Source organism: Coffea arabica, chromosome 11c, assembly GCF_036785885.1.
Source record: "Coffea arabica cultivar ET-39 chromosome 11c, Coffea Arabica ET-39 HiFi, whole genome shotgun sequence".
Classification (NCBI taxonomy): domain Eukaryota; kingdom Viridiplantae; phylum Streptophyta; class Magnoliopsida; order Gentianales; family Rubiaceae; genus Coffea; species Coffea arabica.
The window spans coordinates 6029007-6173185 of record NC_092330.1 but is presented as its reverse complement, the minus strand read 5'-3'; the positions used below and the strand labels follow the sequence as shown (position 1 = coordinate 6173185).

Below are 144179 nucleotides of genomic sequence, written 5' to 3'. Positions count from 1 at the left end.
ACAAATAGATAAAAGTTAAATGGCAAATTATAAAGACTCAAGTAGTATTGGACAAGCTCTAACCAAGAAGCAATTTCGAAAATGGTTCTTCTAATTGATCATCGATGCAAGAATAATTCCACTTACAAATTGATAAACAAGTTATAACTGTCAAACAAGCGATGACAGTCAATTTCTCCTTAAATTATCGATAGCCAAGGTACGGCCGTTAGCTATTATCCTAATTACAAAATAACCCTAGGTATGACCAAAGAGTTCAATTTTCCAATTGCCTTACGAATTAGAGAAACCCTGTTCTAACCAAACAACATGCTGTGAGGGTTGTTTCAAATTGGCCCATATATTTCCCTGATACAAATCCAATCATACCAGTTACCACTAGTTTAAAATAATTAAATAATTACGGATTTAATTATTCTAATTGGTTTTAGATTATCGAATTAATCTAAAATCTGGGCCCATGATAATTGAATAATACAACAACAATAAGAATATAAAGCACAAACTATACGAACACCAAAAAATAATAGGAAAAAGTAAAATCAGTTCGATCTCACAATTAAAGTTGAACCAAGTCCTCCGTTGTTCCTTGACTAGAAATAAAGACTTAGTTCATCTCCATTGAAACAATCTCACGTGAAATTGCAAAATCAACTCTTGGACGCATTCCTCTAATTGAGATGATGAAAATCGATGGAAATAAGAAAAGAACAAGACAAAAGCAAGTCTGTCTCTTATGGCTCTCTTGATTGCCTTTCTGAAAAGCTATTCAAAAGAATAAAAGGAAGAGTCCTAATAAGATCCTAGTCTGCCGCACTGCAATTGCTAGATAAGGAAACAATTCCAAATGAGTTTCTTGTTTCTTACTACTACTCAAACTCTCCTACTAATTGCTATCCAAATTGATTTGGCGAATCCCATATTAACCGAAAACATATAGCTGGCAATTCCATCGGTTGGTAGATTTTGTGACCCCACTTTGCAACGCTAGATGTCCCGCATGAAATAACCAATGTAGTGAGGAATTTGCACCTTTTTATCACATTTTGTTCTAACTCATTAGCACAAATTTCTAAAAGTGAATAGAATCTACCAATTAATGCATAATTGGTGAGATAATAAGAGGGAATTAATTATAAAATAAATGATAAAATTGTGACCTATCAATTTCCTCCATACCTAGAACATGCTTGTCCTCAAGCATGAGAACAACAAACCAACACCAACTCCCAACAATGGTTATCACTCCATCAGCCTATTGCCAAGATATCATGAAAACACATATCAAGTATCAACGGCCAAGATCCAAGGAACATCCCCTCGGTTAGTTTCTAAACCACGGGCTCCTCCAATTTATGGCTAACTAATCTAAGAAAAATGAATACTCGATCAACATTTATTAGCAAATGGTCTAACTATTAATCAAAATTTCAACATTAAACCCATAGGTTGATAGGTTGACTTTAATCACACAATTTCCACGTCATGTTTTACACTTTTCCTCTCTCTTTTTTCATTTTTTTAAATAATAATAACAATAATAGGCTTAGTCTTTAGCTATTAGAAGCATTTGACATGAGATCCAACATTTGTCAGATGAAGGAGTCGGGTTACTCAACTCCCATAGCCATAAGACCACGTATTCATACATATCACTATTTTTAGATGCGAGAATCGACACTTTTAGTGACGACCCTCGGTTACTCAGTAATAATAATTAGTGGAGTACAACTGATTTTATTCACAATCAGACAACAAAATAACTCAAGAGATCACATAAAATAATATCAACTAGCCTCATTTCCTCAAATATGAAGAACTAAGGTTAATAATTGGACCAATTCACATGAAAAATGCTAAGCAGTTATTCCCTATGTCTAGAAAAGTTAACCAAAAATTTATAAGAGTCACAAAATCAATGATATTCACCAAAAAGACATTCTTGGACTTGACCGAATTAACTTGATACACTTTTATTGCAAAAACTTGACAATAGAAGAATTAGAGTCAACCAACCATCGTCAATCCTTGGTATTCATAGAAATGCTAATCACTAATAAAAATAAAAAAAATAAAAGGAAAACAGAACAAATAACAAGAAATGAAGGGCAAAACATCTAAAAAGAAAAGAACAATATTAGCTGTACCACAACTTCTCCCCTCCACACCTAAATCTTACATTGTTCTTAATGGAAATCAAAAAGTAAAGAAAGCAAATAGGACAACAAAACTTCCCTGAATACATTGTAGAAGGTCTCGGGCGACTATGGAATAGGTAGGAATAGTGGTATGAAACCAAAATGATGGCAATATTAGTTACCTGCTCGTCTATATGGTAAACTTGTGCCCGAAGGTGTTGCCACTCAGCATCAGAGGCTGGCGGTGGAGACACAAAAGAAGAAGGTCCAGCCGCATCATCGGCCAATCCAGGAGCAAAAGAGGAAACTACTCGTGTAGAGGAGTGACCGCCCGGTGCTCGAATGGGTCCCGAGAGTGTAAATCGAAATATACTATCAACATGTTCTATAACTCTTATTTTTTCCAAACAATCCACATCCAAAAATTTCATGTCAAAAGTCAAATGTAGATCATGGTTTTGAACAGTATGAACCTTTAACCGAACCGCGAAATGTGTGATATATGACCCAAGTGTCAATGGTTTGTTTTTCTTGGCTAAGACTGTCTTAAACTGAGATGCCAGCCAACAACCCAAATTCATCTTAATATTCTACTTCATACACCAGATAAAGAAGAACCCAAGTCTAGACAGTATACTGGAGTTATCTTTACAACCCGAGCAACTATAGGCTAAGAAGCTCTGAACATAGCGAGAGCTTGGGTCCTTAAGATAAGAACTCCTTGATTTGGAAGGATCGTAACGGTCCCCGTTAATAGACATTTCCTTCCACATATTGGGATAATGAGAGAAAAATGGTTCGACAAAGTCGCAAGCGCTCTCAGCATATTCTCTAGACTCCGCATATGTTTGATCAATAAACCCAAATGTCAAATTAAATTAAGTAATGGAGAAATTAAATTTTTGACCCATCAGACGGAAGTGAATCATATTTGGGGTAGTTACAGTATACCCCGTAGGCAAGTCGAACTCAAAGGTGACATAAAACTCTCTAACCAACTCAATAAAAGCAGGACAAAAAATTTCAGCGTAAGGTCTCAACCCAATAACTGTAAACATCCGCTCAACCTCTTCGACCCAAGACACCCATAGTAATTTTATCAAGGCATTTACAAGGGATAATGCACCGCTCACAGCACATAGAATATCGCTGCTTATCGGCGGCTTTAGTGAAGTTTAAATGATCCCCAAAATGCGAGGGTATAGAAACATGGACACTTGTACCCCTACCTAGACGTGTCCGTACACCCGAGAAAGACGGTTGTTTGGTAGGCTCATTCACAGGGATAGCGAATTGGGATATAGTAGATTGAGTTTTAGGAGTTCTAGATTTAGAATGGACTTTTGCTTAACTATTGTTTCCACTAATCAACCCAGTCAATGAAAGAAACAAAACTTTCAACACCTACCAGAAAATCAGTGAACTAAAATTCCAATGAATATATCAATCAAATAAACCAGGGGAAGCAACTATGTCCAGTGAAGCCAGTAATCATCTCAACAAGTACTGTTGTCTCCCAATTTGACAATTAAATGCGTAATCTATCCAACCAAAATCTCAACAAATGCCCAAATAACTCAGCACTTCAATCAATAGTCATATTACTCCCAACAATTTCAATTCAATTCAATCAATCAATAATGCAGTAAAATAATCCTCAATAGAGTCTAGAAATTGACTCTAGAAATAGGTAATCGAAATTTAGGAAATCAGTCAAGAAGTTGGCAGGAGCAAATACCTGTACTGCATCCACACCAATATTGGGAGGTGTCAAGTTGTTAAGACAGAGACTGTTGTGGGTGTTGACTGACGGCGGTGTGGCGGAGAACATTGCGCGGGCGAGCAGCGACGTGCAACAGCGAAGAGAGAGAGATTGAAAATGGTAGCAGCCTGGCGGTTACAGAAGGTGCCGAAGAAGATGATGCTGTTTGACGGCTTGAAGATCGAGTGATGTGGAGAGACGAAGCTTGAAGTGCAAGCCGGCTGCGTCCTGTCCTAGCGGTGAATAGCATGCGCGGTGACAATCAGAGAGATGGCGGGCAGCGACAAGAACAACAGAATGCAATGAGCCAAGCGCATTTTTGGCCGGGCAGCGGCTGCGGTTGGAGAGAAAGATTGCGGAAGCAGCATGTGGAGGCAGCGACCATGACAACGACATGCTGGGTATGGCTATGGTTGGAGAGCTGTGGCAGCATGCAATGAGTGAGACAGCGACTGAGAGAGATGGAGAGAGAGAGATATTCGGCAGCGGCAGCGAGCGTGGAGCGGTGTGAGTTGGCGTGATGGCGCTGTCATTGCATGCATGAGACAAAGCGGCGTACGGAGGTTGAGGCGGCGGTTGGGTATTCGGCTAAGAGGAAGAAAAGAAAAATGAGGGAGGAAGAAAGAAAGAAAAGGAAAGGAAAGGAGAAAAAGAAAAAGAAAGAAAGAAAGAAAAAATTTTCGATTTTTTTTTGAAATTTCAAATTTTAAATTTTAAAATTAAACGAACATAATTTCAAAAAAAATTTTATATTTTTATATTTTATTTCATTTTTTTAAAGCTACATTTCCCTAGGATACGACGTGGGCACATCATGATGATATGAACCCTTCTAATGAAGATTCGTTAAATTGAAAGTTACTACGTGCCTTGTTGGCGCGGACACGTCATGAGGGAAGGAACCCTTCTTATGAAAATTTTGAGAATTGCATATTATCACGTGCCTTTTGACTTGGGCACGTCATGTCGGTCAGTCCACTCCAAGATCGAAGAAAAAGCACTCCAGGCGAGTTGACGCGGGTACGTCATAAGGGTGGGAACCCTTCTGATGAAGAACTTGGGAATTGCTTATTATCATGTGCCCTGTTTACGTGGGCACGTCATGTCTGGAGGACATCTACTAATCATCAAAAATAGAAAATTAAACCAAATAATTATGAAAAATCCAAAAGAAACATATTGAAACAAATAATAGAATTTAACAACAACTAAAACAAATTGTGTTTTCTCCCAATAAACGCCATTCTTTAACGTCTTTGGTTAGACATTGTTAATTGCCCTTAATACTCGTGAGACGGATCTTCCAGGTGTAGCATCTCTATCTCTTCCACTAACAACCCTTCATAATAGGGTTTAAGATGGTGTCCATTGACAACAAATTTCTTCTCGGTCTTAATGCTTTGTATTTCTACTGCACCATAGTGAAAAATATTAGTAACTATAAAGGGACCAGTCCAACGAGAACGTAATTTACCTGAAAATAACTTAAGTCTCGATTGGTAGAGAACAACTTTCTGGTAAACGCTAAAGGTCTTTCTGCAAATTTGTTGATCATGAAAAGTTCATTCTTCTCCTTATAGATGTTCGCGTTCTCATAAGTTTCATTTCGGATTTCTTCTAACTCCTGTAATTCCAAATTCCGATGAACCCCCACCTCTGCTAAATTCATGTTGCACTATTTTACTGCCAAAAAACGCCTTGTGTTCAAACTCCACTGGCAGGTGACATGGCTTCCCAAACACCAATCTATAGGGGGACATTGTTATAGCTGTCTTATACGCTGTCTTATAGGTTCAAAGTACGTCTTCCAATCTATGACTCCAACCCTTCCTATCGGGTTGCACCATATTTTCCAAGACAAACTTTATTTCTCTATTTAAAACTTCTATTTAGCTAAGGGTGATATGACGTAGAGACCTTGTAAAGGACACCATACTTTCGAAATGGTGCCACTATCGTTTTGTTACAGAAGTGTGTCCCCTTGTCACTAACAATGGCCCTTGACATTCCAAAACGCACAAAAATATTATACTTGACAAAATTTGAGACCACTCTCGAATTGTTAGTACGGGTGGCTTTAACCTCCACCCATTTGGAAACATAATCAATGGTCAATATTATATAAAGAAAGTCAAACGACATAGGGAAAGGACCCAAAAAGGTGATCCCTCAAACCTCAAAAAATTGAACAAAAAACATAAGAGTTTGAGACATCTAATCTCTACAGGAAATGTTACTTAGTTTTTGACATCTTTCACAAGACTTACAGAATGTGTAGACGTTTTTAAACAGTGAAGGCCAATAGAACCCGCTGTCTAGCACCCTACGAGTCGTGCTTTTTAGTTCAAAGAGACATCTATAAGCAAAAGAGTAACAAAAAGTTAGAATCGAATGAAATTCATTTCCACTTATACACCTCATTATTTGATCCACACAATACTTCCATAGGTACAAGTCATCCCATATGATATATTTGGCATCACTCCTAAGCTTGTCTATCTTCGCTTAAGGCCAACCTGCAGGTATTTTGCTAGTTACTAGGTAATTGACCAAATCAGCATACCAAGGCAATTTAGAATTTAGGAAAAATAATTGTTCATCGAAGAAAGTATCCCTCAATGGCACATTCTCCTCTTCAATCGGTATGCAGCTTAGATGGTCAGCAACCAAATTCTCCGATCCTCTTTTATCCCTGATCTCCAGGTCAAATTCTTGTAGGAGCAATATCCATCTTATTAGCCTTGGTTTCGCATTTTTTTCATCATCAGGTATCTCAGAGCTGTATGATTAGAATATACAACGACTTTAGCTCCTAATAAATAGGACCCAAATTTCTCTAAAGCAAAGACAACTGCTAAAAGCTCCTTTTCTATGGTGGAGTAATTTAATTGAACTCCATTCAAAACCCTTGATGCATAGTAGATGGCATGAGCTGCTTTTCCTACTCTCTGTCCCAACATTGCTACCACTGCATGGTTACTGGCGTCACACATGATCTCAAATGGAAGATTCTAATCCGGAGGTTGAATAATTGAGGATGAAATCAAGAGTACCTTCAATTTATCGAATGCCTCCTTGCAATCTTCATTGAACTCAAATGTCATGTCCTGTTGCAACAGTCTGAATAGAGGTGCTCCAATTTTTGAGAAGTCTTTAATAAACCTTAGAAACCTGCATGTCCAAGAAAAGAGTGTACTTCCCACATACTTAGGGGGTAAGGTAAAGCAGAAACAATATCTATCTTAGCTTTATCAACTTCTATACCCCTGGATGACACTATATGTCCTAAAACTATTCCTTGCTCAACTATAAAATGATATGTTTTTTCAATTGAGCACTAGATTAGTTTCTATACATCTTAAAATTAGTTTCAAATTATCAAGATAATTATTGAAACTATCACCATACACACTAAAGTCATCCATAAACACCTCTATAATTTTCTCTACATATTCAGAGAAGGTACTTACCATACATCTCTGGAATGTAGTAGGGACGTTACACAACCTGAATGGCATTCGTCTGTATGTGAAGGTTTCATACAGGCACGTGAAGGTGGTTTTCTCCTCGTCCTCTAGTGCAACTGCGATCTAGAGTAACCTAAGAAACCATCCATAAAATAATAGTAAACTCTACATGCTAAACGTTCAATCATTTGATCACTAAAAGGGAGAGGAAAGTGATCATTTTTCGTGATGGCGTTAAACTTGCGATAGTCTATGTACTACCGCCACCCGGTAGGTTTTCGCACTAGAACCAACTCTTCCTGTTGATTAGCTTCTACTATCATCGCCGCTTTTTTCGGAACTACCTGTACTGGATTTACCCATGGGCTATGTGATATGGCATAAATAATCCCTACATCCAACAATTTAAGTATTTCTTTCTCCACTACCTCCATCATAAGCGGGTTCAACCTTTTTTGAACTTGTCGGATGGTTTAGCTTCTTCTTCGAGCCTAATTCTGTGCATACATACAGACAGGCTGATCCCCTTAATATCTGCAATAGTCCATCCTATCGCCTGTTTATGATCTTTAAAAACTCGAATCAACTTATCCTCTTGGGTTGGTGACAACTTGGCAGAGATGATCACTGAGAGGGTCTCATTGTCACCAAGGTATGCATACTTCAAATGGTCTGGTAAAGATTTCAATTCTACAACCGGTGCCTGTACAACAGAGGGTAATAATTTTTTGTGAGATTCGGGCAGGAAAATAGGTACAAATCCATACCTTGTTGTTGTGGTCACTAAGGATTATAATGCCTCGACCATATTTTACAATTCATCGCCTAATTCTCTGCCATGAGTTGTTGATAACTCAAGGTGTTTGGTTAAAACCACTTCCAACTCATCCCTACTATTAATCTCAAAAACTTCTTGTACCACAAGATCAATGACACTCATAGCAAACGAATTAGAACTAGAAGTAGAAGGATACTTCATGACCTCAAATTTGTTGAAATGAATAATTTCTCCATCGAATTTCATAGATAGATTGCCCTTATTAACATCAATTTTTGTTTGAATTGTACTTAAAAAGCGTCTAACTAATTGCAAAGGTGATGGGTCCGAGAAGTGGTCATCATCTATTTCTAAGACATAAAAATCAGGTGAAAAAATAATTCATTAATCTTAACTAAAACATCTTCAATTAGTCCATCAGGGTATGTATTTGTTCGGTCAGCCAATTGAATTATAATGCCCGTTTTTTTCAACGGTCCTAGATTTAGAAAAGTATATATAGATTTCAGCATGACATTAATTAATACTCCTAAATTTAACATGGCATTTCTAATAAAAATACTTCCTATCCTACAAGGGATAGTGAACATACCTAGGTCCCCGCATTTGGGTGGGAGTTTCCTTTGAAGAACTGCTGACACTTTCTCCCTCACTATAACTCTTTCATCTCCCTTCAGCGTCTTTCTATTTACGCACAAGTCTTTCAAAAATTTTACATATCTTGGCACTTGTATAATGGCGTTCAACAAGGGGATGTTTATCTCTACCTTACAGAATACCTCTAAAATCTCTTTCTCCTTGTCTTGCTTCTTCGACTTCTCCACCTGCTAGGAAAAGGTGGTAGATTGGATGGAACTTTAATCATTGAATCGGGAATTACCTCGGGATTTGCGCTTCTCGCTCCTTCCTTCTCAAGCTCCTTCTCAATCCGATCTTTATTTTTATCCTTCAGGACTACGAGTTCAGGTCCCTCCACTTCTCTTCCACTCCTCAAAGTCATGGCACTCACATTCTTTGAGTTTACTTCAGATTGAGATGACAACTTTTCCTGACCTTGAGATTCCAAACAGTTAATCGATATTGCCATTCAACTTGTTTGATTCCGTATCTCCTGTTTGTTAGAGTCCGTCTTTCACTGATGCTGAGCAGTGCTTGTAGCTAATTGTTTCATCAGCTCTTCTAAAGAAGGACCTGAATTGAAAGAGGAAGATTGCGGTTGGGATTGGTACTATTGCTAGTATTTTTGCTATCTATTTGGCATGAAATTTTGTTGCCTATTTCCTCATAACTAAGGTTCTGATGATCCCTCCAACCTGGGTTATATGTGTTAGAGTATGGATCATATTGCCTTTTTGGCGCGGGCGCGTGACCAGCTAGGTTTACCTGCTCAACATCTTCCTCATGAAGTGTTGGGCATATGTCCATGGGATGTCCTCCATTGGTACAAATCTCACATGCCCTGGCCTGTGGTGTGTATTCTACAATGAATTGCCTAACGAAAGATGTCAACTTAGACAACTGCTGCTGGATAGATAAGGCCTCCATCTTATTCACCTTATGTCGGGATATCTTTTCGTGTGCTAAATTGTTGTGAGTACTCTGCCATCCCCTCAATTAGTTCCCACACTTCTCTTGGGATTTTATTGACTAATGCCCCTCCACTTGTAGCATCAATAATGCTCTTATCTTGAAAAAATAAACCCTCATAGAAGTATTGAATTAACAACTACTCACTTATCTAGTATTGAGGGCATTTGATGCATAATTTCTTGAATCGCTCCCAATAGTCGTAAAGAGACTCTCCAGGGTGTTATTTAATGCCGTATATATCCTTTCTAGCAGCTCTAGATGCAGGAAAATATTTTTCAAAAATTTATTCTGCAACTGCTCCCAAGTTGTGATATTACCCGATGGTAGATAGTGCAACCAGTCTTTTGTTGCATCCTTGAGGGAAAAGAGAAATGCTCACATTTTTATTTTCTTCTCAGTAATCCCCGGAGGCTTCATACTTGTGCACACTACGTCAAACTCTTACAAGTGCTTGTAGGGTTCCTCACTTGAAAGGCCATGAAAAGAGGGTAAAAGATAAATTTGACCCAATTTCAATTCAAAATGTGTATATTATCTAAATTTGGGAAGTTAATGCATAGTAGTTGCTGATTTAGATCAGGGGCAGCCAATTCCCATAATATTCGTGCATTAGCCATGGCTGAGTCTTCTTGATTGGAGTCACTTGAGGTGCTACCAAAAGACTTTGTTGGTTCGATTTCTGGATTGAGCTTTTGAGCAACTAATTGCTCCTCTCTTTGTTGTCTGGTCTCTTTCCTTGTTCTACGCGCAGTCTTCTCTACTTCGGGATCGAAAATTAATTTGCCTATACGAGAAGAGCGAGACATAAATCAGAAAAATGCCAGAAAATTAAAAACAAAGTGAACTAAAAAAGAAACTTAATTAACTAACGCCAGTCACCGACAATGGAGCCAACAATTGATAAGTTGTCGGATCTGTGCAATAATAAATTTCTGCTCAAATTAAATACAAATTTTATATCTATTAGTAAGTATGGTCGAATTCTCAGGGACTGTGTGAAATTAATTTTTTCTGGAGTTCAGAATATGGGGGATTTTATAAAAACTGACAATAAACTATGCTACTTGAATATAAAAAATAGATAACAATTAAATGGCAAATTATAAAGACTTAAGTAGTATTGGACAAGCTCTAGCCAAGAAGTAACTTCAGAAATGGTTCTCCTAATTGACCATCGATGCAAAAATAATTCCACTTACAAACTGATAAACAAGTTATAACTTCCAAATAAGCGATAACAGTCAATTTCTTCTTAAATTATCGATAGTTAAGGTACAACTGTTAGCTATTACCCTAATTGCGAAATAACCTTAGGTACGACCATAGAGTTCAATTTCCCAATTGCCTTACGAATTAGAAAAATCTTATTTTAACCAAACAACAGGCTACGATGGTTGTTTCAAATTAACCCATATATTTTCCTGATACAAATCCAATCATGCCAGTTACCATTAATTTAGAATAATTAAATAATTACGAATTTAATTATTCTGATTGGTTTTAGATTTTCGAATTAATCTAAAATCCGTGCCCAAGATAATTGAATAATACAACAACTATAAGAACGTAAAGCAGGAAATATATGAATACCAGAAAATAATAGGAAAAAGTGAAATCAGTTCGATCTCACAATTTAAGTTGAACCAAGTCCTCCGTTGTTCCTCAACTAGAAATAAAGACTTATTTCATCTCCGTTGAAACAATCTCACGTGAAATTGCAAAATCAATTCTTGGATGTATTCCTCTAATTGAGATGATGAAAATCGATGGAAATAAGAAAAGAACAAGACAAAAGCAAGTCTGTCTCTTATGGCTCTCTTGATTGCCTTTCTGAAAAGCTACTCGAAAGAATAAAAGGAAGAATCCTAATAAGATCCTAGTATGCTGCACTTCAATTACTAGATAAGGAAACAATTTCAAATGAGTTTCTTGTTTTCTACTACTAGCTACTCAAACTCTCCTACTAATTGCTATCCAAATTGATTTGGTGATTCCCATATTAACCGAAAACATATAGTTGTCAATTCCATTGGTTGGCAGATTTTGTGACCTCACTTTGCAATGCTGGATGTCCTGCATCAAATAGCAAATGTAGTGAGGAATTTGTACCTTTTTACTACATTTTGTTCTAACTCCCTGTGATCAGCACAAATTTCCAAAAGTGAATAGAATCTGCCAATTAACGCACATGTGGTGAGATAATAAGAGGGAATTAATTATAAAATAAATGACAAAATTGCGACCTATCATAGGACATGCTTAGGAACTTAAAACATAAATGAGAAACACACTTGGCTTGAATGACTTAGTAAGTGTTAAAGGCTTTTACTTTAAGGTACTTTCTCAGGTTCAATTTCCTTTTGTAGAGATGACTAATTACATAGAGTATGATTTGGATGTGAAATTTTGAAAAAACATTTAGGTGTTTAGTGTTTCATTCCTATTGTTTTACTTCCTTTTGCGATCTCACATATGCTATGCGAGATTTTATGGTGTAACATAAGAATTGTGACTTTTTATTTTCTACTAAATTCCAAATGTTTGTTACAAGTTGAGATATTAAGATTTGCACCACAGTAGAAAAGGATTGTGGAAATTGTTTTATCAAGATGAATTTTATTTAGAGGCTTTTTTTCTGAACAAAAAAAATGTTAATTTGTTCAGTGCAGATCCAACGTTGTCTTCCTTTGTTCCTAATAAATTTGCTTTTGCTAGTGTTGTTTATTCTAAGTCTTTGTTAGATGAAGGAAGAAAAATAAAAGAGGTTACTTTTCTTCATTAAGCCTTGATGGTATGTTTTAACGCCCTTTGTTTTTGTGTGAATAGATTTCTCTCCCTGCAGCTAATGTAACTTTTTGCTCTCTTTACCCTGTTATTAGTCATCAAAATTTGTGACAACATCCTATTTCCTTTACATCCATATTTATTTTCTTTTACTTTCTTGCTTTACTTATTTCATTTTTACTGTTTCGAGTTTTTCTTTTGGGAATCATACACTGCCAAGACCTTAAGTTCAATTTCTTCTTTGCAGAATTCAACTCAACCATATTATTCATTGTACATTTGATGTTCAACTTGTAGCTTTAGGTTACTTTTCTTCATTAAGCCTTGACGGTAGTCCAATCTGAATTATTAACAGGCATATGATATTCATGACTTTGTACTATATTATCTTGCTTTGAACTAGATCCTATTTTTAATTGTCTAAGAAATGCAGCCATGTTTTATATTTATTTAAAGTTTTACTTAATTAGGAACAACTGAGCACTATGCCGGGAACATCCTATCCTTTGGACTTACCAACGGTCTGACAAGGCATCAAAGTCTTACCAATGATTTCAGTAAAATTTTAAATTAAATAGACAACTGCAGTTACTGTAACTTTCTACTCTCTTTACCTTGTTATTAGTCTTTAGATAAGTGAAGATGAAAATTTGTGACGGCATCCTATTCCTTTAAGTCCAAATTTATTTTCCTTGCTTGCTTTACTTATTCCGTTATTACTATTTTGAGTTTTTCTTTTAGGAATCATACATTGCCAGGACCTAAAGTTCAATTTCTTCTTTGCAGAATTCAACTTGGCCATATTATTCATTGTACATTTATTGTTCAACTTGTAGTTTTGCTCATTCCCGTTATCTAGAGATGTTAACCTTGTTTTTGTTTTTGAAGTTTTTGGTTATTTGTCAATCTTATTGATGGGATGCAAGATTTGCTTTTCTTTTGTTTATCACTCAATATTGGCAAGGAAAATAGACTAATTAGTTTTCTTAGGCAATTTGTAGTTTGCCTTTTGTTGAAATTTATTTTGGTTGGTAATAACCTGGTCAGTTACCAATGCCACTGGTAATGGAACTATTTTTTATGCTAATCTTCGTGATGATGATGATTCTTAAAGAACCTCAATCATGCAAATTTCACAACTTTTTGGTTTTTTACTAGGGGATGTAGTTTGATATTGCCAACTTCAATGACATTTCTTCATGAAGTTTTCATGTTAGACTGGATATATATTTTGTCAATGTAGTGAATTTTACTTTTTTATTCCATTTGATAAAACAATAGTTTGAACTCTGAAGATACCATTTTGTCACAAAATAAAACGAGTATAATTGATGTCCTTTTGCTCATGTCTTTACATAAATCTTGCTTGTCCTTTTACTTTTGCTAGAGTATGGTTCTTTCATTAAATTTTTGTTGATTTTGTTCCAAGGGGATTGGCTTGAATTATCATATTTAGTGAAAGTTAGTTTGATTTGGTTGGATTGAAATAATAAAAAAAATGGAACTAGCATGCTATTACACTTGTGGACCCTACTACTATTATTGTGCTTAGATTATGTACAATCTGAGTCTCTATTGCTTAATCTCAATTAAGTTTTTGTTGTTTAATTAATCTCAATTAGCTTTTTTTTTTTTGGGTGTTCTTCCCTCTTTTTTTAGTCTATGAGATTTTATGTTTATTTTCTGTGATGCTAAGAGTTGCGGTGCAAAAATTAAATGGCAATGTTGTGTTAAGAAGATTTTAAGTATGAGATAATGGCTTGTTTATCTTATCATAGACAAAAAAGCATATATAATTGTCCAATCCTTATTGTTTTGAGTCCTATATCTCTTGCTATTCTAAAGCCATTCCTATATTTTACAATTATCCAGATTTCTAGCCCGACATATTTTATTGTTGTTCATAAATTCCCGTTGAATTTGTTCATGAGCAACACATTTTTGGTGTATATAAAAAATGTAAGGCAGCATTACACGGTGGTATATTATTTTCAAACTAATGACAATGCCATTGCTGTCCAATTAGTCAGCAAAACAAAAAGTGACTCTTTGTCACTTAGCTACTAGGTAGAAATTGTGGCTTCTTTTAATTGCTTAATATAATTACAAAAAATAATCGCAAAAATTTTGGTGCAACTTTATGTAACTTTTTATATTTAATATCCCAGTAATTGGATATTTGTGGACAAGTCTGAAAATTACATCGCGCGACTACTTCAATGCTAGAATTTTTAGATGTAGATCTTTTCCTTGAAGTTAGGTAGTTTTGGAAATTTCTCTAAGGAAGACTTGTACCGGCTCAAAGAGACACGACAATTGAGTGATTGACTTGGCCTCGATCCTAGTATGACAGTATCCCGTTTTAATCTACGGAATATCGTGCAAAAAAAAGTTTCAATTCAACTGATAAAACTTAATTCAAACGTTCCTTACACTAACCACTAATTAATGTACTGACCACCCTCCAATAATAGGTCCTTGATCAGTAATGACAAAGCATGGAATTTTGACCCGTCCTCACTTTTTCACTCGCGTCAATGTAAATGACTTTTCGTTACTTTCTTGATTAGGGCTGTCAACGGCGGGTTTGAACCTGAATCGGTTCGAACTCGATAGTTTTTTCCTAATACGAATTGAGAAATAATTTCATTATCTAGATTCAAACCAATTTACTCTCACGAAAAAAAACGAGTTGGACACAAAATATAAGGTTTCAATCAGTATCTTACTTTGATCCGAATAATGCATTAATAATTATAAAATATAAATATTTTTAAATACAATAATAATTCTTTTACCAAATTAACAAATCCTAATCTTGTTGGGGCCTTATTTCTAAATATAATAATAGTTCTAATACACCATTTTTGTTGGGCTTTATTTTTTCAGGTAGATTTAGACTTGACTCGAGACCCGTCGGATCCTAAGCACAAAATCCATCGAATATATGGGTGGGTATGACATTGTCACATTATATTGGATCCGGATTCCAAATTTTTAATTCCGATTCAAATCCAACCAATTGACAACCCTATTCTTGATTCCTCTTTTCACAAATGAAATTACCCAACAGATTCGGGACAGAGGGACCATCCCCGAACAATTGTTTCATGGTCTCATCAAGAGGTCCTCCTGCATCCACGTCGACACGCACAGAGGAGGAACCAAAATGGCACTTTGATTAGTGGGTCCTCAAAATCAACTCTTTTAGAGAAGTTGGCAACCATACTAATATTAATTGTGAGGTGGGAGTTCAAAGGTTTAAACTTTACCTCTCATCAATGCCTCTCTACATGATTATTGTTTTCAAACAAAAAAGGAAAATAGTGCATTTTGGATATGAGTTTATTTGAAATAATTATTATAGTACTTTTTATGATGTAATATACATAAAATAAAAAAATAATTAAAAAAATAAAAAAATATGTTAAAAAATCTATTTATAATACAAACACGTAACTTTGGTCCACGTAAACCGCGATACGTGTCTAAATTTAAAGCTGGCCTTCAAAACAGACTTTGGTGCACGTAAACCTCGATACGTCTCTGAATGTAAAGCTGACCTTCAAATCAAACCTTGACAAAAAGAATAGGATGACTAGCTTACCTTTCAGAGGTCTTCCTAAGTGACTTTGTTCCCTGGCATGGTGTATTTCATACTTATATCTCTAGGATCAAGCACGCCTGAATACAAAAATTTACGACTTTTATTCTTGATATGCCTGATTCTGATCAAAATGATCTCCAGAAGTATATTATTCTCGTGTTTCCTGCTAATTTGTTTGATTAGCTTCAACACGGGACTGATTAATTGTGCCAAACCCGATTATTGGTGCGTAAATACTACATATAATCCTAACACTACTGCCGGCAGTACGTATGCTGAGAACCTGAATTTCCTCCTTTCCACTCTATCCTCAAATGCTTCTTTGGCAAGCAGGAATGGCTTCTACAACTTCACTGCTGGGCATGACCCCTCCAACATGGTCTATGGCCTGTTTCTTTGTCGAGGCGACGTGAATCCCGATGTTTGTGGACAATGTGTAGCCAATGGACGTGGGGAGATTCTAAAGACATGCTCGAATCAAAAGACTGCTTTTATGTCTTATGACGACTGCTTACTGCGTTATTCGAATGAGTCCATGTTCTCCAGTGCCGATCAGGGTGTCATGTTCGCAGCGCAGAATACACAGAATGCCACTAATCCAGACAAGTTCAACCAGGTCTTGAGTGATATGCTGACTGAGATAGCAAGTCAGGCTGCAAATGATCGGTCAGGGAAGAAATTTTCTATCAAAGAAGAGGATTATTCCACATTTCAAAGAAGATTATACGCCCTTGGACAGTGTACTCCAGATCTTACCCGCCTTGACTGCGAGAATTGCCTTAGCAATGCCATTTCTCAACTACCCAGATACTGTCCGAATAGTCTGGGCTGTAGAATTACGTATTTTAGCTGTAATATTAGGTATGACGTCAACAAGTTTTACAATTCTACAAGCCCAGCACCCGAGCCTGCACCAAATCTTGGTCCTCCTCCATCTCCTCCTTCCAATTCTACTGGTAGTGAAGGTAAGTTCCAGCTCTTACTAAATTGATACGAATTTTATCTGAACTCTTAATTGCAATTTTATTTTAGGATTAGTTAGTAATTCAAGTCTTCACTTGTAGCTATTGAGCCCACCTGCTAGTCAACAACTATACTCATCATGTTCTCATGTGGGTTGTATAGATTTCATTTCTCGCTTAATGAGGCGGTGGAAGTGAAAATCTTGACCCTTTTCTTTGGCAGACTTGTCCCTTTGTTAAAAAAAAAAAAAAAAAAAAAAGATGAAAGAAATTGAAGAGTAAAACCATTTTGATATAACTATGAAAACTTATTTTGACAGAATCCAGTATTGGAATTTAAATTGTCTTATTTGTTAAAGAATCTAAAGGAATGAATGAGTCTGAACATATCACTTTTAGATCCTTACCTACTTTACTCTAAAAGCAGATTTTTTAGCTAAAGAACTTTTATTGATTTATTCAGAGGGGGGCGGAATCTCAACACAAACAATTGTTGCAATTGTTGTCCCAATATCTCTTGCCATTGCGCTATTGGTCGTGGGCTTCTGCATAGCAAGGCGACCCAGGAAGCCATATTATGCCATTAGCGAAACAAGCGGTAAATTATAAGGACTAAGAAGTGCAGTTGCAGTAAACACATTTATCATTCTTAAAGGGTCGATTCATTTAATTTTCACTAAGCTTGTACCATTTTTGCTGTAGGTGCAAGTGAAATCTCAATCACAGAATCGTTACAATATAACCTCAGTGATATTCAAGCTGCCACGAACAACTTTGCTGTTGGAAACAGAATTGGAGAAGGTGGATTTGGACCTGTATACAGGGTACATTAAGTTTAAGCCATTTTCAAGTATGCTGAAAATTTATGAATATGATCGTTGTAAATCAAAATTTTGCTTATACTTTGTTAATTTGCAATCAGGGTACACTTCATAATGGACAAGAGATAGCAGTGAAAAGGCTATCAAGAAGCTCAGCTCAAGGTACAGAAGAATTTAAAAACGAAATTGCCCTGGTTGCTAGGCTTCAACACAGAAACTTGGTCCGACTACTTGGTTTCTGCTTGGAAGGAGAAGAAAGAATACTCATCTATGAATTTGTGACCAACAAAAGCCTTGACTACTTTCTCTTTGGTTAGGTTCCAGTCAAACACCCTTGATTTATTTTGGAATTGACTGTCCAGTCTTTTTTGGAAATTAACTTTTGTAATTAAAGAAACTGACAAGACTTGCCATGTTTGATGATTGTGTAGACCCAGAAAAGCAACCATTGTTGGACTGGTCAAGACGATACAAGATCATAGGAGGAATAGCAAGAGGACTTCTTTATCTTCATGAAGATTCTCGACTTAGGATTATACATCGTGATCTTAAAGCCAGTAACGTATTACTAGACAGAAATATGAATCCAAAGATTGCTGATTTTGGCATGGCAAGGCTCTTTGGAGTTGATCAATCTGAAGGAAACACAAGTAAAATCGCAGGGACATAGTAAGTTCTGCACCCTCATCTTGTTATCTACATGGTTATATGATTGTAATAATACAACGATCCCACTATCTTTAAAACTCAATATTTAATTACGTTCTCTACATTTTGTCATCATCAGTTTTAAATTTTCAAATTGCTGAATCCTGAAGTGTATTACAAATGGTTCTAATTTGTAGTGGTTACATGGCTCCTGAATACGCATTGCACGGCTTGTTCTCTGTAAAATCGGATGTGTTCAGTTTTGGTGTTGTAGTTTTAGAAATTCTAAGTGGCAAGAAGAACAGTCAGTTCAACCAAGCTCATGGAGGAGATGACCTTCCAAGCTATGTGAGTGCAAAATAAACATCTCATTTTCTTGGAATTCTCATTGGAGAGCTCTTGTATACATTTGAATGAGACAATTTATTCCACTATCATCACTTGCAATACATGTTGTAGGCTTGGAGACAATGGAGGGATGGAACACCATTAGCATTGGTAGATCCAGCAATCGGAGATACATATTCAAGAAATGAAGTTATTCAAAGCATCCATGTTGGCTTGCTATGCGTTCAAGATGAAATTGAACAAAGGCCAACCATGGCTTCAATAGTTCTCATGCTCAATAGTAACTCTATAACGTTGCCAGCACCTAATCCGCCTGCATATTTTGGTCGTAGTAGAACACAAAGCTCACCTAACGATTTACCAGTATCTGATACATCAACCAGCAACAAGTCACCACCAAACCCGTCTATCAACGATGTTTCAATCACTGAGTTACATCCCAGATAAACAACAGCAGAATTATAGACATCTCTAATCACGTCAAGTAGTTGCATAGGGAAAATTTGTCAAGATTTTGTACTGTAATATAAGCAGGTCTTTAGCTGAACAAGTCCATCTGTCTGGTGTTGATTGATGGTGTCTAGCCTTGACCATTGTAGTCTGGTTCATAAACCGTGTGGAACGTGGACCGTGTAGATATGTATCAAGATCACCTCCAGCAGTCCAATTACATTCTGCATCAACCTACTTTCTTAAAAGTGAAGAGAGTCACACATAAAATGGTGGTGTTGGGTCCATGAGCTGTTGGGGATTTTTTTGTTTTGATTTGGCATTTCTGTCTTTTTCAAGTGTGTTGGTCTCCTCTTATCTCTAAGCCCTGAACTTTACGCGTGCTTGTTTGCTGCCAGGCAATGGTGGGCTTAGTCCCAATTTTGCTCCCCAAAATTTTCTGCCATATACTCATTTCGACTTGGCATTTTGTCAATTTGTCATTTTCTGCCATTATTGTAAAGTATTATTTAAAATATTATTTGAAATAATTAATATAATATTTTTTATGATTTGACATATGCAAAATAAAAAGGTAGCTGAAAATATAAAAAAATAGATTGCAAAAAATATTGATGATGTAAGTGAAAATGTTATTTGAAAAAATTTGATATCCAAACAGACCTAGTGGCATTTTGTCATGTTTGTTTTATATACTTTTTATTTTGTTTTTGTGTTTATAGAGTTTTAAAACATTTTCCTTTTTCTTTTTTCGTAATCATTGATAGTTGGCGTATTCATCAACTGAGCTGAATTTGAACTTTAGTTCACAGCCTAGTAAATGAAAAGGGTTGTTATTAGTTTTGATAGTTGATTTCCACAGATGAGTTTATGCACTTTACCATCAATTTATGCGAACCCTATTTAAGTTTCAGCCACAAATCTCACAGTTTGTTATCTAGCTATTCTTACTTTTCTAATAACTTGCGTAAATTCATAAATACTCAAAACAGGATACCAGTGACATGATTTGAAGATAAAATTGCAAGAAAAAAAATCTTGTTTTTGTGCTGCTCTAGCATAAAAATTAAAAGTAATCTATACAACTCCTAAAATTCACCAACAATTCTTTAGAATGGAAAAAATGATTCTACTTGTACCTTGAAGACACTTAGCAATCAATTTTTGAGCTTAAAAGTTAAATGTAAACATTTTGCCTTAAATTTGTTTAATTGCCACAAAAAGTACCAAATGATCTAAAAGCTTAATATTTTAGATACCTAGGCGCCGTTACCCGCGTTTGGTTGAATTTCTTCACTTTGACATTCAGAGCACTGGATAGAAATCACATTGCATTAGCATCCGCAGGGACCATCGCAATGCTTTGTTTTAATTAAACAGTCGGATTCCCCTCGTCCGTACCAGTTCTGAGTCGATTGTTCTACGTCCAGGGAAGGCTCCCGAGGGAGCCGTTCCCAGTCCGCCCCCCGGCCGGCACGAGCGACCTGCTCTCGCCGCGGGAGCAGCTCGAGCAGTCCATCGACAACCGACGAGTTCAGGACTAGGACCCCCGTGCCCCGCCCTCAGAGCCAATCCTTTTCCCGAGGTTACAAATCCATTTTGCCGACTTCCCTTACCCACATTATTCCATCGACCAAAGACTGTTCACTTTGGAGATCTGATGCGATTATGAATACGACCGGGCGTGGACGGCACTCAGTTCTCCGAATTTTCAAGGGCCGCCGGGGGCGCACCGGACACCACGCGACGTGGGGTGTCTTTTAATAACATACGTATATGCTTTCTCAGAATTGTAGAGTAAATACAAAAACAAGAAAACAAGAATGCATCAACTGCGCTGCTGCTGCAATTTTGGCCCTTGCACTTTGGTCACCCCGCCTGAAAGGCTTTTTGTTCTGCTGTTGCGATTGCACCGGCATCAAATGTGCAGCATTAGCATTGAGAGCCATCCAGCTATTAACTAATTTCAAGAACTACTAGTAATACCAGGTGGACATCCTCGTCTGTGTTTTATTCATCTATACTGTTTTCCATCGCAATTGATTCAATCTTTTACTTGCTATAACTGAGAGGAAGTAGTAAAAGTATTTCTCTATTCACCTGCTTCTTTCTTTTAGCTAAGGCAAATCTGTCTTACTGTCTTCCTCCAAATACAGAGGTCCTTCCATCCATAAAATGTGCACTCAAGATTCAAGAAAAGACAAAGAAGAGCAGATGTAGCACTAATGGTCCTTCCGTTCATGGAATGTGAACTTAAGCAAAGAAAATAGAGCAGATGTAGCATTAGAACACAAAGTTATGCTGAATTTAAGTTATGGATCTCAGCCAACTTGCTTCTTGAAAACTTGCAGTCAGTGGGGCACCAGCTACGGATGTTACTACTACTGAAACTCTTGCAGGCACCACTGACTGGTTTTCACTTCCAGAAATTTGTAAGCCTAACTTGCAGCCTCTTTAAAACCAATTACTTAAAAGCACGCTGGTGCTGACAAAGTGCTAAAAACCTTCATATGCTTCAAGTTAGTTCATCCCTAAACAATCTTCAAACAGCGCATATCAACTGAAAGGTTTATTCACGTGTTCAGAATATGGATGGAATAACAGAAACAGGATGAACACAAGTACTGTACAGTATTAACAGAAACAGGATGAACACAAGTATTGTACAGTAGATACAAGAATTGTGACGTAGATTTACCTATATTTGTTACAGCATTGTTTAGTTCAAACTATCTTGAAAGAGGACACTATGTCATTGTTTCTCTCCTAATCTGGAAGATGATGATCTGCTCCTTCCACAAGTCTGCATCAAGATGCTTTTCAAAATAAGTTATGTTCCCACTTGTACTCATAGCCAATGCGGAAGTACTTCTCGTACCATAACGTCCCTGTGCATAGAAAAATAAACTAATGATTCTTTGAGTGCATTGAGATACATATGATCTCACAGATGCTTATTACGTAGAAAGATGTATTTCAAGGGTCATTCACGTGAACACAAGCAGGCATGGACAAAATGAGAGAGAGAGAGAGAGAGAGAGAGGGAGGGAGGGAGAGACTACTGTAGGCATATCAGCATCAACAAATATGGAACTCGAATGGTATTCCCACTCTGGGGGATAAATCTGAGGTAATTTGCTTTCATCATCTTTAGTTGTGTCATTCATTAATTTTTCAGACATCTCTTTTAAGGGGATCTCTCCTTCTCCATATTTATCCATCAGATCCTTGAAGCTTTTCTCCAATCTTTGAGCCTGCAGTGATATAATGTTATAGTCAAATAAACATGCAAAATAGAATGTTCTTTGATTGACAAACTACAGAAATGACAATGCATATGAAAATTGCAAACAACTTCAACCAAAAGACTAAAAGTAGAACACAAAACGCACCGAGGAAATCTCCTTATTCCATTGCCTTCTTGCCTGAAATTTCTAAAACCATTCAAAAGCTTTGTCTTTTCCCCGTCAATCTCTTTATTCCAAATCTCTTTCGAAATAAAACATATATATAGTGATAGCAAAAAATTTGGTTCACAGAATACTTTGCAAGTGTTACATCTACTTTCCTTGGACAGGAACACAAGTCAATACTTCATTCCCAAACCAAGCTTATTTTACGTATTAGAGAATGCCCTTAAAGATATTACTGCTTCTGTGTTTTATCTTTTTTTGTGACCTCGCTGAAGAAATCAGGGAATGATCCAACTTGAAATTGAAAAAAAAAAAAATACCCTTGTACTATTGGCTTGAGGTGGAGAAGAATTTGCTCCAGAAAAGTTGTAAATTTGGTAAAGATGTATCTCCTTAACTTTGGGTAGGAGAAAATGAAGCAAGAATAACAAGCATCTATCTGAGATCATACAAACTACCTTAGGCCACGGGCTGTCAAGCTTTGCATTAGACAAGACGTGAATACCAGGTGAAACTTGTGTAGCAATAATGCCGCTGCCTTTTGGTCGGTTGGTTATGTACAGCATAGACATTGAACAAAGATCAGCAACAATCAAGTTAAACCCATTATAGAGAGTTGCTTCCTCAACTAGTTCATCAGCAAATTCTTCAGGACTTTTCTTGCTCTACAATGAGAAAGAGAGAACATAAAGCAACCAGCAGCTGTGGCCGAGAAAGTAAGAACTCTTCTTAAATCAACAAAAATACAACAAAATTTCATCGGAAGGGAATGAATAAATGAGAATCAATGTTATTATGTAGAAAGAAAAGTGCTTTCTGTAAACAAACTACAATCCGAAGAAATACAGGCAAAAAAGCAAACAGGTGGAAGTACAAAGAGAGGAGTTGCACAGGGAGATAAAAGGAAGACAATTGTTAGGAGTACCTGAAGGAATCGAAGGGGAAGATAACCCCGGCTCTTTGGCTGTTGATGCGGAGAGGAAGGGTGGACGAGTTCCCGTACATTGGTGAGAAAGGCTAGCCGTCCATCCTTGGAACAACAGAGCCAAGTGCCACCAGCAACGGCATCTCTTCCACCAAGGATGTGGGGATCATCCTGCCACCAGCCCAGAGGGATGGTGGGGCGATTGTGATATTCGTCCCGATTGAGAAGCAGGAGGAATGGATAGAATGGGTGCACTTTCCAAATGAATACGGCGATACACATGGATCGATGGAAGTGACGCTTGACAAGAGAGATCAGCACCTATTCCGCTAGCTGCCCAGCAGCTGCTGTTGCCACCTGCCCGATTTCCATTCGTTAGTTTGTTTCAATTTGAATTTATGCATTTCCTCCATCCAATTGTTAATGTTGTGTTTTCATTTTATTGATGCATTGATATAAGTGTCACCGTTCCAAATTTAACAAATACTTTTCAATCTTACCATTAGAAAAACCAACCTTTAAGACCCCAATATATATTTATCAATGAAATATTTTAAATTTAATTAATACATATGTAAATTCATATTTGTTACACACTTATATGTTACATTTATATTACACAGGTTGGTTGGTGTAAATCTTACTACTTATTCTAAATATGATGATTGAGAATTTGAGAGAATCCATCATTGATTTGTTATGCCGGAATAGCATAACTCAGTTAGAAAACACTAGTTTTATGTCCTTGCCTACAAACAACTAGAAATTAATTTATATTTTAGAATAAAATAGAGATTTAGACACTTGAATTTATATCCCGTGTTTGTGTATATAGCGATTTAGGCATTTAAATTTAACTAATAGATAATCATTAGATAACGTCAATCAAATTTATTAAAAATGAAAATAATTCAATAAGCTTAGAAAATAGCACATCTCGAAGTATTAAAAACCCTCTATAATATCTCAACTGCTGAATAAGTATATAGATAAATAGTACTTCCATTACATACCAACAAACAAATCTCTATCCGTATCTAGTTTGAACATATTATTCTTTAATTTCATGATCCCCATCCCCATCACCATCACCATCTCCATCTGCTGCCTCTTGCCTTTAGGTTTGTAGTACATAACAATTGGAATACCACATACTCAAAAAACACATTCTTCTCCTAATAAGTATATGTGCATATACTTGATTCTGAAGCTCCTTTGCCATAATAAACTGGAGAATAGAACAAAGAAGCTACACCTAGACTCTAAAAATTGCTCTTCATTCCCCACCACAACACAACACAAAATTTCAGTGCAGTAACCACTTCCATACTTGGTTATTCAAGGACACTACTACATCTTTGGGTAAGAATGGGTTGTGTTTCATGCCTATTCAGGCTAAGTTTAAGGAAATTAAGAAGACCCAGGGTGATCAATGTCTTCAAGACTTCAACCATCCGCTAAGTGGAAAATAGAGACCAAGAGACCACAAGATCATCCCACCAAGGACAATATCAAGAAGATCGAGAGTGACCAAGACCAACCTACCAAGGACATTACGAAGAAACCAGCCCAACCTACCAAGAACATTAAGCATAGGCACCAAGGACATTAACAGGATCAAAGTCACAAAAGGTCTCCCCCCCCCCCCAACCCAAAAATAAACTGGACTTTCATTGATTAATAACAACAAACTTATAAGGCGTGAAACACTGTATATTGGTAGTTGCTGGTGACATGATTTGAAGATAAAATTGCAGAAGAGAACTATCTAGTTCTTGTGCTGCTCTAGTATAAAAATTAAAAGTAACTTGTACAACTCCAGTTTATTAATCAATGAAAAAAAAAATATTTGAGAATAGACACAACAATTATTTTTGTTCCTTGAACAGACCTAGCAATCACTATTTGAGCTTAAATATAAAGCATTTTGCCTGGAGGAAGTGATGGGTTAGGTGATTCCAGGGAGGAGTGTAAGTGACTAACACCAAAAAACAAAAAACAAAAAAAAAGGTAAAGCATTTTGCTTTAAAGTAGTTAAAATGTCATAAAAAGTACTGAATATCTAAAAGCGTAAAATATGGGATGCCTAATATGACAATTAATCAACATCCTTCGATGATTTTCAAGCAAGGTGCTTGAATTTATGTTTAAAACTTTATTTCAGCTTTTTAAAGGTTAAATCATTTTGAATCAAAATTATTATTTTTCTCATTGTAAAATATATCATACCATCATTGTGACTTTTAAAAAGTAGTTAGAATGTTTCATCATTTTTAATACTATTTTCAAACCAATTGTCTCAAAAACAATTAAAGTGCCTCTAAATTGAGTTAGTACCTAAAATACCACGTTTACAAGTTTCTATGAGGTAATACACTAAATTGGTTAGCCATTAAAACTAATGAACTGGATTCGTTATGACTTTAAAGTTAAAGAACCAAACTGGTCGCTTCCACTTGTTTTTTAACAATTCAAGTGACTGCTAATTTTCCTTTTGATGAAAATTGGTCAAAAATTTTACATTCATCACTTTCGATAAAAATAAAGGACTAAATTGGTAGATAGTAATGGTTAAGGAATTACATTGGTTACTACCCAAAAGATAAAGGTCCAAAGCAATCATTTTTCCAAACTTTAAAAAAGTTTCTTAACCACCACTCACGCATGTTGTACCCCACTTTCTAAAGAAAATTAAAAATAAAATGAAAAACTTTTTTTTAAAAAATGAATTTCTTTTGGATTTTTTAAAAGCAAAATAGAAAAGAAAAATGAAAGAGGACGACCTACAATGGAATTGACAAATGTGACGGATTTGAGCTCACTAAAATCTAGAAAAAAGGTTTTTTTTTTTTTTTTTAAAATTTGGAATCACCATCAACATTAAGTTTAGGTGGACTGAGTCACCTATAAAGTAATTTTTGACTTTTGAAATAAGAATCAAAACCCTTTAGTTAGACAATTCCAGATCTTTCAAATTAAAAAAAAAAAAAAAAGAGTTAAAAAGCTACATTTCTAAGGGTAGTAGTTCAATGTTCTCAAACACCTCTCTACACCTTGTAAAACCGATTACCAGTTTAATCTCAATCGTCTGATTTTAAGGTCAAATGAGTTAATTTCAGCTAAACACGTAACATGTACTTAATTAACCTAAAATATCTAAACTAATAAAAATATGCATAACAGGTAAAAATAAAATATAACAAGCTGATTAATTCCAAAGCTTCCGTTGGGAAAATGGTCATGAAATAACACTCTCTCACACGATCACATTCCACAATAATAATAAATATAATAAAAATTAAAGAAAATAAAGAAAAATTAAAAATAAAAGTACAAGAATTACATACACCTAAGCCCATACGAGTTGCATCACTTCTAAAAAAGAGAAATGAGAATTAATTACAACTTAACTTGAAAATTGAAATCCTAATTAAGCTAAACGCTAACTAGCTAATGGCTAAGGACCTGATTGAAAATACCTAAAATCAAGTTCCAGCGTCATTACAAAGTCCTAAAATTTTGGTGATAAAATTACGAAGCAAGGGAAAACTGGGACTAAAGCTGAGAAATGAGAAAATTGTCATCTTCTCCAACGAACCAAGAACAAGATGGCTGCCGCAGCTGGGCTACGTATTTCTTCAAAGGAAACTCACCAGAACCCGTCACTTCCGGCCAGCGTTGGACTGGCCGGAGTTGCCTCTCTCCCCCATCCCACACAATACACGCACAGAAGAATGAAGAAACAAAAAAAAATTCAACTACAAAAATCTCTCAATCCCTCTCTCCTAGCCGGCGAGCTCACAGTTCCAGCCAGCTTTGGACTGGCCGGAGATCGTCCCACATGCGCACAGATTCATCTATTCTTTTTCTTTGGCTCAAATTTTCGTTTTGGAATTTTTACAAACACAAAAGGGGCCTAACAAAAATCAAGCTTTTCCCCTATGATTGAAAAGTAATCAGGCCAGAAATTTTCAGGGTCGCATTAAATCCATACTCATTCAGACGAGTGAGACGACAATCATATTCCAACCAAAACCAATAGTTAAGAAAAGAAATTGAATCAAATGGAACACAAATAGCACACAATTTTCATGGGAACAACAGATAAGCAGAGAACAAGGTTTGAGAGACCTTTACAGTTTTTCGTTGGAGCTTTCAGAGGTGGCGGCGGATGGCTCCGGAAAAGGTGAAGGAAATTTCTTGATCCCCCGTTTCTCGATCTTTTTTGTTATTCCTGTTTTAGATAATGATTTCTAAAAAGGCAAAGCAAATGAAGGAAAGATTTTCGGGAAAAGTTTGATAGTTGAAAATGGCTTCAGAAAACAAACTCCTACTCTCTGGTCCTCTCCTCTTTGTGCGATGGCAAAACATGAGGAACCTCGGGAGGTGTAATATACATAGTTATACTAGCTCGTGTGGGCCAGCCAAGTGGCAACTTGAGGTATGTGTCGAGAGGTGTTATGAAGTAATCGTAAACTGTTTGCGCTAGGCGGCAAAGGATAAGGAAGAAAAAAACGGGGGCTGGATGTTTGATCGTCAAATTAATTGCGTCTGAACGGTACAGCGTCTTTGGAACATTTTGTCATTTTAAACGAATTATTTGTATATCATAATAGAGGTGTGATATATTATTGTCACTGCTTATGTAAATCTCATATATAATAATAATATCTGTATTATAAAATTTTATAAATAATTCACGTAAAATTATATTTCATTCAAAAAATATTATAGAATGATTGTCGGTGCCTTTGGTCCGAAAAAACTACTACCCGCCTCCTGAAAATACATGCACTAAAGAATAAACTACTCCCATTTGAAAGAGTTGAGAGACTCTACGTGCTCTAGGGATAAAGGAAAGAAAAAACTACTTTATCATGAGAATTGAGAGAGGGTTAAGCTCCTCTCTATTGTAACAAGGAGAATTTCTCTTCATTACATTATAATAAAACTAATTTAAATATTAGTTTTATAAATTAACACCGTTCATAATATATTTAATTATTTGTGTAAAGTTGTACATTAAATTTCATATAAATAGTCATAATAGTAATCTATGTGCGCTAGGCGGCAAAGGATAAGCAAGGAATAAACTACTTAATTGCCTCGTGAAGTGAAAGAGGTGTTAAGCTGTAATAGTACTAGTAATGTATGTGCACTACGGAAAAAAACTATTCCCATTTGAAAGAATTGAGAGACTCCGTGTGCTCCAAGGATAAGGAAGGAAAAACCTACTTCCACTTAAGAATTGAGAGAGGGGTTAAGCTTCTCTCAATTGTCCTAGAGAGAATTTCTCTTCATTACACTATAATAAAATTAATTTAAATATTTTTTGTTTCAAAAATCAACACAGTTCATAATATATTGAATCACTTGTGTAAGTTATACATAAAATTTCATATAAAATTGACTAAATTTTGCCGTTTGGTTACTCACTATATATTTTGTTACAATTTTGACTCATTTTTAACCATTCAGATGTTTGATATAAATTGAGTATCAAGATATTCTCAAAAGAATATCATTTTTTAGGATGTTAATCTAGAGAGTAAAAGGAAAATAATGACACAATCGAATGATTTTATACAGTTATAAAAGTTTAAATATATTTAAATGGAGTGACCAATGGAGAGAAATTCAATCGAGAGCATCCTAACCCCCTTGGTGCTACACAAGACTAGTAGTAGTAGTCTGTGTGCATTGGGTGGCAAAGGATAAGAAAGTGGAGTGGGTTCTTTTGTGTAAGGGTGCAAGATGAAGTGAATTTTTTTGTCATTAATTGGAAATGTTTGGAGTTTGATGGATTTTAAATGGGTGATTAAGGGTAGTGGTTACCAATGTTGTTAGACCTAGGCTGGACCAATTAGTTTTACCGGTCCAACCATGAACCAATCTTCTTCTCGAGTTAGTTAGTTTATAGTACAAAATCGTTTTGGTTAAATATCAGCCAAAATTGCCAAAAATCGGTTAAATCAATAACCTGATTCAATTGGTTGACCCGATTCTCAAATTTTTCTTTCTTGTTTTTCCCAAATATAATTTGAGTTACCTAAATTGTAACACTTTCATTTATCAATAGGGATAAGAAAATAGCACCCACTTAATGTACCAAAATCACTCACGTTTTTGAATTATTTCTAAATCAAGATGTTTTTATCCTTATCATCTTAGTAATTTAGCATCAACGATTCCAACTTTATTAAGTTGTTTTAATTTAGTTTTTCATGTAGTTTTTGAGAATAGACATATTTTAGCCATGAATTTGCCTTTTTATATATAATTATTAGCTGTATATTTAATTGCAAGTCTAATGTTTTTGGAACGTTTGGTATGATTGGTCGAATATAACTAAGAACTTAATTTCAATATTTTTGAAACTTATAAAAATATAAAATAATTATGACATCATGCTGATGTCAACGGATTTTTGAGAATGGTCTAACTGATCCGACCAATTGATCATTGATCCAGCAGTTTAGCCGAGTCACTATTCAATCCGAGTTTAACAACATTGGTGGTTATGGTGGAGTATGAGTGTGTTATAGTGTGTGGGACATGGGAGTAACTCCTAGGATTTTCTTTCTTTTTGTTTTTCAAACGTTAGAAAACCAAATTTGGTATCCAAGATATAAAATAAAAGTAGAATTTGTAAAAATTACTCGTTTGTCCATTCCCCTTCTAAGAAAATTAAAATAGTAGAAAATCGGTGTCTACAATACACATTTATCAGAAGAGATGCTAGCAGAAAATTTTTTTAGATACATTTGAAAAACTAGTTTTAACCTCCCGTTTCTTGAATGGGGATATAAGTGATAAGTCTGTTAGGGACCTAATTCATAAACATGTAGATGAACATAAATTACGAACCATTGGGTTCCAATTGAATTATTATACATAAACATATACATGTTCCATATGGTACATGATCAAAAATAAAATAACATAACTAAGATCATATTTGAAAATTCAAAGAAGAACTTTAAATAGCATTTTAACAAAATTTAGTGCTTCTTAACTGTTGTCTAGATGTACTAAATTGTGACTAACAAAGCTATAAATTGCTGAAATTGTTGCCAATGATTAACATTGAGATGTCTACAAAACCACAAGAAGCATTTGTAGGACAGTCATTGTATATTTTTACAAAATGAAACCACAACGTTACCAAATAGTGCTGGAAAATCCTGGAAAGGATAATATGCCATGGCGGTCGAGTGTCGTGTGTAGCAATTGTCTGTGCGTGCGTAAATGGCAAGTTGGTCGGGTGAACTTTGCCATTGACGTGAGCATATTTGTATGTTTGTATGGAATTCCCGTGCAAAAAGAGAGGCGGCCAGGTTGGTCAAATAGGGCAAGGGATGGAAAATTTTAGGCAAAATTATCAATTTGGTCCGTAACATTTTTTGGAAAAACTTTTTCAGTATCTCACATAGTCACTTTTTCAGAAAAAACTTTTGCAGTCCCTTAGATATAAAAATTTTGCCTGTTTGTTCCCAGAGCTCATTTTTTTTGATCAATTTTCCAGCCAAAAAACACACACTTACCTCATGTACCCATAATTGTCAAGGAAAAATGGAAATAAAATTCTTTCCCTTCACAAAAAAAAAAGAACGCATGACCATCCTTCCCCCATTTTCAGCCACTAAAACGCTATTTCTAGTTCTAGGTAACCAAACCTCAATTCCCAACAATAAACTTCAGCAAGTGCACTTTCACCATAACCGATGAAGAAAAGGCATAGGGATCAGATTGAAAAAGGGTAAAATGCTATTTCTAATTCTAAGTAACCAAACCTTAATTCCCAATAATAAGCTTCAGCAAGCGCACCTTAACAACAAGTGATGAAGAAAAGGCACAGGAATCAGATTAAAAAAAGGTAAAAACGATTGAGAAGCTCATATGAATCACCACACATGATAAAATATTGTCTAAATAGTGTAATATCGTGATTTGTTGCATATATATGTAATATTATATGGCTATATGTATTATTTGTGAACTTGCTGAACATTTTGTTGTGGCAAATTGGGGTTTGGTGGCTAAGAATTAGAAATAGAGGGCCTGTTTGGAACCTGAGTTTTTTGAGAGTTTGTCTAAAATTTTACTGTAGTGCACTGTAGAAGTTTTTGAAAAAATTGTAGAAGTTTTTGTAAGGTGAAAAACTTTTTGTAGAAGTTTTTTTAAGGTGAAAAACTTTTTTTCCTTTTTTTTTCTCTCTTTCTTTTTCTTTTTCTTTCTTTCCTTTTTCTTTTCTTTTTTCTCTTCTTCTTCTTCTTCCTTCTCCCTCCCCCTTCCCTTCCCCGTTACCTCTGCCTTCCCAGTCCCAGCAGCCATGGCCCTTCCATTTTTTTTCTTTTCTTTCTTTTTCTCTCTCTTTTTCTTTTTCTTTCTTTCTTTCCTTTTTCTTTTCTCTCCTCTCCTCTTCTTCTTCTTCTTCCTTCCTTCCCCCTCCCTCTTCCCTCGCGGTACCAGACGACCAGCAGCCCCTCTCCCCAATTTTTTTTTTCATTTTTTCTTCCCCTCTTCTCCTTCTCTGCTCCCCTATCCCCCTCTACTCCCCTTCACCATCCCCCTCTCCCTCCCGAAGCAGAGAACCAGCAGCCATGGCAGAATACAATTTTTTTTTTTTGCTTTTTCTCTCCCCCTCTCCTCCATCTCCCTCTCCCCCTCTCCTCCCCTCCCCTTCCCCCCTCCCCTTTTGCCCAATTCGATCGTTCGACCAGATCGCATAGCGTGCGACCAGAGAGGAAGCGGAAGCCTTCTGCCCAATTCGGTCTTTCGTGGTAGCATGCGACCAGAGAGGAAGCGGGAGGGTGGCCAGGGAGGGGAGGGGAGGGAAAGAGAGGGGGAGGGGGAGAGGGAGAGGGAGAGGGAGAAGGAAAAAAAAGGGGTAGGCCGGCGCCGGAAACAGCGGTGGAGGTGGTGGTGGCCGGCGGCGGGAGGTGTGGTGGATAGGGGTGGGGGAAAAAGAAGAAGAAAATGGAAAGTTTTTTGTGTATTAGATATTTTAAGTGTGTAGGTTAAAAAATTTGATAAGTTTTTTTGGGTTCCTGTAGCTAAAGTTGTTAAAAAACTAGCAGCTAAAAAACTTGGCCAAAAAACTTGGTTCCAAACAGGCCCAGAGTTTGGTGGATGAAAATTGAGAGAAAGGGAAAGTCATCTGCTTTTTTCTGAAGGGAAACAAATTTTGTTCCTTTTTTTTTGGTAACCCGGAACATGCCCCGACTCGAACCCTTAGAATCCAAGCCGACACATCAAAACGGAGGAGTGTGCCATAGCCCCACGCAGAAATTTTGTTCCTTTTTGCCTTTGAAATTATGCGAGTTAGGCATGTGTTTTTTGGCTAGAAAATTGAGCAAAAATGAGCTTTGAGACCAAACACGTAAAATTTTTTACATCTAAGAGATTATTTTAGCTAATTTTAAATGTGAGGAACTAAAAAGTGTCTTCTAAAAATATGATGGATCAATTTGGCAATTTTTGGAATACCAAGGCATGCGCAGAAGCTGGTTCAAAACCAATGAGAGAACTCTATATGCACATATAGAGGTCCCACTTGACTCCATATGCACATGCAAGCTATGTTTTCAGAACCGGACTGGGTATCGATTTGGTCAATCTCAGGGGTCAGGGGTCAATGGATTCAACCGGATTCGATAGGGGTTAAATCGGATGACGTCATAAATAAAAATTATTTAAAAATTAAAATATTATATGTAAAATACCTAATAACATGTTAATATTAATAAATGTATATTCATATATATATTTGATATTTTAAATATATTTAACAAGAAAATACAAAGAAATTAGAACAATCAAGTAACAATTTATATTATTTAATGAGCATTAACAAGTTTAGAATTAAAATTATGGAGTTAATTGAAAAATAATACCAAACTTTAAGAAAGTATTGATAAAGTATGAAATATTTGAGGTATATTAATAATTTTTAACAATCTAGGGGTCAAAACATAATATTGAAAAAGTTTGAATTTTTTTTTTTAAAAAAACTGTTTGAACCAGAAAATCCGGTTTTTCCCGGTCAAACCCGATTTTTGACCGGATTTGATCGGATTTTTCTTAACCGATTTTTAAGCATGATTCGGACCGGACACTTGGCCGGTTTTCGATTCGATCGGTCGAATCAGCCGGTCCGATCCGAGTTTTAAAACACAGCATGCAAGTAGACCTCACTTGGTATATCTATATCTATACTATATATAAAAGTGTTTTGAATAATTTATTGATGGGTATTTCTTACTTTTTTAATTTGCCTTATATGCTCTTAAGACAATTTGTCTATATTAGTAATGTTTATAATTTGACTACAATTTGAACTTTATTTAGTAATCTTCTATTCTAATACTGACACTAATACAACCAGTAAAATTATTTTTTCCGGAAACGATAGATGAATACAAACACTAATCATCGGATTGAGTTGTTGCTTGTTTATGTAGTATGCAGTATTGATCACATGTGCGCACACATCTGCTAGTACAAAGAATGTCTCATACAAATTAATAAACAACTGCAGAAAAGGTACCTCTCGAAAAAATGACTGTCCTTGTGCTTTCTATTTCTTAATGGTTGGAATAGGTTAAGAATTTTTGTTTCCAAGGGATCATACATGACTTGGATGGAATTTTGTAAAATTGAAGAAATCTCATTATGATGAAGTATTGACAGGTTGAAAAACTCTAGGTCCTCTCAAACATTGACAATTACTTGTGTTCCTGCTAGAATATCACACCTAGAGGTGGCAAATCAACCAACTTAATTAAATTTACCCATACCCGCCCATGAATAGATGGGTATGGGTATCTTAAATTTTTGTATATGGGTATAAATGGGTTACCCAATAATACCCATTTATTAAATGGGTATTATTGGGTAACCCATCAAACCCAATTAACCCATTTAAAATTCTCTTCCCCCCAAGTCTCTTATTTTCTCCCACCCATTTTTTTTCAAAATTTTCATTTTATCATGTTGTTAACTACTTTTGTTTCATTATTATTATTATTATTATTATTATTATTATTATTATTATTATTATTATTATTGTTTGTTGGTATTATCTTATTATTTTATTTTCTCTTAGTTTGTTAACGTGCTTATTTTTCAGCATTACTGATTTATGATAAATTTTAGCCTATTTTCTTATCTTTCTAAAATAAAATTTTAAATTTATATATGAAAAAAATGTTAAGGGTTCAAAATTTTTGGATTAAGTTTTTATATTAATTTTTATAGTACTTAGTTCAAATTTTTATATTCTTATTATTCAATTATTAAATAATAGGTAATTTTGTGACATAGAGTATAAATGAAAAAAATTGGTAATTAAGTTTATTGAACATTATAAATAAATATTTAAAGCTAATGATGGATACAAAGAGTGGTATAAATTGATAACTTAGTTTGCAAAAATGAATTTAAATGAGTTTACAAAAAGTTAAAATAAATGGGTTATAAATGGGTAATTGGGTTACCCAATTCATTTTTCGACTTACCCATTTATACCCATATAATTAAATGGATATAAATGAGTTGACTCACTTATACCCATTACTCATTTTACCCAACCCAAACCCGCCCAAGTCACTCATTTTGACACCTCTAGGTGCCATTAACAATATGAATAACAATCAATACTTAGAAAACTTGTAAGTAAGATTAATAAACCAATAAAAGTTTTGATCTTTACCTCTAGTAATTTTGATGGATTCTAAGTTGTGGTACATTAGTCACCCTTTTGTAGAAATCCCTCACCAAATGAAGTATCACGAGTGATTGAGCCTCTAGTTCGCTGATTTTTTTTCAAAGCTATTTTGATTTTTCTCATATAATATTGTTATAGGTTCTACTTGGCATTTGAAGCATATATACCTACAACTATTTGGTGCCAAGTAGCAGAAAAAAATTATATTTTAAAACAATTTCTTTTCTCATATTTTCAATATTTGCTAGCACAAGTTTTTAAGGGCAATTTGATCATTTGAAGGCTCCTGATGGTGACATTTGATCAAGTCTACGTGAAAGGGGAGGTCAATGTAATTTCTAATATTGGAAGGTATTTATGTGAAATTGTCAAAAACCTCAAAGGAGGTTACTGAAATTATCCCTAATTTTATTTTGTATATGTGTGTCTAAATAGAGAAATCCTATTGGTTAATTTTAGTGTATATGCCATTTAACAAGCCATTGGGTCTCGTCGGGGGTCAGCTTGCACAAGGATTTTCGCATTTCTCTATGCTGAATTTCCAAGTCTGTTTGGATTGACGGATTTGGGTGGATTGGATTTCAAATCCTTCAGTCAAATTCCCCAACTTGTTTGGATAACAAAGGAAAGATTTGGATTTGAAATCCATCCAGAATTTTTCTTGTTAAAATGGATAGAATTCAAATTTATCCAAAATACAGGTTATTTAAAATCCCCTCTTTAACATTTCTTCTTCCCCTCTCTTCTTTCTCTCTCAGAATTTCATTTCAACTTTCAAGACTCAATGGAGAAAAATTTGGCTACCGGCTTCCATTAATCATACCGTTAATCATCTTGTCATCGAATATGGTCACCATCTCTATTCAATATTGTTTGAGTCCTTGAGTACCATTTTGAGTAAGGAAAGGATTATTATTCGATGATAAGATGATAGGAACCACCATGGAAGGATTTGTATTTGCGTTGGTAAAATACATAGAGAGAAAGAAAGACTTTTAGGCTTGGGGCTTAGGTTCAATCGTTCAAAATAGGGTGGCAACGGGCAAGGTTGGGGCAGAGGAGGCTGCTTACTAATTTCCCTCGCCCCGGCCCCATACTGCTTACCTCGTGGGTGCCTCGCGGAGCTAATAAAAAAGTTGTGATATAATTTTTTTTATGATTAAATTTTAATAAATAATCAAGTATTAACATATCAATTTATTACCAAATTATTATCCAGTGTAGTTTCATAATTGAAATCTATAAAAATAATCAAACAAGAGTTATTTGAATACAATCTAACAACATGAAACAAATATAATTAAAGTAGACAAGTTTTCTCTTTTGACATGAATATAATTATTAAGTCATTATTGTGTTTTTTTTTAGGAACAAAGTGTTATTGTGTTAAGCGTAATTAGGAATTGAGTATAAATGTATTAGGTAATTTAGTATAACTAATTAATAATTTCTATTAGTAAACTTATATAATTATTTGTATAATTGATAATATCAATTATATTATATATACTAATACCCATTATATAATATATATAACTAATAATAGTATTATTATAAGTTTGTAATTAATTAAATTAATATTATATATATAATTATATACATACATAATTTATTTATTTTTTAACGGGTGGCGGGGCGGGAGATGAGGCGGGGGTTTTGCCTCGCCCTGTTTCTATACTGGGGGAAACATTTTGCAATAGATCTTCTATCCCATACCCTGTACCACTTTCTATCCTACTTTTTATTATATTGCTATTTCTCCTACATAAATAACATGTTTTAATTCTTTTTTGCTTCCTTAAGATCTAATAACTATTAATTAAGTAAAAAATAAATATAACAGCTTCAAAAAAGCAATATATAATAGAAAATTAAAAAATACAGCAGAAAATTCATAAAAAATCTCATTTTTTATGCATTTTGATTTTTTGAGTTTGTTAAATTTTGTGTATTACTAAATTAATAGTTATTGGATCTTAAGAAAGCAAAAAAGAATTAAAACATGATGTTTATGAATGAAAAATAGCAATATAATAAAAAATGGGACAGAGAGTGGCACAGAATGTGGGACAGAAGATCCGTTGCGGAAACCTTTCCTCCCTCCACACCTGCCCTGCCCTACCAACCCCACCACCTGCCTCAACCCCTGTCCTATTAGCCCCTTTCGGGACAGGTGCCCGCAGACCCAGTTACCATACCTAATTCAAAATTCCAACTAGGGAAGAAGGGAGAAGAAACCGAAAATTTGATTTCAACCCTTAAAACTTTCATTTTTTATTTTTTATCCCATTACTTTTGTTAACTATAAACTATCCCCATTTTATGATAAATGGCATCCAAACAATGTATTTTGAATTACAATAAATTTTAAATCTATTCATTTCAAATCTTTTCAAATTAAATCCTTACTTGAATCCAAACCCACCGATCCAAACGGACCCAAAAAATTTCAGTCCGAAATACTACACCAGGCAGGCAGGCACCAGGCACCAGCCACTTTTGAGGTTTATCAAAATTATTTTATAGTCCCTAATATCTAGTTCAGCAGATGTCAGTCCTCTGTTTGGATTGCATGAGATTGCGTCAGAGCATTCTGTACTAGCATTCACCTTAAGAAACCCCAACTCAACAAAGAGGGAAAAATCCACACCTGACTAGGCAGAAAATTTTCTTAAGGGTTAAAAAAATCTTTTAATGACTTAATTCTTAGCCAAATTAATAATTGATTAATACAACATATACTTTACATATTGAAATTTTGTTTAGTTTTATTCAATGTGAGTTTATTCTATATAATTTTGAGTTATAATTCATAACAGCATTCAATATATGTATTAATCTCACTGATGTGGGTTACCTGTAATCAGATAAAAAAAAATAAATAAATAATATAGTGTTAAATGATCTCTTTGGAGCCTATTTTGAGCTTTAGCTGATTTGATTTTTTCTTTTAGAAAAAAATTGCAAAACTTGATACTACTATTACATATATTGTTTTGGTTTGAAATTACTTTTGGATGTATCTTAATTTCAACTTCGTAGACCCTTAGGTTTTCTTTTCCTGTATCAAATTTGAAGTCTAAAACACCCAAAAAATTTAATTTAGTACATAATTGTTCTTAAACGGATCCAATGTTTAATATTCTTATTTGGTACTCTCCAAAATAAGCACAAAAGCTAACCTCTTTTTTTTTTTGTAAGTGGGACTCTAGACTTTACAAGTTGAAAGAGGTAGAGTGCGAGAATCGAATTAGAGACCTTCCAATCACCTGACTAATGTTTCTACCAATTGAGTTTAGTCTTGAAGAGATATCTAACAATACATGAAATATGTAATTCTGTCTTCTTTTTATGATTGTTACTTCATAAGGCACAATGTTGTACAAGTTGGCAAGGTCGAACAAGTTTCGTTTTTTTATTCATTTTATGTAGTAGTTAAGGTTGAAATTTCAAAAATTAAAGATCTTGAATTTTAATCATCCTGTTTTCTCCTCGTATCTTAAATCTCACCCCTCTGCCACTAGAAAAAAACTGAAAGAAAAAGTCAAACAAGCTTTCAATCACAACTAAAAAGGGAAAGATTCATTTCATGACACAATAAACAGCTTGGTTTTAGAACTCAGCCTGGTCGAACCGTTAATTAGGCCACTTTCTGGGCTGATCTAGACCTCAAACCCTGAAAGCTTTAAGAATCGATTTGTTTCATGAAAACTCGACAAATCAGACAATAGACCGTCAAACTAGAAAATATTGGATCGGAATTTTTTTTCGAGAACTGTTTGGGTTCAATTTTGGATGGAAAATTTAATGAATTGCCTCGATTCTTACTTTGTCTGCCCATATACAAATCTATTTAGGGGGCGTTTGGTAAGAGGGTATCGGATTCGGGGAATGGAATGAACCCCATAAATGGTGTTTGGTTCACTGGAATGGGAATTGAAATCTTGGAATGATTTCTAAAAATTTGGTGTTTCTCCATTCCCAAGTATTTTGGTGGGTTTTGTCCGATTCCCAAGTTTGATTCCAAGAAACAAATCCAATTACATATTATAATTATACAATGATATAATTAATATTTATATATATTATATTTATTATATATTATAATATATACATATATATAATATATTATAATTATAATATTAGTACATTATATAAATATATATTATAATTATTTAGTTAAATATAATTATATTTATATAATATATATTATAAATTTATTAATATTATATAATAATATATTTATAATATATATGTATATCTATAAATGTATATTATATGTGCATATAATTAAAATAAATACATGTATATAATATTAATAAATTATATAATTATAATTATATTTATTATTTTAAATATAATAATATATAATAACTATATCTAATTAATATGCATTATATTTATATAAAATTTTAGTACAATTAATATTTATATATTTATATTATAACTTTCATATAATTATAATTAATTATATATAATATTTAATTTAATTAGTTACAAACTTATAATAATGATATTATTATATTATATAATTATATATTATAATTATTTAGTTAAATATAATTATACTTATATAATATATATTATAAATTTATTAATATTATATAATAATATATTTATAATATATATGTATATTTATAAATGTATATTATATGTGCGTATAATTATAATATATACATGTATGTAATATTAATAAATTATATAATAATAATTATTATTATTATTTTAAATATAATAATATATAATAACAACTATATTTAATATGTAATATATATTACATTTATATAAAATATTTGTATAATTAATATTTGTATATATTATATAATTATAATTGTATATTTATATTATAACATTTGTATATTTATATTTAATTTTATATATAATATTTAATTTAATTAGTTACAAACTTATAATAATAATAATATTAGTTATATATATTATATAATGTATATTAATTTGTGTAATATAATTAATATTATCAATTATACTAATAATTATACATGTTTACTAATAGAAATTATTAATCAGTTAGACTAAATTTACTAATATATTTATACTAATATATTTAATTAGTAAAAATTTCTTATATCTCATTTACAAAGAGCCAATAATTATCATTTACAATGTGATTTATAATATATTTATTATATTCCATTCCGAAAGAGTCGACGAACCAAACATCAACTATAGTAATGATACACATTCCAGATACTTGAACCAAACAAATGTATTGGAATGAATGATCTCATTTCAAACCCAAGATATCCGATTCCGAATCCGAATCCAATTCCGATGTGCGAACCAAACGCCACCTTAGTTTTTTCATGTGGTTGGTTAATTTGCGAGCCAGCGTTCTTTTTCCATATTATTTCAAATTTGCCATTCAATTGCACTACCGCCAATAAAATTATCAAAATGCTATTTTTAAAAGCACCAAAAAACTAAGTTTTTCTTAAACACTGATTTTCTAACCTCTAACTTAACGTAAGAATTAATTTTTTTCTAAAGAGGCGAATAGTATCTTGACATTAATAAACGTTTACTGGTTCTGTTAGGCATTAATTTTATGTTGGTCTTTTTGTACCTTTTAAATTCTCTTTGGATTAGCACTTTCCTCTTAAAAAGATAAATTGAAGAATTATTTAATGTATATTATCATTCTAAATATTTCTCAATTGGATTTTTTTATGTAAGCCACTTGAGTACACATAAATATTTATGGCACTTTTATTACAAAAGAAGTTATAACATATTTATGACATCATGGGTCAATTACAATTAACCCAATGGTTGTATTAATGATCTCCAACCCAATCTTTTTTCTGGGTAGATGTCCAATCTGGGTTTCAAAACTTTGGTCAGCAGTTAATGTGAGCAATTGCTTCTTCCTAGTGTCCTTTTATGGGTCTTTCGAATGAATTTACCATGTAAATGTACAAAACAAGAGTTATTACTATTCCTTCTATTTGTACTCATCACTTTTGACTTTAATTTGCTAAAAAAATGATACCTAAATTCTATCTTTAACAAGTGTCATCTGGGCACTTTTTAGATAGATCTTTCTTGTATAGATCATAAAATAGCTTTCGCACGTAATAAATATTTATCTCACAGTCGATTACATTACCTTAATATAGTCAATGCCTTATTGGTAAAACCAAATAATTAATATTTTCTAAAATATCAATTTTCTATGTGGATCATTTAACAGAAGGAATAAAAGTCAATTGGGTTAGTAGATGGATGCCACTCAAGCAAAAGTAGTAGGAGAGAGGCGTCTGAACAAATTTCATAATCGATATTATGTTAGTGTATAATTTTAGCATCCCATGTCATTTAGCAAGAAATTCGTAATAAGGTCAACTCAAATCATTTGAATATCTCATAAATATTCCGGATAAAATACAGTTAAATCTATGCCAAGAAATGTTTCTCGCACTCAAGGTTTATTTCCTTCACATGGAGTGCAAAAAATCACTTTGAGATTGGAGTGCATTGACCATTCTGATTATTTTTAACTTTTTTCATACTATTCTACATAAAAATGAAACTCTATAATATGCATATTTGAATTGGAAGTTAAAAAAAAAAAAAAAAAGACAACCAGCAGCGTGTGGTGGGGGTAATTGTTGCACAATTGTTTAAGTCAGACATTAAAGTTGGTCTTGGACAATAGCCAAAAGAAAATTAAATAAAAGATGAACAATAAGTATATAGAAAAAGGCATTTCATAAATGAGTCAAATTTTATTAGTGATAACTCAATCATAGCTAATTAGGGCTGCAAACGAACCGAGCTGCTCGCGAGCGCTCTAATTAAATGAACTTCTAATATGATAATGCGGCTTAAATTCTTAAGGTTGATATTGGAGAGTTTTCACTAGTCCCTCTTTTGATGTAACGAGAAGAAGATAAAATTACAACCAATTTAGTGGACGCTTGATAATTGCTAATGTGAGGCCCCGCAAATTTCTTACATTTTTTCCCTCAAAAATGCCTTTTATTTGAAAATTATTATTTACTAAAGCCCTACTACCCCATTTGTTCCACAATAAGAATAAATAAACCGAGAAAGTAGGGTTTCACTTTTGGTTTCAAGATTAGAGCAAAATTAGGGTTTTCGCGTTTTTCCGCCGGATGAATTTTCGGTACGGAGCAAGGACTATATTTGGTGATTAAAAGTGGCTTTTAAGTGAGAAATCATATGTGATTAGGGACAATGAGATAAGGTTAGTGAATAGGAAGTAAAAACCCTAGTACACGTGTTTTTAAGAAAAAACGGCGCGAACCGGCGGGTCCTGCGCACTACCGGTTGAACGCACCACTTGACCACCACTTTCTTACCATACAAGCTCATTAATATTTGAGCAAAATATCTTCTTAATTGTCAGCTGCCTTTGACCGAAAATTGAGGCTAAAATAACAAGGAAAAGGAAAGAGAAAAATGAAAGGTGGTGGTGGCGACTAGAGTTTCTTGGCCAAGAGAGCAACTAACCTTCTTATTTCCAATTTTGCACTTTGCTCTTCATTTTTTCTGCTGCTGGCCGACCAAAAGAGAGAGAGAAAGGGAGAGCAAAAGAAAACTTCTTTCTTCTTGAATCTTAGCCAAACCAAGTGAGAAAATCGATTTCCAAACCGATTAAAGTGTTAATTGTGAGTTGGGAAGCTAGAGGAACTAGAAATTTTCAAAGGAGGTGGATTATCACTCATCCAAGCTTGTCTTTGAGGTATTAAATCTGATCATGGTCCTTGATCTTTTAAATCTTGCGTTAAGATGTTATTTAGCTTAAGTTTTGGCTTGATTCCAAGATGTGCAAGTGGTTGTGATGATTATTGGATGAAATAAATAAGTTAGGGTTTGATTAATTTCTGTCTACACTTGTTGTATAGTTGCATATGTTGAAAATAAGTTTATGTAAGGGGCTTTGGTAGTGATTGGAATAAGAAATTTGAGAAAGTTTCATTGAAGATCAACCAATTCCAGATTTCTGGAAAATTTCCCCCCTTTCTACCCGTTTTTGTTGCTCCATGTTAGAGGCCGAATTGGCCTTAGGTCAAAACATGAAAGTTGTAGAGAATGGTATTTTATAATTGCCCACAAAATTTCAGCTCAATCGGAGCATCGTAGCTTGTAAAAAGATGAAAATACCCTCGCTGATCTAGGTCACTTTCCAGAGTTCCACGTGGACAGTTTAGTCCTTTTTGGTTGAGTTATTCACTATAATCCGTTTGGATTTAGTCATTTGTTAAAACATGAAAGTTTTAGTACCCTGTCTTAGCTTTGTAACGCCACTAAGAACGTCTTAAATGGACTTTGGTAGACTGAGTTATGGTCATTTGAGTGCAGTGCGATTGATTAGCCGAATAGTTGAAACCAGGTTACGTGAGTTGGGAATTTGATCAGGTTACACTGGAAATTAGACTAAGTACTCTTCATGAAAGTGGTAGGCCTTTGTCTTAGCTTCGAAATGGTATAAGCTGCGTATCAATCCGATAAGCGTAGCCTCGGATATGTTATTTCCGCAAAGCCCGTCAAATCTGTCTTTTGTAATTGCATTTCCGCACTTGATATTAGCTTAATCTTTGTTCGTGTGTTGTTGTGAGCCTATGGAATGGCTATTGAACTGAATTTGTGTTCTGGACTTGTTTTGTGTACAATATTGGGTTGGATTGAGTAAGAATGAAACCATAAATGGCTGGAAATTAGGTAAACACAAAGGGCATGCTGCCCGAATTTACGCTTGAGGGCTATAGAAATACCCTTGCGACTTGGGTCGAGTTAAGATGAATAGTACTTGAGCCACCTAGGACTTTGGCTATCTTGGTTCGAGGGTTATACGTTAAAACTTAGCTGAACTTGTACCCTTGAGGAAAAGACATAATGGCCAATGTAAACTTGTATTTGCTTGTACTTTCAACTCGAGTGTTATTCCCAAGTATATATATGCTACAAAACCTTACGATTTGAAAAGCGAGCAAGTGTTTCACGAATGTCTATCAAATGAATTTCAATTGGTCAATTCTTAATGAACGAAACGTTTAAATTTCGAATCCTACTCGTGTTTCAAAGTTCTCAAACTGAATTTTTATCGCAGATCTGGACTCCAAGCCTGGAGTATAATTGAACGTGAATACTTGAAGCACTATATTTTGGTGAGTGCTTCCAAATATCCGATTGTACTTGATACATGTGTTCATTACTTGACTTGTATGATTACATGAAAATGAATGATAGGGCAAGGGTGTGCTTTACCACACTTACCCTAATATGACTTGTTCTTGCTATTGATTACACGTGACTTGCTCTACATGTACTTGAGATATGTCTTGCCTGGAATTCCAGAAACCCTGTGGCTAGTTAATCGAGTCGAGCAGGCAAGGGCCTGGTCGATTAGATAACGAACCCTGGGTCACTAGTAATGTCGAGTGGAGTGTTATCTTCTCGACTAAACGGTATACTCGAGTATTACCACTCATGTTTCGTGTGGCGTGCGGGCCCGAGAAAGGGGGTTGATTGGTGGACGGAGATTGGCGTGTAGTGGAGTTTTATTTTGGACTTGTTATTACTTGAAAGTTGACGGAGTGTCAACTACCCATTGATCAAGCTGGAATGGAGCCGAGAGATGAGTTACTGTATCCTTATATATGAATGCGAACCTGATATTACTTGGCTAGCTGAAGTACTATTTCTCTGAATTGACTTGTTTGCTCGCTATTTTACTCTCACTATGCTATCACTTGGTTTGTTGGCCAATTTGATATTTGGAACTTCACTGAGTTTTGGCTCACCCCATTAGTTTTGTTTTCCTTACAAGGGTACGAGCGAAGCGTGAGACGTGTAAAGGCTAGCGTAGTCTAGTTGCTCTTGATTTTGTTTTGAATTTTGACTTATACTCGCACTATTCCTCGAATTGATTGTTTTGTACTTGGATTGTATACGCTTTGAACTAATTTGAGTATATCGAGACTTTGTACCCTGATTCCTATCCTTGTATGTTATAAGCTTGAATTGGGAATGTTATTTATGGTTCATGGTGGATGTGTATGTACGTGATTCGCGTGAGCTAGTGAGTGAGTCCTGGCGAGAACTGGACAGGCGGTTCGCCGAACCCTTTGGTACGCCTTAGGGGGAGGTGTGGTCGTCACAGACAGCAGCAAAAAACTGACAATTTTGAGCAAATGATCAGTAGTTTTGTTGGTCTTGAATAGAAATTACCACCAATTTACTGGTCGCTTTAGCAACAAGAATATGGAATTAAAGTTTGTCTCCATCATTACAGTTTTTAACAAAATTGCAAGGTCGAAACGTTGAATGGCTTTTTATGGTCCCTGCTTCTTTCAATTCACTGTATTCAGTGACATATGCAGAAATGTAAGATGATTTTTTGTTTTAATTTGATTAAAACCTAATCAAAGTTTGTATTCATCTTCGTGCAATAGTTTTTGCTGAATTTCTCTGCATGTGTAAAAGCTAGCTTCATGTTAAGTAGTAATCCAACCAGATCAAAGTTTTAGCTCATTAATATCTGAAGCATTTGATTTAGGCAAAATGGGAAAACGTATTCAACTTATTTTGGTTTTCTTGCACTATCAAATGGTCTTTTCTTCATCTCCCACCAATGCAAGCCATTTATGCCTTAGTGACCAGAGCCAGTTCTTGTTGCAATTCAAGAAAAGCATTGATATAGACAACACAGCTTCTTCAGGCTATGATTCCAATGGTGTGCCTTCTTATCGGGGGCGAATTCTTGGAACAGAAGCACAGATTGCTGTAGGTGGGATGGAGTAACATGTAATGAGCTAAGTGGTGAAGTTGTTGGCCTGGATCTTAGCTGCAGCCAGCTTCATGGGGTAATCAATTCCAACAGCAGCCTCTTTCAGCTTTCTCACCTCAAATGGCTCAACCTTGCTTACAATAATTTCTTTTCTTCACTGATTTCCAGTAAGTTTGGTGGGCTTTCGAGTTCGACACACCTCAATCTCTCCGGCTCTGGATCTTCAGGTCAACTTCCATCTGAATTCTTGAGCTTCTCCAATTTAGTCACCCTTGATCTCTCACAGCCTTTGCAATATATTAGAATCCAACCGCCTGTTTTTAAGTTGCTTCTTCGAAACTTAACACGGTTAAGAGAAGCTTTTATTTACAGGTGTAGATATTACTTCAGTAATTCCAAGTAATCCGTCAGCTTCATTAACAATTCTGAACCTTGGTAGCACAAATTTGTATGGCAAATGCCAGGCCAGCTGACATTTTCGAACTACCAAACTTGGTAAGAGTTGAATTGACTAACAACCATGACCTTTATGGTTACTTGTCAGATGTGAAATGGAACACCACCACCAGTACGCTGAGTTATCTAGCTCTTTCTGAAAGCGGTTTTTCTGGAGAAATACCAGAATCCATTGGATATTTGAAATTCTTAAGCTAGTTAGATCTCTCATCCTGCAACTTTTGGGGTCCTATACCTGAATCTCTTGGGAATCTCACCAAAATGAATTATTTGATGCTTAATTTTAATAATTTGACTGGCCAGGTACCCTCCGGACTTGGAAATCTTGAGCAACTCATTTTCTTAGACTTTTCATATAATAGTCTTGAAGGGCAAATGCCCCAATAGTTTCAGCAATTTCAACAATATGCAGAAATTATCTGTAGGTAATAACTATTTCAGTGGGTTTTTTTCCTGCTTCAGTGATCAACTTGACAAATCTTGAGGGTTTAGATTTGTCATAGAATTCCTTTACAGGTCCAATACCCTCCCACAATGTTACCGGATTGCAAGACCTAGATTTACTCATGTTGGGAAGCAATTTCTTGACCGGTGCAGTACCCTCTTAGGTGTTTAGCCTTCCCTCATTGATATTTTTAGACCTTGAATCCAATCAACTTACTGGCCAACTCTATGATTTCCAGTATAAATCAATACAGAGAATTTATCTGAGTGGAAATAAGCTGGATGGTCGTGTTCCAAAATCAGTTTCAAAACTTGTAAATCTAGCACTGCTTGATCTGTCATCAAACAATTTCGGCGGTGTTGTGCAGGCTAGCATGTTTTCAAACTGCAACCAGCTTCAAACTTTTGATCTTTCTAACAATAACATTTTGCTGATCACTGATGGTGTTAATTCTACCTTGCCTCAATCTGTTGCATTTCTGTTTTTGTCCTCTCGTGGAATCAAAGATTTGGATTTCTTAGTGCCTGCAAATAACCTATATAAGCTAGATCTTTCAGAGAAATTGCTCCATGGTGATATATTTTCAGATAAAAAATGGTATAACTGGAGTCAGCGTTTGTTCTGCTTGAATCTCTCCTACAACTCTCTAATTGATCTGAGCCAACTTCCATTCCCAAATCTGGTTTATCTAGATCTTAGCTCATGCTTGTTGCAAGGGCCTGTGGTTATTTCACCTGCCAGCATACAGGTCTTCATGATTCCAGATAACAATCTTACTGGAGAAATCCCATCATCAATATGCAAATTAAGCTCACTCGCTATTCTTGATTTGTTGAACAACAACTTGATTGGCGGAATTCCTCTATGTTTGGGGAACATGAGCATGGACCTTTCAGTGTTAGATACGCACAAAAACCACTTTGGGAACATTCCAGCAACTTTTCCAGTAGGAAACAAACTGAGTGCTCTGAATTTGCGTGACAATCAATTAGAAGGAGCACTGCCAAATTCTCTTTCGAATTGTAGAGAATTGAAAGTTCTCGATCTTGGAAACAACAACTTTAGATGGTTGGGAACTCTTCCAAAGTTGCAGGTACTAAGCTTGAGATCCAACAATTTGCAAGGCAACCTAAGAGTTCAAAAACTGTCATTCTCTTCCCTGAGAATCCTTGACCTTTCAAACAATAACTTCACTGGGAGTTTGCCAGCATGACTCTTCAACAATCTCAGAGGTATGATGAGAATAGATGGAACGACAGCACAGTTGAACTACATGGGGAATAACCTTTATAAAGATTCTGTAGTTGTGATAATTTTTTTAAGGGCTGGAACTTCAAATGTTGAGAATTCTGTCCGTCTTCACAACCTTTGATCTCTCAAGTAACAACTTCCAGGGGCAGATCACACAAGTCATTGGAGATCTCATCGCACTTCGTGGGCTAAACTCATCTCATAACAGCCTTCAAGGTCAAATCTCAGAAGCATTGCCAAATTTAACTGTTCTTGAATCATTAGACCTGTGATGGAACAAACTCGATGGGGATATTCCCCAGCAACTTGCTTCCTTGTCTTTTCTTTCTGTTTTCAATGTCTCTCAGAGCCATCTTGTTGGTAGCATACCTCGAGGAAAGCAGTGGTACATTTGATAACAGTTGTTACACAGGAAACAGCGGATTATGTGGATTTCCTTTGTCAGAAAGTTGTGGAACTAATGAGTCGTCACAGCCAGTACCGCAACTGGAAGTCTGGAACTGGATCAAGAAGATAATGAGGAATTTTTCAGTGGATTTACTTGGAAAGCTGTTTTAATCGGTTATGGTTGTGGAATGGTGATTGGAATAATCATAGCATGCTTCATTTTCTTAACCGGAAAACCAAAATGGTTCAATAAAATTGTACAAGAAGCAGCCTCCAAATTGGTTAGAAAGAAATAGCCCAAGTTTGTGACTTTTGTGATTTAGTATTTCCTTCTTTTTTTTTTTTTTTTTTTTGTGTTATACTACTCAACCTGATGAGTTGGTAAGAGCAGGGAAAGTGCCTGTAGAAATGAGAAATGGCAAAATGAAAGTTATAAAAATGATTAGTCTGATAAATTATGAACTTTCCTGTAATATAATTGAATAGAATTAAAGGTGTCACCATTCGAACTATTTAGACTTGATATTTTACTTTCCATGTATTCTTGAGAATCTTTGTATTTTTTACAAAGTAAAACAAGAAACACCTATGATCAAATTCGATATCCATGTGCAAGAACATTCCATCCCAAAGTAGAAATAAGCTAGCCCAAAATTTGGGAAAAAGCTTTGCATTTTGGTTGACTACTAAAGGGCACGTTCTTTGCAGGTAGAGGGAGATCATTTGATTTGACCATTATTTTTATGGATCTTCTTCTAAGCTATATAGTATAGTCGGATGGAGCTTGAAGGAGCATTCGACACACCTCTATAACATATGGTCCTTTTCTCGCGACAGTATGTCGAAATTCTTATTCATCTTTGGCTTTATTTTGGATTGAAAGGATGACTGGATAAAAAAGAATAAGAAGAATTTGAAAAAGAAACAAAGTAGAAACCTAAAACATATATTTTTTTTGAATATAAAACTGTCACATTCAAACATAAATTGTAGGAAAGCAGTAAAAGATATGCAATAAATGTTGATTATTAATAGTTCAATTTTTCTGTTATTTAATCTTCTTGTTCATTTCTCTGTTTCGAGTCATTTTGTAGTTTTTAGAACTTATATCGAAACACCATCTTTAATTTTGGATGAGGGACTCCTACCATTGCGAGTGCAATAGCAGGGTATGCTAGACTAGATCTAAGCTTTCCAATTTAAAAATAAAACAAAAAATTTATTGTTTGAAAATTTGAATTGGACGGCTCAGATCTGACCATCAATGGTGGATTGCAGTGGCCAGTCCATTGGCAACTGTAGAAACCCTGTATCCTTCCAACTTTAGTTATCCGCCTTGTTCATTGAGTAGTACGTTTAAAGCTAAACATATGCATATTCCAAGCTTCTTTCACATTCATATACTACATTACCGAAATTGTGCACCATAGATTCTTTTGACTGAAATCAAGAAATTGTTTACATCAGGGGATCATAAGTTGTCAAGCAAGAAGTTTGAGCATACTCCTTAGCAAGTTCTACTGTCATTTGTACAGGCAAGGCCTACTGTCATTTATTCTGACTAGGAGCAGAATAAATATGCATCATACTATCAAAAAACTGCAATCAGGATATCTTTGCGTAAAAATTGTAGTCATGTGCTCATTATTGTGCCTAGAAAATTATGGATTTAGATACAACAAAATTATGGATTGATCCATAAACACATACAGTTTTTGCACCTCCGAAGCTACTGACAACACTTAGCAATTAAGTACAACCTTGGCTTGCCAAGCTTCTAGTCTTGTCAACTCCATCTGCTATAACCTTATGGATTTTCCTTCCCCATTAGGCCATAAGCTACTTTCCCTGGACAAATCACATAAGTTGATCAGCTAAAGTAGAAAAAAATATTGATTTGGTAAGAGCTGATGCAGTTGCAATGGACCAAAAAATAAAGTACTAAAATTAACCAACAAATTAAGAAGCATAAGATGTTTGATACCCTCAATGCTGAAGTCTCTCTTGGTGCCTTCACTTAATTAAGGTCAAAGATTGCTGCAGATTCTGAAGCACTTCGATCAAGTTGTCCATTATGTTAGGCTTTGCATTCAAAATCATCAAATTTGTGGATGTCACATAAAGCATCTTATTCCACACAAAATTGTGTTTGATACGTCTGCTTGGTATTGAACCTCCACAATAAGCCTGAAACGAATAGACATGCTTAGCCATGCTTCAAACCGACAAAATGTCAACACTTCATTGAAGAGAAAATAAGGACATGAGGCAGCAAAAAAAGTTACTCCGTAACAACTGAAATACTAGCATTCATGATACTTATGACATGTGAGATTGAAGAGTATAACCACGTAACAGCAAAAGAATCTGTCCAACTCAAGTGGAAACTGGAAAAGAATAATAAAACTGGCAGATTTCACACCACATGTTCTCTTTTCAAGAGATTAAACAGTTGGAATTCGCACAATTTGCTCAATATATAGCTGAAACTGTACTTTATTTTATTCTTGTAATATTGTTCTCAAGAGACTGCTGAAAGTCACAGCATTTCAAGTTTTTAATGCATTATAAAAGCTCTTTTTCATTTGTTCAATAAAAAACTGAGCTAAAATTTTGGAACATGGTTCCATGCTGGAATTTACAGTGCTTGAAGTTTGAAAACAGCTTCAAACTCAATTTAAGAATCTTGCCTATCTTCCCCTCCTCCCTTCCAGTTTTTTCCAGTTACAGAAGTGCCCTCATTCCACAACGTTTATTTCTTCTGTTAGACTCATTCTGTAGATTTGAATTTTCTTTATGTTTTGCCATCTCTGATAGATAAAAGTAAAACTCATTTAGGATCTGATTCTGTTTTATTCAAAAAGGACTACATAGATATGCAAATGAAACACACCAGCAGGATCAGATACAAAGACTCAGGAGTTTACAGTAAAAATGTCAAGCTTTTGTGAAAGACACTGGCAAGTTAGTGTGACATCTCATGTTCCTCATGCAAAAACAATAGAAACTGGAGAAGATTTTCAACTCGAAAACTCATAAGCATCAGGAAACAATTAAAAAGATTACTATGTTATGTGCAAGAGAATTACCCAGAGAACTTATCTAAAGCTGCAACTTCTTTCGGCAGAATTTCCTGCTAAGAAGCTGTCAAATTCCTTCCTTTTTGACGTTTTAAGATATCTCAAACTCTTCCATTTTGTTCAACTCCTCAAAGAAAAAGTCTTCTATTTCGATCTGCAATGGAACAGAATACTGTAATTGTTAACAACAAAGCTTATCAATCAAACTATCAGTGAAGGTTCACTTTTAGGGGATATATTGGAGCACAACAACTTTAACCTCTTCAGAAAGCATGCACTCAAGCTAGCTTGTAGAAAAACCAGTGGTATAAGACAAGACCTATTTTGTATTCTGCCGACATTACCATAACCGTGCTTTGTAAATGAAGAGCTATGCAAAATTACAATGGCAAAAGTCACTTTGGAATAAAAGTAAACAGAAACAAAAAAAAATGGTTTCTGTCATAAATCTATAAATAAAGAAACTAAAACAAAGATGTCAAAACAACATGTTCCCAGTTGAAAGTCTAAGTTCCCAAATGCCTAATATATTACAGCTCACATTTGACCTCAAGGTAACTGATTCTCACAAAAATGTCACGGGACAAAAGATTTTGATGCACGAATAATTTGCTAAACTCTAGTACTTGCATGACTAGAAGTATGTGGTAAAGTTTCAATCCAAAATCAAGATGATTACCTGAAATACAAATCTTAATGACTGATGAAGATCTTGAGACCTTCAATCCCTTGCTCCTCAATGTCCCTGACTGACTCTTCTGTGGAAAGGCCACAACGTTGCACTTGAATCATCAGCAAGGTAGGAATTTCCCCAAAAGAGAATGGAACTGCCTCAAGTTCTTTGCAGTGTCGCAAAACTAATTGCTGAAGGTTGAGAAGGTGATCGCAAGTCGCATTCCACTCAACAACATTCAGAGAATCTAACTTCAGGAATTTCAACTTTAGGAACTCCCCTTCCCTCATGTCCCATATCCGGCCCTCAAAGGCATTAGAAAGTAATTTGAGAACCTCAAGGTTTTGTAGTCTCCCGATAGCAGACATATGTTTCCATGGCAGGCGAAGCCTAGACAAAGTCAATTTTTTTAAATTCAGGGGGAAGCTCAATTCCCCCTGATTAAGGGCCCTACCAGAGATGTTGAGTGATTCAAGCTGATTTAGAATGTCAAATTGTGCAAATTGATCACATCCCATAGGAGAACTCGGAGATTCAAAAACAATGCATCTTAACCTGTGAAGATTGGGAAATCTCCTCAGTATCTTCAATGTCTCCTTCCCTCCAGAAAGAGCTGGTGTGGAAAGAGTTACTAAGTTATCCAATACCAAGGAACTTTCAAGCTGGTCGTCTTGCAAATCGAACATTGCACAACTATTTACATGAACATGTCTTAACATTCTCATGCTCCAAATAATAACCGGTAACACAACCATACCTTTTAATCCCTTCACAACAAACGTCTCTAGTTTCCAGAGGCTGGCTATTGATGATGGAATAGAATCCAGATCCCCACTGACAGCTAAGTACCTTAGTTGAACTAATAAATCAAATCCAATGGGAAAGAACATCCCCATATTGATGGATTCCAAATCCAACACCCTGAGAAGTTTAAAATTTTGAAAAATGAATGTGATATCATATGGGCATCTGGGATACCTATCAGCAATTGCAGAAAATAGCAGAGACCTTGTTCTTGGACCAGAAGGTTTTGATTTGATGAAATGCCTTCTCTCCAAACAAATGCAAAGCCGATGTCTTTCATATATTAATGGTTTTGAAGGGTAATAAAGATCAAAATCAACATCATTATCTAAACCATCAAAAGAAGCAAATGGTTCATCACACTTGGTAATTGGCTGCAAAAACATTTCTTCCTTAGATCTTGACAGGCACAAATCATGTAGCATGTCATGAACTCGACATGTTTTGACCCTACCCATGGATCTTCTTTTAGAAACCAATACAAGGCTTCGACTGATTAAGTCCATCAGGTAATCCTCTCCAATATCCTCTAAGCTTTTCTCTTCACTTTTCTTAATAAAACCTTCAGCAATCCACAACCATATCAACTTGCGCACAGAGATATCTTTGTCCTCCAGGAATGCTCCGAAATAAAGGAAGCATGCTTTCAAATTGTACGGCAAGTGCTCATAACTCAGCTCTAGGATTTCCTTGCACTGGGTTTGTGGATCATCTATTAACCTTCTGCTCAAACTGTCAACAATTTGTTTCCACAAGTCTGGTTTCTTTTCCGTCCTTTCAAGGAGACCAGCTACTGCAACCACAGAAAGAGGTAGTCCTTTACATTGTTGAGCAATTTCCTTTCCAACTCCAAGCAATTCTGTTGGGCAACCTTTTCCATGAAAACTCTTCAGTTGTAGTAAGCTCCAACTTTCGTCATCAGTGAGGAGACGAAGAAGATAAGGATCACTATTAGGTTTAGCATTCAAGGCCACATTCTGGATACGACTTGTTATTAGAAGTCTGCTACCATTTTTATCATCAGGGAATGATCTTTCCAAGTCATCCCACGCCTCTGTGCTCCACATGTCATCCATAACTATGAGATACCTTCTTCCTTTTAATTGCTGATACAACTCCAGATCTAAATCTTCATCAGTCATTTTATGAATGTAGTCAGTAAGCCCACTAATGTTGCTTAATATGTCAAGCAACACCTGCCTTTTACTATATACTTGCGAGATACAGCACCATGCACGAATGTGGAAGTGATAAGTAACTCTAGAATCATTGTACAACTTCTTGGCCAAAGTTGTCTTACCTATTCCTGGCATACCCACAAGAGAAACCATATCTTGTTGCAAGGATCCTTTTATAAGCCGATCAATTATCACTTCTTCCTGATCACTGAGACTTACCACCACTTCATCAGGTTCTGGGGCACTAACTTGTGATATCATATGGTCTGAACTTCTGGTGACATTATGGGGTATGCCATCACAAGTCTTCTTCTGGTAACTTTTGACTGCCTCCTTCTTAATATGGCTAATATCTTCTAAGAGAGAGTCAAGCCATAACAGATGTTGTAAGTGATCACCGATGCCAACCTCGATTGAGTCAATGACGTATTCCACCTTGTATGCCACCTCTGTAATGCGTTCACCAAGACCTTTCAGTTCTAGATGTTGAGTACTTTCCTTTACTCTATCATTGAGGAAAGATCTAAAGAACTCCATATCCCCCTGGATTCTTTCAATTTGATTCTTCACAGTTGCAATTGACTTAGATTTATGGGTTTGCAGCTCCTTAAGGTTTCTCAACAGAAAATCAACACACCCCAATCCATTGGTCTTGGGGAAACATGATCCTTGAACTTGGGGATAAAGCTCTCTCAGCTTTGCCTTGTTAATTTTAATCTGATCTAACAACTCCGAAAGTGTAAGGTACATTCTTTCGATCAACTCTTCAGTGATTTTGTTGGTTAGAACTGAGTGATAGAGATATATTATCCTTTTAGCCACAGCTTCAATGTTTGTTAAGATGAATTCCAAATGGTCTGAACTCTCCTCTGGTACATTTGCGACAAATGTCATAAGCAACTTCAGGCCCTCATGGACAGATTCAATTCGATCATTTGCAAGGGACAGCAAATTTGCATTACCATTCAGTATCTCCAAAAGATAAAAGTCTGCCTTGAGAACCAAAATCTTTAAAAGCAGTAGCAACAGTGATTCCCTCATGCTTTTCTCTGTGATTTCTTTGGCAGAAAATGATTGCAAGACAGATTGTAGCTCCCTAGGAACTTCTTCAACCAGTGATAAGTTCTGTTTGCAAAGTATTGTCTTGACCTCGGGTAGATCTTTCGAAAAGCTTCTCAAGTTTTTTAGTCCCTTGTCAAGTGATGTAATGCGAGACTTCCAATCCCAATATGGGTTGTTGATAAAGCTTGTGTTTCGTGGTCCTTTGAGGAAATGTTCTGCTTTCAGAAGCCAAATCTTTTCCTTGAGGAGTCTAATCTTAGCAACCTCAACCTTAGGAGAATGTGCACATACTCCATCAAGTGAGTTACTTAGAGAAGCAGCCTCCCTAATAACTGCTTTAATTTCTGTCAGGAAAGTTTCCACCTCGTTACAGGGCTTCTCTGGTTGGCTGATAACAAGTTCTATCAAGTACTTCAGCTCATCAGCAACACCAAGTGCCCCTTCCTCGTGGAGGAGGAGATAACTGAGAAAACCAGTTACCTTATTCCCAGTTATTTGGCCAGGCTGAATTTGGTTGACAGCTCTAAGAAGCTTCAGATTCATTTCTAGAAATTCTGCAGTTGAAAGGTCAATCTCCTGTTGCAAATTCAAAATCCCCATTATCGTCCTTCTTTTCTCATCAGTGTCCACTTCCTTGAACCAGTAAAGGCAAGAGAGGTTTGCTAAGCGAATGGCCACAGAAGCTACATGCTTTATCAAACTATCAAGTATGTGACTAGGAAGGAATTGTTTCATAAATGATTCAGGATCTGATGCCCACATCGTTGCATCTAATTCACGCACCTTAAGTTCAGCTAAGGTACAGAAACAAACTACCACACATTGAAGGAAAGTTCCAAATGACCTTAGCTTAACTTGAAAGGCTAAAAGTGGTGCATGAAGATCTGTATCAACAGTGTCCAAGAAAGCCTTAAGATTGCTTGCTAGAGTAAAAACAGAATCTATCCAGAATGGATACTCAGGCAGGTGAGAGGGTAATTCAAACCTACCGGTGAGCAAAATGCGATTAGCTTCTCCAATTTCTGGCTTCATACGCTCAACCCTTTGTTGTGAGTGGCGAAGGAAATCCATCAATCTCGAAGGGCTTTTGGAAATGTAATTCTTTTCACGAGCAAGCCTGATGTCCTTGGCAATCTCAGACAGCGCTATACCAACTTTATTGAGCAAAGGTCTAAAAGACAGCTTAGCCCAGAAGGAAACATAATGCTCGAATGCCAACAGAAATGGCACCTCCATTTGAAGTCGATCGATAAGAGCAGCCAGAGCATCATACAACACATCATCCTCTACCTCGCTCGAATCCTGCACAATCATCCTCTTAACTCTAGCCAAAAGCCGTAGAGATCCATGTTGATGCTGCTGATCATGATGTTGCTTAAGTCTCACACTCTGCAACTGGTCTTGGAGATCTTGCAAGGCAGGACCAAGATTATCATGATATTCAGCCATCATTCAATCCTCAGCAGCAACAAAGACAAAAATGGGGGCCAATCACTTTGAAATCAAAACCGATTAGTCTGTATGTTGCTTCTCAGATTACAATAATATTCTTAAGTATACTAGTACCTTATAGTATATACGAATCAAAGTCAGCATCTGACAATCCAGGAGAGAAATTTTAGGCCTTGTTTGCATCGCTGTTTCCGTAAAAAAAATTGCGTTGTTTTCGTAATCACAATTTTTTATTACCTTTTTACTTCATATATATTAAATCGCTACAATAATTTTTCTATGAAAAATCGTGAAAAATACAATTCAAATACAACCTTAATATTTTGCTTCTCTTATACAGTAATGTTAGTAGTATTTTGATAATCCATGGACATAAAAGTCGGCATTCGGCAAACCACGCACAAGAATTTTTCAACTCTTTTACAATTTACATTCATTTTCCTCTTTGTGAAGCTGTTCACACGCAAAAGGCAAAGAATAGACTTCCGCGTTATTTGGTGCGGCAAAAATGAAACCATTAGGAATGAGTTGACTTGCTGGACAGTGCTACGGTGCGTATTTCGTTAGGTGACTTACAATAAAATAATGAGAGAGTTGCTGGGAACATCCGATTTTCTTTTCTTTTGTGATAGTTTAGAGCCTTTTGCGATCCTTTTTGGTGAATTAAATAACTCATTCAAAGGTATATGTAACTTTTCCAACTAAATCCGTATGATTGTCATGTAAAATGGTAAGTTTTAAGTACTTAAGAAAATTTACCTTTTTAATACTGAATCTTACAATTTATGTAATGAAATTTACTTAGTTTACCTTTTTAATACTGAATCTTATCATTTATGTAATGAAATTTACTATACTTTCTGTCAAACTTACTCACTTTAGCAATAGGTAGATTTCTGATGTAAATTACTCTCTCCGTTTTATTGAAAGTATCATACTTTTTTTTTTTGGACTGTTTCAAAATATTTATCATGTTTAACATTTCTAACTACTTTATACTCTGAAATTTCCTTTATATCCTTCATTAATTATGTATAAAGACAAATGTGATGTGATTGCTTTCTACTTCTTACTTTTGACTAGCACATGATTAAGGGCAATAGTGGAATAAAAGGAAAATTTTTTTGATGGAGTGTACTATGCATAAAAAGTATATATCCCAAAAAATAACTAAATATATGAGACGGAGGGAGTAGTAAGTTTGATCAATAAAGTAGTAAATTTCAAAAGTTATATTTTTATTAGTAAAACTTACTATTTATCTAACAAAACTTACTATTATTTTGATCAAACTTACTAATTTAGCTATGGGTAAGTTTTTCAAGTAAAATAGTTAGTTTGTGCAATAAAAATTTAATTTAAAAAATTACCACCAATTATCTAATAAACCTTACTAAGTTCAAATAAAATGGTAAGTTCAAATTGATCTCATTAAACTTACTAATCTAGTTGTATGTAAGCTTTTCAAATAAAATGGTAAGTTCAAACAAAAAAGTAATAAGTTTTAATCATCCATATAAGATATTTGATCGTCCTTTTTATTTCAATTTATTTAATTTATTTTTTTAAGCATAAAGCTTCTCTCATCCATATGATAATTACTGCTGTGAGCCTAGTTCTCATGCCCTTTATTGAGGCATTATTGCTTAATAGTTACTTCATGCAATCTCGTGCTCCACGGATTATATTCCGACGCCAAGCATCCTTTTACCAGGTCATCGTTTCTCACTTCTCACCCCCATTTTTCCCCATTTTTGTGGGGAAGAAATTCATCTTCATTTTCCTCTGCACATCCAACGTTCCACGTATAAGTTATGTTTGAAGATGTTCCTCATTGTCTGGCATCCTCCTATCCCAAATTTGGCAAAAAGAAGTCAAGTAATGCCCTTTCCAGGTAGAGATTTCTGCCATGGTGCCTCAGCAACAGAAGCAAGGAAAATTTGCTTTTCATCTTGGAAAAATCCCAGCTGCGCTGCCTGAGCTACGACTAGAACTGACATGGGACATAAGTTCGTTAACATCCAAAAAGTTTTCAATTGACGACCGCAATCATGACAATTAGAATGTAAGGTCCTAGACCACAAACAACTTCCCCCTGCCCCTTACAAACTGTACAACGAGGTTTCAACCTAAAAGCATCCAGCCTAAAAGCTTAACGAGCTATATACCATGGATTATGTAAGTCGATTACGACTAAGACTACTCATTTTCTTGCCTCATGGCCCTCAAAATGAGATCTTCATCTTCTGCTATGTTTTCATCATCATCTTCATAATATTCATCCAGCTCATCTAATATTGACTGGTTAAGACTTTTACGCGATTGCCTTCTGTGCTTCTTTGGTTCCAACCGTGGCTCTGCTTGCTTGACACCCTTGCCTCCCACCTTGAACCTGAATAGGAAGTTTTGAACCAATGTAAGCTCCAGAGAACATCCACAAAAGAGGAAGAAAATGCAGAAGAACAGGAAAAAACTGTCAATTCAGCAAATGTTGTAACCATAAGATTGATAATCGCTTCGTTGACAAAGGTATGAACATGCAGGAAATATGACTCTCGTCGTCTATTCTCAGCTTAAGAAAGATGTAACACAAGGTTCATATAAAACTTCAAATCATCTGTTGCCAACACTTAACGTGCTATGTTATAACAGAAAGAGCTGTTATTTCCAGAGGTTGAAGCGAATCAATCTCATATGCTTACAATCTCCTAAAAATGTAAAGATCACCATGTAACTATTGTAACATCATATTCATTGGAGAATTGTTTTGATGGAACAAATCAGAAACACTATTCCGAGATGTAGGACTTCTATTTGCAAATGCTGATGCTACATGTGATCCTGATTCTCTGCTAGTTTGAAATGCATTAGTAGTCTACTAGAGTCCAGACATAGGAGTAACTATTAATATTCTTTTCCATCACATCAAATAAACATGCTCAAGTTGTAATAAAGTATGCATACAGAACTTGAAAAGTTCACATAACAGGGAAGCAAACATTCAAAAGTTGCAAATACTCTCAACATACCTTACATCACCTTCTTTCTTAGTTCCTATTGTCCTTAGTTGAAATTGCTCCCTGATTTTAATCTCATCCAGCAGTTGAAGATAGTAAGTATACCTCTCCCAATCCCCACTTACAATGCACCCAGGTTCACCAAGGTGTAAGCAGTCACTAAATGAGCATTTTGTAGGTTCCATATCCTTGAGCATTTTACGTATCTGAAGAGAGTTAAATAAAATGTAAAGCCCCTTTAAAGTAAAAATTCAACCAAATACTTCAACATGGAATGAAAGCTGGAAAAAATACGACCTCATCAACTTCAATAGGTGAAAAAGACAACAAAAGAAAACAGTGCAAGAGACGAAACCTCTGGAAAATGTTGAGCAAGAGATTGCTTCGTGACTTTAATCAAACTTGGCTGGTTATATCCTGGTGTATCAGCAAGATAACCCCCGCCCATCAATGGAAGCAAAGAAACATGCCGAGTAGTATGCTTTCCTTTTCCACTTCTTGTTGACACCTCTGCAACACGTTGCTCTTCAAACCACTTGCTGCCAAGAATCTTAAGAGATAAGGGTAGACAGGAACACAGAGAGATTTTAGAAGGGTCTACACAAACTACAAGCAATAGCCATAAAGAAGGGGAAAAAAATGGTAAACTAAGAGGTAGAACCCACTGGATAATACCAATTATCCTGTTCAGAAACGCCCACAAATTGTTTATTGTTCCTCAAAGCATTGATCAAGCTGGATTTCCCAACGCCACTCGGACCTACGATTACAGAAGTTTGTTCTCTCAGGTTGAATTGCAAGGTGTCAATTCCATGCTTTGATTCAACACTACAAAATATTGGTTCATAACCCCAACTCCGAAGCTTAGATTTCCAAGTGAACAGCATCTGCAGAAGTTTGTTGTTTTTTTGTTTAGGTAAACAAACAATGGGAAGAAAATATGGCACAACGAGGAAACAGCCACCAATGATGGAAGAACGAGCACAGAATACAGCGCAATCCTAATTCCTAGATGATCAGGGATTGATGCAGAATACAAAATGGAACAGAATCTGACGGTGAAATTTTTCAAAAGAGGCTTTTCAATCCAAAGTTTGATCAACCAAAATGGGAGGCATAGTACCATAGAGAGTTGCCTCAGTGATATGTATTAAATCCCCCTCAGGATGAAAACACAGAAAGGGCAACCAAATTAGCACTAATGACACTGCCATTGCATTTTAGAATTTGCATTCATGTGTTGCAGATAGACTTAGTAAGAAGCCTCAGAAAGTACGAATAAGGTCGCAGCCCAGACAGACAACAGCCAAAAAAGAAAACACAGCATAACTAGGCATGGAAGATGCAGAAAAATCCAAACAAGTTAACAGATCATTGAGATCAAAACAAGTTCATATTCAGGACATGCATAACCTGAACTTCAGCGACCAATAGCAAACACATACTAGCATTTTATCCTAAAAATTATGATTAATACAAAGCTCGTAAAACGAAGCACATTTCACAAATAAACTTGGGTATGAGAATCTCGCTAACTTGCAAATAGGTAATTGAAATCTAACTAGTGAATAAACAGAGCATCACTAGGAAAATGTCTTGAATCTCCGGACCTCTTCAGTAGCAAGTTCAGACTTGTTGAATGCAAGAGTAACAGGAATTCCGGTGGATTCAGCTTCCACCAGAAACCTCGTTAAAGCAAGCGCCTCCGGTTTGGGCTGGTCCATGGAGAAAAGAACCAACAAATGATCCACATTTGCCACAGGCGGATCAGCGGTCTCCGTCTTTCTTTGGAAGACATCCTCTATCATCCCCCTCCTATCAACCCAATCAACAGAGCCTACCAAAACCTTATCCCCAACTAGTACTCTCCTTTTTATCTTCTTCAATACAACCTTCACCACACACAGCAATTCCATTCCAATAGCTCCTCCTCCTCCTCCAGAATCTTCTAATTCATTTTCATTCTCTTCTTCAGGAAGCTGTTGGACAATGACGCGCATGAAATTTGCTTGGGAAGCGGCCACTAGCCCGACGGCTTGGCTTTTCGAGAGTTGAGGCTTATTGTCTTGGGTCAGAGCCGGAGCCAGAGAGGAGAGCTGCTTAACAGTTTCGCGAGCTTTGAGGAGGTTTTTGTTAGGTTGATTAGGCTTCCTGGACACATTTTGGTTAAGGTTTTGGGAGTGGCGCCGAGCCGCTGCAGCGAAGATGGAGAAATAGCGGTGGCGGCGATCAACCGCGAACAGGGCTGAGGAAAGTGGAACTGTTAAAAACGTCGTCGTCCTAAGGCGGATAAGTGAAATGGGACGGATCATCATCACCGGAAGAGCTAGTCGGAACTCTGCACTTCTACTACTAAGTAACTACTAAGTAGTCACTTCCTATTAGCGAGAAATAACAGCGAAGAAGAGTAATATCGCAAATTAGATCATCCGTTTTATCTTAGTGGTGAGGATTTGGCTGGAATCTTTGTTCAAGTGTGAGAATTCCATTTTCTTCTTCTTCTTCTTCTTCAGTGCTTCTGGATTCCTCTCACGAAAATTGAAAAGGCCGGACGTTGGGAATTCTTCCGTGAGTGTGCCCACGTGGACTGGGCCTTCTGAGGCTTCGGGACTTGGCCACTTGAGGCAATAGTTGAGTAACTCAGCTGGGCCTTCTGATGCTTCTAATTTGGGCTTCATGTTTTGGTTGGCCCGCACTTGTTCTTTCATTTAAAATTTTTTTTTTTTTTAAGTATTACTATTGTATCTCTTCACGACTTCACCTATCCGTTTCCTCCATTTCTTGGGACGTTTCCTCCACTTCTGCGCATACTCCCACCGCCTACTCTCGCAGCTTCCCCCTGAGGCTCACTTCCCTCACATTTCCATTTCCCAGGTAATTTTTTATATTCCCCTTTTTTTTTAAATCTTCATCTTCTTTCTTTTTTTCGTTCCTATTTATCAGTTCCGTCTGATCTTTTGTTTCGCTCTTCTGTCGCCATACGGATGATTTCGGTACTACTACTGCCATATGAATCTTCTGTCTAAATATTGGGGATTTATGTCAATAATGCCTTGTCTCGGGAACCTGTCCTGCTTTTGGTCTTCAGCTAATTTCGTTTGGGCTTTTTTCTTTTAAATATTTATAGATCTGTTCTTTTTTTCTTTTTTTTTTTTTTAATTCTTTTTAATGAAATTCGAGCTGTTTATAGTTTGACCTGAGCTACTTTTGTTGTAGTCTTACTCTTAATCCGATTTGAGCATCTAAAATTACTCTTTCCCTCAAATTTGGATTTTTTTTGGTGAATTTTAATTGCAGGGAGCTCGTTTGAGCTGTTTGTGGTGTCTTACAAATCTTGAACTTGCTCGCCATTGTATTTGTTGATATTTGTATTGAGCTTTTCGATTTAAATAGTATGTGAATTATGAGGATGCCATTTTAATCCTTGAAGATCACTTTTGCTTCACAATTTAGTTAATTGACAGTTTTCAATTGCTTTGATAGTTTGTTGGTGAAGTTTCTAGTTGCTATTGCACGCTGGGGTTGTTAGATCTGAATCGTAGTACTAGTTTTCATTGTCATGTCGTTTAGAGTGCTACAAATTTTAGTATATACTCTCTGCAAGATGAAGATATTCTTTTACCATTTTGATCCCAGACTGCGGATTCTTTTACCATTTTAGTACAAGCCTCGTGTGGTTCTCTGCTAGAATAGCATTTGTGTCCCAAGGAATTGAGTATTAGTGTACTTCGATCTTGGATGTGTTGCCATCTATCTCCAGTTCTTATCCTCGTTCTTTATGTTATTGATTTTTTGTGTGATAGACATTTTATGCTATCTATTGATAGATGGATTGGCAAGGGCAGAAGCTAGCAGAGCAACTCATGCAGATAATGCTGGTGAGCTTTGCTGTGGTGGCATTTATTTCAGGCTTTGTTTTGGGCTCATTTCAGATAATGCTGCTGATATATGCTTCTGGTGTTCTATTGACTTCTCTCATTACTGTTCCCAATTGGCCTTTTTTCAATCGCCATCCCCTCAAATGGTTGGACCCAAGTGAAGCTGAGAAGCATCCCAAACCGGTGTCTGCTAATACTAGCTCAAAGAAGAAGACTGGCAAGAAGTAGGTCACTTGACTAGTTTTGCTTAGCATTTTGCTCAGATATTTGTGATGGGAGGTTTATTAGCTATATTTTAATGCCTTCATTTTTGTGTGAACTAACATTTTGCTGAATGTGGCTTACATCTGACTTTCATACATTGCAAATGTTTCTAGTTTTCACATATGGCTCCTACTTTGTCTTCTAGTTCTGGTATTCTTCCATGTGTGCATGTATCAGGATCTTAGATTGTCAGTTTAAGTGCCTACTTGTTTTTGGTGGGTTATCGAATTGCTTGTTTATTTTCATTATAACTAGTCAAGATTTTTTCCGGTACAATCCTTTGTATCATGGTCAAAGCAGAAAGGAACAAGTTTGTGTTGAAAGTCTTGCATAAACACTTAGAATTTTTGGGTTTATTTTGGGGTACTTACAGAAGTACAGTGTTGCAAATTTCCCTTGTTGCATGATGGATTTGGTTTATCCATCTGCGTCTCTTAAAAATACACTTTCCCATTTAAGGCTTTCGGTAATTGAGTTTTGCGAAGTGTTTGGATCTCTGTCCTGCCGAACCTATTTCAATTCTTAACTATGTCAAGGGAAAATAAATGGGAAGAATATACGTCCACACCATGAGTTATATCTGGTGCATGCAATCTGGAACTCTTATGTTTCTAATTGTGATTGACTAGGTCTTTGAAATTGCTCATACTGCTTGTGGGATAGGATGAGATGCAATGCGAATGAGTTCTCTCATTAAGTCTATGTATATTGTAGTAGGTCAGTTATCTGCTTGCCTGTAGTTAATATATTTGGCATCCTTGATTTGTAGCTGTTCATAGTCAATTCTTGCTTAGCTAGAGATCATTAGTCAGTGTACTAGAGGCTAGAGATCATTAGTCAGTTTTTGTGACATTGAAAGATTACTACTTACAAGGATCAAACTGCTTTGACCAGGTAGAACAGCTTGTCTTTTCTCCTCTATTCTTCCCCTTTCCCTGAACAAATGATCCTTTATTACATATTTCTTGTGATGTACCCTTTTTTTTCTCTTTCTGTGGTGTTGTTTTCCCCTTTTTTTTGTGTTGTTGTTTTGTTTTTTCCGTTGTTTTTTGGGGGGGGGGGGGAGGGGCGGTTGGAGGCGTTGTTCGTTGTACATGGAGGGTGGATGCTTATGCAATTGCGGCTCATCGTTTGACATTAATCATGTGTCGCCTTCGCTGGTTATGGTGTTCTAAAGAGGAACGAGCATTTTTATAAATTTCATCAGGGTGAGAGTATTTAAGACCACATCCAAGTGGAACAAACAAATGGATGACATTTTGGCCTAGCTTTGATTGAAAGTTGCTCGGAATTGACATTCTTGTGACTCTAGAGAATCCTGAGAATTTGCCATGACTATGCATCAAGAAGAGGTTAAGATTTGGTTTTGGGCTAATTTGTTGTGTCATTCTACTCGATTAGGTTGAAGTGTAACATTTCAAATGAATTTGATCGTCCTTTTTATTTCAATTTATTTTATTTAAGCATAAAGCTTCTCTCATCCAGATGATAATAACTGCTGTGAGCCTAGTTCTCATGCCCGTTATCGAGGCATTATTGTTTAATAGTTACTTCATGCAATCTCACTCCCATTTTTCCCCATTTTTGTGGGGAAGAAATTCATCTTCATTTTCCGCTGCACATAAAGTGTACCGACGCTCCACGCATAAGGTATGTTTGAAGATGTTCCTCATTATCTGGTATTCTCCCAAGTCCTATCTCAAATTTGGTAAAAAGAAATCAAGTAGTGCCCTTTCCAAGTAGAGATTTCCGCCAAGGTGCCTCAGCAACAGAAGCAAGGAAAATCTGCTTTTCATCTTGGAAAAATCCTATTTCAGATTTTGAGAACAGCATGAAGATGTTTGAAGAAAATTAAGAGTGAAGGATCCTGAAAGTTACCTTCTTAATTTCATGTGATTAACAAATAAACTTACTTGTGCCAATATAATCTCACCTAAATGCATTCTAAGGAGCAGTTTTTCTTGGGAGCGCAGCCGCTTGTGATGGATTAATTTTTGCCACTACAGCTCTATGGCGAATAGCTCAAATTATAGCAAGGGTGGGAGAAACTCCTCAAGAGTTAGTACTACTGTTTCCTAAACCCAAATACAATTGCATCACCTGTCTCTCCTCAAGAGTTAGTACTGCCTCCTATACCCAAATACAATTGCAACACCTCTTTCACTCGTGCAAAAAATAACATGGCCTTTCGATTTTAAAGCAAGACCGCAGGAACCACCCAAAAATTCTGCACACTGCTTTTGACCCGGCCTGAAGGCATACTAGGAGTGAAACTGTCCAAATTGCTAACCAAATTCGAGCATTGCTAAGAAGGTTTCAAAAATTGTACCGTGGACAAAGATCCACGCTGAGCCATCTCGAAATCTAGTTCAGGGATCTGCAAAAGTACATGAGCAGGAAAGTGTATAGTAAGAATAACGTAAAAGGGAAACCTTTGTTTAGAAAGCCCAACTGGAATATGAAGCGCAAATGCAAAAGATGCTCCCATACTGCATCTAATGAAGGTATACAACCAAATGTCCTTTACTAGAGACTGCTGGAAGAAAGAATGACTTGAACTACATATAACAGGCTTGCAGCAGTTATAAAACTGCTAAGATTGGGTACAGTTGTGTGCCTAACTTGAATAACTTTCTAATAGAACACCTTGATAGTGGCTGACTCAGATTTAACCACCTGACGATTCAGCATCTGCAACAAAATTAAATTTCCAGTCATCCTTGTTCAAGGCATGATCCAAAAACTAAATTAAAAATGCTGAAACAATTAGTAGAAATCAAATGCCCTTCTTGGGCAGCTCGTTTGGTCACGACAGCCCCTTGAAAGTCGTTGTCCAGTTCTCCCACCAAGGATTGAGTCCTAGTGGTTATCGTATTCGGGGGGAAGGGGCCTCTCCACCCAGGCCGGAGTGAAATTAGTCGGGCCCCGTAAGGATTGATCCGGACACCCACTCCGTCAGAAAAAAAAAAAAAAAAATAGTAGAAATCAAATAATTTAGGAATTATATACATCAAAAAGTATCAATATAACAAGAAGAAGAAAGCAGAAGAGGCCTAGAAATGTAAATTCCAAATGTAACAGTTTGAGAAGCATTCAATTAGAGAATTGGCGAAAAAGTCATCAAGAAAAATAATCCATTAACTGTAACGCCAGCAAAGGGAAGTTGTGGAAAGCAAGAAAAAGCATCCGACACTAGACCAGACAGACGAAACATTTTCAACTTATAAGAAAGAGTGATGAAATGGGTCCACAGATATAAAAGAACATCAAATAAGTACACTGGCATACGGATATAAAAACTGGCGATCACCTGATGAAATTTTCAGGCAATAATGACACCCTCGAGGTTGAAGTTCACCAGCAAATTGCACTTCATTGTTCCTTTATAAGAAAGTAATAAGAGCATAAGAAACCTATCTGATTTGCGCCAACCAACCGACATCCACAATCTGCGGCTGGCTGCTCTGCTCCTCCTCCTCCTCCTCCTGCCTTAATTTCTGTTGTTGTTTCCATTATTAGAAGGAAGATATCAATCAAAAATGGGAATTTGAATTCAGAAAAAAGAAAAAAAAGCTCAGCCGTTGAATATTTTTTGCTCAAGAGTGCTGGAAGGAGAAGAAGAAGCCTTTTATAGATATTTAAATAAAGCTGTGAAGAGTGCTACAAAGCCGTCTTAGCTCAGCCGGTAGAGCGCGTGGCTTTTAACCACGTGGTCGTGGGTTCGATTCCCACAGACGGCGAAGGTGTTCGCTGTATGGTGAATTTGTGCCGTGGACAAAGTCCCTAAACGACGAGTTTGCCATCCTTCGTGTTTTCTAACTATTTCGTTTGTTTTTAATGCACTAATTGACTTCTTTTGGCATATTTTTGTCCAACAATTTGCCTCCTTGCAATACTTGAAGCAAGTCAATTATGTAGTGTGTGATTTGCCTTTTAGTGTTGCCTAGTTAAGCAAAATGCGTTTTATAAATAATAATAATAATAATAAGAAATGTTGATCAGATTTATATGTATACAATTGGACCTTGCTTTAATGAAAGGAATATATTATTCATTTTTGTATTGCATCAACAAACTGACGAAAAGCAAAAAGTCCCACAGGTTAAAAAAACCTCCAATTGAACCAACTTCAAATTGCAAGGGTTCTTATAGGAATAAAAAATATGTTTTAGGCTACTTTAATAATTTTGTGTTGAATTTTGTGTTGAATTCTCTATTCAAGTTTGAAACTAACTTAAGATATAAGAAGATAGACGACATACTTTTTATTCAAAATCTTATATTCCACTTTTGTCCGGTGAGTTAAAAAGATTAATTTTATATTAGACATGTCACTGTTAAAAAGTTTTTTTTTTTTTTTTTTTGTGCAGCTCCATCTTCTTACAAACAAGTAGCATCCATCTAACAACATTGCAATCTTATACTTTTATGGTTTTACCTGGTGATTTAAAATGGATAATTTTATGTTGGGCAATCTACAATTAGATAAATTAAAATTTTATATTTCACTTTTGTCCGGTAAGTTAAAAAGATTAATTTTATATTAGGCATTTTGCTGTTAAAAAGATTTTTTTTTTCTGTGCAGCTCCATCTTCCCGCAATCAAGTAGCATCCATCTAACTTAACAATGCAATCTTATACTTTTACCTAGTGATTTAAAATGATTAATTATATGTTAAGCAATCTACAATTAGACAAATTCTTAATGAGTTTTTTTTTGGTACGCCCATCTTCTTTCGAACAAATGACATCCATCTAACAATGATGCCGTGATTTTTCATTATTAGTGAGGTCAACCTCTGTCTTTTGCTTAATTGGATAGAAGAGAAAAGTTTGTACTCCATTAGGAAAACATTTTTAAGCATGAAATTCAGATACCCAAACATTCTAGGGGCCATTTGGAAAATCTTCCGAGTGCTAGTTTTTAGGTTGATTTGAGGATGTGCTTTGTGGTATTCAAACGTTTGACTACCGAGAACTGAGGAATCTGTTTGGATTAATAGTATACTGACTGCCTAAAGGCCCACTTGGGATCCTCAATTATATGTTTTCTATGTCAATTCAATATCACCTCTAGTATTATGCCAAGTGTCTCATTGTTATTTGCACTTTAATTTTTTAATTAATTTGATTTAATACAAATTTTTCTACTTTCTGAAACTTTGAATCAAAATTAATCCACCGATCTGATTCATATACCAACACTTTTGAGTTAACCACTCATGATCTGTTGCTTCGGGGAAAAAGATACTTGATGTTGATGGTGCATCAGGATATCTAAGCTTTCTTCTTGCTTTCTTCGAACGTGGCATCTCTATTTCTTGATGGTCAATACTATTTTCTTCACTGGGTGACCTCAGTCTCTTCAATTGGGGTTTCTTGATTATATCCCCATATGAGAACATAACGTGATTACCATCATCTTCTTGATGTTTGCCTTCAAAATCAAACTGGGATATTGCTGAAGGAAGTTCCTCAGACAATAATGTGTGGTTGGAGCCGGTCTTCGTTCTGAACGATCTTTTCCCTTTTGTGAAATTGTCATCAATTTTACTAGCAAGAAGCTGCAATTTACCATCTGAACCATTGTCCATTGATGATTCCTCTGTTTCTTTTTCAGCAAGAAGTTTCAAGAAAGTGGAAAGATTTCGCCTGAGTTTCCTTTCTTTTTCCTCCTCCTCCAATATGTTCCTCTCTAATTCTGCAACTGCAACCAAGATATCAAATTTACCCAGTTTGAGTACAGTTCAATACCCGAATAATCAAGACGGCGTTCATCATGATTACTACCGTTCTTTGTTAGAGAAAAGAGATGAGGCTTTGAGAAACATTGCCCCCTTCTGTTTATTCGACCATCCATATATATATGCGAATCCTCCTAATTAGCCGCAAGAGAATCCTCCTATAATTGAGGAACTTACCTAGAATTATACTAGGATCCAATCACCTAGAGATATACCAAAATCCCAGCCAACTAAGTACTTATCTAACTAATATATATCTAATATTACCTATACAACTAATAGACAGCAATACCCCCCTCAAGTTGGAGCATGAATATTCGAAATGCCCAACTTGACGAGTAATTGAACGAACTGATGCTTGCCCAGTGCTTTGGTAAGAATATCAGCCAATTGATGAGTAGTCGGAACATAGGCCGGATGAATGGTACCACGACAAATCTCATCTCGAACGAAATGACAGTCAACCTCAATATGCTTAGTGCGTTCATGAAAAATGGGATTCTGAGCGATGTGTAATGCAGACTGACTGTCACTATAGATACGCACAGGAGTAGGATGGTAAACACTAAGAGTAAAGAGCAACCCGCGCAACCATTTCAATTCACATGTGGTGACCGCTAAAGCGCGGTACTCGGCCTCTGTAGAGGAACGAGATACCATTGGTTGCTTCTTAGGTTTCCACGAAATCGGAGAATCACTAAGGAACACAAAGTATGCGGTCAAAGATCTACGTGTCATAGGACAACTTGCCCAATCAGCATCACAATAGGCTGTTAGGCGTAAATTAGAGGAGGATTTGAGCAACATACCTTGACCCGGATTGGACTTCAGATAGCGAACCACTCGTAGAGCCACGTCCCAATGCGCCTCCTTCGGCTGCTGCATGAATTAAGCCAAGATATGAACACAATAGGATAATTCGGGACGTGTGATAGTCAAATATATAAGACGGCCAACTAGCCTGCAATACTGTGCAGGAGATTTCATATTGACACCCTCATTAAATCCCAGACGATGATTTTTCTCTATAGGAGTGCCAGCTAGCTTGGATCCCAAAAGACCCGTCTCAGAAATAATATCCAACGCATATTTGCGTTGACTGAGAACAATGCCAGTAGAATTTCGAGCAACTTCAAGACCTAAAAAATATTTAAGCGTACCAAGATCCTTCATATGGAAACAGTGGCTTAAGTAGCGTTCGAAACGTTGTATAGCCGATCGTTACCTCCAATCATCAGGTCATCAACATAAACAGAATTGATAAGTGCGCAGCATCTTGCTGGTAAGTAAACAAAGAGTAGTCAGAGGAAGACGGAACGAAACCGTAGCGAGTGAGGGCTGCTGCCAACTTGGCAAACCAACACCGTGGGGCTTGGCGTAAACCATAGAGAGACTTGCGCAGCTGACACACTTGATTGTGTCCTGACACCACAAATCCTGGAGGGAAGCGCATGTACACTTCTTCATCAAGCTCACCATGAAGGAAAGCATTGTGTACATCCATTTGATGTAATTCCCAGTGATTTGCTGCTGTCATTGCGAGGAATGTGCGAACTGTTACCATCTTGGCTGTTGGCGCGAAGGTTTCTGTGTAGTCAATACCTTCGACTTGATGATTGCCAAAAACCACCAAGCGAGCTTTATAACGTTCAATGGACCCGTCTGCATGATACTTAATGCAGTAGACCTATTTGCTGCCTAACGCTTTCTTCCCCTTAGGCAACTCTTCAATGGTCCATGTACCATTGGCTTCCAACGCCTTTATCTCTTCCTTCATTGCATCACGCCAACATTGAGAACGAACGGCCTCTGAATAACTGGAAGGCTCACGTCTTGCAGTTATAGCTGCCAAGAAACGGCGATGCGGCAAGGAGAATTGATCACAAGTGACATAGTGAGAAATAGGATATGGTGTACCTGTGGACGCCGCCGTCGAGGATGAGTGAGCAGGTGACAGGCTGAGGCGAGCTGTATGTGTGACATAATCTTGAAGCCGAACAGAAGGATATCGTTGCCGTTGTCCGCGACCAAGCACAACCTTTGGCTCAGTAGTATCACCTCGGTTCCCATTGTCATGCCCATCGATGTCCTCAAGCACCCTCTCAGAGTGTGAGGTAGATGAGCTCCTGTGTCCCTCGCGATCGGTAGAAGGCAAGAGCCAGTGTGCTTCCTTTTCCAAATTACCAGAAGCATGTGGAGCTGGAGTTGCATTGTAGATGTCTTGATCCACAGTCTCCGTAGAGAAGGGAAACTCGGACTCAATGAATATCACATCTCGTGACTCAAACAGGACGCCAGTATCTAAATCATATAACCTCCACCCCTTCTTTGCATAAGGGTATCCAACGAACACACATTTACGACTTCGACTGGTGAATTTATCTCTATCGCGATTAAGACTATGTGCATAGCAGAGACAACCGAAAACCCGTAAATTATTAAGAGATGGTGCTTTGCCAAACAATACTTCAAAAGGTGTTTTTCCACCCAGAAGTGGCGTGGGAGTGCGATTAATCAAATAGCCTGCAGTCAAAATACATTCACCCCAAAATGTGATAGGCAAATAAGATTGAAAACAAAGCGCCCTTCCTACATTAAGGATGTGTCTATGTTTACGTTCAACACGCCCATTTTGCTGAGGAGTGTCCACCATAGACATTTGATGAATGATTCCAAGATCTCTCAAGTAACTGGTTAAACATGTAAATTCTTTGCCATTGTCATTACATTGATGTTCAGTGAAAGCCAAAAAATTTTTAAGGATCTTAGGTACCTCGTGCTTCTCCTTTATCAGGAAGATCCAAACAGCATGTGAGTGATCATCCATAATAGTTAGAAAATATTTAGAACCACAAAAAGACACTTCACGATATGGACCCCATAAATCATAATGTATCAACTCAAAAATTTCAGTTGCCTTATTTTCACTAGAAACAAAAGGAGTTCGAGTATGTTTTGCCTGCAAACAGACATCACAATGACCTAAATTTGATCCAAACTTAATACCATCGATCATAGGAAAAAGGGATTCCACAACACGCTTGGAGAGGTGTCCTAGTCTTTGGTGCCAAACCTCTGCACTTACGGTGCCGTCTATCTTATTTGCTCGAGCAGAAAGTACTTCCCTCACAACATACATCCCTTCTCGCTCTTCACCCGCTCCAATCAGCATCCTCGAAGTGCGATCCTGTACAACACATGGATAATCAGTAAACTTTAATATAAGAGTCTTGTCTCGAGCCAACTTTGACACTAAGATTAGATTGCAGTCTAAGTCAGGTTCAAATAAGACATTATTGAGACACAAGAATCCCAAAATAACGGTTCCTTCCTTTGTAGCCATAACCTGTTCACCATTAGGCAACTTCACAGGACAAGGAGAAATATTCCATATTTTGCTAAAAGACTCAACGACTCCAGTCATATGATGTGAAGAGCCGGTATCAAAAAGCCATTGTAAATTCGCCTTACCAGACAAACGATGGCTCGACGTTGATTTGTGTGTGCTCAAGAGTGACTTCAATGTCAACCAATCTTCTGCACTAAGATTTTCCAGCCCCACCTTGTCTGCATCTCCAAGAACATGCATCGATGATGCGGTAGTGTCTGCGGTCTGCACAGCAGTTGCATTTGTCGTGCCACCCCTACCGCGACCTGGTCGTCCGCCTTTTCCTCTACCACGGCCAGTCGTATTCGCTCCTCGCCCAGCAGGAAATCCGTGTAACCGATAGCAAGTGTCAATGGTGTGTCCTGATATTTGGCAATAAGAACATAGAGGTCTGTCCTCTCATCGAGTTCCTCCTGAATTGCGCGATCCGTCTGCAACTGGTGCCTTGACTGCAAAGCTGACCAGATCCGTCTTCTCAGGAGCGGGATTTTGCATCATAGAGCAAACCTGCTCCTGTTTCGTCACCTGCAAGTAGACTCAGTACATGTTAGGTAGGGGATCAGTTGCTATTATGATGGATCGAATGGTGCTGTAAGGAGTGTCATCGAGTCCCATGAGAAACTGATGAACTTTCTCCTCTTCACTGCACATTTCCAGGCGTGCATTGAGATTGCACGTACAACCACGACAAGTGCACAACGGCATCGGATCGTGATCATTCAGATCATCCCAGATCTTTTTGAGTCTACCATAATAGCCCATAACGGTATCACCGTTTTGTTTACACTTTGAAACTTCAATTTTTAATTGATGAACCCTCGCTCCATTGGGTACAGAAAATCGTTGTTGGATATCATCCCACAACTCTTTGGCCGTTTCTCTGTAGGAGATCATGGAGCGCAGGCTTGGCTTTATCGTATTAAAAATCCATGAGATAATCATGAAGTTCACAGTCCACCAGTCTTCTACCTCATTTGAGTCATCGGTTGGTTGTTTAATTGAACCATCGATAAACCCATTTTTCTTCTTCGCTCGAAGCAAAATACGAATTGCTTTCGCCCACTCTTCATAGTTGGTGTCTTTCAATTGGGTATGAGTAATTAGGTTTCCTGGATTATCATTTGACGTAAGGGCAAATGGTGAGATGGATTTCTTCCCATCATCTGATCCGGAATCTCTTGAAGACGCCATGGATCTTTGGCGTCAAAACAATGAGCAACTCGTCTATGGTGCCGCTGGTAGTGGCTCCGCTTGCTGACTCTTACTGGAACCGGTATACCACCGTACAATTTGCTGTGTTGCTCTATGCTTTGGGGCTCGTAATGTTAGCGTCAATGGCACTGAGATGGCTTTTGATACCGATGGACAAAGATGGCTTCATTGGTCTCTATCTGATTTCACTAGGCCAAGGCGGATATAACCCATCCTTGCAAGCCTTCGGAGCTAATTAGCGGGACAATGGGGATGAATTACCCAGCAACAAAACTGACCAGTGTTCTGATACCATGTTAGAGAAAAGAGATGAGGCTTTGAGAAACATTGCTCTCTTCTGTTTATTTGACCATCCATATATACATGCGAATCCTCCTAATTAGCCGCAAGAGAATCCTCTTATGATTGAGGAATTTACCTAGAATTATACCAGGATCCAATCACCTAGAGATATACCAGAATCCCAGCCAACTAAGTACTTATCTAACTAATATATATCTAATATTATCTATACAACTAATAGACAACAATATTCTTCCCCATCTCTTTATTCAATTCTTCCTTCTTTGGGTTTTCAACGACTGGAATTGAAAACCCTTTTTCAAGAATCAGCAACCAAACTCGAGAACACTTGCTTAATCGAAAAAATAAACATTGAGAATTCAACTTATCGAGAATAAGTTCTTCCTTTCAAAGCAATCAACTGCGAAAGAGTTTGGAGGCAATATTATTTAGGGTTTTTTTCTTCTTTTTCCCCAAAGCAACAGATCATGAGTAGTTAATTCAAAAGTATTGGTATATGAATTAGACTAGTCAGTTAATTTTGGTTCAAAGTTTCAGAGAGTAAAGAAAATTTGTGTTAAATCAATTCAATTTGAATTATTAGACAATTAAAGTATCAATAATAACAGGACACTTGACGCAATGATAGAGGAGGTGGTGGCATTGGTTGGTATAGAAAACATGTAAACGAGGATCTCAATTGCTAACGGCCATGGTGATAGCTCTGTGCTGGAACACCACTGTCTTCATCTCTCTTTGCATGCAAAAATTAGCCCATTCCTTCTTCTGTCCCACAACTTCAGAAAATCTCTGCAACTTCCCCTTCATCAGCATCATCAAGAACAGCTACAAGAAGAAGAGCTTTATCTGTTTTTGTACTCACCACATCTTTCTCTGGCTTAACACAACAATTGTCACTTGATAATTCTTCAACTTCTTCGTCCAAACCCACAGGGCAAAATTTTGTAGAACTTCCCAATTCAGGTGGGGTCAAGGCCTTGGACCTTCGCCTTGGTGATGGAGCAATTCCTGTTGAGATCTTTTTTGTATATTTTTCATTTTTTGTTCTTCTTCTGATCATACGAGAAAGCTGCTATTTATCTATGGAGTCATAGTTTAACTGTTTTAGGATACGAAAGCTATAATTAAAAAGTAATTGCTAAGTTGAGGAAAGTGATTAAATTTCTTTAGAAAAAATAATATTCAAATATTCGATTCAACTGAAAACTTACAACGTTTGATATTCTGCTATTGCCAGTGGAAGGTTGCTCTATTGAGATTTAACTTCGTTGTGGAGAATTTGAACTTGACGCCTGTATCTATATGCCATGTTCTTACCAGCTTGAATGACATAGCTGTCTGGACTATATTGAGATTTGATTTAAAGGCTTAAGTTTAGATTTTGTCTCAAGATTTAGGAAAAATAGAGTGGTGGGGATAGAGAATATGTTTGTTAAATTATTCCCAAGTACCCAAATTCACTAGCTTTTTACTAAGTAGTTCTTGTAAATTATTGGCAATCTTATGCTAATTTTTTAGCTTTGAGATAGCATTGTGATTAGATTTGTCACTTTTCGCTTTTTCCCTGATAGGTGCCATTACCTATTTGCACCATTAATTTTGTTTCATTTCATAAGGTTGTGAATGAAAATTGTTTCTGCCAAGTGAAAAGAGACATTTTCTATTGTGCACAGCAAGCGAATGGCAACAAGTATGGTGCAAATTCATGACCTTAGAATCTCCAAATGTTCTTTAAGAATTAGAATCATTGCAAATAATTCATAGACTAGATTGAAACATTCTGCTGCTCTGTTGTGTTAATAGTAGATTTTACATATACAAGTAATGGGGAGGTTTGCACACACAAAGTTTTGGCATATGTCTGGATAAACGAACTATTATCCTCTCTGTCAGCTTACGAGATTAGATTAGACAGTATCCTGTTAAAAACGAGGCTAAATACATGAATTTTTTGCTTTCTGAGAAGCTGGACACCAAATTGATCTTTTGCAACAATACCACATGCATTTTATTGTTTGTCTCTAGCAAGAAACTTTTCCATTGTTTAGCATATGTTGCAGATTAAGTCAGACTTCTGGATCAAATTCCAAGTCTCTTGAACACAGCTACACTCATTTCTCCTTAAACAAACCTTATCGATGCAATACGCAATATACCACTGGGGATACCTACCTTTTACTTCTAATGTAGATTCTTTTTCTCTTTGTCATCACGGCTATAGAATTTCTATTACTAATCATGTTGCTATTGAAGCACAAGAAGGTCAAGTCATGGTGAATGTGATTAGGACAACCAAACTCTTTTATTTGTCGATTGAAGTCCACCTTCCTCCAGAAGAGGTTAGAATAGAGGGACTTACTCAGCTCTGTTCATCTAAGTTCTGATCAATGTCTATCATATGTGTAAAAACAAGAGAGATGCACAGTTTCCAATAAACTATCTTGCTAAGGAATCATTAGATTAGAGAAAGAGAGGGATACTTTTCAATTGTTTTAGTTGAGTATCAACTTTCCGCAACAATTGCTGCATATGAGGAGTATTATGTTTGGGAATTATGATCTGATTATCACTTTCCCTTCCCTCAAGATCCTTGTGAATGTCATACTTTAGTATGAATCATAAAATCCTTTCCCTATCGAGCAAATGAGGATTTTGCTTGACCTGAAAAATGACATTATTGCTGATTCATATTGCCTCTTATCTACATTGAGTTAGTTTATGGTGCTTTTAGTTCCAAAACATGTTGCCTTCTTTTGATCTAATAGTGCTTGCTTTGGTTGCGTTGATAAAGTTATCTAGTATGTGGTGTTTAAGGGGGTAATTGAGCAAATATATGTTGGGGATCCCCTATATTTTCGTTTGGTGCTCTTTCTGAATTTGGCTGTTAAAAAATATGTAGCTGAATGCACAATGATGTAATTCTTTACTGTACTCCTTGTGTACACGTGTCTGTAGGCTTTGTGCTGAAGTTGCATTTATGGTATAGAAGGGAACACTGCAAATTAAACCATGCTATTTTCCATGTTCACTTAAGTTGCAATTCATTACTATGGAAGGTTAGCAGCAAAACAAGGATGGCGGTTTGATTCTACATATGACCACAAGTACACCACAGGCGAACAAATTCCTTTTGAGTTCATCCTTGGTTCAGGAAAAGTAAGTCATTGAAGGATTGTCAAAAGAAACCTCTTGATGACATTTCTTTTCTCTGCAATCCCTGCTAGGTGTGAAATTACAGATCGATACAATGATCCCTAACCTTTTATTCTGGAAATTGCTTCTCATCATCTTAGATTTCTTGTTAATTCTCCTAACCATTTCATGACATTATGCCCTTCTTTCCTCATGAACATCAAACTATGAATTTCAATCCACTTCCATAGGACAATTATCTCCCTATTAATTAGCTGCATTTTACAAGCCAATAAACAGCTAGTAATCCTGCATGGTGCCCATTATATAATGATTTAGACAATATGTAATGGTGCTTAGACAACATATGATGGTAATGGTGTCTGAGTTTTGTGATCTCTCATTTTCAGTTGTACACTAAATCGGTATACTATAGTTTCTGTTCTTTTCCTGAAATATGGGGCCTGTTTGGAAGTGAGTTTTTTGACCAAGTTTTTTACCTACTAGTTTTTTAACAACTTTTGCTACAGGAACCCCAAAAAACTTCTTAAAATTTTTTCCCTACACACTTCAAAAATCTAATACACAAAAAATTTTCCAAAAATTTTTCTTCTTTTTCCTCCCTCATCCAACCCACCATGCCAGCCACCACCTCCACCACCTGTACCGGCGCCGGTCATCTAAAATTTTTTTTTTTCTGTCCTTCACCCTCACCCCCTCTCCTTTGCAGAAAGAGGAGTAACGCTGTCGTTTATGCCGGGGGTTGGCCCGACTGTCTTTCTTTATTTATTGTTTTTTTTTTTTACAAATCACCAAAGTGGAGTTAGGGTTGGGGGGATCCGTTATTTCCATGGCGGGCATGGAAGGAATTGCAGCGGCGGGAGGAACTGGAATTAGAAGTGGAAGTGGAATAGGGGGAGGAGGAGGAGGTGTCTCAGTCTCAAAGGGGGGGAGAGGAGAGGAGCAAAAAAAAAAAAAAAAAAAAACAGAGCCAAGCAGGGGCATGGAGGTCGAACGACTGCGCGCGCATTATGACTGGAGTGCGCTGTGGTCGCGCTGTGGAGAAGGCGCACCAGGAGCTGAGCTGGCTGATGTGCTTGCGGAGGAGGTCGGCGGCGCACCAGGCTCTCTGGCGCACCTGCGTTCCTGATCAAAGAGGCGCCGGAGGTGGTGGTCGGCGCTCCAAGAAACAAGGGGAGGGAGAGGGGGGAAGGGGCAGTGGAGGAGGGGGTGGCAGGGCAGAGGAGGTGGCGGGGCAGCGGGAGAAAAGGTTGCGTGCAGAAGGGAGGGGAAGGCGGGGCAGCGGGGGAAGGGGTGGCGTGCAGAAGGGAGGGGGGAGAGGGTGGCGGAGCAGTGAGGGAAGGGGCAGCGGTGGGAGGGGTTGGCGTGCAGAGGGGAGGGGAAAGGCAGAGGAAAGGAGAAGGGGAAAGGGAGGAGAGGGGTGACGGGAGGGGGAAGGAAGAAGAAGAAGAAGAAGAAAGAGAGGAAAGAAAAGAAAAAGGAAAGAAAGAAAAAGAAAAAGAAAAAGAAAGAAAAAAAGAAAAGGAAAAAAAATTTCACCTTACAAAAACTTCTACAAAAATTTTACCTTACAAAAACTTCTATAAAAATTTTTTTCACCTTTCAAAAATTTCTACAAAATTTTTTCAAAAACTTCTACAGTGCATTACAGTAAAGTTTTAGACAAACTCTCAAAAAACTCAGGTTCCAAACAGGCCCATGGTCATTTATTTAGGATTTTAGGAATTTGTAACCACTTTCTACTTTTCAACAAACAGCAGAAAGAGACTTCAACCGATTTTTTATTAGATACTCTAATCGGGAATTGCGAAATGGAAAATGGAAAGGTGAGGAAGCCTTGTGACCACACCAGTATTACTTCTGAATGCTCTTGCTGCAAGTCAAGCTATAATGATGTTCTTGCTGCACAGGGTTGTACTTCAAAGATGCTTGAAAAACTGGGAATGTGTGTATACCTCTGGTACATGAATGGGCTGTTAAAACTACTTCCATTTGCAGCTCTAGATTTTAGTTAATTCCCACCACATGTAGAAGTATAAACATGATAAACTTTTTGTATGGGAGAAATAGATCTTGCATATTTTATTCTTTTAAATGAATTACATCAACAAAATAAATATGGTAACTGAATGATGCCTCTTCTAAACAGCATTATTCCCTCTGTAGAGCTTCCTGTTCCTCTCTCTTCTTCTTTTATTTATTTTTTGTTTTTTGTAACCCCCTCTTTGAGTGGCACCAATTTAGGTGTGTGAGTAATGATCTTGCAGGTCATATCTGGAATCGAATCAGCAGTCAGATCAATGAAAATAGAAGGTATTCGTCATATCGTTATTCCACCATCTGAAGGGTATCAAAGCACATCTCAAGAGACCATTCCACCTAATGTATGTATACCATTTACGGAGTCTTGTTCTTTTGTTTCCTAATTGTTGCTTAAGTATTTCAAGAGCAATGAATATGAAATTTGGAGTGCTTTCCTTGGTATTTCTCCAAACATACATGCAAAGTAAAGAAAGAGTTTCCAAGTTCACAGTGAGACATAGCAGTTTTACTTGTTGAGTTCATATCAAGCACTATTATTTGTAATTTCTAAGTGAAGTGAATTTGTTGATGGAACATAGGGTACGATTTGACTTCAAATGGCAATTTGATTGGCAAAAAAAGAAATGAACGATAATTGAAATTAACTCTTCTATTCTGGATAGTTCTGAGAGTAACATACATGAGGCACTCGAAGATTGAGAGTAAAATAAATAGTGTAAGGGACTAGATATGTTACCATGATTTATTTTATGTTGTCATTGGTTAACCCATTTCTGAAATAGTTAAGAGTCCCTTGACTGTTTTGTGGGAATACTACTGCTAGGAGTGTGCAAAATCGAAAATTTTCGATTTACCTACTGAATTCAATGGAATTTCGAATTCGGTAATTCAGAATAGAAATCGGAATATCTGATTTCGAATTAGACGAAATTGGGTCGAATTCGGTAATGGGATTTTTTCAAATTGGAAATTTCGATTTCGAATTCACAATTTGAAATTGAAATTGAAATCGAAATCGGAATTCGAAATTCCTATTTTGATTTCAAATCAGTTTTTCATATATATATATATATGTAATATAACATTTATATTATAATAATAATTTTTATATTCTTGAATTTGATGATTCAGAATTCCTATTTCGATTTCAAATTCGTTTTCATATATATATATATATAATATTTTTTTATATATACATAATATAATTTTTATAGAATAATAATTTTTATATTCGTGAATTCAGTGAAATCGGAATTTACCGAATTCCGAATTGAATTCGGAACGAATTTGAATTCAGAGTTGGTGAATTCGAAATCGAATTCGGTCGGAAATTCTGATACCAAAATTCTGAAAATTTCTGATTTCAAAGTTCCGAATTATCAATTTCGATTCTGATTCACACCCCTAATTGCTGCTGCAATTCCTATAGAATGGTAACATATAAGATGATTTGTTGCTATTACTGCTGCTGTATATAATAAGCATTGTTTGAGCTGATCAGAGTGAACATTCAAGCAGACGATATTTTATTTAATTTTATTTCATTCTACAGTGTACACAAAAAAGGTCAAGTTGCAAATATCTTAGTGTGCATGTATCCAATTGACATTGTCTCCGTGTCCTCTAAACAAAGATCAGAATTTTATTGGGAACTTCCGAAGTTGTTGTAGTGGTGGGATGAAAGGTGCAGATGGACGGTGAATAAAGGAAATCTAAAAAGACAAAAACGTTTTAGACTTGAGGAAAGCATTAGAACAACACATGTAAAGTGCATATTTATGAACTGGAATTTGTTTCACTCCGTCCGTGATATATAATTCAGTCAACTTGTGATGGGTTGCATTCAGCAATGGAATTTGTTTCACTCCTAAATCTTATACTATTTGGCTTGATGTTATGTGACTGTTGAGGGAGGGAGATTTTTTCTCTAGTTTAGTTATTGGACTTCTCCCATTTTTTTTCTTTTTTCTTTTTTCTTTTTGGTCTTCTACCTTGCTTCCCCTTTTCTCTTTGAGAAATGTTGAAGGAGAGAAATGGTGACAACATTACAGGTGTCTAGAGAGTAGGAGAAAGACACAGGTTGTATGCTGAGCCTTATTCAGAAAATATTGTAATGACCAAGTAAGTGAGCAAGTAAATAAAGGTTAAGGCCCTAAGCAATGGAACTTCAAGGAAATGAGGAGACTGTTGCAAGCAGATATTAACTATGCTGATAAAGAATCTCATTCTATTAGAACAGATGAACGTTCTCCATTTGCCTAAACCTCAATGCTAACACAAGGGTAAGAGGGCTCTGCATGTAGTGTGCCTAAGGCCTAAAGCTAACATAAGGGTGCATGTAGATGTAGTTGCCAACAATACAAGCTACAAGTTCATATTTTATACTCTATTACTGTCAGGTCAGGCAATTAAGTGATAGAGCAGTTATTGGGCATATTTTGCAGTGTTATTTTGCCATAATTTTGGCTATTTACGGTGCTAAGTATTGAGACTTAACTCATATCTCACATTCGTATGAATTATAGGTGATCGGCATTAAAAATGATCTCGCGGGGTAGATTTCCAGAAGATTTGTCGTCTCAGGGCGTGACCACGCCTTGGAAGGTGGACGAAACCGAAAGACGGACCGTGGTCCATGTAGACCAGGCGCATGGGATCAAAACTCCAAAAGGGAAATGGCTTTTGTAGAATCAATTGCACCAGACGTTTCCTTCTTTGACTCTTTTTGGATGGCGGCTATAAAAAGAAAAGGACAAAACAAGATTGAGCATCATCTACTTTTTAGCCTTAGGTTCTCTTTTTCTACTTTTTGGGGAAGATTGGTCAGACGGTTTTCTTTTGGTTTTTCTTTTGTTCCTTCTGCGGCTCTGGGTCAGACATTGGAGACTTTCTCCGTTGCTGTAGCTTTTGCTTTTGGCTTCTGTACAATTTTTCCTATTCGACTTTTGCTTCTACTTTCGCTCCAGGGGTACGAACACGAAACCCAACAGAGGGAAGCGAAGCTTTTTCAGCAGTTCCTACGTTAATTCATCTTTTTCAATTCTTCGACAATTAATTGAATGAATTCAATTAAGTCACGCGGGATTGATACGATGAGAAGCGACTAATTTTCTCCTCTACCCAAAGGTTGACGCGAGGGCGCGGTCCATAAAATCTGTGAGATCTAATCGAATCTTCATTATTTCTTCCAATTTATTGCTATTCGTGCATTTTCTGAATTAATTGTTCATGGGTATTTGATTAATTGAATATCAACGGCCGGGTATTTGATTTGATTTAATAGCCTACTGCCACGTTAATTAAATAGAATCCGTAATTGTTCATTTAATTGACACCTCGTGGCAACCACCATAATTGGTTTTATGATGGGGAAACGCAAGATCTAGCTTAAATAAACCCTCTTAGCGTGTTTATTGGTTAGGGTTGGGTTCTTCTAACTTTAATGCAATTGGGTAATTAAATTCCTACGGTCGTACCTAGGGTTGTTATCTGGTTAGGGAAGCAGTCAATGGTCGTACCTTGACTGTCGAAAAGATAAGGAAGAATTGGTTGTCAGACCTTATTGATAACTATAACCAACCTAGTGATGAATGGGTGAAATATCTTTGCATCGATGATCATTTAATTGGACCGTGCCTGAGCAATTGATCCTTTGGGTGGAATTTTGTTAATTGCTATTTTTAGTGAATTGTGTTTTGTGAGTTAGTTTTGAATTTTGTTTGTTTTATTTTATTTTATTTTTATTTGCCTCCCATTGAAAATCCCCCAATTTCGTTCTACTAATTTGGAAAGAAATAATTTCCTACCTGCTCCCTGTGGAATCGACCCTACTTGCCATTGTACGCAAAATTAGTATTTTTATAGACAAATCCGGTATATCGGATCAAGCAAACTCTTCGGGAACAGGGTGAATCAAGTAACCCATTGCACACCTAGGGTCCCTGCTCCAGTACTTGGATTTGTTCTATAATTATTTAATTAAGGTGGTAATTAGGACTTTTTAGTAATTAATATTGCACAGGTTCGGCACCTGTCAATTTTTGGCGCCGTCGCCGGGGAGTTGGCGTTTGGATTATTTGTTTCTTTTTAAATTCAGTTTTTATTTTATTTTATTATTCTTGGTATTTTTGCTAGTTTATGCCCCATTCTTCTCGCACAGGTGAATTAGTGTACGACCCTGAGGTTGAGAAGGCAGCGCGTAGGGGGAGGCAAGAGACCAAGAGACAAAAAGAAGGGCACTTGTTTGCTACAAACGAGTCAGCGGAAGACGGAGTAAGCATGGCAAACACCCAAACATTGAGGGAGCTGGCTGCCCCGGAGTTGACTCACCAGCCTTTATGCATCACATTCCCCACTTTGGCAGAGAATACTGCTTTCGAGCTGAAGTCGGGGTTGATTCACCTCTTACCTTCTTTCCATGGTCTCTCTGGCGAAGAACCCCACAAACATGTCAAGGAATTCGAGATAGTTTGCTCCAGCATGAAACCTCCTGGGGTCACTGAGGAGCAGATAAGACTTAGAGCTTTCCCCTTCTCTCTCAAGGATGCAGCAAAAGATTGGCTATACTACCTACCAGCGGGTAGTATTACCACATGGGCACAGTTAAAGAAGAAATTTTTGGAAAAATTCTTCCCTGCATCCCGGGCTGCGAGTTTGAGGAAGGAGATCTGCGGCATCAAACAATATCCCGGTGAGTCCCTGTATGAATACTGGGAAAGGTTTAACAAGTTGTGCACTAGATGCCCGCAGCATCAAATTAGTGAGCAACTGTTAATCCAATACTTCTATGAAGGGCTCCAATCAACAGACAGGAGTATCATTGACGCTGCCAGTGGGGGAGCACTTGCAAACAAGACACCGAGGGAAGCGTGGGAGCTCATCGAAGCCATGGCAGAGAACTCCCAGCAATTTGGCTTCCGTGAGAGCAACCCGCCCCGTAGAGTCAACGAGGTAGAGACTTCATTCTTACAGCAGCAACTGTCAGAATTGACATCGGTTGTTAGGCAATTAGCCATGAGAGACACGCCGCGAGCGAAAGTATGTGAAATCTGCACTAGCATGGACCATTGCACAGACTCGTGCCCCATTTTGCAAGAGGACGGGGCAGAACAGGTAAACATGGCCGGAGGCGTGCCAGCGCCCCGCAGGCAGTACGACCAATACTCCAATACGTACAATCCGGGTTGGAGGGACCATCCCAATCTTAGTTATGGGAATAGGCAACAAAACTCATTTCTGAATCGTCCACCAGAATTCCACCAGCCATGGCAACCAAAATCTCAACCCTCGTCCTCCAATTCAGGCAGTTCCCTGGAGGACCTAGTCAAAAACCTGGCCACGACTACTACTAACCTGGCCACGACTACTACCCAGCTTCAACAGGAGATCAGATCTTTGGCCGCGAATACCGCGCAGCTCCAGCAGGACACCAAAGCTGACAAGAAGGATCAAGATGTTCGAATAAGTCAACTGGCAACTGCCATCAACCGCTTGAAGTCCCACGTTTATGGGAAACTGCCATCGCAACCCGAGATAAATCCCAGGAATGTAAGTGCTATGACGCTGAGGAGTGGCAAAGAACTGGAAGGGCCCAAAGTGGAAAGTTCAAAAAACAAAAGTGAAGAGGAGATAGAGAAAGAAATTGAAGAGGAAGGGCGTTTTCGCAAGGAGTCTAAGGTAACATCTATTCCTTCGATCCCTATTAAATCTAATATAGCTCCTTTTCCTTGCAGGTTGGAAAAGACAAAGAGGGCAGAAAAGGAAAAAGAAATCCTGGATGTGTTCCGCAAAGTTCAAGTAAACATCCCCCTATTGGACGCGATCAAGCAGGTACCCAAGTACGCAAAGTTCTTGAAAGACTTGTGCGTTAACAAAAGAAAGCTAAGGGGTGATGAAAGAGTGATGGTAGGCAGGCACGGATTTAAGGGGGGGCTGGTGGGGGCTTAAGCCCCCCCCAAGCCGCCGGAAAACCCCCTATATATAGGGGATTCCAAATGCTTGCTTCTAAAATGCAGTAGGTAACTAGGTAGGTAGGTAGGTACTACCTTTCTCTTCCTATGTGTCTCTTAGGATACTGGTATTATTGTCTGAAATTTTCAATAGTTATTTATGTTTTCACCTGCTGGTGATGTAATAACTTGGATTTTCCTAAAATGTTTTGAGCAGGTCTGAACTCTGTAGTTATTCATCATATATTCTGGACTTTGTTAGAGCCTGTGAGACTCGGAAACATAGAGCCTGGGAAACATAGCCTTTTTTTTTATTTCAGATGTTTGGTTGTTGGCAAAGTATTTTTTGTGCATCGCTGTCATGAACTATATGGTGGAGTGGGCTTTCTTTTGTTGATCAAGAAGCTTGCCAACAATAGTTGTTGGTGCTGTTTTAAATGTATGTTCTGGAACAAAGAATGCTGTAAATGTATTTCCTGGAATTTAGAAAAGTTCTTGATTTAACGCTTATGACATCCCTTGCACTTCAAGAAGAATTAAATTTGCAATTACTATCAAAGTTTTCCTGCTATTTCGCTTTTTGACCGCCTTAGTTTTTTATTTTATTTCGAATTCTGATCATGAAATCAATAAGCAGGGTGAGTGATAGATTATTGATAGTTTAGAGTATTTTTTTGGAGCATTTTGAGATTTCCAAGAACTTATCAAATTCATATGAAAGGGGCAATTTTTAAACTATTTTAGTATGCGATGGGCAATTCTTAAACTATTTTTTTGAGCGGTTTATGCCTCCGAGTACTATACATATCTTGATAGGCCTGCTGTTTTCGTTGTTTCTTTTGTAGATTTGTAGATTTGGGTAAGTTACATACCCAAAAATTCAGAACAAATTTTTGGGTATGTATAATTATATGTTTTTATTATTTTTATAATTATTGATTCTAAATTTTACTTATTAAATATATTTATTTCGTCACAAAAAAATTTTTTTAATACACTTCAGCCCCCCCAAAAATAAATTTCTGGCTCCGTCCCTGATGGTAGGAGAGAATGTATCAGCTGTATTTCAAAGGAAACTCCCACCTAAATACGGAGATCCAGGTATGTTTGCCATCCCCTGTAAGATTGGTCATTCTAGTATCAAAAATGCCATGATAGATTTAGGGGCTTCTATTAATGTGATGCCTAAGTCAATCTATGATTCCCTAAATTTAGGACCTTTAAAAGAAACGGGGATAATAATTCAATTGGCTGATCGTACATGTGTTTATCCGGATGGGATAGTTGAGGATGTTTTAGTGCAAGTAGATGGATTAATTTTTCCTGCTGATTTTTATGTGCTTTACATGGATGATAGAAGTGCCCCAAATCCATCACCCATTATATTAGGAAGACCATTTTTGAGTACTGCCCAAACTAAAATTGATGTTAGTAAGGGTACTCTCACGATGGAATTTGATGGAGAAATAGTCCATTTTAATATTTTTGATACAATGAAATATCCTGTTAACTCTAATTCTGTGTTTGCTATGTATACCACTAATCCCTCTGTGCAAGAATTTTCTAAATTTGCTTATAGGGGTAAATCCAAGGTTGCTGCTAACAAGTCCTATAGGATGAAAGCAATTCATGAGGTAAAAATGGAGAGAAAATTTAGGAAAAAAGTTGCACTCGATGGCCATGTGGATCCTGGAGGAGGGCCACCAATTACAAGGAAAATTCAATTACATCCAGATTAAAGAGTGGTGCTATGTCTAGCCAAAGACATTAAAGAAAGGCGCTGCTTGGGAGGCAACCAAAGGCTTCTTTTGTTTTAGTTTTCTTATATTTTTGAAGTTTTTGTTAAGTGTTAGTGTCATTTAGTGGGTTGTTATTTTGTGACAGGAAGTTGGCTGCTAGACATGCCCACGCTAGGTCATCACACCTAAGGAATGGAGTTTTGGAATTGACGGTCAGACGACTATAACTTCTAAGGCGTGCCCACGCCTTCCAACCCTTCCGAAAAAGAAACTTCAGTCTTCTCCTTCCTGTTGGTGTTACGTCCGCCGCCACCACACCACCTTGTGCACGCAGCCGTCTCACCTCCTCCGCCTTAGTGTCTCACTTTCTCTCCCCGGTGGTCAGGGAAGTTTCTTTTCTTTTCCCCTAATACTTCATGTGTCTTTTCTACATTGAGAACAATGTAGGTTTTAGGTGTGGGGGGATTAATGGCTTCCATTATTTTTTTTTCTTTGTTACTCAAAAAAAAAAAAAACAAAAAACAAAACAAAAACAAAAACAAAAAAAAACAAAAACAAAATGAAAAAAAAATAAAACATTGTAGTTAGGCGGCTTTTTGGCTATTTCTATGCTTGTTAGTATTAGGGCATGTTGCTGTGATGAATGACACAATCAAAGTGAGTGGGTATGTGGTCGAATATACTAGCTGTGCATTTTGTTTCCCTTGGCAGTGTCGTTGAATGTTGAAAATGCTGGAATTGACCCATTCTTGTAACTTTTGGAGGAACTTTTGAGCCTTATATGAGCACATTATTCTTGTTTGCTCTATTTTTGTTTGATTGAGTGGGTATCACACATGGTATTGGCATTCTAGAACTTGCTAGTTTATACATGTCAAGGCCACATTTTTGTTGAATTGGATGCATTTGAATGATAAGGGCATTTAGGATTTAACCCTCTTTAGCTATCTAAAAAAATCAAGCCCTCATCTTATCTCCCAATAGTGAACCAATTTGAGCTTTTGTCCTTCGTTTCTGGTTGTTATCCGTGTTTGTTAACCCAAACCCTCTTTAAACTTTCTTGTTTACCCCTGTGTTGTCAAGGGATGCCTGAATTCCATCATTTGTGCAAAGCAAACAAAATTGGGGTTGCAAGTGCTGTTAGATTAGGAGTTATATGATGCTATCCTTGTATAAAGAAGGGAAAATTGGAAAAAGGCCACTGACCAGAGGACTTTGGCTTACAGGGCGTGCCCACGCCTTACAGGACTTTCTCCTTAAAAAAAAAACAAAAAAAAAAATCCTGAAGAGACCTCGTGACCAGAGGACTATGGGTTACAAGGCGTGCCCAAGCCTTGCGAGCAGTATTGAATCCAAAAAAAAAAAGGAGAGAGAAAGAGAAAAAATTGGGGACACTTGTACAAAGGGTACAACAAATGAAAACTGCCTTGTTTGTGAAACTCCTCCGGTGAAGCACTGTGGTTATTGGTGGGTTTCGGACATTCTCTTGACACTTTACCCCCTATCTATACCTTCTTAACCCGCCTTTCACCTGAGCCCCATTACAACCTTATTAAAGTCCCTTTGATTTATGTGTTTAGTTCACTTTTAAGTGGTGGAGATGTGATGAATGTGCAAGCCTATGGTAATGGCATTCCGTGATGTTGATTTGAGCGTTCCTAGTATTCATATATATTTTTTGAATTACAATAGGTCCGGTGTACTCTACTTTTGGTGATATTGTCAGGGACACTAGATGCTTGTGTTAGTATAGACTACTGCATGACCTCCGCTCTCTTGGTTGTACTTCTGAGCTTTGAAATGCTTGAGAGCAAGCATTGTCTAGGTGTGGGGGGATTTGATAGAGCAGTTATTGGGCATATTTTGCAGTGTTATTTTGGCATAATTTTGGCTATTTACGGTGCTAAGTACTGAGATTTAACTCATATATCACATTCGTATGAATTAAGGTGATCGGCATTAAAAATGATCTCGCGGGGTAGATTTCCAGAAGACTTGTCGTCCCAGGGCGTGACCACGCCTTGGAAGGTGGACGAAATCGAAAGACGGACCGTGGTCCATGTAGACCAGGCGCATGGGATCAAAACTCCAAAAGGGAAATGGCTTTTGTAGAATCAATTGCACCAGACGTTTCCTTCTTTGACTCTTTTTGGATGGCGGCTATAAAAAGAAAAGGACAAAGCAAGATTGAGCATCATCTACTTTTTAGCCTTAGGTTCTCTTTTTCTACTTTTTGGGGAAGATTGGTCAGACGGTTTTCTTTTGGTTTTTCTTTTGTTCCTTCTGCGGCTCTGGGTCAGACATTGGAGACTTTCTCCGTTGCTGTAGCTTTTGCTTTTGGCTTCTGTACAATTTTTCCTATTCGACTTTTGCTTCTACTTTCGCTCCAGGGGTACGAACACGAAACCCAACAGAGGGAAGCGAAGCTTTTTCAGCAGTTCCTACGTTAATTCATCTTTTTCAATTCTTCGGCAATTAATTGAATGAATTCAATTAAGTCACGCTGGATTGATACGATGAGGAGCGGCTAATTTTCTCCTCTACCCAAAGGTGGACGTGAGGGCGCGGTCCATAAAATCTGTGAGATCTAATCGAATTTTCATTATTTCTTCCAATTTATTGCTATTCGTGCATTTTCTGAATTAATTGTTCATGGGTATTTGATTAATTGAATATCAACGGCCGGGTATTTGATTTGATTTAATAGCCTACTGCCACGTTAATTAAATAGAATCCGTAATTGTTCATTTAATTGACACCTCGTGGCAACCACCATAATTGGTTTTATGATGGGGAAACGCAAGATCTAGCTTAAATAAACCCTCTTAGCGTGTTTATTGGTTAGGGTTGGGTTCTTCTAGTTTTAATGCAATTGGGTAATCAAATTCCTACGGTCGTATCTAGGGTTGTTATCTGGTTAGGGAAGCAGTCAATGGTCGTACCTTGACTGTCGAAAAGGTAGGGAAGAATTGGTTGTCAGAACTTATTGATAACTATAACCAACCTAGTGATGAATGAGTGAAATATCTTTGCATCGATGATCATTTAATTGGACCGTGCCTGAGCAGTTGATCCTTTGGGTGGAATTTTGTTAATTGCTATTTTTAGTGAATTGTGCTTTGTGAGTTAGTTTTGAATTTTGTTTGTTTTATTTTATTTTATTTTTATTTGCCTCCCATTGAAAATCCCCCAATTTCGTTTTACTAATTTGGAAAGAAATAATTTCCTACCTGCTCCCTGTGGAATCGACCCTACTTGCCATTGTACGCAAAATTAGTATTTTTATAGACAAATCCGGTATATCGGATCAAGCAAACTCTTCGGGAACAGGGTGAATCAAGTAACCCATTGCACACCTAGGGTCCTTGTTCCAGTACTTGGATTTGTTCTATAATTATTTAATTAAGGTGGTAATTAGGACTTTTTAGTAATTATTATTGCACAGGTTCGGCACCTGTCATTAAGTTATGTAAAACTCTGCAGGACTTAAAAATTCAAAATCCAGTGCTCATTTCATAACTTAAGAAGTTGAATCTTAGGTGCATCATCTCAGCATTTTACACAAACTTCCTATACCATATTCTACACCTTGCCCTTACACACATTTGCTCTGTCAAAATATACCGGAGATTTGAAACTGTGCATGTTGTGCACCCTATACGCACACTTACACCATGGGTAGAAATGAGTAAAAACCTCAAAAAGATCAGAAGAGAGTGAATGGTTGAACAGCTTGAGAAAAGATGCATGTTCCTTATGAAGCTTTGAGAATTTGAATTATCATTGATCTATCTTTAGGATGTGGTACTCTCTTTTTTCTCTCCCCTTCTATCCATATAGGCAGTGGAACACTGACAGGCGAGAATGAGTTTAGATGCTTCTTTTCATGAGTAAGTGAATGGTTAAACAGCTTGAGAAAAAATTCATGCTGCTTATGAAGCTTTGAGGATTTGAGTTATCACTGTTCTATCTTTAAGATGTGATATTCTCTTTTTTCTCTCCCCACTCTATCCATATAGGCAGTGGAAAACTGACAAGTGAGAATGAGTTTAGAAGCTTCTTTTCATGAGTAATGTAAGACACGTGCATTTTCCTTTCAAGAAAGTCCTGGCATATTCTGATTTCAAAAGACCCATGTCTGGATAATTTCACCAATCAATGCATTAGCTTTTCCCAGCATAATCCATTAAGTTTGTTCATGTAAATGATCTTTGACTAGAAGATACAGTGAAGGTCTTCTGTTTCTATGAGACTAAATATCAGAATTTTAACTTAGATTTTGTCTGAACAAGAAGTTTCATTGGCAAGTTTTAAGTGACATCCAAGGTAAAATGGAACATATTTTGTAGCTAAGTTGACCTTAATTAAGCTTCTTTTCTGTCTCATCTTTGAATGCTCCATCATCTTATGTCTCCTTTACATACTACAACTTTTGAATTAATTTTTTTCATCAAATTTCTGCCTTAATTTGGTTATATTCTGGTGTATAGTTTTTCGATAGGCAGAGGCTCTTTACTACAATTTTCAATCCAACTCATCTTGCCAATGGAGAAGGATCAACATTGGGGACCCTTATATTCGATATAGAGTTGGTCAGCTTAAGACACTGGTAATCCTATGACACAGGAATTAACTTCAAATCTCTATTGTAGTCTATGGTAGGCACCGTAATCTCAAATTCCTATGCCACTTCATGGTTTCTGAGTATGCTGATAAGGGTGTTCTTGAATTTCCGTGCACACAGTTCTTAGACCAGTCAATGTTTTTATGTGGTCACTTCATATCACATGTTATTCTCAGCTAGGCATTTGACTTCGAAATTGTACAGAAATTTAGGTAGCCTGCAGCCGAAATTTTCAGCTGAAGCAGAAAGTGCATAAGGAATAGAATATAGATGGTGATCTATGTCGTGTTATAGGTCCAATTTATAGCAATACTTTTGCATCTCTCTACTGTGATTGGTATTACCAGTCATACCAAGATTAACTTAAGGATGTATCCACATTCTTACATGGAGGAAAGCACAAAAATCCTGTCTTTTTGCATTATCTTGACATGACTTAGCTGGTTTAGAACTGCCTGATTTTCTTGTTTGAATGGAAATTTTCGTGCAATAAGCAATTAAGCATGCATGGCTATCAATTCTACAAATACCATGTTGCTAATCTATGCTTGGAATGGGTCAACAAAAACTTAAAGGGAGTACTCCGAATTTTCTGCAGTTATTCTTTGACTTTTGCCGAAGTATTGCAAAGTCTTGATCATTTTTCTTACAGAAATTGACTAGTTGCCGATGATAGACTGATAAAATTGACTGCATATCAATTCAAAAAGAAGGAATTTTAGCATGAGATGAGTTGACAGAGCTGACTGAGCTTAAGTAAACCTGAGTAGCTTCAACATCTGGAATAAGGATCGTTTCACTTGCTTGAAATTAATGAAACAGTTGTCAATGAACAATGTTCTAGTTTGCAGAAACTTTTGTGAGAATACAAGTTTTTACTTTCAGCAATCAGCCTTCTGTTGCTTAGAATACAAGATGGTAGTTTCCACTACTCATTTCATTTTGCTTCCAGTGTTTCTTAATACATTTGGCTTCAGTAATCAAACTAAACGTTGGCCTGCTCAAGGTGACAAAATCCTGATCATATTCCTGTAGTTGACTTGTCAAGAATTCTAAGATATTTTTACCTGGGTTTTATATAGTTGATGATAGATTAATTTTGACAAAAAGCTTACTTCAAAAGATTATATTCTCCTTAAGCTTTGGTTTTGGCTGATGATTTTGTTCCAATCTCCTCTTAAGTGATGGCACCACTTCTTATATTAACATTTTGGGCTGGCAAGTCCATTTGTCTCCAGCAAACAAGTACACCATCACGTGTGACTTCAATTATTCACCGCTCATAAAATTAGTACAGTAGTGGCTGCCGTTGTTGATCAGAATATAATTCTTATTACAAATAGTATTTGATTTTTCTCAAACACATTCAAATTCTGCTAGTTGTTAAACGGATCCAAACTAGTGTATGAATTTCATGGAGTCATGTTCGTCAAACAAGTTAGTTCAGTAAAGAAGCATGCATACATCTTTCAACCAGGACACACATTACAACAAAGGAAGCAACAGTACATGTGAGAGTATGTGCTATCTGCATCAACCAAGAAGAAGGTTATGGGAAACCACCTTGGGAACCGACAACGGTGACATTGAGCTGATGATTGCCATAATCACGCTGGTCATCTAGAATTTGTTTGACAGAATCCTTGGCTGAAGCGCTGCAGCATTTCAACTCAATCAACTGTAGAGTTGAAATTTCTCCAAAACAAGAAGGGATCTCCTCGAGTTGCTGACAGCTTAGCACCACAAGTTGCTCAAGGCAGGGCAGGTGCTCGCCAGAGGCACTCCATTGTACAATATCCAGAGAGTCCAGTTTCAAGAACTTCAGTTTCTGGAATTCACCTTCTCTCATGTCCCATTGCTGGCCCTCAAATGCCTTGCTGAGTAATTTCAGAACCTCAAGGTTGGATAGCTGACCAATGACTGAAATTTCATCCCATGGTAGGCGAGCATTTGATATTGTCAACTTTTTCAAATTTGAAGGGAACGTAAACTTAAAAGGATATGGCGCCCTAACATGGAAGGACATCTTGAGTGATCGAAGCTCACGCAAGCACTCCAATAGTTTAAAGAGATTGCTGGCTTCACAACATTCTCGCCAAGAATTTGAAATTATGCATCCTAGCTTCTGAACACTGGGTAGCATCCTCGTCAACTTCTCAACATTTCCATGCCATATATAAATCGTGGACAGTGATTTTAAGTTATCCAACTGGGTAGAATCCTCAAAAAATTCTTGACTGTAGTGTTGGAAACTGAAGAAACAATGATCCATTATAACATCCCGCAAGCATACCAGTTTCCAAACAGCCTCTGGTAACGTGACTCTACCAATTGCTCCACTGAGATGAAAAGTTTCCAAGTTTCGGAGATTGCCTATTTCTGAGGGGATTCTATTTGTGCGAATTTTAATAGCTAAATACCTCAGATAAACCAGCTCAGCTATCTTGACAAGATCAGAAGTGTCGGCACTATTTCGGATTAGGACATTTGCCAAATCCAAGACCCTGAGGTATTTATACTTGGGAACAGAACCATAATGTAATCGTCCCTGTCGGGTAATTCCACTCCCTGTCCCTGGCACCTGTTCTGTGAGATAAACTCTACCGATGGGACTCAAATCGGTGAATATCACCCGTTTACGGAGACTAGTATCTCCAATTCGAGGAGGCAAATCCCTCAACTCCTTCTGTTTAGGCAGATCCTCTCTATCTCTGGATTCTTTTTCTATATCGGTCATATCATAATACATCAAAGAACTTATCTGTGGCTCCTTGGTTGTAGCTTAGAAGATTCTGCTCAGGCCTTCTAAAATCACCATAAAGAACTGAAATTCCACCGGGAAATATGTGTTCCTGCATTTCATATCTTTCTTGCTTGAGTATTGCCGAGCAAAATTCTCGTAGTACATCATGAACACGACATTCTTTGACTCCTCCTTTGGAACTTTTTCTGGTAACCAGTACGAGGCTTCTATCAATTAGATCATTCAAGTAACTCTCTGCCTCCTGAATTAAGCTCTTCTGGCCCGAATTTGGCTGATGTATAAATCCTTCAGAAATCCACAACCTTATCAGTTTGGATACAGAAATTGTTGTGCCCCGTGGAAATGTTCCCAAATACCAGAAACATGGTTTCAAGTGATCTGGTAAAAGCTTGTAGCTTCCGTCTAAGATGTCCCAGATTTGTTCCTGTATGCTTTGCGACCTGATGAAGGTTCTAGCAACCTTTTCCCAAGAATCTTTTTCTTTCTTTGTCCTGTTCAGAGCTCCCGCTATCAGAACCACTGCAAGTGGTAGCCCTTTACAACTGCAGGCAATGCGCTTTGAGATACGTGACAATTCCCGAGGACAAGTTTCTCCATTAAACAGCTTTAGCCATAGCAATTCACAGCTCTCTTCCCTGGAGAGTAGACGAAGAGCATAAGGAAAACTATTGGCTTGTGCTGCAACGCCATGGCTTCGAGTAGTAAATAAAATTCTACTCCCATTCTCGTCATCAGGGAAAATTGAACATAAACCACTCCAGGTCTCTATATCCCATATATTATCTAACACAATCAGGTACCTTCTACGCTTTAAACTTTGGTAAAGCATTTGACCAACATCTTCTCCACTGATGTCGTGGCTTGGATTGGCATGCACTTGATCTAATATACTGGACAGCAAGGTCTCTTTCTGGTAAACTTGGGATAAGCTACCCCATGCACGAACCTCAAAGCATGTATCAACAAAAGGATGCTTATACACAGCAGTGGCGAAAGTAGTCTTACCTAGTCCTGGCATGCCCACAATAGAGAGAATCTTTAGGTGGCTTGATCCTTCAGTAAGTAGCCCAACTATTTCTGCTACTGCATCTTTCCTGCCCACAAGCTTATTAGCATCTTTCTCTATTTTGATTTGCATCCCATCCTTGGAACAGCCAGGTGCATTAATAGATGGGGGTTGATGAATTTGTGTTGAAGCATGAGTAGAAGCCTTGGAAATGCTATGGACGCCACTGTCCAAATTCATCTTCCAAGTGGTTTTCACCTCTTTCTGCAGTATCTTGATATCGTTGGTGATGACAAAGCTGCCTAACTTATGAAGCCAGAGCGATCCTTCACCGGCCATCAATGAATTGAGGACGTATTTGGCTTGGTAGGCTGCATGCTTAAACCGTGTCAAGAGAAATCCTATTTGTGAGTTCCCCATCAGCTCTGCGACTCCACTCAAGCAATTTCTCAAGGTTACCATTTCCTGATTCACCATTTCCATTTGATGCTTCAATGGATAAATGGAAGCTTCCCCAGAAAGCATTACCTCTTTTAGTTTGTTTATGAGGAAATCAACGAATTCCAATTCGTTGCTGCTGGGGCAATTAGATTGCAATGACAGAGGCAAGTATTTCTTAAACAAACCAGCTGCTTGTTGCTGGACATTTTGAACAGTTTCAAGCGAATCATGAAGGCCGAGACTCCAATAATTGGTCATTGTTAATTCTTCATCCTCCATTTTATCAGGACAAAAGTAGACAAAGAATCCAGCGTCCACGATCAAAGTTGCTATCGAGATATTAAGAGATTCTAATTCTTGAATGGGATTCTGCAATAGCATATCCATGAGACAGCTCCTAATAAACCTTAGCTCGTCAGCCAGGGTCTGAAGTTGAACTTTTACCTCATCCGTGAACCTAGACTTGGTTGACAGAAGCACTAGTTTAGAAATGAGAAAGTCAACGAATCCCAGAACATGATCATCTGCTAGTCTTATTGCACTAGATACTCCACCAGAAACCTCTTTCAGCTGTAGAAGAAGAGAATTAAACTTCCTTAGCAAATCTGGAAGAATATAATCCATCTTATGCTCATGGGCGACGAACTCATCATCCACAAAACAGAGGAAAAGTGTATATGAGATTTCCACAGCAAGCTCCTCAGCAATAGCCACGAAATTTCCCGGCTTAAACGGCACAAAAATAAGGCAGAGAAAAGTTTTCAAATATTTTAGCCTCTCTTCAACTACTGCAAGTTTTTCCCACTGGCTGATAATTCTTTGGGATTTACTGATGATACTGATATCCTTCAGATTCTGTAAGAGAGAATTGAAGTAACGTTTCAGATGTTCATCTCCGTACCTCGTACTGTGCATAACATATGGACAAGAGATGTACAGGGTGACAATGCGGGCAATATGTTTCTTCAAACCCTTCAAAGTTTTCAAATTGGAAGAAACAAGTTTCTCATTTCTGGTTGATACATCCTCCACTTGCTTCCATCGTGGTATTGGCCGGGGCTCAAAGGAGCGACTCACGTCTTGGACCACACTGACCATATGCTTCGCCAGTACCTCCATTTCTTGGTGTTCAAGGGGCCACTCGAACAAAAACCTTAGAAAGGGCCTCAAGATGCTTATTAGGAATCGAAGCGTCTGGATATTTCCCTTCATGTCAGGATCGGAGCACCCATCGTCTAAGTCTATCAGATAGTTCAAAGGATCTTCAGCGAGAAGGGAAGACATCTGCAGTAATAATCTCTACCTATGCTTTTAACTAATTTTTTGTGGAGAAATTGATAATCTTGAATTTTATGTCTTGTTTCTGTTTTTTTTTGCAGAGAAATTGATTATATCTAGCTAGGTCGGTAGCAGGAGTAGAAATGACTTTGTGTTTCAGAAAAATAGAAGACCAGCAAGTAAAATCATACATCAAGCTCAAGAAGAGTGGCTGGAAATGCAGAGAATACAACACAGCAAGGACCAGATGAGCATTCCAAAAACAACAGAAGCTGTAGTGCAGCAGGCAGTAACCACAAGTACTGAAAGTCCTATAACCATTTGCCTAGCTTTTGACACTCAGAGAAAAGCAAGTCAGATGGGAATAGGCATAGTGGCAGTGAGGGGAAATGATCAAGTGCTAGCTACATGGGCAGTAAAGGAATATAGCACAGGGAACATTCTCATGGATACTGCAGTGGCCATCAAGCTAGCAATGATAAAGGCAAGGGAGCAGCAATGGAGGAGAATTCAAGTAGCAATCACACAGCGACAGCTTTTGAAGATGATAGAAACCAAAAGGGCTACGGACATTCGACTTCATTCTCATATTGTGGACATCTACGATTTAAACTCAATGTTTGTGGAATGCTCATTTGTTTTAGCTAGGGGGGAAGTGACGAATAGCTTAGCTAACCTCAGTTTTTATGCGCTAAGCATATTTTTTGATGAGGAATGGTTAAATCCTCAGTGTCGAAGACACTTGTATAGTGCAGCTTGAGCCTTTGCTCATTAGGTGTAAATTTTTACACAAGTTAATATAATTCATTATCGTTTCCGGAAAAAAAAAAAAAAAGGTAGCAGGAGAAACTTCATTTTAGCACTATCATAAAATTGACTAGGCTATCCGTTTGCAGAAGTCAAATTTAGGATAGTACTTTGTCATGGAGTGATTAAATGCAGTTCATGTTCCAATAAGCTAAGTTGGCACAATTGACTGCAAACGTGAAAGCAATCATTTGCCTTAGTTGAAAGGTCAATGTGCATGAGGAGTTTTTTTTGAAGCTTTCCCGAAGTCCAAATTCTACCTAATGCATCACATAAGAAGTACAGTGCTTCAGAGGATGCAACAGTGCAATTATTTAGTTTGGTGGTTCATCCCCCAATCCTTATATAAACCTCTTTATATTCCTTCCCTCTGCTCTTCCTTCCTTTGGACAGAGTAGGAGTAAAGTGTGGTAGCTCAACCCCTATACAAATCTATTTAAATTCCCTTCCCCCTCCCCCCCCCCCCCATATCCCTATAAAATTCTCTTTGGACTCCCTCTCCCACCCCAATAACACCTGTACAAGTCTTTTTAAACTCTCTTCCCTTCTCCTTCCTCCCCATACAGCAGGAGTAAGGTGCAGTAGCCCTACTCCTTCGTAGAGTAGAAGTAAGGTGTAGTAGCTCAACTCCTATACAAATCTCTTTAAACTCCCTCGCTCCCACCTCCCCCTTCAAACAGAGTAGGAGTAGATTAAATAGTTGCTATTGTTGCAAAAAAAAAAAAAAAAAAAAAAAGCCTCTTTAGACTCTCCCTCCCCTTCCACAACTCCCTACAAGCCTTTTTAGACTCCCTTTTCCCCTCCCCTCCATAGAGTAGGAGTAAGGTGCAGTAGCTCAAGTCCTATACAAATCTTTTTAGACTCCCTCCTCTCCTCTCCAAATAGAGTAGGGTTAGATAGTTATTATTGTTGACGGAAAAAAAAGAAGACAAGAAACATGGAAGTTAGCACTAGAACGTAGGGTTATGTAAGGAAAGCACGAAGAAGGTGCGAGAAGCGAATTGTACTAATTAATGTTCTTCCTTATCTCTAAGCTTCCTTCCTTCTTCTTCTTCCCTTGAGTCCATATCTTTGAGTCTGATTTTGTAAAAATTTGTTAATGTTCATATCAGTGATTTCGTAATCTCTATTGAAGTAAATTAGTGAAAAGTGAGATTTAGGGCTTGTTTTCAACTGGTTCTAGTTCTGTAAAATTCATTCTTGAAACTTAGATTTTTCAGAATAACTTAGATTTTACCGTTAAAAAAGCCATTTCAATAAATATATAGATGTTCTTTAAAAAAAGTTAAAAAATTGACTTTGACAAAAAAAATGACCATGTTACTTTTATATGCTATATAATTGAATTTTTGTGCCAATTAAATAATTTTATGTAATTAATTACTTTTTTATGAAGATTTAAATGGTGGAGAAAAAAACAAGAGACATGCAAATGAATTTGAAAGTGAAATAAGAATATTAAGATCATAGTAAAGTTATCTAATCTTTAGGTAGTTTAGTAATTATGTTGAAATTTGAAGTAAATTTTGTTAAAAGTAAATGACAGGTGTCGAACCTGTGCGCTAATAATAAATAAAACCTAACTGCCACCAAAAGTAGTCAATAATCAATTTTAGGTACTGGAGTGGGGACTCTAAGTGTGCAATAGGTTACTTGATTTACCATGTTCCCGAAAAGTTTGCTTAATCCGATATACCTGAATTAATTATCTGACTAAATTCATTAACTAGTAGACAGTGGGAAGCAAGGTCGTTTCCTCAGGGACTGGGGAGAAATTTGTTTCCTTTCGGGTCAAGAAAAATGGGGGTTTTAGGATTAAATGCTAATGAACTAAATAAATCAAATGCAAAAAATAATAAATTGATAGAAATAATTGAGAGAATTCTAGCTAAGAGTACACTTCAGAAATGGTTCATGCAACTGATCATCGATTCAAATATAATTCCAACATTTATTAATAGATTGGTTATAGCTGTCTTGCACGCGATAAATAACCAACCTTTTCTTAATTTATCGACAGTCAAGGTACGACCGTTGACTATTTCTCTAATCCGAAAACAATCCTAAATACGACCGTATGATTTAATTTCTAGATTGCATTAATGTTTAGAAAAGCCTAATCCTAACTAACAAATACGCTACGAGGGTTTATTTAAATTAGATCGTATGTTCCCCTGACATAAACCCAATTATGCCAATTGCTACCGGGACAGAGGTAATCGAACAATTACGGATCCAACTACCCCTAATTAGCAAAATACCCTATATGAATAATTAAATATTGACACTATTCAATCATACACAAAAGATATAATAATTAAAAGCAGAAAACATATAAATACCAATAAATGGAGGAAGCAATTAAAATAATTTAGATCTCACAGTATTTGTCGAACCAAATCTTCAGTTGTCACATTGACTAGAAGTCTGAAATTAGTTCTCCAAAATTGGAGAACAGGCCATGCGAAAAAGTGTCTTTAGAAGCTTACAATTTGTGAGGACCCAAATTTTTGCTTATTTTAATATTATTTTAATGGTTTAATTAATTATTTATTCACCCATTTTTTCAAATAATTTATTTCAACCATTTTAAATCCATTTACATGAAACAATGTCTCACTTACGCTTTTAAAACGTTTCTTTAGAAAATTTTATTTTTCGGAGGCTCGTTCGGTAAGGAATAATGAGTACACGTTTTTTACGGTAAATTCGATCTGAGAGTGTATTAGTCTTGGAGAATTAAGAATGAATAATAATAGACTAAGAAAAGTTAATTGAGGCATTAGTGGTGAATGAGTTCAAAAAAAATTTCGCTTTATCGCGCGCGAATCGAAAATTCACGTATATCGAGCCGGAACGGCTAAGTGGAGATTAAAAAACTTATTCTAGACTACTAAGAGTGAATAATTATAATGTTAAAGAAAGTACATTAAAGGTATAGTGCACAAGTGAAACAAACATGAGAGAAAACGGGCACAAAACGCGCGCGCGAGAAACTATTGGTAGTTGACTTTTGAGACAAACTTTGGCCCCAAGTATCCAAGCTTCCAAGCGAAGCTTTAGTTAGCAGCTGCACACTCTCTCTCCTCTCATCTTGCTGGCCGAAATTCTCCAAGGAAGAAGAAGGAGAGCTCCACTTCATTTCACCTCACTTTGTGCTACCATTTCTCACCCAAATTCACCACACAACTTCCACTTCACTTGGAGATTCACTTGGAGATTCACTTGGACTAGGAAGGAAGCATTATCTCATGGTTTGTCTTGAGGTCTTAGAGGTGCAAAATTTCTGATTTCACTCAAAGGAAGAGGAGGTAATCATCCAACTATCTAATCTTGGATTTAGTGGGTTGATCTTTGCTAGGAAGTTTGTAACTACATTGTTATTGTTGTTGTTGGATTTAAATGATTGGAGTGGGCTCTATGAAATCTCACCTTGATGATATAGGTCTGATATGATGATAATAAGTGTTGTTTGTGTTAATTATGTGATAAACAAGATGAGATTTGTTGGAAAAGTGAAAGGAAAACCAAAGGAATTGCATAGGAAGCTTAGCCGAAAATCTGCCCTATTTTTCTCGAAGCTTTGGTTTGAAATTTTGATGCTCAAATGATCTTGAATCTGATGTAGATATGTTGTATAGGATGTGTGGAAAGTTTCCACCGAAAATCACTTGATTTGATTGAAAAAAAATTGAGTTTTGGCAAGAACAATTCTGGAAAATCGCATAGCAGGCAGTAATTTTTAAACGAACATATCTCTCTGTATGGAAGTCAGAATTGAGTGTCATTAGTGGCATTCGAAACTAGACATCCGTAGTTTTCTAACGGTGTAAAATGTACCCTCTGATTCGAATTGAGTGAGCCGTAGTAGTTCACCAAATTTAATTGTTCTGTTCTGCTATGCTGCATGAGTGATAATGATAAGCTGTGGATTGTCGCTTGAATTCGAGCTAGCTATGAACTGATTTTCAAAATAATTTCTTCTGATGAAATGTAGCTTTTTGAATTTAGTTTCAAATGCCACTGACCATTCTCAATTTTAAGTTGTATTGAGTGAGATATGGTCCAATTACAGAACTGCACCAAAGCTGGAAATCTGGAAAATCCTTCTTTCTTGCTAGCCGACTAGTCTAATTTGATTTGGGACATGTTGTTTCGCAAATTTTGGTGCCGATCACCTACCAAATGTATAATAGATGTTCTAGGACCTTGGTTTCACAAATGTCAATTTGAACTTCAAGAGAGACGAATATCCCCAGTCCCTGTGGATTCGACCCTACTCACTACTATACACAGAAAATTATAGTTTCTCCGAATAGGTATTTATTATTGTACAGGCCCGACACCTGTCAATTTTTGGGGCCGTTGCAGGGGACTGGTGCCAGATTAATTTGTTTCCTTTTGAGTTCATCTTGTTTTCATTTTTTATTTATTTTTCTCTTATTTTTTTATATAGTTTATGGCTGCTAACATTTCGTATTTTGATGATAGACTGGACTTTATTCCTGAATGGGGTTATGAGACTCGTATTCTTTCTAATGATCAATCGACTGATGCAAATTGTGGAACTTATTTTACCTCAGGTTATTCAACCGACACATGCCCCGCATTTCAAGATAATCTAAGTGCTCCAATTGATACTTTTGGAGATTTTTCACCTCGATTTCAAACGTGGTATGACCCTTACTTAAATAGGTACGATCAAGGATGGTGGGATAATTCCAATTTTAATTATGCGACCAGGCCAATGGGTTTTCAATAGCAAGAGTTTCAATAGCCATCATCCATGTCAGGTATGTCTTTTGAAGAAATGATTGAACTACTAGCTGCTAATACATATCGATTTCATCAGGAGATACAAGCGATGGCGGATCAAGTGCAACTAGTGACATTCGGGATGGCGGATCAAGTGCAACTAGTGACATTCGGGATGGCGGATCAAGTGCAACTAGTGACATTCGGGATGGCGGATCAAGTGCATCTATTGACATCCAAGATAACGCAATTAGCTTCTCACATGAGTGAAAAATTACCCTCACAGACCAATATCGACCTTGAAGAAGATGAGAGTGTAATTATCCTGACAAGTGACATGGAGCTACAAGAGTCTCAAAAAAATGGATCTAAAAATGCAATTGAAAAGGAAATTGAAGTGCAAGAAATGAGACCCCAACATCAACTCATCCAAGTGAATGAATCCAATGAACAATCTCCAAATGCGGTAACATCTTCTCCATTCCTTAATCAATATTTTCCTGATTCTTATTTTTCAATTCCTGTTAATGAGATTGACTTTATTATACCAGAAAATTTTGAATTTCATGATAGGAATAAGTTAAAAGTGGCAATGGCAAAATATCTTGAACCAATAAATGCGCGTGATGGAGGAGTGAGTGAAGAATCCAGATTATTGTTGACTGGTTTGGCATCATCTACTAGCTCATGGAAGATCGTAGCTCGTGTGCTCAAGGATTACTCTATTTACGAGATCTATCAGGACTATATAGAGGATGAAGCATTGAAACGAGTCACAAGATTTTATCCTCCCTGAACAAATATGACAGTGTCTAGTCAAAGACATTAAAGAAAGGCGCTCATTGGGAGGCAGCCCAATTTCTTTTAGTTGTTTGTTCGGTTTTGTTTGTTAGTTTAAATATGTTTTCTTTGAGTTTGATTGATTTCTGGCTTCAATGTTCATTTTTTATGATTTGTAGGTGTCTCTCTGACTTGACGTGCCCGCGTCAAGTCGTATGGAGAGCTCATGGTCAGAAGGGTTCTTTCCTTCATGACGTGCCCGTATCAAGTCAGCTGGAGAGCTCCTCATTCCGTGCCCACGTCACGTTCGAGGGAAAGGTAAGTATTCAAAAAAACTCAAGAATGATTATTGATTTTCTGTTAATCTCTAATTTTGAATTTCGAAAATAAAATTTGAAAAAAAAAATTCAGAAAAAATAAAATAAAAATTTTTTTAAAAAAATTTTTGATTCACCGTAGCTTAGATTTCCAAAGTACAAATTTTTATTTAATAAAAAAAATCGAACGCACAAAAAATTTGAAAAAACAAATTATTTTGTTTTTCTTTTTTTTTTTCTCTTTTCTTTTTCTTTCTTTCCTTCTCTTTCTTTCTGTTCTCTCTTTTTCTTTCTTTCTTCTCCCCTGTTCTCCTCTGTGTCACCCGATGCCCTTCCATCGCCGCCACCTCCTTATCCGCCGCCCGTAGCCCACGGCCGACCACCAAGCGGGCGACCTCAGCCTCGATCGCTCTTCCATCTCGCCACGCAAGCACGCGTCGCCTCCTGGCCACCACCTCGCCGCCATTCCTCTCACTCGGGCAACCACCGCAGCTCCCTTGTGCGTCTCTCTCTCTTTCTTTCCCGCGGCCACCAACCCCAGCAGTCAGCCACGGCAGCCCATCACACGGCTACTTTGTGTGCCCCTCTCTCTCTCCTCCATTCCTGCTTCTTCCCTGGACGACCAGTGGAGGTATCTATAACTCGGTCCTCAATTGTTGGCAGTGTTAGTTGTTATTTTGGTTTATCAGTGACTTGGTATTGGTTTTGTGTGATTTCTTTTCCGTTGTTTACTACACCAGTGGTACTAGTGGGGTAATTGGACCTCAATTAGGTACCTCTATTTGGTTGGCTGAGTCATTATTATCAAATATCTAAGTTGTCATTGTTGAAATTGTTGATTTTGAGTTAAGGCATTAACTGGCTAACTGGAGCCATTTGTTGAGATTTTTGGTGGACAAAGTTTTGCATTTGCTGGTTGAATTGAGTTATGATGTCTCAGAACTTGGCCGCGTACTTCCATCACATCGGTTTCCCTCCATCGTTCCCGCCTATCCCTTAGCCACTCGAGAGGGAAGTTTCATTGTCCCCTTCGCTTCAAATTGCTTTATTTCCTCCATTGAGGACAATGTAGGATTTAGGTGTGAGGGGAGCAGTTATGGTGCTAGTGTCTTTAGTTTTGAGTTTTTAGATTTTTTTTCTTTATTTTAGTTTGTTATTTGTCTACCTTTCATTCATTTTCTTTTTTTCTTTTTAGTGATTAGCTCGTATGTGCATGCCAAGGTTTAATATTGGATTGTTGCCTCTATTTCTACTTTTGCCAAATTTTAGTAATGAAAGTGTATCAAGTGGACGTGGTTGAGTCTGAGAATATCTCTTGGGTAAATATCGAAGACTGTGTGACTTTTATAATTCTGGGTTAACTTTTCTAGACATAGGGAATGATTGTTGGTATTTTCATGTGAATTGGTCCGGTTATTAATTTTAGTTCTCCATGTTTGAAAATGAGGCTAACTGATGCAAATTTTCTTTTATTTTTTTGTGTTATATTGAGTTTTTGTGTTATTTAGCTGTGAATAAGAGTTGACTGTACTCCGCTAGTCTTTACTACTGAGTAACTGGGAATCTTTACTAAAAGTGTCGATTCTCGCGTCAAAAAATAGTAATTGCTATGAGTACGTGGTCGCGTGATGATAGGAGCTGAGTAACCGGGCTCTTTCATCTGACAAATGTCGAAATTCGCGTCAAAAGGCTCCGATGGCTAGAGACTAAGTCTTTTGTTCCTATTTAAAAAAAGGGAAAAAAAGAAAAAAAATAGAAAAGTGTGACAAAAAGGTGAAGGTTGTGTTAGTGTGTGAAAAAGTTAGCTTGCCGATTTGTGAATTTAATGTTGAGATTTTGGTTAATAACTGGACCATTTGCTGGTAATGTTGAGCGACCATTCCTTTTTCTTAGATTAGTTAACCTGAAATTAAAGGAGTTTGTGGTTTAAAAGCTAACCGAGATGTTATTTCCCGGATTTTGATCACTGATGCTTGATATATGGTTTTCTTAGTATCTTGGCACTATGGTAGATGGAGCAATGACCATTGTCAAATATTGGTGCTTGTTTACTGTTCTCATGCTTGAGGACAAGCATGGTTTAGGTGTGGGGGGAATTGATAGGTTGCAATTTTATCATTTATTTTATAATTAATTTCCCTTATTACCTGACCCGATGTGGATTAATTGTTGGATTCTATTCATTTTTAGTATTTTACATTTATTTCAGGGAGTAGAACGAAAATACGATAACAAGTGCCAATTTGACAGGAAAGGAGTCCAAGTCACAGAGCTTACCTCAGGGGCATTGTTGGCAATGGAAAAACTTGGGCCCATTTCGGTAATTGCTGAGAAAGAAAGCAAGCCTGGGGAGTCTTCGTTTTCTACACAGGAGCCGCCGCAAGTAGTAGGAGACTTTTAGATAGAAAATTGTGTAGAGAACAAGCACTACCGGGAGTCTTAGCTTTTTGCTTTTCCTTTTCGTCTTTTAGTGGGCTTTTTCCTTCGTATGAAGAGACCGAGTGAAAGAATTGATCACTCTTTGTAGTTTAGCTTTTCCTTTCATGATTGGAGCGAATTGAGTTCTCTAAATCGAAGACCATGGCCGCAATTATTTCTGAATTTTCGTGAGGGTTTTTCTCACCAGGGATGAACTAAATCCCTTTTTCTAGTCAAGGAATAACGAAGGCTTTGGTTCATCTAAAAATTATGAGACCGAATTAATTTTATTTATTCCTTTTATTTACTGGTATTTGCATATTCTCTGTTTGTAATGCTTATAATTGTTTTGTTAATTAAATATCCTAGGCCCGGACGTTGAATTAATTTAGCAATCTGATGTCAATTAGAGCGTTAAATCCGAATTGTTTAATTGCTCTAAAATAGTGACAATTGGCATGATTGGGTTTGTGTCAGAGGAATACGCGAGCTAATCTAAAATAACCTTGGTAGTGCGTTATTTAGTTAGAATAGGGCTCCTCTAATACGTAAGGCAATTGGGGAATTAAATCTTACGGGCGTACCTAAAATTATTTCTCAATTAGAGTAGTGATTGATGGGCGTACCTCAGTCATCGACACAGTAAGGAGGAGTTGACTTTCATCGCTTGTTTGACAGTTATAACCTATTTATTAGTTAATAATTGGAATTATCTCTGCATCGATGATCAATTAGTTGAATCATTGCCGAAGTTATTTCTTGACTAGTGCTTAGTTATTATTCCTTTGATTTTAATAGTTTGTCATTTAATTTCTAGTTGGCTATTTATTTTTGTATTTTACTTATTTCGAACCGTTTAATTATTGCCACTGCTATAAAAACCCCCCATTGTCAATTTGAACTTCAAGAGAGACGAATATCCCCAGTCCCTGTGGATTCAAACTTACTCTGTGAGGACCTGTAATTTTTTCCAATTTCATAATATTTTATTTTATTTTCATGTACGCATTTTCTTCATTAAACCCTATTATATTGATTTTTCAAAGATTTTTATAAGTGAGTATAGGTTTTAAATCATTTTCATAGTATAAGTTAGTCCTTGATAAGTTTGAAGTGCGTTGTAGACATGGGACCCGCTGGTGCGCTAAGTGCGATATATTTTTGCCGATTAATTGAAATTTTGTATAAAGGAATATTACTTTACAAGGTGTTAGGAGATGACTAGAGGATAGTTATCCAGGTTAAGCTTGGTAGACAAAGGGGGATAAGAATAAACTTGAGAAAGGCCAAGTGTCATGACACCATTGGATAGGGACTTTGGCCAAATTTCTTTACCTTTACTAAAATCAACTTTTGACCAAATTTTTCTTCATTTTCACCTTGCTTGGGCGAAATTCTTGAGGGAGAAAAGAGAGGAAAATACTTCATCTTGGACTCCAATTTCTTGGTTCAATCTTGAGTTTTAACCGATAGTTTTGGAAACTACACCATACAAGTGCTTATTAAAGAGGAACAAAGGTCTTGGTGGAGTGATTCTTGTAGAAGAAACCATAAGCTATCATCTTTCCTCTAGTTTCAAGGTAAATTCCCTAGAAATTTCCTTTTACTCTTAATAATTGTCAATTAGTGGATTGGAGAGGTTAAATATGTAGTTTTGTGGATAAGTTTATAGTTTGAAGTAGGGATATGGTGAATTTCAATTTTTATAGTAAATTTTCTGTCTTCATATGATGATTGATGTTTAGCCATGATTTGATAGTTGTCATGAGTAATTTTGAGCTTGAAAATGCTAGTTTTGCTTGCCTTCAAAGAATTTCAGCTAGAGTGCATAAATTTCAGTTTTAAGGTTTCCAATTTGCCCTGTTCTACCTGATTCTGCTTGACCATATTAGAGGTCGAATTAGACTTAGTACAAAACATGAAAGTTATAGAAAATGATGTTTTATAGCTGCCTGTAAAATTTCAACTCGATCGGAGCACTGTAGCATATAAAATAATCGAAATACCCTTGATTGCCCATAAGCCCTGTTTCGCGGACAGTTTTCTGTCTTCATGGAGATTTCAATTTTTGACTCTGTAATTGTATGATTTAGCTTTGGAGGCCTTCATAAGAAATGTAGGTATATGTCTTGACTTCGAAACGCCATAAGATGCACCTCAATCAGACTTCGGTAGCCAGAGTTATTGTCGTTTAATCATAGGGCGGTCAACTAGTCTGATTGTGAGATGCTAGTTCTATAATTTGAAATTTTGACCTAGATACACTATGAACTAGACTGAGTGTTCTTCATCAAATTTTAGGCCTTTATTTTAGCTTCGAAACGGTATAAATTTCACCCCAATTCGATAAGCGTAGTTTCGATTGTGTCTCTTCCGCTAAGCGACGTCAAATCTGTTTTTTGTTTTCTGACTTAAACTTCATTTCCGGACATTTTCCTTACTTGAATTTGTACTTATACGACTTTGAGTCTATTGAACGGCTATTGAAATAACATTATTTTGTGTGTGACTTTGGGATTGATTGAGGAAAACAATGAAGTCATAAATGGCTGAAAAATAGGTAAATACAGAGGGCACGCTGTCCAAAATTTTAGAGCTACGCGATTCCTTCAAGTTGAGTTGATCTTGGTAAAAATGATGGGTTTTGGGAGTTGTTTGTAATTATAGGACAAACTGTTATCTTTTTGCTTAAAAGTCATATTTTATTCTTTTGTACTAGTATTTAACCTGGGAAAGTATACGATTTGTAGTCGAGCCTCATTGATGCATTCCATTTACTGGGTTTGTGGATGTGCGAACTATAATTGTTTTATCTTGGTTATTTTAGGATTTCTTGGCGATTAAGCCACTTTGGGTAAAAACTTTTGAAGTATCTGTACTGGAACCGGTGAGTGTACTACTTCCCTAATTTGTTGCTTATCTGGCTATCCGTGACTTCTGTATACTCCGTTTGAAACGAGGGTATACTTTATTGCTCTCGTTTCTCTCGTCTGTTTACTTGTTTCTTGCATACTGTATATGTCTGTATTTGCTCTCTGTATCTGTTATTTGTATATGTTCTCTATATAAGTCTGCGACCTCTGAACTCAAAACCTTTGGCTAGTTACTCGAGTCAAGCCGACAAGGGTCTGATCGATTAGATAACAAACCATGGTAGTCTGTTTCTAGGAATCTTTGGGTATTGAGACTCTTGATTCTGATATACTCTTGTATTACCACTTCTGTTTCTGTTGAGGTGTTCGGGCCCGGTAAGGGGTATGTTTGGTGGATGAAATTTGGTGTAAAGTGGGGTCTACGGACACGGTTGTTCTTTATACGTTGACGGAGAGTCATCGAGTTTGGTTCAAGTACGGCAATGGGAATTTTGGCTCCTGAGAGCCACCTGTATCCTTTCTATCTAAGGTGTTTGTTCATTCTCTATGTGATATGCACATGTGACTAAGTGAACATGAAATTCCATGATTCTTGACTGCTATTATTTTGGTACCTCATTGAGCGTAACCTCACTCCCTTCCCGTTATCTTTGTTTTCCTTTCAGGGGCAAACTTTGAATCCTTGATTTTGAAAGAAAGGGTCGAGCTAGTGTAAATATTATTTTGTTAAGCTCTTTTGTAACCGAAACCCGAATTGTATTTTTAATTGTATCAATACCTTGGCTTGTACTTAGGTTAGTTAATTTGTTAAAGATTCTGATGTAAAAATATGTATAAGTGTTTAACTTTGTCTATGAAGTGTATTCATTTGAGATTATGATTTTATCATTTGGTAAGCATGTTCTCACTTTAGTAGTCTCTGTTTGTCATTTTCTTTGGGTCCTATCGCACGTTGTACAGGGATTTATGTGATTTGACTCCGTTGTCCTGGCGAGAGTTGGGCAGGCAGTCCGTCGAGCCCTTTGATTCGTTTTAGGGTGAGGTGGGGCTGTCACAGGTGGTATCAAAGCCGTTTCGCGTGGTCTCCGCGCGGAGTGAGTTTGGACCAAGTGGTGTTATGGTCTTGATTTCGTGAATGGGCCTAAAGGTCTAAGTGTTCTTTCGAACATAAGTTATGAATCATGGCATGTTATAGGTTTGAAACCTTTCCTATGGTACTTGCAGACAATAGATATGTATGTCGGGTAAGAATCTTTAATATGGATGATTTACTCTTGGGACCGGCCAGTTCGAGTTGTGAATTATCTTATTTGGGATTCTTGTACTCGGATACTAAAGAGATGAGAGCCTAGGTTAGAAAGAATTTGGGCGAACTAGAAATGTGATTTTATGGAATTTCATGTGATTTGTTCGGATGTTGTTAAGTATGATTAACCTTGATTAAGGTATAAATTATGTTATTCTCGTAGAGTATGGATGGAGCCCTAGAGGGGAAAAGTTTTTTGTAAGTTGCTTTTGTACCTGTGGCCTAGTTGGTATATAGGACTATTGATGACCCTGATACTTTCATGGAATTTCCTTTTTACTTGTATCTGACTGACTGTTAACGTGTGATATATATATATGCCTTTTGATTTGTGTGTACCTCCTGTTACCCGTTCATGCATATATTTGTCTTTAATATTATTTTCACATTTCGACCCTAGATTGGTAAATCTAATGGAGGGTATCCGTAGTGGAAAAAGCCGTGAACGTGGTGTTAGGCAACCCTCGAATGAAGGGAGTAACCGGGAATCAAGGTCTGAACCAAATTCTGAACCTAGGGTCGACCAAAATGCTTAAGTAGTCGCTGCTATCCAGCGTATGACCGATCTGCTAGCCCATATAATGGAACACCATGGCCAAAACCCTAATCCTCAACCTGGAAACCCTGGTAACAATGTAGAGGGCGAGGATAGAGCCCTCAAAAGGTTTCAGAAGTTCTCCCCACCAAAATTCCTTGGAGGACCAGACCTTGACGTGGCTGAGAGGTGGCTGGAGAAGATGATCGATATTTTTGCTGCGTTACATTATATCGAGGAGAGATAAGTGACCTTCGTTGTCTTCCAACTGGAGGGAGCAGCCCGATCTTGGTGAAATATCGTTAGACTGAAATGGAAAAGAGAACAAACCCTGAGAACATGGGCGAATTTCATGAGAAAATTCAACACCAAGTTTTTCCCTCCTCTAATCCAAGAAAAGAAGGAAGATGAATTTATTCGGTTTCGCCAAAGAACTTAGACTGTAGCCGAGTATGAGAGTCAATTTACTCAGTTATTTAAGTTTGCGCCCGAATTGATTGAAACTGAACAAAGACGGATAAAATGTTTTGTCCAGGGATTAAATATTGAGATTCAGAAGGACTTGGCTGTAACTCAACTTAGTGCCTTTAGTGATGCTGTGGAGAAAGCCCAGCGGGTTGAAAATGTGAGGTTACAGGTGAGAAACTTCCAAACCAAGAAAAGGAGCTTCTCTGGGAGTAGTTTGGAACAAAAAGATAAGAGTACACCCCCTAAGATTGGAAAGGGAAACGGGGGAGTACGACAACTGGGGGTGTCGCGTGATGTCTCTCAGGAGGGATCGGTCTTTGCAATTCGTGGTCCCTGTGGATATTGCGGAGGACCAAATCATACGGAGACAAATTGTTGGAAGAAAGAGGGGAAATGTTTGTGCTGTGGAAGCGCCGATCATCGGATTGCCGACTGCCCAGTTCAATTGCGAAAAGAAAAAGGGATCCGGCACCAACTGAGACTAACTCTGAACAATAGAAAAGGGAAGGGACTGGATCGAAGGCACCGGCTCAGATGTATTCTCTAGAGTACTATCAGGTTCCTGACTCGCCTGAGAACGTAGAAGGTACGATCAGTTGGTTACCTTAGATTTTGATAGATCCCGTTCATAAGAAAATTTCGAGAACAAAATTTCTTTAAAGGGGAGAAAGTGTGAGGACCCGTAATTTTTCCCTATTTCATAATATTTTATTTTATTTTCTTGCATGCATTTTCTTCATTAAACCCTATTATATTGATTTTTCAGAGATTTTTATAAGTGAGTACAGGTTTTAAATCATTTTCATAGTATAAGTTAGTCCTTGATAAGTTTGAAGTGCGTTGTAGACGTGGGACCCACTATTGCGCTAAGTGCGATAAATTTTTGCCGATTAATTGAAGTTTTGTATAAAGGAATATTACTTTACAAGGTGTTAGGAGATGATTAGAAAATAGTTATCTAGGTTAAGCTTGGTAGACAAAGGGATAAGAATAAATTTAAGAAAGACCAAGTGTCATGACACCATTGGATAGGGACTTTGACCAAATTTCTTTACCTTTACTGAAATTTTGACCAAATTTTTCTTCATTTTCACCTTGCTTGGCCGAAATTCTTGAGGGAGAAAAGAGAGGAAAATACTTCATCTTGCCCTCCAATTTCTTGGTTCAATCTTGAGTTTTAACCGATAGTTTTGGAAACTACACCATACAAGTGCTTATTAAGGAGGAACAAAGGTCTTGGTGGAGTGATTCTTGTAGAAGAAACCTTCAGCTATCATCTTTCCTCTAGTTTCAAGGTAAATTTCCTAGAAATTATCTTTTACTCTTAATAATTGTCAATTAGTGGATTGAAGAGATTAAATATGTAGTTTTGTGGATAAGTTTATGGTTTGAAGTAGGGGTATGGTGAATGTCAATTTTTATAGTAAATTTTCTGTTTTCATATAATGATTGATGTTTAGCCATGATTTGGTAGTTTTCATGAGTAATTTTGAGCTTGAAAATGCTAGTTTTGCTTGCCTTCAAAGAATTTCAGCTAGAGTGCATAAATTTCAGTTTTAAGGTTTCCAATTTGTCCTGTTCTGTCCGGTTCTGTTTGACCATGTTAGAGACCGAATTAGGCTTAGTACAAAACATAAAAGTTGTAGAAAATGATGTTTTATATCTGCTTGTAAAATTTCATCTCGATCGGAGTACTGTATCATGTGAAATGACCGAAGTACCCTTAACTGCCCATAAGCCCTGTTTCGTGGACAGTTTTCTGTCTTCGTGGAGATTTCAATTTTTGACTCTGCAAATGCATGATTTAGCTTTGGATGCCTTTATAAGAAATGTAGGTATATGTCTTGGTTTCGAAACGCCATAAGATACACCTCAATTGGATTTCGGTAGCCAGAGTTATTGTCGTTTAATCATAGGGCGGTTAATTAGTGTGATTGTGAGATGCTGGTTCTGTAATTTGAAATTTTGACCTAGATACACTACGAACCGGACTGAGTGGTCTTCATCAAAGTTGTAGGTCTTTATCTTAGTTTCGAAATGGTATAAATTGCACCCCAATCCGATAAGCGTAGCTTCGGTTGTGTCTGTTCCACTAAGCGATGTCAAATATGTCTTTTGTTTTCTGACTTAAACTTCATTTCCGGACATTTTCCTAACTTGAATTTGTACTTGTACTTTGAGCCAATTGAACGGCTATTGAAATGAGATTATTTTGTGTGTGATTTTGGGATTGATTGAGGAAAACAATGAAACCATAAATGGCTGGAAAATAGGTAAATACAGAGGGCATGCTGCCCGAAATTTTAGGGCTACTCGCTTCCTTCAAGTTGAGTTGATCTTGGTAAAAATGATGGGTTTTGGGAGTGGTTTGTAACCCTAAGACCAACTGTTATATTTTTACTCAAAAGTCATATTTTATTCTTTTGTACTAGTACTTAATTTGGGAAGGCATACGACTTGTAGTCGAGCCTCATTGATGCATTCCATTTACTGGGTTTGTGGATGTGTGAACTATAATTGTTTTATCTTGGTTATTTTAGGATTTCTTGGCGATTAAAGCCACTTTGGGTAAAAACTTTTGAAGTATCTGTACTGGAACTTGTGAGTGTACCACTTCCCTAATTTGTTGCTTATCTGGCTATCCGTGACTTCTGTATACTCTGTATGAAACGAGGGTGTATTTAATCGCTCTCGTTTCTCTCGTCTGTTTACTTGTTTCTTACATACTATATATGTCTGTATTTACTCTCTATATCTGTTACCTGTATCTGTTCTCTGTATAAGTCTGCGACCTCTGAGCTCAAAACTTGTGGCTAGTTACTCGAGTCGAGTCGGCAAGGGTCTGGTCGATTAGATAACAAACCATGGTAGTCTGTTTCTAGAAATCTTTGGGTATTGAGACTCTTGATTCTGATATACTCGAGTATTACTACTTCTATTTCTGTTGAGATGTTCGGGTCCGGTAAGGGGTATGTTTGGTGGACGGAATTTGGTATAAAGTGGGGTCTACGGACACGGTTGTTCTTTATATGTTGACGGAGAGTCAACGAGTTTAGTTCAAATACGACAATGGAAATTTTGGCTCCTGAGAGTCACCTGTATCCTTTCTATCTAAGATGTTTGTTCATTTCTCAATGTGATATGCACATGTGACTAAGTGAACATGAAATTCCATGATTCTTGACTGCTATTATTTTGGTATCTCATTGAGCGTAAACTCACCCCCTTCCCATTATCTTTGTTTTCCTTTCAGGGGCAACCTTTGAATCCTTGATTTTGGAAGATAGGGTCGAGCTAGTATAATTCTGATGTACATATATGTATAAGTGTTTAACCTTGTCTATGAAGTGTATTCATTTGAGATTATGATTTTATCATTTGGTAAGTATGTTCGCACCTTAGTAGTCTCCGTTTGTTCGTTTTCTTTGGGTCCTATCATGCTTTGTACAAAGATTTATTGATTTGACTCCGTAGTCCTGGCGAGAGTTTGGCAGGCGGTCCGCCGAACTCTTTGGTTTGCCTTAGGATGAGGTGGAGCTGTCACAGGTGGTATTAGAGCCGTTTCGCATGGTCTCCGCATGGAGTAAGTTTGGGCCAAGTGGTGTTATGGTCCTGATTTCGTGAATGGGTCTAAAGGTCTAAGTGCTCTTTCGAGCATAAGTTATGGATCATGACATGTTATAGGTTTGAAACCTTTCCTATGGTACTTGCAGACAATAGATATGTATGTCGGGTAAAAATCTTTAATATGGATGATTTACTCTTAGAACCGGTCGGCTCGAGTTGTAAATTATCTTATTTGGAATTCTTGTACCCGGATACTAAAGAGATGAGAGCCTAGGTTAGAAAGGATTTGGACGAACTAAAAATGTGATTCTATGAAATTTCGTGTGATTTGTTCGGATGTTGTTAAGTATGATTAACCTTGATTAAGATATAAATTGTGTTATTCTCGTAGAGTATGGACGGAACCCTATAGGGGAAAAGTTTTTCGTTAGTTGCTTTTGTACCTGTGGCATAGTTGGTATATAGGACTTTTGATGACCCTGATACTTTCATAGAATTTCCTTTTTACTTGTATCTGACTGATTGTTAACGTGTGATATATATGCCTTTTGATTTGTGTGTACCTCCTGTTACCCGTTCATGCATATATTTATCTTTAATATTATTTTCAAAAGAAGATGTCTTAAAAATATGTATTAAAAATATTTATCTTTAATACATTTTAATACATATTTTTTAAGCAAGCGGTTATCTTGATAAGAATATAAAGAGATATTGATAAGAACATTAAAAGTAGGTTTATCTTAATTTAAGTTGTTTAAAGTACGTAACTTTGGGTAGGAAATAAGAATCTTATAACATTAAGAATCTTATAGGAAATAAAAGTGCATTCTCAAGACAGATTTTGCCTACCTTGCAAGACCACCTCAACTATTTCGAGTCCTTTAAGTGCATGGAGTACTATGGTGTGGGTCCACACACTAAATACTCCCCACCATCTGAGTAGAGATTTATTGTGAATCCTATAACCTAACAATGAGTATAACCTACATGTTTTGATTAATAACGAACAGGTTTATAGGAATTTACAAACCCGTGCTCAAATAGGAATTTATATTTGACCGTACGGGTTAAATACATATAGTTAATTAGATTCAATTAACTTTTTCTTTTTCATTAATTTCGTGTTATGCACTATGTCTTGATAATGCACTTAATAACAAAATTTATTAAGAATCCTATTTCCAACATTAGACATTGACTTCTGTTATTAATGGTTCCTTTTGAAATTAGTTATGTTTCTACTTCTTGTAGTGATAACAATTATTATTTACTTCGGTTCCCTATGCAGTGCAGAAATTATTGGCATGAATTTGGAGATATATCTAATAAAGATATTTATGTCTCTTTTATTTATGTCGCATTACTTTTCAGTTCCTTTTTTGGGTAGAAAATAAGAATCATATACTATTAAGAATTCTTATAAGAAATAAGAATTGATATATATCTAAACAAAAAAGGAGCAATCCATGTAGGAAACTACTTGTCGTCTCGTTAAGCCATATTGGAAAGAGAAAACATGAAGGGATAAGAATGAGAATACGACTTTATTATATATATATATATATATATATTTAATATTCAAATTATTAATTAGCCACAATTCTCATTCCAATTTCATGATCATCAAAAAAACTAATATTAAAGCCAAAAATATTGTCCTCATATGAAAAAAGTAGACTTGTTGCTCTTGTTTCATATTGGATTGTGCTAAAAACATGACTAAAAGAAAAGAAAAATAGAAAATTTTCAACTATATCTATCTATAAAATTTCAATTGTTAGAATGTATAAGTCAAAAAAAACTTTACGTGGTGGATCATTTATACTTTATTATTGATAAAAATAGAATTAACATAATACAAAGAATTCAAATTACATGTATGTTTATTTTTGTAACTTAATTATATTCTTCATTTATAAAAAATTGTGATGATTGTGGTTTATATGCAATAGAGTCATGAATATACAATAATTTTGGTAAAACATGATATTATCAATATTTGATATATTAGAGTTCAAGCTATAAATCAAAAAGTGTTTCGTTCATGATTTCAAATTCAATCCTAAGGGATATGTCAACTACATTGGAATGTTTTCTGTCTCTTTTCATTTAATAAAAACTCATTAGCTGTTTTTGGGATATGCTTTGTTTGGAATCCTACATTGGAATGTAGCTGTTTTTAAAAACTACATTGGAATCCTAAAGTAACTAGCTTAAAAAAAATAAATAACATAAAAATACTATATTATGATATTGATGATCAAATTTTCATAAAAAATTTTTAGTAACTGAAAAATAATATATTTTAAGATATTACAATCACGTGCAAAGCACGTGGACTATACTAGTGATAAACAAAGTTAGTTCAGTAAAGAGGCACATATACATCTTTCAACCAGGAAAGACGTTACAAGAAGCAAAGCAAAAGTACACGTGAGAGTGTATGCTATCTGCATCAACCACGAAGGTAATGGGAAACCACCTTGGGAGCCAACAGCAGTGACATTGAGCTGATGATTGCCGTAATCACGCTGGTCATCTAGAATTTGCTTGACAGAATCCTTGGCTGAAGCACTGCACCATTTCAACTCAATCAACTATAGAGTTGAAATTTCCCCAAAACAAGAAGGGATCTCCTCAAGTTGCTGACAGCTTAGCACCACGAGTTGCTCAAGGTAGGGCAGGTGCTCGCCAGAGGCACTCCATTGTACAATATCCAGAGAGTCCAGTTTCAAGAACTTATATCCAGAGAGTCCAGTTTCAAGAACTTCAGTTTCTGGAATTCACCTTCTCTCATGTCTTATTGCTGGCCCTCAAGTGCTTTGCTGATAATTTCAGAAACCTCAAGGTTGGGTTGTTGACCGATGACTGAAATTTCATCCCATGGTAGGTGAGCATTTGATATTGTCAACTTTTTCAGATTTGAAGAGAAAGTATAACTTAAAAGGATATGTGTCATAACATGGAAGGACATCTTGAGTGATTGAAGCTCACACAAGCACTCCAATATTTTAAAGAGATTGCTGGCTTAACAACATCCTTGCCAAGAATTCGAAAATATGCGTCTTAGCTTATGACCACTAGGTAGCATCCTTATCAATTTCTCAACATTTCCATGCCGCATATAAATTGTGGAGAGTGATTTTAAGTTATCCAGTTGGAAAGAGTCCTCAAAAATTCTTGACTGTAGTGTTGGAAACTGAAGAAACAATGATCCATTATAACATCCCGCAAGCATACCAATTTCCAAGTAACGTGACTCTACCAGTTGCTCCACTGAGATGAAAAGTTTCCAAGTTTCAGAGATTGCCTATTTCTGAGGGGATTTCGGTTGTTCGGATTCTAACAGCTAAATACCACCTTAGATAAGCCAAATTAGCTATATTGACAAGATCAGAAGTGTCGGTGCTATTTTGGAATAGAACATTTGCCAAATCCAACACCATGAGGTATTTATACTTTAGAACAAAACCATAATGTAATCGTCTATATTGGTTAGGCACCTGTTCACCGAGAAGACTTCTACTGAGAGTATTCAAATCAAAGAATATGGCCTGTTCAGAGAGAGTACCATCTCTAATTTGAGGAGGCAAATCCCTCAACTCCTTCTGTTTAAGCAGATCCTCTCTATCTCTAGATTCTTTTTCTATATCGGTCATATCTAGTACATCAAAAAAATTATCTTTGGCTCCTTGGTTGTAGGAAAAATGCTCAAAAGATTCTGCTCAGGCCTTCCAAAATCACCATAAAGAACTGAAATTCCACCGGGAAATATGTGTTCTTGCATTTCATATCTTTCTTGCTTGAGTATTGCTGAGCAAAATTCTCATAGCACATCATGAACACGACATTCTTTGACTCCTTTGGAACTTTATCTGGTAACCAGTACGAGGCTTCTATCAATTAGATCATTCAAGCAACTCTCTGCCTCCTGAATTAAGCTCTTCTGGCCCGAATTTGGCTGATGTATATATCCTTCAGGAATCCACAACCTTATCAGTTTGGATACAAAAATTGTTGTGCCCTCTGGAAATGTTCCTAAGTACCAAAAGCATGGATTCAAGTGATCTGGTAAAAGCTTGTAGCTTCCTTCTAAGATGTCCCAGATTTGTTCCTGTATGCTTTGCGACCTGATGAAGGTTCTAGCAACCTTTTCCCAAGAATCTTTTTCTTTCTTTGTCCTGTTCAGAGCTCCCGCTATCAGAACCATTGCAAGTCGTAGCCTTTTACAACTGCAGGCAATGCGCTTTGAGATACTTGACAATTCCCGAGGACAAGTTTCTCCATTAAATAGCTTTAGCCATAGCAATTCACAGCTCTCTTTGTTGGAGAGTAGATGAAAAGCATAAGGAAAATTGTTGGCTTGTGTTGCAACGCCATGGCTTCGAGTAGTAAATAAAATTCTACTCCCATTCTCGTCATCAGGAAAAATTGAACGTAAACCATTCCAGGTCTCTGTATCCCATATATTATCTAACATGATTAGGTACCTTCTACGCTTTAAACTTTGGTAAAGCCTATGACCAACATCTTTTCCACTGATGTCGTGGCTTGGATTGGCATGCACTTGATCTAATATACTGTACAACAAGGTCTCTTTCTGGTAAACTTGGGATAAGTTACCCCATGCACGAACCCCAAAGCATGTATCAATTGAAAGATGCTTATATATAGCATTGGCCAAAGTAGTCTTACGTCCTGGCATGCCCACAATAGAGAGAATCTTTAGCTGGCTTGATCGTAAGTAGCCCAACTATTTCTGCTACTGCATCTTGTTAGGGTGGCAATTCATATTAACTTTTGATGAAATCTATCACCTATTAAACCCAAAATCAATATGGCGATTATTAAGAAATAAAGTAACAGGAAAAATTGTGAAAGCGTACCTGGATTCATATCGACAAACTGATATATGAATCTCCAAAGGTATTGGAGTGGCCTTCCAAGTCAACACATATTCGCCGATCCTTGAAAGAGTCCTTTAGTATCTCTCTGGTATCTTTCCTGACAATGGGATATCAGGAAAGATCTATATTTTGTGGTACTAGAAAATACGACAAAAGAATAATACGTGTGACCTGGGGACCATAATCCTATTTATAGGTAACATTCCTGTTACCTTTTGGAACCCTATTTCAACCCATCATAGAAATAGGGGTCCTTAAATCTCTATACATTAAAGACCCATATTCTATTCGATACATGAAGTCCAAAGCATATTTGATCACTTTAATTAGACTTAACCTTATTTGACAGTCTACAACCCATAATTATTTACATATAAGTCCAACGTTGGATTAAGGATCCAACAATCTTCCACTTGGACTATATGTGTAATTTTATAATTATGTTTTGTAATTAACCGTATGAGCTCAACTGTACTGTCATAACTAAAATGTATCTGTAGTCAATTCGGTCCATCAATCACACCAATATAGGGATCAAAGCGGCATTTGTTACAATTTCGTAACTCGACCCATCAATGGTCACATATATCGATGCAATTGAATGATATGAATCATGATGTGGATGTGTAGCATGAAAATTTCATGTAATGTAATCAAAACATGCCTATTTCCAACTGGTCTACCATAAATTTTCATGAGATCAATCCATACCAAAGTCAGAGTGTAAATAAATCCAAACTTTATTTATGCATAAAATATTCTTAAATCCTTAATAACCGAAAAATATCTATGAACATTTGAAATAATAAACTCCCACTAAAACTGTACATCATTTAATAACACGACACCCATATGAGCAGTATGCTCATGAAACATTTTTGGTGGCAATCTCTTAGTAAGTGGATCCGCAATCATGGAGTTTGTCTCGATATGCTCTATCGATAACTGTCAACTCTGTACTCTTTCTTTAACAGGCAGGAACTTGATATCTATATGTTTAGATTTCGTCGAACTCCTATTATTATTGGAATATAGGACTGCTGACTTATTGTCACAAAATAATTTGAGTGGTCTTTCAATACTATCCACTACACGTAATCCTGTGACGAAATTTTACAGCCAAATTCCTTAATTGGATGCCTCATAACAAGTTATAAACTCTGCAGCCATAGTAGAAGATGCTATCATAGACTGTTTAGCACTCTTCCAGGATATGGCACTTCAGCCAACAAGTAGATATAGCCTGACGTTGACTTCATGGTATCTTGACATCCAACATAATCGGAATCAGTATAGCCAATGATCTCTAACTCATCTGACTTCCGATATATGAGCATGTGATCTTTTATTTTCTGTAAATACTGTAAGACCCGTTTGATTGCTTTTCAATGATCTAATCCTGGATTGCTTAAATATCTACCCAATATTCCAGTAATGTACGCAATATCCAGACGCGTACATAGTTGAGCATACATTAGACTCCCTACTACTGACGCATAAGGAATCTTTTGCATCTCTTTTTCCTCAAAAGCATTCTTAGGACATTGCTCAAGACTAAATTTGTCTCCTTTAGTCACGGGAGTGTCACCTGATTTACAATTTTGCATGCCATACCTTTTGAGAATCTTTTCGATATAGCCCTTTTGTGATAGTTCTAAAATACCCTGAAATCGATCTTAGTGTATTTGTATGTTTAGCACAAAAGATGTATCACTAAGATCTTTCATCTCAAAATTTTAAGTCAGAAATTTCTTGATTTCATGCAATAGACCAATATCATTGCTGAATGTCATCAATATACAATACCAGAAAAATATACTTGCTCCCATATAACTTATGGTATATACAATCATCTACTAAATTCATCTCAAAATCAAATGAGATGATCACTTGATGAAATTTGAAATACCATTGTCGAGACGCTTGTTTGAGCACATAGATGGATTTTTAAGTTTGCAAACCATATTCTTTGGATCTCCTGATACAAAGTTTTCTGGCTGCAACATATAAATCGTCTCATCAATGTTACCATTGAGAAACGCTGTGTTTATATTCATCTGATATAACTTAAGATCGAAATGCACTACTAGTGCCACGATAATTCTAAAAGAGTCCTTTGAAGAGACCGGAGAAAAGGTTTCTTTATAATTGATACCTTTTTTTTGTGTAAATCCCTTAGCGATAAGAAGAGCTTTGTATTTTTGTACATTGTCTTTCGAATTTTTCTTGATTTTAAATATCCATTTATAACCAATGAGTTTCGCACCTTCTGGAAATGGGATAAGATCCCAAACATTATTGTCCTTCATGGATTTAATCTCCTCATACATGGCATCGATCTATTTTTGAGAATTTGAACTTTCTATGGCTAGGCGAAAGTTGATTGGATCATCTTCCATCAATCCAGAGTCATCCTCATGTTCTTGGAGAAAAATAATGTAATCATCTGACACTGCACTTCTCCTTTCTCTAGTGGATCTTCTTAATGGCACCGTTTCTTGGAGAGAGAGAATTTATTCTTCTATAACAGTTTGTTCTTCGACACTGTCTTGATTTGTTATGTCATGATTTTGCTCAGGAATAGGATCCTGAACAAGATCAATGACACCTGTGAAAATATTAACATATTTATCTTTAAAGACAATATTCCTTACTGTATTTTCTCCCCCAAACTCGACATCCTCAAAAAACCGGCATTTTCTGTCTCAAAAATTGATTTAGTTGTGGGATCATAGAACTTGTAACCTCTGGATCTTTCAGCGTATCCAATAAAATAACAACTAATCGTTCTTGAATCCAGTTTCTTTTCATTTGACCTATAAGGCTTTGTCTCAGGTGGACATCCCCAAATATGTAAATGCTTTAAACTAGGTTTTTTCCTTGTCCAAAACTCATAAGGGGTTTTGATAGTTGATTTAGTTGGTTTGTTAAGAATATATGTTGCAGTCTTAAGTGCTTCTCCTCAGAGTGACTCTGGTAAGGTAGAATGACATATCATACTCCTTACCATGTCTTTAAGCGTTCTATTTCGTCTTTCAACTACACCATTTATAGTGGGTGAACCCGGCATAGTGTATTGTGGGACGATACCGTATTCCTCTAGGTATTTAGCAAATGGTCCTGGTCGTTGTTCACCTGAACCATCATATCTACCATAGTACTCACTACCACGGTCAGATTTGACGCTTTTAACTCTTTTGTTGAGTTGATTTTCAAGTTCAGCCTTAAATTTTTTGAACACGTCCAGTGACTGACTTTTCTGAAATGAGATATATGTAGCCATATCTTGAAAAATTGTCTATGAACGTTATAAAATATTGTTGACCATTCCAAGCAGATGTAGGAAATGGTCCACAAATATCTGTATGTATAAGTTCTAAGACGTCTGACGACCTATTGGATTCAAATTTCTTTTTATTGGTTTGTTTCCCCTTTATACAGTTAATACAATTATTAAATTCTATAAAATTCAAGGAGTCGAGAATTTCATTTGACACAACCCTTTCCATTCTCCGTTTGGAGATATGTCCCAATCTCTTGTGCTATAATGCAACTGAATTTTTATTAGCTAATTTTCTGTTTACTCCTCTAGTACTCAAATGCAGAGATTCATTAAATGAAACAATCGTATCAATTAAATATAGATTATCGTAATTGATAAAAGAACCAGAACCAACCAATTTTGAATCATAAAACAATTCAAAATTTTCATTTCCAAATGAACAAAAATAATCAAATTTGTCCAAAACAGAAATCTGTAGACACCAAATTTTTGGTGTAATTTCATTTACTGTTTATTTTTAGTTTTTTATTTGTCGTGTTAGTTTTATTCGATTTTTTAGTTTTTAGTTTTATTTTATTTTTATTTTTTAAGTTTTTATCATAAAATTTGTTGAAAAAACGGAAAAAAAGAAAAGAAAAGCATTAAAAAAAATATGATTTAGTCGTTTGTAATCTAAATTCAATGCTTTCTTGAAAAAAAAGAAAAAAAAAGAAAAAAGTGAAAAATGAAAAATGAAAGAAAAGATTGAAAAATGGCCATTTTTGTTGTTTTTAGTTGTTTAGATTTTTTAAATTGTTTTCATTGTTATTATTATTATTATTACTTGGTTTTTGTCAATTCTGTTAATTAGTTATTATTATTTAGTTTTACTTTTGTTTTTGTTAAATTATTAAAAAAAAAAAAAGGTTTTACATGCAAGCTGCGGAAACGCAGCTTGCAAAGGACAGTCGCGGATTACCAATCGAAGGGCCAAGAGGAGAAGGCTTAAGTGAAGATGATCTACAACCATTGAATGGAGGGTTTTAAGGTTGGCTAGCTGCATATAAAAGAAAAGAGAAACCACAGCCGCAAGGGGAGAGGGGGATCCGGAATATAAAAAACATCAAGGGGAGATTTCGGGTATGGGACGGCTAAGAAAAACTGAGAAGCGAGAGAGAGAGCGAGAGAAAGCAAGGTTGGAAGGGGCAGTTGACGGCTGTAGAAAGAAAAAGGCTACGGAGGTTTTAGGTTGGCAGCTGAGAAACAAGAACCGAGAGTTTGGAGAGCGAGGCTAGAGAGGGGAGGCGGCGGAGAGCCAGAAAACTGAGGAAAAAGCTGTGAGAAGAGATGGAGGGGAGTCACGGGTAGAAAGAAAAGCTAGAAGGAGAGGTCTGGGAACGACGGAGAGAAAAGCGACGGGCTGGAGAAGATGAACTTCGCAGGAGACTGAGTAACGGGAGAAGTTGAGGTGAGAAAAGGAATCCGTCCGGCAGGAGGCTTTCAACTGAGCAAAGATCCTTTCTTTCGACCTTTTCAGGCCTCGATTTGCTCTTCAAAAGGCTAAAGGTAACATCTTCTTATCTGTTTGTTCCTCGGTTACTTTGGTTTATATCAAACAAGAAAAATGTATGAGTTTCTGTGCGTTACATCCGTCGCTATGGGTCTGTTGGGCTCTTGAATTTGGCTAAGGGTGTAGAGGATCTCGCAAGTTTAGACTGGTTTGAGGCTAGAGGTTTATTTCCCTATCAGGTCATGACATAGGTTGGTTCTGTGGTTGGTGTTCGTGTAAGGAATGAGAGGAAAACCAAAGAGACAGTATGTCATTTAATAATTGGGATTCTTCTTGCCGCCCTCGTTGATCATTTCCATTTCTGTGGATTTGTGTACCTCTCTTTTATGCTGGTTTCTGGGTAGTAATAGATGCAAGATACATCTTTTGCTAGTGTAGAAACTGATTTGTGTGGCCTGCTTGCCTGGTGATGAAGCCCAGAAAAATGCAGAAAAATCTTGCCGAAGTTGGCATGCTTGTGATGATAGAATTTTATGTGACTTCCCTTGCTTGCAAACCTCTTGTGATGACCTGGATCTGCACCTGTATGCATTAAGGTTTCCCTTGTTGCATCTCCTGGGGAATGTTTAAGCTACATTTACTCATTTTCTATGTTTCTTTGCATAAACTCCTCGCCTGGGCTCCGTGAAGTGTTCGGGAAATGCATGTTTTAGCCCCTCTCTATCCCCGAAATCCCTTGTTTGCTTGTCTAGGTGTTTATTCATGGTGAACATAGTGAATCTTGGGCTGTAAAATTTTCTGCTTTTCTTGATAAAGCTGCGGCAATGTTGTAATTAGAAAATGCAGAAGTTTGCGACTTGTTTTCCTGATTTGTTTGGGTCAGAGTTTAGTGTGAATGTAGATCATTTCTGATGTATTTTGAAACTGAAAGTTTGTTGGAAACTCATGGTATGAATTGCTGAAGTTACCAAGTTATTTAAAAGTTCCTCCTTTCAAAAACACAGCAAGCAAAAGCTGCTGCATTTTTTCTGTCTTTTCTCTGCCGCGTTTCCTTTCCCTTGGCTGCTGGTTAAGTTTTGCACTTCAGTTTCATGTTTGATCTTGTGTTGGAGGGAATCAATGGAAGGTTGGACGTTGAGTCTGCATATTTGCATGTTTGGATCATGATTGAACACTTTGCTGAAAAGCAAACAAGCAAGCTGCCGAAACCATTTCTGCATGAATTTTAGAAGTTTGGTATGATATATTTTCATGTTTTCTGGTCATTTGGGTTGTGATCATTATGTAGCCTGTTACTTGGCTTAAAGTTATGATGTTGGGTTGGAAAATATCTATTCAAGGTTGTGTATTTGAATCAAAAATTAGAGTTAGTTTGAAAGCAAAGTGCAGCAGTTTTATTCTCGTTGATTGAAGCTTAATAGAAATGGTTGCAGAAGCTCTTTGTCTACGTAGCTTTTGCATGGGTTTTGCATGAAAAATAATTCCAAAAAATTGCATTCCAACCCCTCAAATCCCCCTTTGTCCTACTATGGTCCAGTCATGTTTTAATTTCTTGCAATTTAGTCCTAGAATAATTGCACTTTGACCACCAAGTCCCCTCTTGACTCACTATGGCCCAAGTAATTGGAACACTTAATCAATTCGATCCCTCAAGTTTCTCCATGTTCCACAAAAGCCCAAGCATGTTCTAATTTCTTGCAAATGGGTTTTAGAATAATGCATTTTAAGCCATTACTTGACTTTTTCTTTGCCCCTGGACCTTTGAAGTTCTTAAAAGTGTTTGATTAGGCTCGAGTGCTTGGTTAGTGTTTGCAATTGAGTCCTTGGTAGCCTCAACTTTGCAATTCGACTGCTCGTTCGCTTTCATTTGTTTAGGTGGTACTTAATACATGAATTTGTGAACTTTATGATCAAGCGAGCTTGTGTTTGTTTATTTTCTTTAATATTCCCAAATAAAGTGGTATCTTGACTTTTTTATTGTTTTGAAGCCATTTTTCTTTCATTTGGACATCGTTCAAAGGGGGCAGTATAATTTCTTTTATCCCTTTTTGTGTCTCTCCTATGTGATCCAACGTGCTAAATGAGAATTGCATGCCTACTTTGCTTTCCTAGCCTTTCCTTAATTCCTTTCATTTATGTCATTTACTTTCATTTTCATTAAGTTATTCTTTTAATGGGGTATGTGTACACCTCTTGGCTTGTAATAGATAGGGATTTGGCAAGCAATTTGGTCCATTTTCCCCTTCCCCTTTTTGTTTTAGTTAGTGAATGTAATAAGTTCATTAGCTTGGTTGCATGCCTATGTGTTACGTGTTACTTGCTTTATTAGGTTTTGCATCTAGTCGAGCATGCTAAATGTTATGTGCTATGTGTTTATGAGTGTTTGGCATATCTACTCGCTTTCCATAGCCATGAATGAATGTGATGGATGAATGTACGTTTCCACTAGTCCAACGCTAGTCGGAATTCATAGAATGGGCTAGTCCAACGCTAGACCCTTAAGGATTTCCCCTCGTTAGTACATGTTTGCATGTTCATTACATGTCATGCATTTTTTTTTAGTTTTATCATTTTGCATGCCCCTCGAACCCTTTTTCCCTCCATTTTAGGATTTTTGCATTTCATGCTAGTTATAGGGTTCATTTGCTTGAGAGTCCCCTTAAATATGGGATATAGACGAGTGTGGCTTTTTCTAAGCCTTAGCACGCTTGTATCCTCTCTATAAAAGGGCAAATTGAGTCACGATTTAGGTCTCCCCGTACCCAATATGCATGAATTCCCTAGGCTCATGCATTTTTAAATCCACTCTACCATTTTATACCCTCATCACACTTTCATTTTTCCTCCCATTTTGCACACGTGCACCTTTATGTTTTTTCACTTGCACACGAACACTTTTCCTCCCATTTGCACACGTACACCTTTTTATCCCTTCACTTGCACACGAACGTTTTTCCTCCCATTTGCACACGTACACCTTTTTGTCCCTTCACTTGCACACGAACATTTTTATCTTCATTTGCACACCGACACTTTCACACTTTTCTCTAATTGCATATATGCATTTTTGCCCACTTGCACTTGGAGTATATTTTACGTCCAAAGACATTTTTTTGCATACCTCTCATATTTTCTCTCCTTGTTTGAGCATTCCACTTGCATTATTCGTGACCTCTCCAAAGGATCGTTATTGGGCTTCACAATTAATGTGATTGACACCACTCAACCTTTGAAGAGAAATTTCCCTCAATACCCCTAGGTTTAGGGTTTGCATTCATGTAGTGCATCCAAATGTAATAAATTCTTTGGTTAAAACAAGAAAATCTTTGATTAAATCATGCAACTAGCCTTGGCTAGGTCGAAGGGGTGCCTTGGATTTTTATCCTTGCCTTCCCCTTCGTCAAATGTGACTCCCGAACCTTTTTCTTTGGTTTACGTGGATTAGGAGTCGTTTAAAAGGGGTTTCTTACTATTTTTTCCTATTTTTCTTTAAAAATTCATTTTTAGGTGACTTGGTACACCTTAACTCATTACCAAGTGGCGACTCCGATTTTTATTTCAAAAAACCCTTTTTAAACTATAATTTTGGGTCAAATCGTCGCATTCTCAAAACCCCATTGAGGCCCACTTTTCTTTTAAATCAAAATTCATTTTCCAACCACAAATTGAATCAAAAAATACATTTTTTTAAACCATTTATTTACTTATCAAAAAATGGGGCGCGACAAAATAGAAATCAAATTCCGTTGAAAAGACGGTATAACAAATGTTTCATTAAGATCCAAATAAAATTCAGTCTTTAACAATAATTTAAAAACTCCAATTGCCTCAACTTGAATTGTTTTTCCATCGCCCACGTAGATATATCTTTCATTATCATTAGACTTTCGACAATTCAGGCAACCCTGCATAGACACACTGATGTGAGTTGTTGCACCAGAATCTAACCAACATGTGTGTCTAGGTACCGAAGTTAAATTAACTTCAGAACAAACCAAATTAAGAAGCATACCTTTCTTAGCCCGCCAAGCATGATAGTTGGTGCAATGCTTCTTTTTATGCCATTCAGCTCCACAGAAGAAATAATTATTCTTTCCTGATCATCTGATTTCATTTGTTGTTTCTTTTGTGGCGCTATACCTGCAGCTTCTTTTTCTTAAATCCCTTACTTTTATTATTAGTGGTCGACATCAGATGGGCACTTTCTGTCTGATCTTGTTTCAACCTTTTCTCTTCCTCTACACAGTACGAGATGAGTTTATTTAGAAACTAAATCTCCTTTTGATAGTTGTAACTTACCTTAAACTGGCTAAACTGTGTAGGAAGAGATATTAAAATCAAATGCACTAGTAACTCTTTAGAGAGTGTCAATTTAAGTGCATTTAATTTTGAAGTAAGATGAGACATTTCCATAATGTACTTTTTGATATTGCCTTTATCACTATATTTCATTGAAATTAGGCGTGTCAAGAGTGTACTAATTTCAGTCTTTTCGTTCTTGACAAACCTTTTTTCAATATCCTGAAGGAACTCTTTAGCGGTTACTTTTGTTTCTGACATTGTTCCTCTGAATGCTTCTGGAACGGCCTTTCTTAATGATCATCAGACACAAACGATTTGATCTCTCCCACATTTCCTTATCCCTCTTTTCATTAGAGATACTCTGATCTGTAAGTGGTGGGGGGGAATCATCCCTTAACGCAATGTTGAAATCCATTACTCCAAGTATATGGGATGTGGGAGTACCAACCATAAAGTTCATGACTGTCCAAGGAGGTATCCACGAGAAACTACTGCTCAACAAGGAAATGGAACTGTCCCTTGACAAGTAAATGGAAGGAGAAACCGACCAGTGGCGTCTGAAAGAACGCATGACATGAACACACCACACGGTTCAGAGTTGTCTGAGATTACAGAAAGTATGAATTTCGAAAACGAAATTCTTTTAAGGAGGGGAGGTTGTGAGGACTCGCAAAATTTACTTATTTAATCTCCTATTTCTAGCTTATTTAATTATTTATTTGGCCTTTTACTTCGAATATTATTTTCTAAGCTCTTGAGACCTAATTACATAGAAATATAGTTTCATTACATTTTTAAAGTGATTTGTTTCAAAAATTAATTTCTGAAAACTCGTTTAGTGAAAATAGTGAACCCGTCTTTGGAAATCTTGACCGACTGAGAGTACAATAAGTTTGGAATATTGGAGATTTATATAATGGATCTAAATTATGTATTTTAATGTTTAAATACTCAAGTGATAGTTATTAGTATTGTCGTTATAAGAATTTCTCGGAAGTTTTGCGTTATCGCGCTTAAATTGGAGATACGCGTTTTCACATGCGCGATTTAAACTGAGGAACGTTAGACCCTTATTTTGGGACAATTGAGAGTGAATAATATTTATATGAATATAAGTGCATTAGAGGTTTAGTGCACTAGTGAAACAAACGCGAAAGGAATCGAGCACGAAACGCGCCCGAGTGCGCACGGTAGTAAAGTTGACTTTTGTACAAATGGGCCACACACTTGAAGCTTCTCTTGGAAGCTAAAATCTGATCACTCTCTCTCTCTCTTGAGCTCCAAACAGCCGGCCAGCTCTCTCTCTCTCTCATCCTCCAAGTTTCAAAATTTCTTCTCACAAAAACCTCACCAATTTTCATCCAAATCCTACCAAATTTCATACACACTTAGATCCACTCTTGGACACCACATTGCGCTGCAAAAAGGAGCTAAAACTTACGGTTTTTCTTGTACTAAGGAAGGCAAAAAATTCTGACTTTGTTCACCACACTAGTAGGTGACGATCAACTACCGAAATCTTATTTTATGAAGGTTCAATTGCGCGTATAAACTCTTGCATGCATGTGGGTAGCTTTGTTTATGGTGTAAAATGAAATGGGTGGGCTCTACGAACTCCCACCTTTATCTTGGGGACTGTTCTCATGCTTGATGATGGATTTAATGTTGGTTCAATGCTTAAAATGGTAGATTAATGGTGTATAACTAGTAGAAACTTCAAGGGGTGCATGGAGTAAAAAGTTCCGATTTTGCCCCTGCTTTGATCGTACCCTTTTCTGCAGAATTTTGAGGGTTTAATGGCTTGAATATGATGTTTATATGTTGTATAGATGGTGTATAAAATTTCATTGAAAAATAACATGATTTGGTTGGTCAAATGAGTTGATTTCCAAAATTAGCAAAACTGGAAAATGAATCCCGTATTGCCCAGGCAGTCATTTTGTATCGGCCATAACTCTTTGCTCCGATATCAAAATCAAGTGCCGTTTGCGGCATTGGAAACTATACATTCCCAGCTTTTCATTGGTACCAATCGTACGTTTTGGTTCCACTTGGTGAGTCACACCATTCGATTGAAAATCACTGTCCTGTTTCGTTTCTCTCCAGGAGACAGGACATGACTTGTATCTTGATGCTAAAAAACGAGCTATTTGTAGATAGCATTTGAAAATGGTTTCTTCTGAGAACATTTATCTTTATGAGAGAGCTTTCCAATGCCATCAACCACGCCCAATTCCAAGTTGATTTGAGTGAGTTGTGGCCAAAATTTGAAACTGCTACAGTGATAGAATTTTCCACTTGGACAGATTTGTAACTAACAATGATTTGGGACTTGTTGTTTTGGAAACTTTGATGTCTAACATCTACCAAACTTTATATTAGATGTTCCTTGGACTTTGTTTCACAAATAAACCAGATTTGGGTTGGTTGCTTTGGACAAAATGTTTAAAAAGGAAAGAGGAGCTAGAAGACAGTTTTACCTTGGGGAAATTTCTTGAACTTTGATGGTTTAGTTAACTATCTTCCCGTGTGAATTTTCAAATGAAATTTGATAGAAGAGTAATCCTCATATGGAGGTTTAATTGTAAGAAATTTGGTAATATTTTAAAACCATTTTGATATGCAACTGATGTCACAAGATTCGCTCATCGAATCTGGAAAACCTTTCGTTTTCTCTTAGCCAAATGGTCAAATCTGATTTGGAGAGTTTTATTTCGAAAATTTGGATGTCAATGGTCTTTAAATTGCTCAGTGGATGTTTATGAACTCTTGGTTTCAATAATGGAGAGATTTGGAGCTGATTTCATGGTACAAAAAGTTTGTAAACAAAAGAAAAGTGAGAAGATAGTTTAGCCTTGAAACTCTTCATAAACTTTGGTTGTTTTAATGACTGCCTTACCATGAGAGTTTTTGTATGAAACTTGGTAGAAATGTTGTTCACACATGGAAGATTTAGTGTACCAAGTTTGATGTATTTCCAATGCCAACTCGATGACCAAATGATACTTCGAATCTAGTCTTCAAACCTGAAAAATAGCCCAACAGTCTTAACTTTTTTAGCAACTTGGAGCTACTATATCTTGGTGTTTGAAACTTCGTTTCTCATTCCTCTTGTTTTGTTATACTCTTGGATTACAACACTAATTGATTTCCAAATTTCAAAGGTTAGTTCAAAACAAGTAAATTTTGCCGAATTTCCAATGTTGGCCAAAAACCAACTTAAATCTGTCTTGGTAATTCAAGTTACCAACTTTGAGTGCCTTTCACTTATATTCGTGAAAAAGTGTCTTCTAAGAACTTTTAGTCCTTTCAAAGAGGTTTCCAATGGTACCAATTTTTCCAATTTTTGACATGTAGAATGTGAGATACGATTTTTCAAAGTATCGTATCAAACCTGAAAATTTTTCGAATTCCAAGGGAAGGGAGTTTTCAAATACTCCTTATTCCTTCGATATTACTTGAACATCGATTGCTCATGTACTTTAAGAAACTCTACTTGAATCTCGATTTACGAGTAATTGAGGTTCATTTTCATAAGATTTCCTTGGATTGCACTAGCGTACAATCTTTCTCGATAATTAGAGATTCGTAGTGATATTGAGTGGTACTTGATTATTGTTTGCTCAGGCACTCGAGGGAATCTCCAAGAGGAATTCGGAGTGGACACCTAAAACGCTTATTTGAGAACTACTCGCTTGTTTTGACTAGGTGAGTGTTCCATACAGGAATACGTAATTGAATAAGTCTAGAACATGCTCATTTTATGATTATTAAATGTTAAGTACTATGTGTTAAGTATTTACCATACTCATGCCTATATAAATAATATATACTTGTATTGCCTATCGACATGAATTGGTTAAATGATTAACCATATCAAATGACCATATGAACTCGATACATACTTAACTTGCTAGATTGCTTGCTTAGTCTACTCGATTTTGAAAAAAAAATGGAGTCGAGTGTGTACTTTATCGCACTCGTTCTCTTTTGAGATGAATAACTCATGCTTGGAAATGCTCGAATAACATGACTTAGTATGCTAATGTTACATATGTTGTTGGAGTGAATCTCCTCGATTCTCACATGGTAAAAATGGGATAACAGCCAATGATGGCCTATTAATATGACAAATGCCTGTCAATTAACTGTCACTACTCAACCGTTAACCGTCAATCATCAACCATTAACCGTTAACCATTAACCGTTAACCGTTAACCGTATACCAACCCACATGACTACCTGATTACTTGACTATTTGCTCACATGATTTCCAATTTGCATGACTATTCGATATCCGTGAATTACATGCTCCCATGAAATCAACTTGTATTGCTTACGTGCTTACGTGCTAAGTATCCATTTAATTACTTGATTATCATGAATCACATGTTATATGAAGCTGTCCATCATTGTTAGGCGAGTGTGTACTTTACCTCACTCGACCTACTCAAATGATGAATTTTACCTTTTGTCGAATTACTTGGTTACCTGTGCATGTTGTAAGTTTTAAGCTGAACTTGGGCCCTGCCCTTGGTTACTAATCTACTTGAGCCAGGACTGGGCTCTGTCGGGTAGGTTGGAACCCTGGACCACTGTTTCGGTATACTCGAGTATTACCACTGGAGGGATAAGGTGATGGTCAGTCAAACCGAGGGGATTCGGAAGTCATAAGGTGCAGATGACCGATAAATTTCCACTGAAATACCGTATCCTACAGTATATGTTTATCTTGTATCATGAAAATTGTTTCATGCTAAAATGTCAACATGAAATCTTGAGCCATGCCTACGATATGCTCCATACCTGTTATCTATCCAATATACTCATATCATGATATCTGTTTCATGTTAATGCTCCATACCTGTAATATGTTTAATTACTCGCACCTGTAATAAGCTCCAATCACTCGTGAACTATACATGCCAATGTCTTGAACCATAATAACTGTCTCATGATAAATGTCTCATACCATGATACATGTCTCAAATTACCCGTACAATGATTATCACCTCATGATAACATGCCATTGTGTAATCTTGAACCATGCATATAATATGCCCAACCTACTTGATTTATTTGAACTGTTAAAGTGTTTTGGAATCTCACTGGGCTGTGTAGCTCATTCCACGTTGTGGTTTTCTTTTACAGGATTCGAGACCAAGGGTGCTCGTAAGTAGTATTAGATTGTTTTCTTTTGAAGGCTTTAAGTTATATTATAACGGATGGCTATTGTTCCCTTTTCCGTTGGATTGTATTTAAACTTGAAAGATGTATAATTGTAAGTGTGAGATATTTGAAATACTTTAATTATGTATTGAAGTTACTTAAAGTATTTCGGACTTTTAAATGATGGATTGTAGTGAGTCCTGGCGAGAGTTAGGCAGGCGTCCCGCGGATACCCTTTGGTTCGCCTTAGGGAGAAGTATGGGCGTCACAAACCCCATCTCAAGATATCGATGTTCTATTAATATTTTATTTTTGGACAAAAAATATTAACTTCTAAGTGATATCTTGGTGTAATAATAAATACTGATAATAATAACATGTCAAAAAATAAATTTTTCTTTGGGCCAATTTATAAATCACATGTAAAAATTCAAATAATTATCACGTATTTATTACCACAAGTGCACATATAATTTTATTAAATATTGACCTTCCTTTGGACCGATCAATATTCATAAAATTACAAGTACTCAACTAGTTATATTTTAAAATAAATTAATTTCCATAATAGAGGTCACTTTGGTGGCATATTATTTCAATTAATTTATTCCAAAATATATATAATCAAACAAATATTCAAATTTAAAATTATACAAATTAAACAAAATTTTTTATCAAAGTCAACTTTTGTCAACTCTGGTCAAAACTAGTTAAATCTAGTCAAACCAGTCAATTGGATCAAGACCTATTGGACTAAAAGTCTATATCCATAATTGAACCAATTTTATCATTGAAGTCCCAAATCTTCTTGAAGTCCATAATTACTTTATAAAATTTTATATTTAATGGGCCTAATATATGGACTTTATAGGACTTAAATGTCTTATTAACTTTATTCGAGTTCACTTAAATTAAAGAAACCATAATTTCCTTAACATAAAAATATATGTATATCCTCTTATATACCAAAACAAGTCAAAAGGAAAATATAAATCACGGCAGAATCAATACAAGGAAATTGTGTACCCAAGATTTAAGACACAAATCACCATGTCCATAATTTATTTGAGAAACTCTTGGCTATTTAAAATCAAGCACAGTAACAGCTACTAGATTGCATCATAGTTTGACAACTTAATCATTAACAGTGGAGAAAAGAACGAACCACTTCCCGAAACCAGAAAACAAGTATCTTGTGAGACCCACGTAAATCATCACTTGATTTACCAATTAGTGAACATAGATTGAAAACCATGTGAAGACTTATGTAATCAAAACATTGAGTTGTTTGACCGAAGACCAAAAGCATCATAGTTCTGACCACGAATCCCTTTTTTTTTTTTTTTTTTTAAATGAATCAGAGGCCGAAAACAAAAGGCGTCATAGTTCTGAATTCATGTGGTGCGGCAGAAGCAACCAAAATCATACACATATATGATCAAAATAGTGAATCAACAAGACTTAAACACACAACAATCATATTTTTGATAGCATCAGAGTCCGCAGCTAGTAGCCATGAAAACAGGATCGATAGTAATAACAATATGAATTACTAAAACAAAATTATTTCCTCATAACCAACCATATGGGCTCTGATACCATTTGTTAGGGTGGCAATTCATATTAACTTTTGGTGAAAACCATCACCTATTAAGAAATAAATTAACAGGAAAAATTGCGGAAGCGTACCTGGATTCATATCGACAAACTGATATATGAATCTCCAAAGGTATTGGGGTGGCCTTCCAGGTCAACACGTATTCGCCGATCCTTGAGAGAGTCCTTTAGTATCTTTCTGGTATCTTTCCTGACGATGGGATATCAGGAAAGAGCTATATTTTGTGGTACTAAAAAATACGATAAAAGAATTATACGTGTGACCTGGGGACCATAACCCTATTTATAGGTAACATTCCTGTTATCTTTTGGAACCCTATTTCAACCCATCATAGATATAGGGGCCCTTAAGTCTCTACACATTAAAAGTCCACATCCTATTAGATACATGAAGTCCAAACCATATTTGATCACTTTAATTGGACTTAACCTTATTTGACAGTTTACAACCCATAATTATTTGCATATAAGTCCAACGTTGGATTAAGTATCCAACACATCTTTCCTGCCCACAAGTTTATTAGCATCTTTCTCTATTTTGATTTGCATCCCATCCTTGGAACAGCCAGGTGCATTAATAGATGGCGGTTGATGAATTTGTGTTGAAGCATGAGTAGAAGCCTTGGAAACGCTGTGGACGCCACTGTTCAAATTCATCTTCCAAGTGGTTTTCACCTCTTTCCGCAGTATCTTGATATCGTTTGTGATGACAAAGATGCCCAACCTGTGAAGCCAAAGCGATCCTTCACGGGGCCACCAATGAATTGAGGACATAATTGGCTTGGTAGGCTGCGTGCCTAACCTGTGTCAAGAGAAATTCTATTCGTGAGTTCCCCATTAGCTCTGCGATTCCACTCAGACATTTTCTCAAGGTTACCATTTCCTCATTCAACATTACAATTTGATGCTTCAATGGACAATCGAAAGCTGCCCCTTTAATTTTCCGTATGAGGAAATCAATGAATTCCAACTCGTTGCTGCTGGGGCAATTAGATTGCAATGACAGAGGCAAGTGTTTCTTAAATAAATCAGTTGCTTGTTGATGGACAGTTTGGATGGCTTCAAGCGAATCACGAAGGCCACGACTCCAATAATTGGTCATTGTTGACTCTTCATCCCCCACTTAATCAGGAGAGAAGTAAATGAAGAATCCAGCATCCACGATCAAAGTTACCATCAGGAGATGAAGAGATTTTATTTCTTGAATGGGATTCTGCAATAGCATATCCATGAGCCTGACACTAACAAACCTTAGCTCGTCAACCAGGATCTGAATTTGACCTTTTAGCTCATTCATAAGTCTAGCCTTGGTTAACAGAAGCATTAATTTAGAAATGAGAAAGTCCACGAAGCCCAGAACATCGCCAGTTATCATCAGCTGTTTATCTTGCAGTCTTAATGGATCAGATCCACCACAAACCTCTTTGAGCTCTGGCAGGAGAGAATTAAGCTTTCTTATCAGATCACCGGCAACCAACTCATCATCCACAAAACAGAGGAAAAGTTTATATGAGATTTCCACAACAAGCTTCACAACAGAATCCACGACATTAATCAATTTTAATGGCACAAAAATAAGACAAAGAAAAGTTTTCAAATATTTAGCCTCTCTTCGACTTCTGCTAGTTCTTCCCTCTGACTGATAATTCTTTGGGCTTTACAGATGATACTGATATCCTTCAGATTTTCTAAGAGAGAATCCAAGAAGTGTATCAGGTGTTCATCTCCATACCTGCTACTGTACATGGCATTTGGAAAAGAGGTCCAAATGGTGACAATGCAAGCAATATCTTCCTTTAAGCTCTTCATAGTTTTCAAATTGGGAGTGACCAGTTTTGCAATTCTCGTTGATGAATCCTCAACTGGCTTCAAGCGTCGTACTAGTGGCAGGGGCTCAAAGGACTAACTCACCTTTTGGACCACATTGACCACATGCTTCCCAAGTTCTTGGAATTCTCGGTGTTCCAGTGGCCACTCGAACAAAAACCTGAGAAAAGGCCTCAAGATGCTTTTTAGGAGTCTAAGCGTCTGGATATTGTGCTTCATGTCAAGATCAGAGCACCCATCTTCTAAGTCAATCAGATAGTTCGAAGGATCTTCAGCGTGAAGGGCAGACATCTGCAGTAATAATCTCTGCCTATGCTTTCTACTGATTTTAGTGAAGAAATTGATTAATCTTGATTGTTATAGCTGCTATGGAACTGCCTGATTTACATGTTTGAATAGAGTTTTAGTGCTATAATTTTTTCTTGGCTAAGTCTGCAAATAATGGCTTGCAGGGAATTGAAAGTGACTGCATATTCATTGAATTGAAGGGATGATAGATGACACTAATGTCATGTAATGTTGATAGATGACACTAATAAGCAAGCTTAATCAGGTGAAAAGATCCTCAGCTATTCATTGAATTCTCTCCTGCCAGAGCTCAAAGAGGTTTGTAGTGGATCTGATCCATTAAGACTTCAAGATCAACATCTGGATAAATTAAGCAGTTCCAACATCTGCAGTGAGGATCTTTTCACTTGATTAAGCTTGCTTATTAGTGTCATCTATCAACATCAGAACACAACTGGACCAAATACATATCGAATCCAGAAACCAAATATGGCCAATAAAACAGAGGACAAAAAGAATCCAAGGCCAAAGTTCCAATCATTTCCCTCAAACTAGAAAACTCTCAAATGAGGCCTTTAGAGTGGAAAATTGAGAGTGGGAATTTCTCAAAAGAAAGATAAAGCAGAACTTGTTTTCATCTTTTTTATTTTGTACTCCTACCATTACTGGATAAAACCAATTGCATTTACATATAGCTAATTGCGAAGGACTACAAAAAATACAATATGAGGATGCTCACCTCGGCCACCCCGCGTGTCCGAGGTGAACTCACCTCGTCCCTCATCGGAGCTCGTCCGTATCTTGGGCATAACCCCTGAGCTCGGCCACTTCCCTAGCCTACCGTGTAGGTGACCTCGGCACCCTCACCTCGGCTGCACGCTGATGATGTCAACCCACCTGACATCCTCCAGGACCAGCACTTTATCTGAAAAGCACTGGAGGCCCTTGATGGCACCTGCACCATACCCTCCGTCATCACTCCCAGGCGGCTAGTGTCAGTGTCAGACCTCCTGACAGGAGACAGAGCCGTAATGCCAGAGAGTGGGTCCCGCTAGCATGAGCCTTCCGCCTTGACCACTACTCTTCTATAAATACTTCACTCACACTCCCAACAAGTAAGCATACACTGTTCATTAACTCATATTCTCATTATTCTCGTTCTCATACTAACTTGATCGTCGGAGTGATCCCAGGGGAGAAGCCCCGCTATTCACTTCGGACAAGGAGGTTCACTTCGGACACAGGAGTTCACCTCACTTCATCTCAGAGTCTAGTTACCAACCGAAAATCACCTCCTCACAATATATTATTGCTAACCAGTAAGCAAATTGATCTATTAATTTGGATTAATTGATATCCCAAGTTGTAAGCAATGGCACTTACTTGGAAAAGCACATGGAGGAAACAAGAACGAAGACTTATGAAGAGTAAAAACCAGAGCAACTGCTCACCTTATATGACTTTGACGTGTGTGCATCTCCATTAGAGAAGTGAGGAGCTAGACTTCTCAAGCAATCCCTTGGGTGCGGGGATGGGGAAGTCAAAAGCATAAAAAAAAATGTCAAGATGTTGGATGGTATGTACTCCTGTATCTTTTTTTTTTTTTTTGATAAATTCCATTTGGTCCTCTTAAACTATGCATAAAATCTCACTTCAGTTTTAAAACTTCAAAATGGGGCATTTAAATTCTTAAACTATATAATTCATCCCAATTTACCCCAAATGTTGTCTGAATGCACAAAATCTATTCGCATAATTGCCAATTCATTTAGATTATTATTATAATTTAATTTAACCAAATCTAATAGGGACATAAATGTAATTTCATGGTATCAAAGACAAAAAAAACAAAAAGATAGAGAGATAAAGATAATTTTTCCTCTTTAATTAATAATAATTAAAGTTTTTTATTTTCTTTTTCTTTAAAAAAAGCCATTTTTCTAAAATTTTCCTATTGTTTTCTTTTTTTTTCCACCTTTTTTTTTTCTATTTTCCTTTCATTTTTTCCTATTTTTTTCTTTCTTCACTTTCTTTCTTCTTCCTCCATTACCACACATCCACCATTGCTACACATTACCTCCCTTTTCCTCCTGCCATCATCGTCCGTCACCCTTTACTACCCCCTCCTCCTCCCCGGTGGCAAGTCAGAAAACATGCATCATGTTTATCACAGAAGGAATCACAAAATGTTTGCCAATACCAATCCATCACCATTTGTACTCATCACACCCTGTAGCTTGTTTCCTGAGCTACTGGTTGTCCAAACGGAGTTGCAATTCCTGAGCCTCGTAGCTTGTTAATAATGACCCCAAAAATGTAAGACCCTCCAAAATTGTTCATGCCAAGCATGTTCTTTGAATTTCTTGTCTCCTTTTTTTTTGTTGTCAAATTTTTTGTTGATATTGATTTGGTTTCTAATTTTTTTTATTTAATTATTTTTGTGTTTATGTTACAAGAATCAACAAATGGAGGGCTACGAGTCAAGGGCAAGATCAGAGCTTCTAGTAGCAAACGATAGTAGTGGTGGCAATGGGTGGCGGGTGGCTGGGATGAAGGGGGAGATGGGGAGGAAAGAGAAAGGAGGTGGATTAATAATTTTTAAAAATTTGTAGTGTCTCAAAAGCTTTGGATTTCATGAAATTACATTTATGTCCCTGCTGGATTTGGTTAACTTTAATTATAATAATAACCAACATAATTGGCAACTAAACCGTTAGCTTTTGTGCATTTCGTCAAAAATTGGAGTAAGGTGAGATGGATTTTATAGTTTAAAAATTTGAATATCTCATTTTAAGTTTAGGAATTGAAGTGGGATTCCGTTTATAGTTTGAGGGGACGAAGTGTAATTTACCTTTTTTTTTTAAATTGTAAGTGGGAGTGTTTGAATAAAAAATCTCTCACTCACACTCCCTCCCCCTTCACCGCCTAATCCATCATTTCCCACTCTATATTCTGTATCTTGCTCTAGGGAATTGCTTTCTAGGATAGATTTGACAAATTAACTCTGTATCAACTCAAATCTCAACATGGATCTCTTCAATTTTGACGATTCATAGCAGCTACTGAACCTGGCTTTTAAGGCACTGTTTAGTTTAGTTTGTTGCATTATTTGGTTTACAATCATATCATTATATTTATATAAAAACTAGGAAAGTTCACGTGCGTTGCACGTATTATTTTGAAATTAAACTTCTTTTTTTTTTAATTATGTACCACTTATTTGATTATTACCACTTATTTGATTGTTTTACCTTACAAATTTATGTAATAATATTAAGAATGTTACATAAAACTATAAAAAGAGTTCTAATAATGCATAGAATTATTATTCAAAGACAACTTTAAATGTGACAGAGATAAATAAAAATATATTTTATTTAAAGAGATAAGATATTTATAAAGACAAAATTTAATGGTTCTTCAAATATGAACTATCTTCTTATAACCTTATAAAACTAAATAGTTCATTCTTAATATCTAATTCTTTTGCAACCTTCTGTTTCACATTGATATATAACCCCTTGCCTATTTTACTCTTTATTATTGACTAAAACTTATTTTGCCACATTCCTAAGTATTACAGTGTAACCTCGAAAACTGATTTAGTTGTTCATTGTGTTCTATATGTAATACCTTAAAAGTTTTAAGTAATACGTTCAGGCTTAGTAAATAAAAGGAACTTCTTAATTGAAGTAATTAGCACTCAAAAAAAAGTTATCACTCATGGGTCTATAATAGTTATTCTACAGTCCAATTTTAAAAACTTTAAAAGCTATTAAAGCATACTTTTTTTTTTGTAAACACTGATTAGTTAGTTTAAATTTATATCCTAATTGTTCTAGAATTATTTTGGTTCCTTTGTTTGATCTTGTTGTTCTATGCACTATTATTAGTTACCAATACTATTTTCCTCTCTTCATTGTTTACCATGTAAATCTTAAGGCACCTTTTATTTTTTTTCTCAAACGGTATTCTTGTTATAATATATATGAACTTGATAATACAAGATTTTAGTTCCATAAAGGAACATTAGTCCTATTATCCTCCTGTATACTCTCTTTGAGCCACAGGGGGAAACTTTGTTTCCAAATTACCTTGGAAACAAGTTTAGTTGCAAATTGTGCCATTTTATGAGCACTTCTATTTCCATCTCTATACATAAAAGAAAAAGTACAGTCTTGGAACATGTCACTCAAATGTCTAATATCTTCTATGATCGTGCCAATTGGTGTTTCACCCAAGCCTGTCTTGCATATTGTCTCAATGGCGGCTTTGCAATCAGTTTGCATTTCAATTCTTCGCCAGCCAGCTTCTCTAGCCATTAGCAATTGCATATTTTAGTGTCTTAAGGCACCTTTTAAGTTCACTTAAAAGTAGTGACACTAAAAAAAATGGAGAGAAATTAAGATTAGTAACAATTTGTTGCTTGATATTTTGTATTTTAATTTTCACATTTTCTTGGTTTTTCTATGGTAATTGATCGTAGATTTTATTTTTCTTCTGCTAAGAGAAACTTTCCATATTACTTTCTATTAAGTTGAAAACCATCAAAATCTCTTAACTCATTATTACAACTTCTTGATTAGTTGCAAAATCACTGAAATGGATCTTAGAAGTTGTAATATAGATAATATACATTAATATGCAAATTTACTTAAAAAATCATTTGAAAATCTAGTTTAGAAGTAAAACCCGAACAAGATAACACAGATGGTACCTTGCCACATAAAATGATATAGCTCAAACAGTACCACATTAATCTCCATGCAAATGATGTATACGCAAGTGTCTCTCTCTTTGAGAGCAAATTTCTCTCTATTCTAGAGAGAGAAATTCACTTGTTGTGGGTGCTCAAACTTTCCCAAAATTCATCCAAACTTAACTAGCAATTTAGGCGCCAAACTCAAAAACTTTCCATTGAAGGAAACTTACCAATCTTGCTCACTGCTCTGGAATTACGATCGGAATCTCTAGGGGATGTAGCCAAATATATCCCTAATTCCCAGTTCCTTGCAAATTAAGAGTGGAAAAAACCCGTGTCTTCTTCATTCGTTGTCTTTTGTTTTTTGGTTGTGTTGTGCCATTGCTTGTTCTGATTTTGTTTTGGTGTGTTTCAGATTCAAGTGTATTTGGAATTGGAACTTGATTGGAGGTGTCGTAGGACTCGGATTAATTCCGGGTATGTGCTGGTCTGAGTAGGAACCTAGAATCGACAGTGGAAATCTGTGGGAGGAGTATGGAGAATATTGAAGAAATACTATGAAGATTTAAACTCTTTGAAGAGGAAAGAGATGGTGTTTGCCTGGAGGAAGAGGAAGTAGCAAAAGGTGTACCGGAATGTAAGCTGAGTTTGATCGGAAAGGTTTGGGAAGACAAGCAGGAAAATATAGGAGGAATGACGAGCTTCGTGAGTAGCATATGGTCTCAGGTAAAGAATCTGAAGGTAATGGAAATTGGACGTAACCTGTTCTAGTTCATTTTCGAGAAGGAGAAAGACATAGATGCAGTGATGAGTAGGAGGCCATGGATATAAGATGGACAACCACTAATATTGCTAAAGTGGGAAGCAAGTATGGAGGATGATGCAAAGGCTCTGAGTAAAACGCTGATTTGGGTCTAGATTTGGAACATTCCCTTACATTGGGCCACGAAAGAGACAGGAAGGAAGATAGGTAGCATATTC

At 36.7% G+C, this 144179-nt stretch overlaps 6 protein-coding genes, 1 long non-coding RNA gene, 2 other non-coding genes and 1 pseudogene across 11 annotated transcripts; 4 read left to right on the top strand and 6 right to left on the bottom strand.

Annotated features, from left to right (window-relative positions):
• Positions 1–16076: 16076 nt before the first annotated feature.
• On the top strand, positions 16077–19693 carry LOC140016794 (cysteine-rich receptor-like protein kinase 10). Its single transcript, XM_072070646.1, has 7 exons — positions 16077–17091; positions 17552–17686; positions 17791–17912; positions 18011–18221; positions 18341–18578; positions 18755–18905; positions 19017–19693. Exons 1-7 carry the CDS (start codon positions 16164–16166, stop codon positions 19350–19352), a joined length of 2121 nt encoding a protein of 706 aa, XP_071926747.1. The 5' UTR covers positions 16077–16163; the 3' UTR covers positions 19353–19693.
• An 839-nt stretch (positions 19694–20532) lies between these two features.
• Positions 20533–28094, bottom strand: LOC140016795 (uncharacterized). 3 transcript variants are annotated; one of them, XM_072070648.1, is made up of 6 exons: positions 27825–28094; positions 23694–24050; positions 23227–23433; positions 22415–22609; positions 22054–22243; positions 20533–21915 (listed from the first exon to the last, which is right to left on the bottom strand). In XM_072070648.1, the coding sequence occupies exons 2-5, from the start codon at positions 23973–23975 to the stop codon at positions 22103–22105; spliced, it is 825 nt and encodes a 274-aa protein (XP_071926749.1). In that variant the 5' UTR covers positions 23976–24050; positions 27825–28094; the 3' UTR covers positions 20533–21915; positions 22054–22102. The 3 variants fall into 3 exon arrangements, with proteins under 3 accessions (XP_071926749.1, XP_071926748.1, XP_071926750.1); XM_072070647.1 differs by lacking the exon at positions 20533–21915 and having other exon boundaries at positions 21968–22243; XM_072070649.1 differs by lacking the exon at positions 20533–21915 and having other exon boundaries at positions 21968–22243; positions 22418–22609; positions 27825–28091.
• Positions 28095–46151: 18057 nt separating this feature from the next.
• On the top strand, positions 46152–49030 carry LOC113715868 (receptor-like protein Cf-9 homolog; annotated as a pseudogene).
• A 1112-nt stretch (positions 49031–50142) lies between these two features.
• On the bottom strand, positions 50143–57128 carry LOC113715561 (putative late blight resistance protein homolog R1B-17). The gene is made up of 4 exons (XM_027239791.2): positions 52494–57128; positions 51824–51968; positions 50719–50921; positions 50143–50582 (listed from the first exon to the last, which is right to left on the bottom strand). Exon 1 carries the CDS (start codon positions 56981–56983, stop codon positions 52508–52510), a length of 4476 nt encoding a protein of 1491 aa, XP_027095592.1. The 5' UTR covers positions 56984–57128; the 3' UTR covers positions 50143–50582; positions 50719–50921; positions 51824–51968; positions 52494–52507.
• A 1865-nt stretch (positions 57129–58993) lies between these two features.
• LOC113715643 (small ribosomal subunit biogenesis GTPase RsgA 1, mitochondrial) lies at positions 58994–62592 on the bottom strand. Its single transcript, XM_027239911.2, has 5 exons — positions 61611–62592; positions 60666–60887; positions 60356–60550; positions 60013–60206; positions 58994–59375 (listed from the first exon to the last, which is right to left on the bottom strand). The coding sequence occupies exons 1-5, from the start codon at positions 62313–62315 to the stop codon at positions 59183–59185; spliced, it is 1509 nt and encodes a 502-aa protein (XP_027095712.1). The 5' UTR covers positions 62316–62592; the 3' UTR covers positions 58994–59182.
• Positions 62593–66557: 3965 nt separating this feature from the next.
• LOC140016740 (uncharacterized) lies at positions 66558–67966 on the bottom strand. Its single transcript, XR_011822944.1, has 2 exons — positions 67453–67966; positions 66558–66833 (listed from the first exon to the last, which is right to left on the bottom strand). It is a non-coding gene; the product is annotated as an uncharacterized lncRNA (long non-coding RNA).
• On the top strand, positions 67810–67882 carry TRNAK-UUU (transfer RNA lysine (anticodon UUU)). The gene has a single exon. It is a non-coding gene; the product is annotated as a tRNA-Lys (tRNA).
• A 7444-nt stretch (positions 67967–75410) lies between the features above and the next one.
• On the top strand, positions 75411–95065 carry LOC140016440 (peptidyl-prolyl cis-trans isomerase FKBP17-1, chloroplastic-like). Its single transcript, XM_072069959.1, has 8 exons — positions 75411–75434; positions 75542–75799; positions 77052–77056; positions 77168–77178; positions 77824–77945; positions 80210–80326; positions 92163–92281; positions 93774–95065. Exons 1-8 carry the CDS (start codon positions 75411–75413, stop codon positions 93889–93891), a joined length of 774 nt encoding a protein of 257 aa, XP_071926060.1. The 3' UTR covers positions 93892–95065.
• LOC140020799 (small nucleolar RNA R71) lies at positions 84636–84742 on the bottom strand. Its single transcript, XR_011824769.1, has one exon. It is a non-coding gene; the product is annotated as a small nucleolar RNA R71 (small nucleolar RNA).
• Positions 95035–97791, bottom strand: LOC140016439 (putative late blight resistance protein homolog R1A-10). Its single transcript, XM_072069958.1, has one exon. The coding sequence runs from the start codon at positions 97789–97791 to the stop codon at positions 95035–95037; it is 2757 nt and encodes a 918-aa protein (XP_071926059.1).
• Between the last annotated feature and the right edge of the window lie 46388 nt (positions 97792–144179).

Bases quoted from the DNA above. Each gene is read 5' to 3' on its own strand.
- LOC140016440 (XM_072069959.1), top strand. From the start codon at position 75,411: ATGATAGAGGAGGTGGTGGCATTG. The intron at 80,327-92,162 runs GTATGTATACCA...TCTGGTGTATAG, and splicing joins AAGAGACCATTCCACCTAAT to TTTTTCGATAGGCAGAGGCT. The intron at 92,282-93,773 runs GTAATCCTATGA...TCTTTCAACCAG, and splicing joins TTGGTCAGCTTAAGACACTG to GACACACATTACAACAAAGG.
- LOC140016439 (XM_072069958.1), bottom strand. From the start codon at position 97,791: ATGTCTTCCCTTCTCGCTGAAGATCCTTTGAACTATCTGATAGACTTA.
- LOC113715643 (XM_027239911.2), bottom strand. From the start codon at position 62,315: ATGATGATCCGTCCCATTTCACTTATCCGCCTTAGGACGACGACGTTT. The intron at 60,888-61,610 runs GTCCGGAGATTC...AAACTTCTGCAG, and splicing joins CTGAACTTGCTACTGAAGAG to ATGCTGTTCACTTGGAAATC. The intron at 59,376-60,012 runs GTATGTTGAGAG...CTTCCTATTCAG, and splicing joins AAGAAAGAAGGTGATGTAAG to GTTCAAGGTGGGAGGCAAGG.
- LOC113715561 (XM_027239791.2), bottom strand. From the start codon at position 56,983: ATGATGGCTGAATATCATGATAATCTTGGTCCTGCCTTGCAAGATCTC.
- LOC140016794 (XM_072070646.1), top strand. From the start codon at position 16,164: ATGGTGTATTTCATACTTATATCTCTAGGATCAAGCACGCCTGAATAC. The intron at 17,092-17,551 runs GTAAGTTCCAGC...TGATTTATTCAG, and splicing joins CAATTCTACTGGTAGTGAAG to AGGGGGGCGGAATCTCAACA. The intron at 17,913-18,010 runs GTACATTAAGTT...ATTTGCAATCAG, and splicing joins GATTTGGACCTGTATACAGG to GGTACACTTCATAATGGACA.
- LOC140016795 (XM_072070648.1), bottom strand. From the start codon at position 23,975: ATGTGTATCGCCGTATTCATTTGGAAAGTGCACCCATTCTATCCATTC. The intron at 22,610-23,226 runs GTAGTTTGTATG...ATATCACTGCAG, and splicing joins TTGACAGCCCGTGGCCTAAG to GCTCAAAGATTGGAGAAAAG. The intron at 22,244-22,414 runs GTCTCTCCCTCC...TTCTATGCACAG, and splicing joins ATGCTGATATGCCTACAGTA to GGACGTTATGGTACGAGAAG.